Source organism: Eulemur rufifrons, chromosome 25 (genome assembly GCF_041146395.1).
Source record: "Eulemur rufifrons isolate Redbay chromosome 25, OSU_ERuf_1, whole genome shotgun sequence".
Classification (NCBI taxonomy): domain Eukaryota; kingdom Metazoa; phylum Chordata; class Mammalia; order Primates; family Lemuridae; genus Eulemur; species Eulemur rufifrons.
Window position 1 is genome coordinate 1,096,786 of NC_091007.1, and position 129,819 is coordinate 1,226,604.

The 129,819-nt window shown below is 44.0% G+C and overlaps 4 protein-coding genes and 1 non-coding gene across 9 annotated transcripts; 4 read left to right on the forward strand and 1 right to left on the reverse strand.

Annotated features, from left to right (window-relative positions):
• The first annotated feature begins 1,215 nt into the window (after positions 1-1,215).
• AKR1E2 (aldo-keto reductase family 1 member E2) lies at positions 1,216-20,175 on the forward strand. Its single transcript, XM_069458839.1, has 10 exons — positions 1,216-1,311; positions 4,301-4,468; positions 6,634-6,750; positions 8,892-8,969; positions 10,572-10,694; positions 15,453-15,550; positions 17,491-17,563; positions 18,139-18,222; positions 19,537-19,619; positions 19,876-20,175. Exons 1-10 carry the CDS (start codon positions 1,249-1,251, stop codon positions 19,916-19,918), a joined length of 930 nt encoding a protein of 309 aa, XP_069314940.1. The 5' UTR covers positions 1,216-1,248; the 3' UTR covers positions 19,919-20,175.
• Positions 20,176-24,433: 4,258 nt separating this feature from the next.
• On the reverse strand, positions 24,434-42,374 carry LOC138375338 (estradiol 17 beta-dehydrogenase 5-like). The gene is made up of 10 exons (XM_069458838.1): positions 42,258-42,374; positions 39,125-39,267; positions 37,210-37,377; positions 35,540-35,656; positions 34,826-34,903; positions 33,699-33,821; positions 31,246-31,355; positions 29,048-29,213; positions 28,391-28,473; positions 24,434-24,669 (listed from the first exon to the last, which is right to left on the reverse strand). The coding sequence occupies exons 2-10, from the start codon at positions 39,209-39,211 to the stop codon at positions 24,627-24,629; spliced, it is 975 nt and encodes a 324-aa protein (XP_069314939.1). The 5' UTR covers positions 39,212-39,267; positions 42,258-42,374; the 3' UTR covers positions 24,434-24,626.
• LOC138375448 (small nucleolar RNA U13) lies at positions 41,855-41,958 on the forward strand. The gene has a single exon (XR_011231517.1). It is a non-coding gene; the product is annotated as a small nucleolar RNA U13 (small nucleolar RNA).
• An 11,586-nt stretch (positions 42,375-53,960) lies between the features above and the next one.
• LOC138375336 (aldo-keto reductase family 1 member C15-like) lies at positions 53,961-73,369 on the forward strand. Of its 3 annotated transcripts, XM_069458833.1 has the most exons (11): positions 53,961-54,076; positions 54,311-54,508; positions 59,463-59,676; positions 62,150-62,317; positions 63,191-63,307; positions 64,308-64,385; positions 65,189-65,311; positions 68,271-68,380; positions 69,232-69,397; positions 71,212-71,294; positions 73,115-73,369. In XM_069458833.1, the coding sequence occupies exons 2-11, from the start codon at positions 54,378-54,380 to the stop codon at positions 73,155-73,157; spliced, it is 1,233 nt and encodes a 410-aa protein (XP_069314934.1). In that variant the 5' UTR covers positions 53,961-54,076; positions 54,311-54,377; the 3' UTR covers positions 73,158-73,369. The 3 variants fall into 3 exon arrangements, with proteins under 3 accessions (XP_069314934.1, XP_069314937.1, XP_069314935.1); XM_069458836.1 differs by lacking the exons at positions 53,961-54,076; positions 54,311-54,508 and adding an exon at positions 58,785-58,923; XM_069458834.1 differs by lacking the exons at positions 53,961-54,076; positions 54,311-54,508 and adding an exon at positions 58,961-59,139.
• A 17,748-nt stretch (positions 73,370-91,117) lies between these two features.
• On the forward strand, positions 91,118-119,023 carry LOC138375334 (aldo-keto reductase family 1 member C15-like). Of its 3 annotated transcripts, none has more exons than XM_069458831.1 (10): positions 91,118-91,172; positions 95,482-95,771; positions 97,895-98,062; positions 98,935-99,051; positions 100,049-100,126; positions 100,930-101,052; positions 103,441-103,550; positions 104,379-104,544; positions 118,628-118,710; positions 118,966-119,023. In XM_069458831.1, exons 1-10 carry the CDS (start codon positions 91,133-91,135, stop codon positions 119,006-119,008), a joined length of 1,218 nt encoding a protein of 405 aa, XP_069314932.1. In that variant the 5' UTR covers positions 91,118-91,132; the 3' UTR covers positions 119,009-119,023. The 3 variants fall into 3 exon arrangements, with proteins under 3 accessions (XP_069314932.1, XP_069314933.1, XP_069314931.1); XM_069458832.1 differs by lacking the exons at positions 118,628-118,710; positions 118,966-119,023 and adding exons at positions 106,395-106,477; positions 108,298-108,512 and having other exon boundaries at positions 91,118-91,230; positions 95,558-95,771; XM_069458830.1 differs by lacking the exons at positions 118,628-118,710; positions 118,966-119,023 and adding exons at positions 106,395-106,477; positions 108,298-108,512.
• The last annotated feature ends 10,796 nt before the right edge of the window (positions 119,024-129,819 follow it).

A 129,819-nucleotide genomic window follows, 5' to 3' on the forward strand; every position in this document is an offset into this window, starting at 1 on the left:
AGTCCACACAAAAACCTTCACACAGCTGTTTATACTAGATTAATTCATAGTTGCCAAAACATAGAAACAACCCAAGCTGCCTTGCAGCCGATAAGGAAAGTGGTCCACCCAGACAATGAGATCTTTTTCGGCGCTGAAAAAGAAATGCTCTATCAAGGCGCGAGAAGACACAGAGGAATCTTAAGGGCATCTCACGAAGTGAGAGAAGCCGATCTGAAAAAGCTACGCATCATCTGCGTCCAACTCTACGACGTTCTAGAACGAGCGAACACGGAGACAGTTAAGGGAGCCGTGGGTGCCGGGGGGCGGTGACACCACTCTGGACGGTACTACCGCGGGGGACACACGTCGTTACGTATCTGTCAGAACCCAAAAGGCGACCACCCCCAGGAGTGAGCCCGCGCCTACTCCGGACTTCGGGCGGTCACGGCTCACGCGACCCACGCCCCGAGAACGCGGACCCCACCCCCACGCGCGGGCTCTTTTGCCGGACGCTCGTCACCTGCGCAGGGGCCACCACACTTAGCCAGTCTGCTCACGGCGCTTCAGACGTGAGGAAACCGAGGCTGAAAGGGTAACGCCTTCCCAGAGTCACCGGGCCGTTCTGGCCTCGGGCTTGTGTCCCCAACCGTTCGGGGACACTGGCCCCCATTTCTCTGGGCTCCCCGCTCTCACCTGCTCCCGTGCGGTCAGGGGCTTCTCCGGCGAGAGCCCGGCGAGCTCCGCCCTGTGAAGAGCCTGTTGTGGGCCTCAGGGCTCCGCGTCCGGGCGGGCGAGGACCTGCCTCAGACCAGGTGGCCTCCCCGACCTTGCTTGGAGGGAGATCGGGGGCTCTCGTCTCCACTGTGCAGAGGCGACCCCTGCCCGGCAGCCTGGCGTCTCTCCTCAGCCCCTGCGCCGCCCCGCGCCCTGCGCGCGGGAAGACGCACCTGGAGAGAGCACGCTCCCCGCCCAGCTGGGAATCCCCACCTGACGCGCGGGAGCCCGCTCTCGTGCCGCCAGCCAATTGGGGGCGCCCGCCGGCCGCGCCTCCAACCAATCGAAGCTTCCGCCGCTCGGCACTCCCAGCCAATCGGGGCGCCTGCCGGGACTGCGCTTCCAGCCAATCGAAATGGCCGCCGCGCGGGACTCCCAGCCAATCCGGACGCCTCTCGCTACCACCACAGCTCGCGCTGCGTCTGTCCAGAGTCGCCCCGAGTCGTGTGCAGGTAGCAACTGTGAGCCCCGACTCCTGGAAGGCGGCGCGGCATGGATCCGGAGCCGCGCACAGCCTCCCGGAAGATCCCTGTCCTGGGCCTGGGCACCTGGAAGGTGGTGCGGGGGCGGAAGGGCTGCCCCGGGGCAGGGGGCGGAGGGCGGAGGGCGGAGGACTGAGGAGAGCCGGGGACGCGGGTCCGAGGGCTGAGGAGAGCCGGGGGCGCGGGGTGGGGACCGCGGGGCCTAGGACGCGGAGCAGAAGGATGAGGAGACCCGGGGGCGCGGTGCCGAGGGCCGAAGAGAGCCGGGGACGCGCGCGGGTCGGAGGGCTGAGGAGAGCCGGGGGCGCCGGGCTGGGGCCGGAGGGCGTGGGGGGCCCCCGAAGGCGGGGGGCGCGGGGCCGAGGCGCGAGCAGACCTTCGCCTCCCGCCCACCCGACAGGATGCTGGCGTCTGAGGCCGAAGCCGCTCCGTGGGAGCGATGGAGCGTTGCCGTCGGGTTTCCTGGCGTTTAGCGGCGGCGCCCGCTGTGGAGGCCACACAGGGCCGTTCTCTCCGGAACAGGGTGGGGCTGAGACTGGCCGGGGACTGCCGCGAGCGGGGGTCCCTGCAGGAAAATGGGACGCCTTATCTGCGTCGAGAGATAAGGAGACCTTGGAATTTGCTCCCTGGGCTTTGAAAGGAAACTTTGAGACTTCATCGTCTTCCCTGTCTAGAGACAGCCTGACTGTTGCCTGATAGTGGAAGCGCTTTGGGTCTTTCTCTGCTTGCATTATTATTATTGACGTTATCATTGTATACAGTGATGGTATACAATGTGATGTTTCGACATGTGTATACGTCGTGACGTGTTAACACATCAACCTCGTTAACATATCGCCTCCCTTGTCTAACATTTTTTATGGTGACACGTTTGAAGTTTACGCTCTTAGTTATTTTGAAATACAGAATACAGTATTATTCCCTATGGCCACCCTGGTGTGCAGATCTTGAAATCTCCCCTGTCGGAATCTTTGTGCCCCTTGCTCCGCAACTCCCTTCCCGTTCCCCAACCTCCGATAACCGTGGACAACTTTCTGTCATCTGAACTTTTCTAGCTCCTGCCAGCGATTTGGCATTAACTAGAAAAGCCTTTCAAATTTCCCATTTTAAAAAAAATGTCTTATTAAACTTAGTTCTAGATAAAAAGATGTTGGCATAAGGAGTCACGTGGGAATTTGTTGGATGAGTCAAAATTAGAGTGCTCAACCGCTGCTTATCAAAATATCATTTCAATTTTTCTCTGCTATCTGCTTACCAACCCTTAGAGGCCAAGAACGTGGTTTTGCTCGTACTGGCTCTCAGCGTCTGGCCAAGGACATGCATTTGGCAGCCACTCCATAAGCACCGGATGGATTCAACTTTTGAGTCTCTTGCTCTGTTTAATTGTTGCACATAGTTTGGTGTAGAAGTCCAGACTTTATCGTGTATAAGATAAAGAAAAGATGTGAAAACTATGCTCAGGGGCCCAAAGACTTGTTTTTTAGTTTTTTGGTTTTTGTTTTTGTTCATCACTGTTCCAAGCAAAGACTTGTTTTTATTTGGTGATTTTTGACAGTGAATGAACGCCACAAACCTCCCATCAGTTTTCTGTTGCCCCAGGATGTTGCATGACAGCTGAGCAAGACCTCGGTGGCCTGCTCCAGCGAGTGGCATGCTCCTCATGTGTGGGCAGCGGAGCAGCTCGGTGGAGCTTGGCTGGGCTCCGCTGTGTGTCTGGGGATTGGCTGGTCTCTCTGGGGATGGCTGAGGCTGGTGTGCTTGGCCCCGCACATCTCATCCTGGTGCAGCTGGTCTGGGAGTGTTCCCATGGAGACGGCTGAAGCACAGCATGAGAAAGCAAGGGGGGGCCTGGACTCTGCCTTATGCCAGTGGCCAGCTCAGCCATCTGTGTGCCCTTCAGGGCTGCCTTCATGACTACAGCTTCATGATAAGTCCTCACACCTGATAGACAAGCGGCCCCTCCCTGCTCATTTTCAAAGGTGTCTTGACTGTTCTTTTTTGTTTTTTCCTTACAGCTTTATTGAAGTACAGTTGTACAATAGGCTACACAGATTTACAGTGTACAGTTTGATGAGTTTTGACAGATGCATGTATGTAGGGCCTGGCGCTTTGCTTTTTTTTTTTTTTTTTTTTTTGCCCCTTACCTGTAGTTTATAAAGTTCTGTAAAAAACTTCTTTAAGATTTTGATTAGAACTACATTAAATCTCTAGATTAGTTTAGAGAGAATTGACACCTTTATGTTATTAAATCTAATTGTCAACAAGTATAGTATACTTCTCTGTTAAATTGTCCTGGATGGAATTCCTCGCTAACATCTCTTTTCACATGGTTGTTTAGTTTTTCCTGTAGAGAGCATACATTTCTTTTGTTGGAATTATTCCTGAGTACGTGATAGTCTATAATACTGCTGGAAATTATATTTCTCTGAAATTATATTTTCTACTTGTTTCACCTTTGCTATATTCATATTTCCAGCCACTTTGCTAAACTGTAATATTATTTCTGTTAGTTTGCCTGTAGATTCTTTTGGATTTTCTACATAAATGACTGTATCACCTACAAATAATAGTAGTTTCATTTCCTTTTTTTTTTCCAATCTTTAAGCCTCAAATTGCTTTTTCTTAGCTGCTTTCTCTGGCTATCACCTCCATCACAGTGGCCATTCTTGTTTTGTACTTCATTTTAAAGAAAATGCTTCTGACATTTCCACATTTAAGATTATGTGTGCCCTAGGTTTTTTTTTTAAAAATATATGGATATTCTTTATCAGATTGAAGAATTCTCCTTTTGTTCTCTTAATTTACACAACATCTAGCTCAGTTCTCTGTAGGCACTAAAAATACCTATAGTTTTTCCTGAAATATGTGAAGTTGGAACTTAGATTATCTGTAAATTTCTTTCTGACTCTGACATTCTTCTATTTTTAAGACCGATTGATACTAGTACCAATTTAGTGACTTACTTTTTATGTATCATTTGACTCCACATTATTGAGTGAAAAGGGAGAAATTTGGGTTGGGTTCCTCTGACTGGGAGGAATACAGTTTTGTTGCTTTTGCAGGCCTGTCAAGGAGAAGTGACTGAGGCAGTAAAGGTGGCCATTGATTCAGGATACCGGCACTTCGACTGCGCTTACTTTTACCATAACGAGAATGAAGTTGGAGAAGGGATCCATTCCAAGATCCAGGACGGCACCGTGACACGGGAGGATCTGTTCATTGTCAGTAAGGTAGGACTTCTTAGCGGCAAATGTGTCAGGATCTCGGGCACTCAGGCCTTGGGTAACAGAGAGCTGAGATAGCACAGCTGGAGGGCTTTTCATTTTCTTTATGGGACAAGAACTTTCATGGTTTCACAGACACACTCAGTTAGATTGTGTGTACGTTTATTTGCTTCATATTATTTATTTGGTGGACTGCACACAAATACCCCAATTAATAACAGATCCTTGAAACCAAAATTGATTACGTGGTGGGCACATTGGCTGCAGGGGTGAGTAGGACAAAGCCCTCACCCTCATGAACTCTGTCTACACAGTGATTCCAAAACTTAGATTTGGGGTGATTGTTAAAATGTGGATTCCAAATTTGACCCCAGATCTGCTGAATAAGAAACACTGGGAGTGGTGCAGGTAAGAGTGTCAAGGATGGCACTTTGAACAGGGAGCACCTTGAGCACAGAGGCATGAACCAGCAGGGCAGGTGCAGGAATTTGAAGGCATGATTTGTGAGAAGCTTGTTGTTCCTGGATCACACAGGGGAAAGCCACAGAGAACTAGGAGAAGTGAGGCTGGGTGGTGGATAGAGCCAGACTGTGGAAGTCCAGGTGTGCCGTGTAACCAGCTGTGCTTTTTCCTAGGAACAAAGGAGAACCATTAAGTTTTTAAGTACAGCAATTTATGTTGTAGGTAAGGGAGACTTGTGTTGTGTATGGGACATTGTAGCAGCTGAAAGGAGCATGCATTTGAAGGAGAGGCCGGAGACCAGTTAGGAGACATTAATTAGCAGTGTGGGTGGGAGATGAAGCAAGCCTGGACTGCACCATGGAAGAGGGATGGGAAATGACAGTCAGGAGACAAGCCTGTAGAAAAGACAGAGGGTAGACTGAGATCGTGGAGAATTAGAGAATTCCTGTGCTTTTGACTTTGAAGTAGAATGAAATACTGTGAGATCAGGAGACGTGGGTTCAGCTGTCATTCAGAGCTGTATTAGTGATTGGACATCTCAGGGTCACGGCGTCATTGTTTGTAAAGCAAGACTTTGGATTTGATAATCTCGGGTAATTTTCAGTTCTAAAATTCCATAATTCCAAGATTCAATGTTGTTTCTATGACCAATTTCCCTTCTATTGTACTTTAAGACAGTTAATTTTTGTCATCCGTCATTGCTGTCTGCACTAGAGCAGAGGGATGTAAGGGAGAGGCCTTGGCACATGCCTGACTGAGGGGCGAGCCTTTCTTCTGAGTTCTTAAGATTAGGGTGCAGACAACTGAGATCCTAAGATTCACCCCATGATTTGGGGACAAGTTGCTTCTGAGTGGGTCATAGCTAGCAGTGGAAGTATGCTCATTATTTTGGAAATTTGAAGAAGTCATAAGAATGTAGGTAAAAATAAGTAAATTACTTGTATACTCACCACCTAGGGACAACTACAGTTAACAGTGTCCTGTATTTACTTCTGGCTTTTGTCTGATTTTTTACTTTGTTAATACATTGTGCTTGTCATTTATTTTCATTTCTTTTAATCTCCGTTCTTCTACTTTCATTCAACTTAGCATTTTTGCTTTTCACCTGCCACGATGGAACCTTCAGGTTACCTTCTGTCACACTCAATAAAAGCAAAATGGGGGAAAACAGCTACAAGTTTTTCTACTTAAAGGGAGATGTGGAAGGAAATAGCTAGATAAATATAAGGCAGTGTATGTTAACTCACCTGGTTTAACCTGCATGGTAATGATGCCTTGGTAACAGAGCGCCTTTGACGTGGAATCTGTGTAAGTGGAAAGCAATACAGAGATTCTGGTTTTTCTTCGTACTCTTTCTGCCTGCAGGAATTTTCTTTTGTTTTTGTTTTGTTTTGTTTTGTTTTGATTTTGGTTTTGGGTCCCAGTAGATTCGAATAATCATCAGATATCTCTTGATATGCCAAACTTCCCCTGAGCAGCAGTCAGGGAGAAGGAGCCCAGCTTTAGATGCCTGTCCCTGTGGGAGTCCTGGAACTTTTCTGAGGATAATGTCACCATCCTTCCCTCAGAACCTGTTGTGTTCTATTTTTTGTTGTCTCATCGTGAATGTTTTTGGTCCAAGACAATAGCTTTGTGGGACCAAGGAGTGGGTGCTGTGTTAGCTCTGGGTGCTGGCCCTGTGTGACAATAGTCTCCCCTCTCCTTTGTAGCTGTGGTGCACCTACCACACGAAGTCCTTGGTGAAAACAGCATGCAAGAAGAGTCTGAATGCCTTGAAGTTGGATTATCTGGACCTCTACCTCATACACTGGCCCATGGGTTTCAAGGTACCATTCAGCAGGTGGTTAGATATGCACTTTGCAGGACCCTCTTCCCCGTGGGCACAGCCCATCCTGTGGTGGAAAACGCATGGACCAGCAGTTGGGGCCAGGGTTCCAGTGCTGCATCTGCCACAGGCTGGCTGCATGGTTTGTGCAGGCCTCTTGATATCTCTGGGCCTCAGCTCAGGAAAGACTTGGATTGGAGGACCTCTGAGGCCCCCGCAGTTCTGTCTTTCAAGCCAGTCACTGTCTGTGAGCCAAGAGAGCAGTAGGTTTTTTCCCCCCTAAGTCTGTAGGTGGAAGCAGGATCAGATGAGGAAATACTGATGCTCAAAGCTGCTGCTTATGTCATTCCCAAGTTCCAGTGAAGTTCTGGGCCTTATCTCTGCTTGCAGGTTCTGTTCTCTTTGGGAAGTGACTGCTGTTTTGCAGCATAGGAGATATTTGCTTTTTCACCTACAGCAGGATCTAGTTGCTTATGGAAGTAGACTCTTGTTTCACTTGGTTTTATTCTCTTCACTCACACCCCCTTTCTACCTTCAACCCTTCCTCAGCAGCTTTCCCTCCTGGACAGATGTCCTGTCACATCTGCCCCGGGCTGAGAGGACATGACAGCCTACCTGGGCAATTGCCCAGTCACACAGGTGGTACCTGTGAAGTTCTTGAGGGAATTTCTTCCTACATTGGAAGGGGTGACCTTTGCTCCTCAGGAGTCTCCTGTAGGTCCACCTTGTGTGAGGGTCCCATGGTATGTGCCAAGCTGTTGGTTATTGTTTTAGAATAAAATAGAAAAAACCACTTCATTTCTAGTTCAGCTTTACTCCAAGGCTTTGTATCTAGTTTCAATAAAGGATATAGACAGCTGTCCATCAGTCATATTGACAGAGAGCAGAACAAGAGGGATGATTCAGAATGATGTCTATATATGAAGTTCAGGGCATTCAGAGAATTGTAATTAAAACAATGATAATAGCTATATTGTACTTATTACTAGCCAGCATTATTTTAATTATATCCCAGGCACTGTCAATTAGCTGCTTTACATGTATTAACTCATTTAATCCTCATCAGTTCTATGAGGTAGGCACCATTAATATCTCCATTGTACAGATGACGAAACTGAGGCACAAAAAGTTTAAGATTTTTTGGGCCTAGAACCATGTGTTCAGGTCCGACATGTTACTTCCTGCCTGCCCTCATCCTTTAACAGGTTCCGATCTTTGGATATCTAGGTGGTAGAAAAGGAAAAGGTCTCAGATCACTCAGCAGCTCCAGAGGAGAACAGTGCAGCAGCAGCATGTCTTCTGGATAGTGGGAACTTCTAGGCTAGGCATGATGTTGGACGATCAGAAGATTGGAATCCAAGGATGAGGCCAGGACAGCATTTTTGTGGAGGCATAGATAAATATCAGCATGGGATGTGGCTTTGAATTGAGCTGTTGCTTCAGTTTATAATGGAAAATGCCATAATGGAAAAGTATGGATTAGGCTGGAACTTTTGACATTTTCCCACCATTCCTCAGGAAAACGATTAGGTGTCTATGCCATTCACCCTGTAATATGCTATGTAGGGTTCTGCATGAGCAAGGCAGGTGGATAGCAAATTAATACCTGCAGCTTCTCTGAAGGGTGACTTTAGATTCTTACCCTTTCCAGGTGTCTTGCTCTGTCTCCCACCTCCAGTGCACCTTTGTATTCTCACATCATTGTCTCTCATCATGGTGAGAATTCTAGGAAAGGAAAAGAGGATCCTAACGGTGGACTTGGGAACACGGGTTGACTGTGCTCTTAAGACATGGAGGAAGTCCCCTTTCCCTATTCTTCACCTGAAATTACTAAACTATTTTCTGGCCATTAGCGAGGACACAAGGTCTTCCTTCCCCACCTTGTGGGAAACGGACAGTGAACTTCAAGGCTAGTCGAGACTTTGCCAGCCATTCAGTCCACCCAACCCTTGGTCTTATACAGGTGAAGCCTAAAGCCTGGAGAAGGGAAATCAAATGGCCAGGCTGGGGTTGTTTAGTGACAGGGCCAGGGGTTGGACGGAGATCTCCTGACACATGGAGTTTTTTTCATACATCTTCATCTTCCCTCTACCCAGTCTCCTCATGAGCCCCAATAAGTTACTTTTCTTCTGGTTCTCACAGCCTGGAGTAAAAGACTTGCCTCTGGACCGCAACGGCATGGTCATACCCAGTAACACGGACTTCCTGGACACGTGGGAGGTAAGCTGAGCCATACCACCAGGCAGGTTCACCCCTGTGGTGAGTCTCCAAACCGGGAGTGGTGAGACCTGCAATTCTCATGTTCAAAGACATCAGGGTTGTCTACTTGAGGTGTGGAGTTTGCAGCATGAACTAGGAATAAACACCTGTTTTGGTTTAGTATGGTGCCTCTGGCTGAAACATTATTTTAGAGATAGCCAATACAGACTTCCCCTTTTTTCAAATATTCATTTTTTTATTTAAAAAATCATGTTTATTTTAGAAAATACAGAAGAGTAGAGAAAAGAAAATTTAAAAAATCCATTTCCCCATTACTCAGTGGTAACCACTATTAATGTTTTGTAGTTTGATTTAGTTCTCTTGTAAGCATTTTGGAGGGATGATGTTGGAGCATGGGGAAGCTGGGGTTGGGGAGGTGGGAGCAGTATGGGGGAATATTACCAAATGTCAAGCCTATTTCCAGAGTCCAGAGGAAACCCAGCAAGGGCTTGAAGTAAAGTCATCAGTGGAGGAATCAGGGAGGCAGTGGATTTGAGAGTCTCAGGGAAGTAGATCATAGACTGGCTGACCAAGTGCATATATCTTGCTAACCACCATGAGGGACAGAGGATGGCACATTTGAGGCCTATGAGGAAAGTGAGTTCAAACTTAAACTTGCTGAGTTTAGGGCAGAGCTTGATGGACAAAGCCGTGGGAGCACCTGTGGTACTCCATGGAGATGGGTGGGAGGGAGCCATAGATAGGGAGGAGTCCCAGGGTAGGACCACCATCAGTGAGACAGAGACTGACCCTGGGGACCAATGCCCATGGGTCCCACCTCTTGCTGTCACACTGTGTTGCCTCTCCTGAAAGAATTGGGTAAAACTCTAGCGTGTTCATGCAGCACAAGCAAGGCCCTGGTTGCAGAATTGAGGAGTAATGGGTACATGTTGACTCATTGGTCACAGGCCTCATGACCGCTCGGAACTTAATGCTGACCACTGTCACTGACATGAGGCCACGCTCTTCCTGGAGCTGAGGGCCAGCCTGGTTTGCTGATCACTGAATAGCTCAAAGATTTAGGTTGCTCTGCCTTTGAGTGCCTTAAAATGTTAGATGGTGAGGGTAGGATAGAATGACGATCCATCAGTGTGCTTAAGAAGATGAGTATCTAAGTGGAAAGAAAGGTGAGCAAGTAAAATCAGCAGTGGACATACTTGCCAGACACCATATCAACAGATACTCAGAGTAATAGGAAGATGAGTAGCTAAAATGTGTTGAGTGTTTGCTAGATGCCAGCCTTAGCTAAATGCTTTCTGTGCATGATTTCACATAATGCTTAAAGTAACTCTGTGACAGGGACAATGCAGTCCTCCTCTTGAGGATGTAGGTATTGAGGCTTAGTGAGGTCACGTAACTTGCCCAGCCTCTCCCAGTTAGTAAGAAATGGAACTGAGATTAGATCTTGAGTTCAAAAAAATCTTTTCAAGCTTCAGGTAAAGTATTTTAAAAATATGAGATGGGGCTAGTTTTAGAATACTGTACAAAGTTGCTGAGCAGCATAGATTATCCATGGAGTAGACAGCACCTACACACCCAACAGAGTTCTTTGTTCTCTTATAGGCCATGGAGGATCTGGTGATCGAGGGGCTGGTGAAGGACATTGGGGTGTCAAACTTCAACCAGGAACAGCTTCAGAGGCTTTTGGATACGCCTGGGTTGAGGTTCAAGCCAATAACCAACCAGGTGAGCTGGTGGAAGTGGCAGAGGGCTTAACTGGTGCAGGTGGCTTCCCAGCTAGTATCTCCATATGGCTCTTCTGGAAATGGGAGGATGGTGAGGCATGAAACAGGCATTCTTCTCCTCTAGTGGCTGTCCAGATATGACTTATGGTAGCAGTTAGGCAAGTGACGGGGTGAGTAGGGAAGTGGCTTCTTTCACATGGGTCTGGTTAGGTGGTACTGTTGGCAGGTAGGGCGTAAGCTGGCTTTTGATCCTCCATGAGTGATTACAGGCAGGTTTACCAGGTGTGTTCAGAAGTGTCCTGGCAGGCACCTCACCCTCGCAAGAGGAACATAGACCTCCCTCTACCTCCTCCAGACCATGCAGACTGCACCAGGAAGGCGTAGATGACCAGATGCCTTCACACTAGGCTCACAGATTGCAGAAACGGGTGTGGACGCTTCATTTTTAGTGCAGAGAGATGACTTGTGTGGAAAGGACTACTGTAGTAAAGTGTAAAAGTGCATATGTGAGATTGCAGCTTGATAAATTCTCATAAACTGAGTGTAGCTCTGTGACCAGCATCCAGTTTAAAAAACAGAGCACAACCAATACCTCACCCCTGCAGAGCATAGCACTGTTCTGATTTCTAGCAGCATGGATTAGATTTTGAACTTTATACACCCAAAGTAATAATATGGAGAGAGGGCAAGATGGCTGACTAGAGACATGGCCTGCTGGAGTGTCCCAGAGGGAAGGAGGGGTTTCAGATAAAGGAGAGGGAGGAGTGGGCACAGCTCAGATGTAGTTCAGAGGAATAAGAGCTGGAGCCTGCTGGGTTCTTCACAGAGGGAAATTGCAAAGCAGAACAGGAAAAGGAAAAAGAAGAAAAGATACTGGCCAGAATCAAGCCCCAGATCGGCTCAGAGCTTAGTGAAGGGGTAAGGGGGAATTGCATTTCTCCTTCCCACATACTATTGGTGATCAGTGGGCTACCTAGTTGTTTGGAAGCTTTTCCACCCTTACAAGCCCAAGTGCAGCTGCAACCACTGAATTGTGTGGAGAACTAGAGTGGACACTGTGCAGGCTTCCTTCCTGGGAGAGGGACCAGAGGAGCTGGGGTCCTGGCTGTCTTCCATTCAGACTCTTTTCCTCCCCTGGCCACTGCAGCCAGGAGAGCAGATTGAGCCAAGACTTTTGGGACCAGCCCCATCTCCCCAGCTCGCACATCCTCCACTCTGAGATTTCCACAGACAGCGGTGCTCACACCTTTCACCTTGAGGACTTACAGTGGATGCAGGGGTGCCCAGTCTGGGAGTTCCCTGCCTGCCAACACTCCCCAGAGATACAGGCCAGCAGGTCAGATACATAGGCCAGGTCCTGTGCCCCCAGGGGGCACAAAGGAAAATTTAAGAGCTTGACTTCATAGGCGGGGGGGGGGGGGGGGGGGGGGGGCCATGTGGGCAGAACTGACAGGTAGAATACAATCTGGGTCCCACCCTCAGCAATCTGATGGAGTACCCATCCTCCCACAGGAAAGTCGCATTGTCATACCAGGGTGGATCCCCAGAAGTGAAGTTCCCAACCAACAGAGCCATTGCTCCCAAGCATGGTGCATTTGGGCACCTGTTTGCAAACAGACACTGGCAGGAGACTATGGGGGCAAGAGTAGGGAGAGAGGGACAGAGCTTACTCTGAATAGCCAGTTGGTGAATTACAGATGGACCCTCCCCCACAAGCAGTCTTTCCTTTTTGGAGAGGCTGCTTTGGCTCCCCCTCCCAGCAGAAGGAGCCTGAGAAATGACATTAGAGCCTACTTGGCGGAGCTTTCTGGGCTTGCCCAGCCTAACCTTGCCCAGCCTGGCTCCTCAACCCACTTCTGCCATGTTGGAAAACAAGCCATCCCTTGGAGCTACAGGGCCCTCCTCCCCCCCAATTGCCTAAGGCATTCAAGTGCTGCTTCTAAGGGGCTAGAGCCTATTACAGGCACAAAAGAACACGTCTGCAGTTGGCTCTTTCCTGCAAGCATCAACCACTGACAGGGAGAACAACTGTATAGCTCATTACCACATATACTGACTCAAACACACGGGGTTTGGCTGATTCTTACAAGCACCACCCACCAACTCAGAGATTAAGCCAGGGGTCCCAGTGTAATTCACACTACTGGGAAGAGAGAAAGATGGCAGAATGGAAGCAACCCAAGGGGACACTGCTTTTTAAGAGAGGAATGAAAGTTGCAGGTACCTTGAGCTGTGAGGGGTCTCCCTCCTCCACTGCAGACCTCTGGGCTGATCAGGCAGCTGCTCAGAGTGTGTGCAGTGACACTGTACTGGAGAGCAGGTTCAGCAGAGATCTGGTGGCTGCCAATCACAGGCTTCCACAACCGATGCCAATGCAGCTACAGTAGTGGAATCCACCCACAAAGAAATTCCCAAAATGACAAAAATGGAATTCAGAATATAGATGGCAAATAAGATGAATGGAATTGAAGAGAAAAGTTAAAAACCAACAAAAAGAAGCCAAAAATTTTTCCAGGAAATCAGTGAAAAAGTTGCTAAAGAGCTAGACAACATAAAGAAGGATAAATAGAACTTAAAGAAATGAGTCATTTAGGGAATTTCAAAACACAGCAGAAAGCTCCAAAAACAGACTAAACCAAGGAAAAGAAAGCATCTCAGAGCTTGAAGACAAGGCTCTTAAGATAACCCAGTCATGCAAAGAGGAAGAGAAGAGTATAAAAAAGTCTGAGCAATCACCGAGAGAGATATGGGACTAAGGGAAACAAACTAACATTCGAATTATAGGTATCACTGAGGGAGAAGAAGAAAAAGCTAAAAGCATGGAAAACCGATTTGACGGAATTACTGAAGTAAACTTCCCTGGTATGGCCAGAGATTCAGACATCCAGATACAAGATGGACATTGAACACCGGGAAGATTCATAGCCAATAGGACATCTGCAAGACACACAGTAATCAACCTGGCCAAACTCAAAATAAAGGACAAAATTCTGTAAGCAGCAAGACGAAAGCAACAAATAACCTACAAAGGAAAATCCATCAGGCTAACTGCAGAATTCTCAGTGGAAATCCTGCAAACCAGAAGAGAATGGGGCCCCATCTTCAATCTTCTTCGACAGAACAACTGCCAGCCTAGAATTTTGTATCCTATAAAACTAAGTTCACAATTGATGGAGAAATCAAGTCTTTTCCAGACAAGTAAACACTGAGGGAATTTGCCGTGACCAGACCTGCCCTGCAGGAAATACTTAGAACAGCATTATAGATGAATTTTTTCAATAACAAAGTGTGGTTGTGTGGGTCAGATGCCTGAGATAATGTATGCTGAAGAGGCTGTATGTATAAAATAACATGCAAATGTAAGATGAAAAAATAAAAATAAAATAATAATGCATTATAAATTCCTTTGTGTCTGACTTCTTTCTCCGAACATTGTGTTTATTGGATTCATCCATATGCATTGATTCTCATTTCCATGTGGTATTCCATTGTGTGAACATACCACAATGGACTTATCCATTTTACTATTGATGGGCACTTGAGTAGTTTACAGTTTGGGAGTGTTAAGAATAGAGCATCACATTCTATTTTCTATTTCTACAATAAATATGCTTTTTGAAAAAATTGAAGTATGACATAGATACAGAAAAGTACGTGCATCATAAAGAGCATACATAGTTCAATGAATTCTCACTAGTTAACATATTCAAGTATTCAGCACCTAGAAAAAGAAAAACTATCTTCAGCCTTCCAGAAGCTCAGCTGTGTCCTATTCCAGTCACCACTACAAAGAGCAGTCACTGACCTGACTTCTAACATAGTTTAGTTTTGCTTCTTTTAAAGTCTTATATCCATAAGTTTATACATATGTTTGTATGCATAATAGCTTCTTTTTTGTGTCAGTATTTCCAGGTGATCAGCACGTTAAATACCTGAGAATGATTGTTGTATAGTCTGGGTAGACGAGGTGGGGTGGAGGGTCTGTTTTCTGGTATGGTTGTGGCCACCCAGGAATATAGAGCTTAGCGTGTTCCTGAGAGCAAAGGCACTATTCATAGTTCTCTTTAATTCATGCTAAATGATTATTTATTTTAAATCTACTTTGAATATGGAAATGTACATGAGAATTTGAAGAATATGGAAGAGACAGCAATCTTGCTCTCCAGTTTCTTAAAATGTTCACTGGGGTCACCTGTAACATGTAGTTGTCACATGTATCAACTCCCCAGTTTCATGCATTCATTCAACATATTTTTTTTAGTACCTTCTATATGTCTAGATTGTTCTCAGTGTTGGGGAGACATCCATGAACAGAAAAAAATTTCAGACAAAAATCCCTGTCTTCATGAAGCTTAAGTTCTGGTGACAACAGATAGACAATAAGCAAATAAATAAAATATATGAGATGTCAGATAATGATAGGTGCTGTAGAGGAAATACAGGACGGGAAGGACATGGGAGCTATGGAGTATTGCAGATTTTGCCTGAATGCTCAGGGACGGCCTTGCTGAACAGGTGATACTGGAGCCTTCAGATAAGGTAGGTATCCACAAGGCCGCAGACGCAGAGACCTTGACAGTACCTGGAGTCTTGGAGATTGCTTAGTCTAGGCTTCTCTCAGACAAAAGCACTCAGGCCTCAAGATGGGCCTCGTAGCTAGTCAGTAACAGCCAAGACATAGACATAGGTCTTCCCTTTTACAGCTTTTCTAGCACACCTAGTGGTTGGCATTGTTTGTAAACTGTGATTCTTTTTGTAGGTTGAGTGCCACCCATATCTTAATCAGAAGGATCTGATTGATTTTTGCCAGTCCAGAAATGTGTCTGTGACCGCTTACCGTCCTCTTGGTGGCTCATGGTAAGGATGATCAGTGGTTGTGTAAGTCAGGGTCCTAGTGGGAAATAGACGCGTCCCTGTCATTTCACTGGGAGACTTGGAGACATGTGTAGTGAACGTGTGGGTGGGGTACGGAGGAGCCTCAGAGGCTGTCCATAGCTCTCATGCCTCTGGGCTGAAGGCAGGGAGCTGTTACTGGAAGCCAGAGAGTGGCTCTGGGGGGGCTACCCTGGGAGGGGTGGGGCCTCTTCAGGGATGTAGCCAGTCTGAGGGGACCCCTGTCTGAGCACCCTACCAGCACATCTGTTAGTTGCTGACCTCTGTGAGGACGTCCCCTGACCTCGCTGTCGCTGTCATCAGGTTATACAAATGCCCCAGGACCTACAATTTGTGCTGTGCTCCCTCGATCAGCTAAAGGGCCACCACCCACTCAGCCACCTAAGCCAGAAACTTGGAAACCGTCCCTTTGGGTGCCCCCAGTCCAGCCAGCACCAGGATCTGTTGATGATTCCGGCAAGAGAACTTGGACTCTGTCACTTGATCTCTGTTGTCACCGGCACTGCCTTGGTTGAGTGAGAATTCCCTAAGGTTATCAGAGGAGCCCTTAACCCACCCCACCCAATCTACCCCATTCCAATCCATTATTCACACAGTAGCTGAAGGGAGCTGTCTCCGTATGACTGTGTCACTTTCCTGCTTAAAAATTCTCCCAGTCTTGGCATGACCTGTGAGGTGCAGCTGACCTGGCCTCTGCTGGTCTCTGGCCTCGTTTCTCCCCCTCCCTGCAACCATTCTGTGGATCAACCACATAAAGTTGTGATTCCTTGGACAGAACATGTTCTTTCTAGTCTCTGCCTTTGAATACCGTCTCTGTTTACTCAGAAATCTTATCTTTTTAAAAATATGGCTAACTAGTTTCTGATCAAATGTTCAGACCAGCAGCACCTCTTCCAGGAAGTCCTCCTGTCCCCTTTTTATTCATGTTTTGTGCACAGCCTTCATTATCCCATTTTGTCACAATTTTCTTCTCAGTCTCTTTCACTACTCAAAGCTACCTGAGTGCAGGGACGGCATCTTACTCATTCTATTCCCAGCCCTTGGCTCAGTGCCTGGGACTCATTAGGAGTCCCAGAAAGTCTAAAATTATTTGGATTTTATCACCTGTGTGTTTTCCATGTGAAATGGGGCATGAACTTGGTAGCAGCTGGGGTGTCCCTTCAAGGCTGGGTCACACTCCACAGCTGGGCTTTGGAGCAGAGGAGCCCCTGGTGGAGTGAGTGGGTGGCCATCAGAGGGAGAGGGGAAGAAAACCTGCCCTGTTTGGTTCCTTCGGGATACTTGAGGACTGTGACTAGCCCAAAGCTTGAAAACTGTTCCATAGGAATAAATGTTTGTTGAAAACATGGCTCCCAGAGCTGTTAGGGCCTGCCCCTGCTTGGGCAGATGTTAAGGGCAGAGACTCTGTGGTAATCTTCAAAATCTCTTACCGGAAGTGTTCCACATGTTCACAGTGTTAACTTCATAGTATTTGGCGTGAACTTTCCTGAGATTCTCATCGCCATCAACGATGTTGGTTAATGGTGCTATAGGCACTCTGCTAGGTCCTGCAGTGCAAAGCAGAGAAGTCACAGAGTCCATAAGTGTTGGAGGGGCACGTCCAAGCATGGAGAACCCACTGCCTGGTGTGCTCTGACGTTGCCACCTGGTTCTCGAGAAAAAACACAAACTACACATGAAAAGTGAGGTAGCGTAGCTGTATTGACCAAAATGTGAGCAGCGCTTATCTTCAGACAATGAATTTGGGGTGATGTGCTTTTCTGCATTGTTTAAATTTCCTATAGTGAGCATGTTTGCAATCAAAAAATAATAAACCTTTCATTTTGGAGAAGGTTTTATTTTTTTAAAGAGACAACATCCACATTGGATCTTCTGGCTGACCACCCTGTGCTGTGTCTCTCTAGTGAGGGGGTTGACATGCTGGAGGACCCTGTGATTCAGAGGATCGCGATGAAGCACAACAAGTCTTCAGCTCAGGTACTCGGGAGGGCTGTCCCAAAGGGAAATTCGCCACTCCACGTCCTCCCAGAGTCCTGGGGTGTGGCAGTTCCTGGGAAGGGATTAGCACTCCTGGAGGAGTTGATGACTTATCAAGACCTCGGGCAGCTCATTGGTTGCAGCCATTCTCCCATTCATTCCAGCCACACACTCTCGCCACCTGGCCTGTCTAGACACAGAGGATGAGTTCCCAGGCCTTCTTCCTCCACCCTACTGACTGCACACACAGCGAGCATGAAATGGACCAGAGAAGTCATTTCTTATAGACTTCTTGTTCTAAGGTTCATTTTGTTTAGGGGATTGGATGCAGGTTAAGGAATTCCCATGAAGGGTTGGGCAGGTCCTCTGACCTCCTTGGCTGGTTGCCGTCCTTACCGCTGTGCTGACAGACTGCTTGGAAGATGTTTTGGAACGAAAGAGTTTGTAATAACAGCTCCTGCTATGTTTGACTGTTGGACTTTTACTGCACAATCAAACTCACTCTTAGGAAATAACTTAGGTTTCACTTCATGGTATTTTCTTTTGTGTGACATTGGACTTTTCCTTCGTTGCAGATTATGATCCGATTTCAGATCCAGAGGGATGTGATAGTGATTCCCAAATCTGTCACCCCAGAGCGGATTAAAGAGAATATCCAGGTAGGTAATTTCCTTCTTTTACGTTAGCGGGTTTTGGATTGTGTGTTAGGTGAGACAGCCTGACTCCCATACAAACAGCCCCAGGATCTCTGTGGCTTCACACAGCAGAGGCCTAGTCCTCTGCACCATAGGAGTTGGCAGTCGACCTTGCACCGGTGACCCAGGGACCCAGGCTCCTTCCATCCCAGGGCTTCCTCTCCCCTAGGGCACAGCCAAGGTGCTGTGCACAAGTTGCTTTGCACTAGGTCTGTGCACACTGAGGGGCAATGCCGTTCCTGGGCAGTTAGACTGCTTGCAGCAGACGTGGGACCCAAGGGGCAAAGCAGATGTGAGCAGACGGCTGGGAACAGGTGCCTGTCCTGTTGGGAGGAGTCAGGAGCCAGGTCCACAGGGTCAGCCTGGGAGAGGGGTGGAGGGCGCCAAGCCGGGCAGGAGTGCTAGGGTCCCTTAGAGCCACCAGGGCAGTGTGCCAGGCCCCAGAGCGCCCTTCAGTCCTGCTGCATAAAGCAGCCCTTGGTTGGTAGGAGGTCTGGCAGAACCGCTCACTCTTTCCCTCATCCCCACTTCCCCTTCATCCCAGCCTCTGCCGGCCCCAGCTCTCCCTCAGTCAGAATCCCTGCTGGCACTGTGTGGCTGATTTCTCCTGGCTTCGGGAGAGACTCCTGTGGGGGTAGAGGCTGGGGTCCCACTGACCCCTCACCCTGCTGGCACATTGGGATCACTCAGTGGCCTACCCTTCCCTTTCCTCTGATCCAGCCCCACAGTTGGGTTGGGGCCGGCATTGTGCAGGAAGCTGGCGTTGTGGAAGGGGCCACGTTCCTCAGTGTGTTGAGGCAATGAAAGAGTGGAGGAGTCAGAATACCATTTTAGAGGGAAGAAAAGTGGTTACTCAGAAACATTATACTGTGATGTGGGTAACGTTAATAGTCCCCCAGCCCATGTGGCTCTCTTGTTGGTGTGGTATGCAGAACAAATGATTTGGTTTTCGGGAAGGGGCAATGGGAAAAATTCTTTGCTATCTATACCTTGTAAATCTTCCGGATGTCCTTTACTCCCATAAAATGAATGCAGTTTATATTCCAAGGTGTCCTAAGGGTAGCCCAGGCTGAGGCAGCACCAGTCAAATGATCAAAATCAAAGGGCATTTTGGGAACCTAGGCTGTGATTCAGGTAAACTCCATGTGTCTAATGAAGTGTTTCTTTTACTTCTGTGTGTCCTTGCAGGTAAGCACCTACAGTGCTTTGTAGGTCACGTATGCTCCACTAAATGTGAATTGAACTAAATTTTCCATGAACATTTTATTCTGGTTCTAGGTGTTTGATTTTGAATTAACAGAGGAAGATATGAAGGCCATGGTCAGCCTAGACAGGAATCTCCGATTGGCCACATTCCCCATGTAAATATGTCTGCTTCTTAAAATTGAGAGAGCAATATACAGATTGGGTGACTGGTTCCTGAATAGGTAATTGTTATGTACATTTTGAATAACTAAACCTTCTTATCATAATCCCTTCTGTTTGAAGATGGGCCACAAAGTGAAGCCAAAGTCTAACTTTACACAATAGTAAGTTTAAAAATACATAACTATATCATTTAAATGTTTCTCTTAAAACTAATCATTCTTTGTTTCTATTTTTGGTTTGTTTTTTTAGAACTTCAGATCACAAAGACTATCCTTTCCCCATAGAATACTGAGGACAGCCTCCCTCTCTGTCATTTCTGCTTGGCCCAGACAGATGGATGCTGGTGGTGATGTTGACCACCTCTGCAGGGGCTCTGGGGCCACAACGCAGATGGGCCCTGCGGAGGTAGGTTTGGGTGCATTCCCACCTGGAACAGTAGCCGACTTGTCTGAGAAATCCAAAGAATTGTGTGTGTTCTAAGTGACGAAAATGGGATTTCTGTGTGACAGCTTGTGTGGCCTCTACTCTCTGAAAGAAGATATTGATGACTCATGAATAAAACTTACCTTCACATTTTAAGAAAATATCGTTTTATGGCAATATTTAAACCACATACAGAGTTGAGGAAACAGAGTAATGAATCCTTGTCCCATTACTCAGCTCCAGCGACTGTCAGCCAGGCCCCTCTTGTCTGACCTCCTGTGCCCTGCCAGTGCCCCTGAGGTGATTTAAAGCAAAATCCTTCCCTCCATATGTGGAGAGGAAAACGGGGTAAATCTGGGACAGTTTCAGTTTAAAAGAGAGGCTTCTTTTTTCTGATTTAAAATCTAAATTTTACTTTTTAAATACTATTTTTAACAAGGTCTTCTGGTAAGTCAAATTATACCTGTTGAAACCCCAAATCAGAGATGAAGGAAATCAGATGGCTCCCTTCTCTGCATCTGCTTGTTTATCCTTTTGAGACTCAGCATATCGGGAAGAGGCCCTGGCAGAGGGGTGCTCACACCAGACTGGCTTGGTGCACGGTGGGTTTCATGGACATAGTGCTATCCAGGGGCCATGGGCACTGCCCCTTGCTGCCGCCTCTCAGCGCGTCTGGCCTAGCTCTGTGCCCTCAGTTTCACACTGATTCTCCAGGGACATAACTTCTCTTTGACTCCTTGGCTCCTATCCAGAGGGAGTTCAGCAGAAAGAAAATCTGATGTCTGCCCCATGGTGTCCCCGATGGTCACACTCCCCTTTTCCTGTGTCTGCCACCTGCCCTCTCCCCAACCCCATCCCCTGCCCCTGTCCATCTCCATGGCAACCTCTCAGAGTTCCTGCCCCATCTGAAGGCAGACAAGGATTGCCCAGGGGCCAGAGGGGCCTGGTTTGTGCACAGTTCCCTCCATGTCACTTCCCAATTCCACCTTACCACAGGCAGGGCTGCTAGACAGGAATGTGGGCTCTCTGATCCTAAGCAGACTACTTTATCTTCCAAGGCCTCAGTTTCCTCATCTGTTCAGTGAGGGTAATTATAGCACCTCACAATGCTGTCGAAAAGTCTCAGTGAAGATGGGTTGTTACTCTGGCCATTTTTATCACCATCGTCTTGTTCCTCAATTCCTCATGTCCACCTCCCTGCCCAACCTTCCAGATGTAGCTGGGCATGTAGGAATCTCCTGGCTCTGGGCTCCGAGAGAGAAAGGATTGCTGCAGCCATCACAAAATGAAAAGCTGTTTATTTGCACAAGAGAACCTTGAGTGAGGCTCATTCTAGTGGGGGTAGACTTGAGGGTGAGGTGCCATGGTTTGGCCAGTCTGCAAGGAGAGAGGTTTAGTACGGCTGTTGGCAAAGGACCAGAAATAGGAGGGTACTTAGACAGTCTCCTGCTACCCCCATGTCACCAGGCAATTTCTGACTCCCCCCAGCTTCACCCCCATGGACTTAACATTTCCATGTTTCTGACTCCCTGTCACTTGTTAGCTGTGTGACTTTGTGCAGATAGTCTCTTAAGCCTTACATTTGTCACCACTGCCTACCTAAGGGCATCAGGATTAAGTGGTGTACAGAAAGCACGTACACAGTCAGCACCTCGTACTCTGTGTGCACATGCATGTGTGTGTGTGCTTGTATGTACTTTTTATTTCCTTTATCTCCCAGAGTCACAGATCTAGCCATACTATTTAGCATATGCCACTTGTCACTTACACCTAAACCAGAAGTAGAGGGTAGGACAGTGGTTACTCGATGCTGGGGCAGGGAGGGGAAGTTGGTCAGCGGGTACAAAGCTGCAGTTGGAGGGGGAATAAGTTCTGATGTTCCATTGCAGACTAGAACACCTATAGTTAGTAACATATTGTGTATTTCAAAATAGCTGCATAATGAGCATTGACTATAGTATTGCATTTTATGGACTATTTCCCAAGGCCACATGAAAACTGTCAATTAAGTCTGCCACCAGGTGACACTAGGGGAACACTTAATGTACTAGCTCATTTGTGGTTCTGGCAGGAGATGGCAATATTTGCACTGCCTATTTGATTTTAGGGTTTCTTACGCTTTGTAAAACCACTGTGAAGAAAGAAACAGTGGATAGCAAAAATAAGCAAATACTGGGAAATTGTAAAGCTTGAGAAGTTTCACAGAGCGTATGCAATCACATTCTTGATCAGTATTTGCTAATTCCCTTTCAGGTGGTAATTGACAGCTCTGTGCATCTTGCCTTTTAATTCTAAGAGTGGAGCTCACAAAGCCCTCTTCCCTCTTCCGTGGCACCTCTGCTTTTCTATAGGGAATGTGGCTTCTGTGTTTAAGTTCTTCTGCACACTGGGGACTGCAGAGCAAGCTCCATAGATGAAAGGTATTAACGTGTGCTCCTTGAGGGACCCCCTGTGTCAAGTGGCTTGTGTGCATTTCTGATGACTTTAGGACTAGGGGATCCTATCTGAATAGATACTGTCTTCAATGGGCACTTGCGCTTTTCATTTGAATGGAAAATCCAAGGATAAGTGGCAATCAAAGGCATAAAAAGCAGGAAACAGAGTCAGGCATCATTTGTTCAGGGGATAATGATGGGCTGTAGACGGACCTTAGGGAGGACGGCAGGGGATTGCTGGTTGTGTGGCAGTTTTATATTTAACTGTTGTGAGAAACTGACAACTGTTTTTCAAATTGCACAAATTTCCATTCCCTTACACACTGGAAATTGTAGTGTAGAAATGTGTAAGGATTTCCATTTCTCCACACCCTCAACATCATTAGTCTTTGTTATTAATATAGCTATTCTTAATGACTAATGTTGAGCATCTTTTCATGTGCTTATTGGCCATTTGTATATCCTCTCTGGTGAAAGGCCTGTGGCATTCCTGTGAGTTCACTGTGTTGCCCCAGGATGACATGGTGTACAGCTTTGGAACTTGGATTTGCTTCAACTGCCAAACGTTAGAAAACTCAAGAAGATAAAGAAAATCTATTGTATTTGCCCATATTTTTGCTTACCATATGTTTTTTCCTTCCTGATGTTACAAGGTTTCATCATTTACCATTTTCTTTATGTTTAGAAAACTTACTTTAGCCATTCTTTTAGGATAGGTGTTCTTGCAAAAATTCTTTTATTTTTACTTCATCTGGGAATGTCTTGATATCCCTTGTATTCTTGAAAGCTATTTTTGCTGGACATAAGATTCTGGATTAACAGTTATTTTCTTTCAGACTTGGAAATTATTGTCACTTCCTTCTGGCTTTCATGGTTTTATGACAAAAAATCCACTGTCGTTTAGATTTTTTTCGCCTATAAGTAAGGTTTCATTTCTCTCTGGCTGCTTTCAAGATCTTCTCTTTTTCTTTAGTTTTCATAAATTTAATTATGATGTATCTTGATGTGTATTTCTTTTCATTTATATTGTTTGGGGATCATTTATTTCTTGACTCTGCAACCGTATGTATATTTCTAAATTTGGGAAGTTTTCAGCCACTGCTTCTTCACGTACTTTTCCAAACCCATCCTTTGTTTCCTTTCCTCTCAGGGCTTTGAGGACATAAATGTTAGGCCTTTTGTTATAGTTCCACAGGTCTTTGAGGCGCTGTTCCTTTTTTTCATCTGTGTATTTTCTCTCTGTTGTTCCTACTTGGTGATTTATATTATTTTATCTTCCAGTTTACTGATTACTTAATTTAACTCTTACCTTATGCTATGATTGAATTCACTGAATTTTTATTTTGATTATTGTATTTTTCAGTTCTAAAGTTTCCATTTGGTTATTCTTTATATCTTATACTTGTTTGCTGAGACTATTTCTTTACTAAAACTTTATTTTTATTGCAATTGTGTTTATTTTTTTTTTTTCCAGTTCTTCCCTTAGTCCAGTGCAATTGTGTTTATAATGGCTGTTGAAACATTTTTATGATGGTTGCTTTAAAATCTTGGTCAGATAATATCTTGATCAGATTTTATTGTATGCATCTTTTGCTTATCTTTTTTAATTCAGTTTGAGACCGTCCTTGTTCTTGGTATGATAAGTGTCCTTTATTAAAATCAGCACATTTTGGGTATTATGTATTGATTAAATTTTAAATCCATTTATAATTTCTAACAAAATTATATGGTGTGGAAAATTCACAGAAGAAAATGGGAAAAAAATAAGAACTACAAAGAAATGAAAAGCTAGACTTTGAAAATGTGAAGTTATAACAAGTGACGTGTTTTGAGAGATTCACATCCCCTGTGATCACTTCCAGGGATGTCAGCGCTTCAACCTCAGTGAAACAGGTAAAAAAACAAAAAAGCAAATAAATGTCAAAGCTGCAGTAGGTTAGGTTGTTTAAAGTACATCTTTATTTTCTTTAGAGAAATAAAAAGTAGGTTTAGAGACTTTTACTACCTAATTTGGGAACTTGGGCCAACTTGTGACTGAGCAAGCTAAGCAATACGGAATAAACCAGGTAACGTCTTATTCTTCAGATGTTCTCTATTCGTCAACCAAAATCAAAGAACTCTGGAGCAACCACAGACTCTTTGTTAATATTCATCAAGAAATGGATATTCTGGGTGATTAGCAAATCTAAAACATAAAGGGAGAGTCTTGGTCAATTAACTGTTTTTAGACTAAGCGAAAAGAGATTTCTGTTAAATTTAGGCATAAGCATGAAAATTAACATAGTTTTCTTTTTGAGATAAGTACAGACCCAACTAGTTTTACAATAACCATGTGCTGTTGCATCTCACTGTCATGAATACATGGTGGAAAATAAATATACCTACACACAAACAAATATACCAGTATATAAAGATTTTACCGGTAAGTTATTCTACAAATTAAGAATATAAACTATTTGTGTTTATACTTTGAACGCCCAGGAGGGCAAAAACAAATTCTATCTCTTTTAAAACAATGCCCAGTCTGATTTAATATTAACAGTTAATAAATATTTTAAGGTGATGATGAGAAAGATAACAAAAACAGCACTGTTCAATTCCTTTTAAGCACTCAGAAATAATTTATCTATGACTTTTCTAGGGGAAAATTATATGTCAGACTTAGAGATAGACACGGTGATTGTAAGATGAAGTCACTTCAATGGGGAGCTTCCCTTTTAGCAAAGTAAATTCTATTAAGTAATAATTTCGAGATAGAAAATGCTAACTCATTGAATAATTATTGATTAATATTATTGATATTTATTGTTATGGGTTACTTCCTGCATCTCCATACTCCCTTACCTCTTTATCATTTTATTATGTTATTTATTCAACCAGTATTTATTGAGCCCCCAGGGAGATAGTAGGTGAAGAACAAAAACAAAACAAAAAGCCTATCCTCAGAATCCAGCACTCTAATGTGGTAAACAAAAAATTAAAATAAATCAGTGAACTATGTAGTATGTTAGACAGGGATATGTGGCAAGGAGGAAAATAAAGCAGAGTAGAGAGAAAGGATGTTCTGGGAAGAGCTGCATTTTTAATTCAGTAACAGATGGCATCACCAGCATGACATGAGTTAATACCTGAAGGATGTAAAGGAATGACCCATCCAGCTATCTGAAGAAGGAGCTCTGAAGGCAGAGAGAATAGCCCGCACAAAGGCCCTGAGCCAGGCCTGGCAGATGTGAGGAACAGCAAGGTCAGTGGGGCTGAGCTAGAGTCAGGGGAGAGTAGTAGGGCATGGACACAGAGGTGGGGGAGGGAGGGACTTGTTGGTCCTCATAGGTCTGTGTGAGATGCAGGCTGCCAGATATTGAGAAGATGATCACCTGATTACGCCTGCTTTTTAAACTGTTCACTCTGACTGCTATGCATGAGGGAGAGTGCAGAAGCAGGGAGAACAATCAGGGGCACCCACTTGATCAGGAGCACATTCAGGGGGTGTGTGTGTGTATGTGTCTCTGTGTGTGTCTATGTGTTTCTTTGTGTGTCACTCTGTATCTCTGTGCATCTCTCTGTGTTTGTGTGTGTGTCTATGTCTCTGTGTGTGCATATCACTGTGTTTGTCTATCTGTGTGTGCATGTCACTATGTGTATCTCTCTATGTGTGTCTGTGTGAGCATGTGTGTATCTGTGTACGTGTGGGGGCTAGGGATTGCAGATATCATCATAAGCCCAGTTAGAGACATGGTAAGTTTGAGATGCATAGTAGACACCCAAGTGCAGTTGAGTAGACAGATATACCAATCTTAGTCTAGAACCTCAATCAGGGCTGGATACAATACGGGGAGTCTATATCAAGATGGTGTTTAAAGCATGAGACTAGATGAAGTCACCAAGAATGTGAGCGCAGAGAGAAAAGAGAAGAGTTCTCAGGTTGAGCTGTAGGACACTCGACAGCTAAGAGCTCAGGCTGATGAAGAGAAACCGGCAAAGAACATGAAAAGGAATGGCAAGAGTGAAGGGTGCAAGGACATTCTTATAGTGATAGACCCTGGAATCTAAGCAGGTAAGAAGGACAGTGGGCACAGTAGAGGGTCGATGTGAAAAGGTGGTACGATCAATGTGCTGCAGGTCTCTGGCAATCAAAACATTATTGGAATATTGCATAATATAGCAAATGAGCTGGACATGTAGGAGATGATGATTTAAAATTGCAGTGTGAGAATTTAAAATTGAGATTGTGGATTGGTTATAGTAACTAATAATGACAAGGTCTAGAATGAGACCGGGGGTTGAGGGACTGAGTTAGACTAGAGATTAGGCTCATTGGAAGAGAGGAGGTCAAAACACTGAAAGGTCATCTCTGTGGAAATCATAAGAAACAATGACAGATCTACTGCTGGAGAGAGTGACAAGTAGTCAGGAACTAAAATCTTCCATGGATGAGACACACTGACCCAGAAATGCAGTCCTGATGACTGAAACAAGGGGGGGGTGGGAAGCGGTGGGGTTGTCTGATGACATGAGATCCAGAGTGGAGTGTTCTTAGGAAAGGGGAGAGGGAATGGTCTGGGAAGATTACTGAGGGGTAAGAGGCTTCCTACTCAATATTCCGGCTTAGCTCTGTAAACAGCTTAGGAGAGAGAACAGCCCCCCTGCCCCGCCCCGCCCCGCAGAGGACTAAGAGGAAACAGTGCTGCTAGGAAGAACAGAGCTGCAGCTAGAAGAAGCAGGAAGAACATTTATAGACATCAAGAGTAAAAGAGTTTTGCTGATGGCTGACTATGAGTTTCAGATGGCACCATGGGAACGTGCCAAGGTGATGGACACAGCTATTTGGGCACCAGGGATTTTAGGCTCCTGTGGTGACTAACAGTGACAAACACCACGATAGCCCCAAGGCAGGTAAGGAGTGGCAGCTGGTCGGAGTCTTCCCTGGGGCTGACAGATTTGTGAGGTTCCCCTGATTCCTGCTGAGGAAGGCCTTGAGGGAGAGACTTGCATTTCCCAGCTTCTGTGATATTTACATACATGTATTAAATGTCACTGAACAGAAAAAAATAACTTGCAGATTTCTCCCATTTGTGCAGCCTTCCAAAAATCACAGAATCTAAAGTTTGAAGGGTCACTAAAAGTATATCTTTGGAAAGGACTTTTTCTTGTCATTGTCACCTCCCTTCTATTGATATCTGGCATCTCCCCTTCTTTCTTCCTGATTTTCTAAACCTTCTTAGTGTTCACTAGTGAAAAACTTACAGTTAAAAACTTGAATAAACTCACAGACTTGAGGAAAGTTCTGAACAATGTTCTGAAACCAGAGTTAAAGATTCACCCCTCTGGCCAGTTTTGCAAGGGAGCCAACTCAGCTTCCAAACCTGAATTAGAGAAGGTGGGCTTTGTGATGGAAATTAGGGAAACATGAGAAATATTGAGCTATAGAATTAGCAGGGCTAGGTGGTCACTTAAATGTAGGGGTCAGATTTGTGCCATAAAATTGATGTTTATAGTATTAACATCATGAGTATATGGAGAGAGAAGCTGAAGGTTTTAAGTTTAGATATAGTAAGTTAGAACTGTCAGAGTAAGTAGAATTGTCCAGTAGGCTGCTAGAGACCAGGAGAAAGGCCTGCATTAGAGACAGAAATTGGGGAATTACTAGCATATAGTCTGGAGTGAAGCCCAGGGCTGAGGCTCTACACCCCAGGAGGCAGTGCGGAGTTCAGAAGGCTCCGTCTTACACTGAGTCCCGCTCACACTCTTGTCTGGGAAGAGCCCTGAGCCTTAGAGTAAATTTCTGAAGAAAAAAGTGTTTTCCAACAACTTTTCTAAGCAACAGACTCTGCCTCCTGTAGATTGGAATAAGCCAGTTTCTTCCACTGTCCTGTTCCCCAGTGTCTACAGTGCAACAAGCTACTCACTTAGCATCTTGGAAATAGCGCATATTCCTATTCAGGCCATCTAGAGTTTTCATATCCTCTGGTGTCAAATGGAAGTCAAAAGCCTATTAGAAATGTGAGAGGACCAATTCAGTTTCCCTGAGGCAATTTCTGTTCCTCTTCTCCCCTCTCCACATACACACAAATTCATGTAGGAATTTGTGTAGGTTTTATGAGACAATTATCACATACCTGGGATTCATTCAGTGGCAAAAGTCATGGGAATCTGTCCATTCAAACAGTGGAGACTGGCATCTCTAATCTGCCCTCAGAGACTTTTATTCGGTAGCTCTCCTTGTAGCAAAAGAATCCTAGAGATTTTTGAGCCCAAATCTCATGTGATCTAATTCCTTTACTTCACAGCTGTAGAAGTCAAGGTGTGATTTACCCAGGGCCATAATATAGGTGCAAAATCAGAATTGGAGCCCAGTCTTGACTTTGCTTAGTGTTCTTTTCAGACATCACACTCTCCCTTGCAGCAGGTGGAGGCTAAAACGCTTAAATACAGTGCTGATATGCAGAGAGTGTCTAAGGAGACAAGCTTTGCCCAAACATACCTTGACAGCCTCACAAATACCCACATCCACGGCAAAGGATGTGCCTCTGTCAGTCCCCTGCTGCCAGTGCCCTGCTCTGTACCTGGAAGTTCTCTTTGATTCTCTTCTCACTGAAGCTCTTGGCCAGGACCACCACTCCCCGCTGCAGCTGATAACGCAGGGCCACCTGGGCAGGAGTTCGCCCATGCTTTTCAGCAACCGCATTGAGTACTGGATCCTCCAGGATAGCTGGGCTGTTCTTGTTCCTCCTGAGGGGAAAGGCAGAGATGCTACACGTTTGAGGCTGAATATCCACTTTACTTGGAGCCTGCTTCTTCAAGCCAGGGATAGCTAATCCTCTAGAACCTTCCTTACTCCCCTCTGGCTGTTTCAATATCTGTTTTGTTTCTTTTGTTACATCCAAAGAAGAAGGAAAAAGGAAAGTAAGATGGCAAGAAAACTCAGGTCTCTTTTTTTTTTTTTTTTTAAGTATTTCTGAGAAGTTTAGTAAAAGACTGAATAAATGAAGAAAACACAATTGTCCAAAGTAAGACCCAATTTCCCCATCATAATAAATAACAAACTACTGTATAAGAATTTACTATTTCAAAAATGCTTTCAGTATAGCTTAAAGTCTGCTAAATTGATGCCTCCCAGTTTTTTCTGTTTGCTTAAGGTCTTCAAGCTATACTACAATGCTATTGTAACCAAAACAGCGTGGTACTGGCACAGGAACAGAGACATAGACCAGTAGACCAGAATAGCAAACGCAGATATAAACCGTCCTCATATTGCCATGTGATCTTTGACAAAGCAGACAAAAACATACGTTGGGCTAAGGAATCTCTACTCAATAAGTGATGCTGGGAAAATTGGATAGCCACGTGCGAAGACTGAAACAAGATCCACACCACTCACAAAAATCAACTCAAATGGATAACAGACTTAATTTAAACCTAAGGCATGAAAGTATAAGAATTCCAGAAGAAAATGTTGGAAAAACTCTTATAGACATCAACCTAGGCAAAGAATTTATGAATAAGACCCCAAAAGCAATCACAGCAACAACAAAAATAAATAAATGGGACCCGATGAAACTAAAAAGCTTCTGCACAGCCAAGGAAACAACCATTAGAGTGAATAGGCAACCTACAGAATGGGAGACAATATTTGCTTTCTATATATCCGATAAAGGGCTAATAACTAGAATCTGTAAAGAACTTAAGCAAATAAGCAAGAACAAATCAACCCCATTATAAAAAATAATGGGAAAAAGACATGAACAGAAACTTTTCATAAGAAGATAGACTAATGGCCAAGAAACATATGAAAAAAAATGCTCAACATCTCTAATCACCAGGGAAATGCAAATGAAAACCACAGTGATATACCACTTAACTTCCCTGAGAATGGCTTTTATTAAAAAGTCCCGAAACAACAAATGCTGGTGTTTATGCAGAGAGATAGGAACACTCATACACTGTTTGTGGGACTGCAAACTAGTAAAACCTCTATGGAAAGTAGTATAGAGATACCTCAAAGAACTAAAAGTAGACCTACCATTTGATCCAGCAATCCCACTACTGAGTATTTACCCAAAGGAAAAAAAAAAGACATTCTATAAAAAAGATACCTGCACTCAAATATTTATAGCAGAGCAACTTACAATTGCAAAGATGTGGACACAACCCAAGTGCCCATCAATACATGAGTGGATTAATAAAAAGTGGTATATGTATACCATGGAGTACTACTCAGCCATAAAAGTAAATGCTGAACTAATACCTCTTGCATTAACCTGGATGGAACTGGAGACCATTCTTCTAAGTGAAATATCACAAGAATGGAAAAGCAAACACCACATGTACTAACCATTAAATTGGAACTAATTGATCAAAACTTATGTGCACATATGGAAATAGCATTCATTGGAAATCAAACAGGTGGGATGGGGAGGAGGGGATAGGTAAATTCACACCTAACGAGTACAATGTACACTACCTGGGGAATGGGAACACTTATAGCTTTGACTCAAATGGTACAAAGGTAATTTATGTAACCAAAATATTTGTACCCCTGTAATATTCTAAAATTTTATAAGAGAAAAAAATACTTTCAATAATTTTATTATCTAATAATGTTTTATTGAGTCCATGTATTAATAATGTAAGTCTGGGTTACATAAAAGGTTTACAAAGATAAATTATTCCTGCTGTCTACTTTTAATTTCCCCAGACAGTTGAGAGATGACTTCAGAAGTTATAGTATCTATGCTTAAAATAACTTTATGATGATTATTACCATTCCTTGGCTGGGTCAGACCCCAAGGCAGCATACGCAGTCAAGACAATGTCCTTGGACTTGCAGAACTCCAGTAGTTTGCTTTGGTTGTGGTAAAGATGACATTCCACCTGCAGAATACCAAGCAGAAGCATTAGATTACAGGACTACCAAAGCCAAATATACCAGGAACATGGAGTACTGTATTGCATGGTATCAAAAATATTCAAGAATACTAGCATCATTGGCCAACTCATGATCATCATCCACCAGCTGTACCCACAGAGCTCCCAAAGGCTTTACTTTGGATTACAGCCCAGAGATATCATGGCAACGTGGATTAAGTAATTATCTCAGTGTTCTTGGAGGACAGGTTGAGAAAAAAAAACAGATAATTTCAGTCTCTCAGACTGAAAAACCATGGTCATGTCTTTGATTCTTGCTCATTTATTGTCTGTATATAATGAGAAGTAATTTCTGCCTTTCCTAGTTCTTTAATCTCAGTATTCTTTATTTTTATCTCTTCTCTTCAATACTACTACCCCTAGGATCCAATGAAATCATCCCTCAAAATTTTTTTAACTTTATTGAGGTATAATTGTTATCCTAATAAATGCACACATTTAATGTATACATCTTGATGAGTTCAGGCATGTGCATACACCTGTGATACCATCACCCCCATCAATGCACTAAACACATCCATCACCTCCAAAAATTCCCTTGTATTCTTCTGTGCTTATGGTCTTGGTTTTGTTTTGTGTTTTGGGGGGCCTTTTTAAAAATAAGAATGCTTAACATGAGATCTATCCTCAACATATTTTAAAGTACACATACTATAGGTATAAAGCATTATACCATAGGTATAAAGCATTTAACCATAGGTATAAAGCATTAATATCAAAAATATATAAGAATTTCCTACAACTCAATAGCAAAAATAAATAAAGAAATTACTCAATTGGAAAATGGGAAAAGAACTTGTATAGACATTTCTCCAAAGAAATCATCCCTCAAATCTGAGTCACTTTTTCCTCAGGTCATCCTTGAGCTCCAGGAACTGGAATATTTTCCTCCTTCGTACCACATCATGTTGTGATGTCTTTGTTTGATCTTTAAAGCCCCCCCAAAATGTCCCTACCCTGAATTATTGCACCCATAACTCTTCCCCAAGCTTCAGTCTTGTCCCATGTGGAAAGAGATTTGGAAATACTTTTTGCCTTTTTATCATTAGGTGGAAATAAATTGCTAATCATTACTAGTCATGAACACTAAAGAGGAGGTAGAGTAACTTATTGGATTCCGGGATTAAAACCAATCCTAGACCGTGTAACACCTCACCTGAGCTAATTTCTTACTATGCCAAGATTGCTGCCCAGTTGGTAATGAACCCTACTTTATTCAAGCTTTCCATGCCATCTTCCTCACAACCAGTCAGCCTCTATTTGGCCAAATTCTTTTCAGCCTTGAGAGCTCAGGGTAGGGTGTAGCTGCCCTTTTGGTTCTTCACCAAGTACTGCAGTCAAAACCATTTTTTTTTTTCCTTTCTCTATACTGATGATGCCTAAAGAGTAGGTAAACCTCCAAGGGGACACAAAAGAAAACTTTTTAGAATTCCTACTTGTATTTTTCATCCAAAAAATTAAAAATCAGCCTTACTAATATTTACTACATAGATTGACTTGTCCTCACTCCATCTGCATGTAAGATGTTCAAATGAGGAGTGGTCATCTGTGGGAAGTGTGAGCCTCCCACAGCGCAGAAGTACTGTCCATCGTTCCCATACTCACACGACTTCTTTCATAATCCTCCAAGATATGGCAGTTTATGTGCTGCCCATTTAAGTGGGTTTACCTTAATAAGTAGACTTTAAAAATATTTTACTTTTAATTTTTTATTCTAGTAGAATACACACAACGTACATTTTACCATTTTAACCATTTTTAAGTGGACATTTCAGTGGCATTAAGCACATTCATATGGTCCTGCAACCATCACCATTACCCATCTTCAGAGTAGTCTTTTAAAAACAGTAGCTTTTCATTAAGTTCAGGAGATATTTTTGAGGTATTGAGAGGCTCAGTGGTCATCTCATGGCACAGCACTTAAAGGAGTTGTCAGATTTGAATCACCTCTTTTCTTTTACACACAAGTGTTCCAAAATTATTGACCTTTCATGTGATGAGAAGTGGCTGTCAGTCATTTGCTAGCTCCAACTTCAAAGACCAACCACCACAATACCTAGTAGATTATACTCTAAGTACGAAAAACTCTTAGATGATTTTCATAAAGTGACATAGCCTTGGGCACTGTCTTCAGTAATTTGAAATGTGTTCTGTTCTCTTGAAGCATCTGATGTTCCACGGTAAAATACATGAGAGAGGAATGTCATCAGTGGCCTTGTCAAATTGAGGAAAGAGAAAGCTGAATAGCAGAGCAAGAAGAAGTTGGTGGGGCAGATTGGTGGTGCTCACCTGGTTGCAGACAGGCTTGTACTTGAGCCCTGGCTTGTTCAGGATCTTTTCCAGCTGCCTGCGGTTAAAGTTGGACACCCCAATGGACTTGGCCAATCCTGCATCCTTACACTTCTCCATGGCCTGGGGAGGAAGGGTTTATGAAGAGTAACCTGTGTCACAGACCAGGGAAGAGAAATAAATGTTAACATGCTAAGGGTGGGACTGGGGGTGGGAGCCTGGGAGAGTAAGAGAGGCATAGTCTTTCAAGGTGCAGATGTCAACCAATGACGCAGGGACTGACTGAGTAAGAGAAAACTGGAAGTAATAGGGAAAAAATCGGTAAGAAGACAGAGTAAGAAAAGAAACTCTCCCTTGTCAGCGACTTGTCAGCATCTCAATGCAGAGTCGCATCCGCATTAAACTTTCTCTTCCTCAACAGACCAAGACAGAGCTAAAGGAGCCAGCACACTCTCCAGTGAATGCCTAGGAAAATGCAATTGAGGACTGGTAGAACAAGTGCCAAAAGAATGGGGCACAGCCAGGTACAGCATGGAAGGCAGGAAGACCACCTGCCAGACCTCCGCTCCCTGTTCCGTCTGACCTCAGGTCCTCCTGCCATCCACCTCACTCACACTGTCCCAGTCTCCCCTGTCCCTTTGCTGTTCCTGGAACATGGCAATGTCTCTCCCCTCTTAAAAACTTTGCCTTGGCTCTCTTCCTGCCCATATCACTCTTTCCCCATACAGTCAACTCCTCCATCTACTGCAAGTCTTTTCTCAAACGTCATCCTTTCAAAGAGGCCTCCCCTGCCACTCTGTTTTTAATTGCCTCTCTGTGCCCCAAACCCACCCTGGCACTCTCTGTCCTTCACTCAGCTCTACCCACTGCTCCCATGACACCTACCTCATGGGCCAAGGCCTTGGTTCTGTTCACTGATGTAGCCTGAGTGCATAGAGTAGAATGTGATAGACCTAGACACTCAATAAATACTTGTTCAATGATTAAGTGAATGATATGTGACAAGAGAAACAGAGGGACATTCAGGGGCTCTCCTGAGTTTGAACAGGGGGCAGAATTGGACCAGATCCCCCTTTACCTGAATCCCCCACGGTGCAGAGACGTGGCCTCTCTGGAGCTTCACTCACCTCCCATGTGCTACAGAGATCCACGGTGTCAAAAATAATTTTTCCATGTGTGTCCTTTGGAAAAATCTCCTCCCCAGGCTGGAACACAGGAGAGAAGAGGAGCTTGTACAGAGCTCTCTCTGGCCTCAGCCAAGCCATTTGGGGCCTAGAGACCTTGAGACCAACGGAACAATTTGTCCTTAATTATTGAAAGGATTTGTAAAGTTAGTCTAAAGGCAAAGGAATTACACTGAGGAAACACATTTCTTAGAAATGCTTTGAAGTGCTAAAAGTTTCAGACACCCAGGACAGAGCTCAGGGTGGCACTATGCCAAGTGGGCCCTTTGGTCCTGGGCCCTTGCCAAGAACTCTCTGCCTTGTCAGTAAATTGTCAGCATCTCAATGCAGAGTCTCATCTGCATTAAACTTTCTTTTCCTCAACAGACATCAGCGAGCATGAGGTTGAGATTCCAGAGCACAAGAACTTAAAATTTGAAAATATAGGTGGTACATCCACAAGTTGAAGCAGAGATGTTGGCACCAGTGACCCCTGTCACTCTGGAGCTGAAGTAGTGAACTGAGGTGGAAACAGTTTTGAAAACAGAGAGAAAGAGAGAGAGAGAGAGAGACAGTCTTAAAGTTATTCTGTTCTTCTCCTCCTCATAAACTGCATGTTCTCTTGCATTCAGCAACTACTTTTACCTGGATCACCAAAGTAAAACAACTGGTGCTAACCTTGAAAGACATTGGGCAATGAATAAGGTAGAGATCCACATAGCTCAGCTGAAGTTTCGTCAGTGATCTTTCCAGGCACGTTTGGACCAATTCCGGACGGAGGAAGGTGCTCCACACCTGAAAGAGTTGAAAGAGAAGCCGTGTGGGATTATTTCTTCAAAAATCCTTAGGACAGAATAATGAAATGGCAAATAAACCACATCAGCAACCAAAATCCCTCTTATAGTGGAGGAGAAGCGGCATGTTACCCAGTGAAGCTCCTGAGTTCTTTAACATCATAGCACATTTTCATACTAAATTCGGGCGATATATGTAGAAAATAGAAATATGATTTTACAGCAGAGGTTCTCAAACTTTAGAATGTAAAAGAATTATCGGATTTATTTGTGAAAAACCTATTCCCGGGTTCTAGCCCAAACACAGTGTCTGGAAACCAGACTGGGAATTGCCTGCTAGACAAGAACCCCAAGTGATTTTCCAAAGAAGGGCCTATGAGGAACTTTTTTGAGAGTAATTTAGTCACCTCATTTTAAGAAGTAATAATCTAGGGGAAAATTAATCAAAATAACTAAAATGAAGGAAAGAAATTAAAGGAGAATTAAAAGATGAATGTGAGAAGGCTGGTGCTGTAGCTACACCACATCTGAAAACAGTCATATGTCACATTCATGGTCTAGAAGAAATGTCCCTTTATAGACGTGCATGGGATTCACGTGCATGAGCCTCAACTCAATCTTTCCTTCGCCTCAAATTTAAGTGTGTGTTTTTTTTTTTTTTCCTTCATAGCAGCAGTCAGTTCAATGAACACTAAAGGAAAAATTCCTGGGGGGCTTCCTTTTCAATCTGACTTAAATATCTAAGTTCTTCTTGTTGTTTTAGATGTGATGTGAATAGATATGAAAGATATTAGGAGAAAATGACTCAAGAATTTTTTAAGAAGTACTACATAAGTACTTTCACAAACATTAATTTCGTCCTTATATCATTTCTGAGGAATTATAATTCCTACTTCACAAAGATAAGAAATAAATATGCATTAACCACAAAATAGCTTGAGATGAGAAGACTAAGGGTCAGAGAGGTTAAAAAACTACTTTTGGGTTAAGAAATTGTACAAAGTCAAACAGATTATTAAAGAACTAAAATTTGATCCTAGTTTCGTCTGATTCCAAAGCCTACACTTTCTGACTAAATCACAATACCTCAAACTATGGCTAAAGATCAAGTCACGTTGTCGCAACTCGAGTAGAGCAGAGTTGGAAAAGCCAAGTCATTCCTGAGTTTTAAAAAATATGATGATAATAATAACAGCCAGCATTTTCAAGCATTTAAAATGTATCAAACTTTTCTACAAGCTTTACGTGTATTTTTTAACCTAACACTCATGAAACTCCTGTGAGGTAAATGATATTTAATAATACCTTCATTTTACAGCTTGGGAAACAGAGGGACAGAGTTTAGGTAGTTTGTCCAAGGTCACACATTTAGGAGGTGGCAGAGCCTGGATCTAATTGTAAAAGTCTGATTACAGAATCCACATTCCTAACCAGCCTTTTTAGGTGCAAGGTCTGAGTGGATGAAGATCAAACCAGTAAGAAGAGAAATTTGCCAAGAAACAATACAGCTAAGAGTGAGCTTCCCACAGGTACAGATATAACTGTATGCAGCACCTTCGATGTATAGAATATGTCTTCTCTCCTCACAGTGCCATTGGCAATCTTCTTCTGGATGGCCCGCCCAACCTCCTCTTCGTTTAGATACATGTAAGCTGAGTCAATATGGCGGTAGCCTACATCAACTGCTATCTGGATGGCCTCCTCTACCTTGCTTTTAGCAACCTAGAAGAGTATAAAAAGATAAAGACTTACTCGACTCAGGAACAGATGATCAATTCCATAAGCAGAGCTATTCAACAGAACCTATTGTTTTTCTAAAGGCTAAGAACTAGAGGTGGCAAAGCTAAATGTTGAGTTATAACCAGTGGTGAATATTCAATAACTGACTATCTGAAGAAAAGAATTCCTGGTTTGTAGTATTTTCCAATTTCTATGGTGTATATATTCCCAATATTTCCTAATTTTAAGCTTCCAAAATTAAGAAAAGATCTAAGATTCTTGTGAGTCTTTGTGAGCTAGACCCAGCATGTCACTGGTTTTAACATTCTGTGTATTTGTAATATCTACATGATCTATGAATTTACACAATCTATAGATTTACATTCTTAAATTAATTCATTCTATAAGAGATTACTAAATTGGTTTCAACCCAGATATCCAATGATGATAATTATCTATCAATGCAAAGATGTAACTTTACACACAATAAATTAGTGATTTACTTACCTAAACTTGGAAAAACTCCTCAAAGAACATTTGAGGACGGACAAAAATGTAAAAGAATATAAACACTTTTTTTTCACTCAAAAATATCTCATAATTCTTTTTTTGGTTGCTAAGTTGGTTCTTAGGTGACACTTTCTCCTTCAAAACTTTGTTATCTTTCTTAGGGCCTACTGTTCTCTGGCCCACCAGTCTGGACTCTTGAAGTCATCCACAATTGTTTTCTTTGCATTACCACCTCCTGTACCTCAGTCAGTAACTAAAATGACTCTTGGGTATATTTTTTTTTTTCATTTCCAACTCCTGATGAGTCAACTGAGTTGCATGAAGATTCACTGACTGTCCTCAGGTTAGAGCCAAGTCAAGGCAAAAGCAGAACTTCCTGCCAGCCTTTTTGCTTACAGCCTCAATATTATACCCCATGTACCTTTAATGTTGGTAAATCAATCCTACAACTTTTCTAAACAATTATAAACTTCTTCACCAAGAACCACTGAGATGTGCCCTTGTAAGTTTGCAGCGTTTGATCCAGAAATGTGCATGGAGTTCAGTCTTCCACAGAGAGGGAAAATTTCCAAGTGCCACTTGGCTTTCCCCATGGCAGGCCTCTAGGAGAGTGTTTTCACCCCAGACCACCACACTCCCTCTAATCCTGTCCCTCTGACTCCAAGTCTCTTGGCCACAAAGCTTTCTCTAGATAGTCTATGATTAGTGGTGGACATTAAAAATCACAGAGCAACTTCCTCACAAGCAAGTTTGCTGTGAAGTTTCTGACATATGGTAATCATGGCAACTGGGTTTCATTTACCCTAATATACTGTGAAATGGTTACAACTAGACAGCCAATGAGAGTAGCAAAAACAGACTTACCCACCCCTGAATTCTGAAAGGTGGCCCTGATACAGTGCAGCTCCAAGTGCGGTCCTGCGCAAGCAGCATCAGAGTCACTTGGAGGCTCATTAGAAATGTGAATTTTAGAGCCTTAACCCAGACCTATTCAGTTAGAAACTTTGGGGGCAGGGCCTCCAAATCTGCATTTTTAATAAGATCCTCAAGTGTTTGTATCTCTACTAAAATTTGAAAAGCACTGGCTTAATGCACAAAGTAACCTGACCTGAAGAGAAGTGTTTTACAAATGAGGAAAGTAAGACCCGCCTGAATTTCCTAAACTCACACAGTGACTGGTTCTGGTCAGAAACCGTGTCTGCTACCCAGTGTCATTCCATGCCCAACACCATATGAATACCTTAGTAGGAACAGAGGTGCCCAACCCCAGTGTAGGCATGAAGTGTCCATCATTCAGTTTTACAGAAAGGGGTACATTATAATTCATCTTCTTTCCCTCTTCCTGTGAAACAGACACTGCTTTGCTTCTTTGTTAAAAGAAACCTGTAGAAGGAAGCAAAGAGCACAATGGCTATATTTTTAAATAACAGCTTCAATGAGCTATAATTCACATGCCATAAAATCATCCCTTTAAAGTATAATATAATAATTGATTTTTTGATATTAAACCAGTCTTGCATTCCTGGGATAAGTTTCCTTTGGTCATGGTAAAAAATCCTTTTATGTGCTGCTGGATTAAGTTTGATAGTATTTTGTTGATTATTTTTTATAGCTATATTCATAAGGGATTTTGTTCTTTAGTCTTCTTTTCCTTGGGATATTTGTCTGGTTTTGGTATCTGAGAATATTGGTCTCTAAGAATGAGTTCTTGGAAATGTTCCCTCCTCTTCTATTTTTGGAAGAGTTTGAGAAAGATTAGTGTTAATTCTTCCTTAAATGTTTCATAGAACTCAGCAATGAAGCCACCTGGGTCTGGTCTTTTCTTCGTGAGTTTAAAAAATATATATTACTATTTAAGTCTCTTTACTTGTTATAGGTCCATTCAGATTATCTAACATTTCTTGAGCCAGTTTTAGCATTTTGTATTTTTCTAAGAATTTATCATTCCAACTAAATTATCTTTAAGAGGAATTGCAGTGTTCCCTTTGTCATTCTTGATTTTAATATGCATTTTCTCTAATTTTTTTCTAGATCAGTCTAAGTTGTGTGCTATTTAATTTCCCCATACATGTGAATTTCTCAGGTTATCTTCTGTTGATGACTTCTAATTTCATTACATTCTAGTCAAAAAACTTATTTTGTATGATTTTAATCTTTTCAAATGCATTCAGTCTTGTTTTATTGCTTAATGTGTGACCTATATTGGAGAATGTTCCATGTGCACTCGAAAATAATGTGTGTTCTTCTGTTGCAGGGTGGACTGTTCTGCAGATGTCTGTTAGGTCTGGCTGGTTGACAGTGTCGCTCACATCACCACCTGAGCACTGCCTGGTCAGATCAGCAGCGGCATTAGATTCTGCATTACGGTGAGTTGTATAATTATTTAATTTTATATTACAATGTAATAATAATAGAAATAAAGTACACAATAAATGCAATGCACTTGAATCATCCCGAAACAATTGCCCCCACCCCTGTGGATGGATAAATTGTCTTCCATGAAACTGGTCCCTGGTGCCAAAAAGGTTGGGGGCTGCTGGTAGAGAGCATACGACTGAATCATATTTTGTTTTGTTTTAAATATCCATTTTAGAAACTCTGTTTTTTGATTGATTTTTTCGTCAACTTACATTTACATGGCTGTCAATGTAGGATATATATTTGCCACTTTGCTGTTTGCCTTTAATGTCTTTTGTCTTTTTTGCCCCTGTCTCCATCACTGCTTCCTTTTCTGTTAAGTAAGTGCAAGGGTTTGAGGGATTTTGTGGCTAATCTAGGAAAAAGCAATGCGTGTAAGGTGACAGAAGAATATACGAGGCTTATTGGGTAACACTTGGACAAGTTTGCATGTAGGTAAAAGTTCCTCACAGCAAGAGTGAGTCCAGAGACTAGAGCATGGGCAGTCACTGCTCAGAAGGGGAATAGGTCAAAGGACTCCAAAGAGAGAGGAGAATCAGAGAAGGAACTTATATGTCTAGGTGATGTCACCCCGCAGCAGCACGGTGGGAAGTCTCTGAGTTAGAGAGCTCCAAAAGACCATGGCAGGTTGGGGTTTTACACCCATGAGTCACTATCTATCAATGGCCAGAAGATGTAGGGTGAGATTTTGTGAGGTATGCAAATCAGGAAAACTCTAAAAGGCTAAAGATATGCTTGTCTAGACTATCTTAAAATTTTGTGGATGGGCCAAAATTTGAGTTTGGTGCCAATGGATTTTGGAGCTAATGTGGCTCAGCCTGCAATGAAGAAATAAACAACCTAGATGCCAATATACAGAGACTATTCTGGGATCATTTACATAACAAGAGGTATTTTCTAGTATACTATTTTAATTATCCTATAGTTAGTTTTACTATAATTTTGAGGTATTTTCTTAGTGGTCGTCCTGGTGTCTTAACACAATCTAGTTTAGATTAATACTAAGTTAATTTCAATAGTCTAAAAAACTTTGGTCCATACAGAAAACTGGTCTTTGCCAAAGCAGACAAATTTTTATTTTATTTAAAAATAAATAAACTAAATTTATTTTTATTTTATTTAAAAATAAATAAACTAAATTTATTTTTATTTTATTTAAAAATAAATAAACTAAATTTATTTTTATTTTATTTAAAAATAAATAAACATGAGACTTGATTAAATTAAAAAGCTTCTGCACAGCTAAGGAAATAATCAACAGAGCAAACAGGCAATCCACAGAATAGGAGAAAATATTCATAAACTACACATCTGATAAAGGGCTAATAACCAGAATCTATTATATAAAGAACTCAAGCAAATCAGTAAGAAAAAAACAAACAACCCCATTAAAAAAATAGGCAAAAGACATGAACAGAAGCTTTTCAAAAGAAGATAAATAGCCAATAAACAGATGAAAAAATATTCAACATCACTAATCACCAGGGAAATGGAAATTAAAACCACAAATGTTGAGGTTACATTTTTTCAACCATTAAAAAATGTATTATAGATCATTTTGTAGTTCATAAGCATGATGATTGGGTTTTCACGCACATGCATGAGATGTGCCTCCCTCAGTCCTTGTTACGATATCGGCACATTACCTGTCTGACATAAAAACAAAAACATATAAACCATATTTAGCTCATGGGCTATACAAAAACTTAGGCAGTGTTCTAGGCTTGGGGGCCATAACTCTATATAATTAGTAGACATTTTTATTAGGGCTATAATTATCTTTCTATAAATTACTATTTTTTAAATTGTGGTAAAATATATGTCATATCATATTTCTCATTTTAACCATTCATAAGCATATAATCCAGTGGCATTAAATACATTCACAATGCTGTCTAACCATCACCACTTCTATACTCAAAACATTTTTGTCATCCCCATGAGAAATTCTGTACCTGATACAGGAGGTTGCAGGATGGCACTTCCAAGGGGAGGGAGCTGGGTCCCTGGCACTCCCTGAGATATAAGCAGCTGAGGCAAGGTGTCATCCTGGAGCCCCGCCCCAGACTACACACTGGCCTGGAACCCCCGGGGCCTTGGCTGCAGCCAAGAGAAGGAGGGGCTGCTGCCAGAGGGGCTGCTGCCAGAGGGGCTGCAGCCAAGAGAAGGAGGGGCTGCTGCCAGAGGGGCTTAGGCACAGCGACCTCAGGGACCACAGGAGACACTATGCACCAGGGGCCCAGGCTGCCTTAAGAAGCCAGCAGCCAGACTGCAGCGCCAGCCACAGGCAGCATTCCAACCTGCCTCCTGGGGATCGCCCCGCCCCTGCGCTCCTGGGCCAGCCCTCGTGCACACCTGCACACCGTCAGGGACCTCTGGGCTTGGCTTCGCCCCTCCCCACTCAGTTCGGGAGCAGGGGATGGCCCAGCCCAGTTCACCACCATTGGCACTTGCACACTAATCCCCGGGCCTGAGGTTCCGCCTGCTTACATTCTGTTTCTCATTCCTTTTAGCACGTCCTTCTAGTTTTCCTATAGCAAGAAAACGTGTTCAGAAAGTAAGATAATTCCTGTATGTACAGATTCTGTAAGAGAAATATTACCTCTTCTGTCATCAGGGGCTCCAAATATGCCTGCCATCTTAAAGAGCTACTTTTGTAGACACAACTGTGGGTAAAGAATTACACAACAGACTCAGTAAAAATGAATTATATACTTTACCTAATGGTTAATATAATTGATTCAAGAATAGAGGTTTTATGAAAGCTGGGCCAGTATTCCTTGGGATTTTTCCACTTGGTCCCTGCATATTCCACACATATCCAAGGGTACAAGTATCTTAATTCACACTCTAATTCTTAATCACAGACTCTTAAAGCAAAGCATCTTGCCAGGGCAATCTCAGCCCCATACTGTGTCAAAATCAGGCTTCCTTCATGAACTCTTACCTGTATCACTCGTGGGGACTTTCTTTTCCTCACAGTAATTTAAAGCAGGTTCTGTGCTGCTTTTCCCTACCACTTTTCTTTTCTTGGAGCACTTATATTCACTACAGCACATCTGTCTAACTTCAAATATTAAAGAGCCGGGTTCGCTAGTGACCAAGTACTATAGGGAGTTCATTTTATTTAAACTTTAAAACAGTGTTCTCAAAGTGCAGTCCAGGGATTTAAAAGGTCCCTGAAATCATTTGGGGGGCCATGAGATAAAGAGGACTTTTATGATAATACTAAGAAACTGTATCACAACAGATTGAATACATAAGTAGATTTGAGATTCTAGCGGTCTTCTATTAAGCTACTTACTAGACTTTTAAAAATATAAAACAATATCATTTTTCTCCCTAAATGATTTTTGTTTTGGAAAAGATTGTGATTTTTATAAACATTTTATGTCAAAATGTAATAGGTTTATTATTTTTAAATGAATTGATACATAAATATTTTAAATTTTCTCAGCTTAAATTTTTAATGTGGTATACATCAATAGATAGAGAACATATAAACAAAAGCTTTTGGGGGGGACCATTGGTAATTTTTAAGAGTATAAATGGATCTTAAAGCCAAAAATTTTGAGAGCATTTTATTTTAATGAAAAGATGGTTTTAAACTTATGTAAGGTACTCCAGGCTGTGGGGAAACAGGGAAAGCTCTCAATTCATTTTATGAAGCCAGTATAACTGATAACAAGACCTGATAAATAAGACCAGAAAAGAGAGAAGGAAACAATAGCTCAATTACACTGATAAACCTAGATGCATAATTCCAAATAAAAACATTACCTAATAGAATCCAGAACTATATCAAATAATATAGTATGCTAATAATGTAAATTTTTTTGTTAATGACATAATCATCAGCTACTATCAGGATATCCATTAAATAGCAAAATAATCCATTATACCAATACATTTAAAAAAGAATGAAAGCAAAAAATCACATATAGGTATTCAATGATATTTTATACAAATAAAACTAAATAAAATATAAATTTAAAAAAAAATTAAATGGAAAGAAAGATAATTTACCAAAAACAGTAATTTTTCCCATTACAAAATGTTTAGTTAAAATCTGATAATAAAGAGATCTCTTCTCCATTTTAAAATTTCTGAGTGTTTCTTCAAGCCCAAGACACTATTAATTGAAAATTAGAGCATTCTTTTGTGTAAGAAAGAAAAAAAATGATGCTAATTATAAAGATGCTATCAATTAGCAAAGTTAAACTATGAAAAAATACATACTTTAGAACTGACTGGGCCGGGCGCGGTGGCTCACGCCTGTAATCCTAGCTCTCTGGGAGGCCGAGGTGGGCGGATCGTTTGAGCTCAGGAGTTCGAGACCAGCCTGAGCAAGAGCGAGACCCCATCTCTACTAAAAATAGAAAGAATTATATGGACAGCTAAAAATATATATAGAAAAAATTAGCCGGGCATGGTGGTGCATGCCTGTAGTCCCAGCTACTTGGGAGGCTGAGACAGGAGGATCGCTTGAGCCCAGGAGTTTGAGGTTGCTGTGAGCTAGGCTGACGCCACGGCACTCACTCTAGCCCGGGCAACAGAGTGAGACTCTGTCTCAAAAAAAAAAAAAAAAAGAACTGACTGTAGTAAAACTGTCTCAGAGGCTGCAACAGAGAATAACAAAGAAAATAACTGCTGAGTTATTGAATATGATTGCACAACTAAAAAACCCAAGAGGTTTTAGTGAAAAACAATTACTTGAATAAACTAGAGATTTTTGTAGGTGGATACAAAACAAATACACAAAACTTGAGCAAAAACACCTAGAAATGGAAATGGGGAAAATATTGCATTCCTTCCCATGATAACAACTTCAAAATACTTAGGATCAAACTTAAACATGACAGAGTTTCCACAGCAAAGAACTATAAAAGATTCTTGAAGGCTTAAAATAAGATCTGAACACATGAGGCAGAGGGAGAAAGTAGACTGCGGATGCCTTCATCCTCCTCAGGAAGGAATGGGAGGCAGCCTAAGCGGGTTGAATATTGGCTAGCCATGCTTGAAGGGGGCACCTCTGCAAAATTCATGTTCACTCTGATGGCTACCGGGCATGATTGGGGGCAATATAAAGTCTCCAGATGTTTTAGGTAAACCACAGTTTACTTGAGAACAGGGTTTACTTGGCCACTTTGTAGGTGCTACAGCATCAATTTATAGAAATTTAAAATATAGTTCACATAGAGAGGTGAATGTGTGGCTTCCAAGTTAAGAAGAAATGAGGCTGTCAGACCTTGATAAAGATCTCTGAACTTTCCATTAGGGAAAATAATGAAATCATGGAAAATTACAAAATTTTACTCTCATGGTACAATGATCCTAGTCAATCAATTACAAACATTAGGGTGAAATTTTCTCCAAAGACAGATCCATTCATACTTGACTGAGAAACCTTTACTGCTGTGCACATATGTCGGCTTTTAGAAGACAACAGACTTAGATTTGGGGGAACAAGTAGAAAGTAGCTTTCACCACACCTACTTTTAACCACTCTCTCAGATACACAGGGGCCCAATTAATGAATAAAATCAACCAAAACCTCAAATTTTATAGGCAGAATTTTCACAGCCAGACCATGCCAAAATGAGTATTATTTGTTCTCATCACTAATTATAGTGTGCAATATTGCTATCATAGTTTACAATAATGTTTTCAGGACCTGACAAGAGCATAGTCATATCTTATAGGAGAAAGGAGTGTGTCTCAGGAGATCCCATTTGGAGCCAGAGCCTCTGCTCAGGATGCAAGATTTGGGAGAAGTAGCCGGGAGTACATGAGGGTCCTGGCTGGGGTGGGGGCAAGGCCCAAGAGTGAGGGGCAGCAAGCAGCACCCCCAGAACACGACTGGTTGTTTAGGATGGCCCTGCTCCCATGGCCTGCCTCTTTCAAGTGCAATGGATGGAATGTTTATGTCCCCCTCCCAACTTCATATATTGAAATCCTGGCCCCCAAGGTAAACATATTAAAATGTAGGCTTTTGGAGGTGACCAAGTCATAAGGATGGTGTCTCATGAATGGGATTAGTGCCCTGATAAAAGAGGCTCTAGAGAGATCACTCAGTCCTTCTGCCCTATGAGGACACAGTGAGAATACAGCTGTCTCTGATCCAGGAAGTGGGCCCTCTGCAGACAGAAATCTATTGGTGCCTTGATCTTGGACTTCCCAGCCTCCTAAACTTTGAGAAATCAATGTCTATTGTTTGCAAGACACCCAGCCTATGGTAATTTGTTATGGCAGAGTGAATGGACTAAGACTCCCAGTGAAAAGGAGGCAAGGACTTAACCAGACTTTTCAAGGGGGCATCTTAAGAACCCTGAAAGATGATCTTTTTGCCTGCTCTGCTTGTGTGACATGGTGAAGTAGGAGTGAAATGGGTCATTCCAGCTGGTGTGCCAGGGTTTCTTTGTTGTTTCACAGTGGATTCCAGGGAGGATTATGTGGGTGAGTCTGAGTCCTTTCTCTGTTGCTATAAAAGCCTATGTGAGACTGGGAGAGTCATACGCAACAGAAGTGTATTTCACTCACAATTCTGGAGGCTGGGAAGTCCAAGAGTATGGCATCCACATCTGGTGAGGGCCTTTGTGCATTGTCATCCCAGGGCGGAAGGTGGGAGGGCAAGGGAGCAGGAGTGAGAGGGGAAGAGAGAAGAGAGGGCAGTGGGCAGAGACCAGGCCCTCTCTCATAGCCTCTGTGCATTCCCTCTCTAGATAATGATAGTAAAGGTCAAAGAGTGTGAGGCCCAAATCAAATGTGACAAAGATATCCTGGAAGCACATCAGGCAGTGGTGGAGACACCTTTGACAAGTTTTTCCCGAGTCTCACTGAATAAGGCAAAAACTACCCTAAGAACAGTAATAAAAATTCTCCTCTTAGCCAACCTCTACCCAGGCTCCTCTAAGCCTCTTTTTGACGAGGCCTCAACCTTGTTCTATAAAGATCTGAACAAATAGGAACATAGGTTCTAACAGTCCAAGACCACACCCCTAGATGACCTAGTCCCCTGAAAGTGCCTTCCTGAGGAAACTAAAGGCTACCATAGAATTTGCTGTTTGTTGCAACAACCCCTGAAGACAGGGCCCCTGTGTCACAGCCTCTGTGGGAGGGCAGGAACCCAACTTCCATAAGTGCCAGTGAGCAAACCCAGCAGACTAATCAAAGGGAACAGCCACCCCCTTGAGGTGTTTTGTAATTTTTCCCTTACCTGGCTCCACCAAATCTCTGCTCACTGGCCCTGTCCCTCATTCTCCATTTGTTTTTTTTTTTTGTTTTGTTTTTTTTTGTTTTTTTTTTTTTTTTTTTTTTTTTTGAGACAGAGTCTCACTCTGTTGCCCGGGCTAGAGTGAGTGCCGTGGCTTCAGCCTAGCTCACAGCAACCTCAAACTCCTGGGCTCAAGCGATCCTCCTGCCTCAGCCTCCCGAGTAGCTGGGACTACAGGCATGCGCCACCATGCCCGGCTAATTTTTTGTATATATATATTTTAGTTGTCCATATAATTTCTTTCTATTTTTAGTAGAGACGGGGTCTCGCTCTTGCTCAGGCTGGTCTCGAACTCCTGACCTCGAGCGATCCACCCGCCTCGGCCTCCCAGAGTGCTAGGATTACAGGCGTGAGCCACCGCGCCCGGCCCTCATTCTCCATTTGAAAGGCTGAGTCACTGTGTGCAGATCCTGGTTCAGTTCAGTTGAGCTCATACTGAACCTACTGGTATAGTATCTTACTGATAACGCCTGTCCTCACTGTATTAACTAGCTTCCTGCTTTGTGCACCTCTGACTCCAGCAATCGCAGAGCTTGATTCTGGCTGTCATGAGTTCATGGCTCCAGACTGCTGAGAAGCAGCAGAGCAACACCACGCTTACCTCCGGGTTGTAGTGCTACTGAGTGACAAGCTAATCTTTTGGGGCTTAAAAATGTGATTAAATTACTCACCAAACTCTCTGGTAAGTCAAAATAAACACTTATACTTGATAATTAAAATATCAGTTCTCCATGTTCAATGTAGGGGAAAATATTAAAAAGTAAAACATAAAGAAAAAGAAAAGAAAATATCAGCCAAGTATCTCCTTCAGGGAGGAGAACTTTAACTGCAATTCTGCTCCTTAAAGTCTTTCTGTTTTGAAATCATGCTTCCTTGATCTTCCCCTTTCTAGACAAATGTAAGGGAAAGTTTAAGTAGTTGAGTTCTCTCTGGTGCCAAAGGGGATAGAGACCTTTTCTCCCCCACCCTTTCTTACAGCATTTCCTTGAGAAAAACCTGTATTTGTAAATTCTCTTCAGTTCCTTTGATATGCATCTAAATCTTTTGAAAAGCTGACTTAGCCTCTTGCCAGAATTAGGACCCAGGTTTGTTTTCTTAAGGGAATGAGTTGACTCTTTGAAATGTAAACACCAAGGCAGACAGTCCATCTCCCTGGGTGCCCTGCTCCAAGCTCTAACTGCCTCTTGCCACAGGGAAGTTTTTTTTTTTTTTTTTTTCCTGCTTGGGAGGAAGGTGATTGGCACAGATGCCACCCCAATTACCAGCTGAATTTAGGACTCAGCCCTGCAGGACTGTATAGAAAACGGTAGTGTCAAGTCATTACAGGAGGACCAGTTATTATTTATCTTGAGAACCTGGAAGGATTGTCTCTGCTTTGCTCTGTGAAGGGTGAGATCTCCTTCTGTCATTAGCAGATTACTTGTGATACTCATTGCAGCCTGGTTGAATGCTTTTTATCTAAGAAAACCATTTCTGCCTTTTCTACATTTGTGTGAATGAGTTTTCTGGGTTGACAGGAGAATTCATTTTTAACTATTTCCCACAATATAAAGGAGGAGGAACTTGACTGTCAGTTTCCCAAATACAATCAAAGAAAGCTGATTGGATGCCTTCATAGTTCCATAATTTGTACCTTTAGTTTCATCAAAAAGGACACAGAACTACCCTCCCCTGTGCAGACTCCTCTTTGGGGCAGTCCAGTTACACCCCCTGACCTGAGCACGTGGACCCCCATCTTTCCTTCCCGCCCCCTGTCACGGAGGGAGCAACTGCAGCCCTGGTCCCAGAACCACCTGGAGAGCAGAAAAGCCCTACCGCCCCATGGAGGGCCCTGAGCAGAGCATGGACATGCTTGGTTAGTACCGGGAGATGTGAGCAAAGTGAACACTTTGCCATCGTGGTGCTCTAGTGTTCCAGAATTTCTGCCTCGTTTCCATCAAAAATGCCTCCCTTACCTCTGATACATCCCCTTAGTAATTTTCCATCCACTCTCCCAGCCCCCTCCCCTGCTCCTTGGTTATAAACCCCCACTGGTACTAACTGGAGCTGGATTTGAGCTCAATGTCTCTCCCCTACTGGGAGACCCCATTGTGGTTGTCCCTGTAGCTAATGCCATGGTCCCCACTGAGTAGAGTCTTTCTCACCAGGCTTTTAACAGAAAAAGCCAAAACTCTGTAAAATAATTTAAAGAGGTTTATTCTGAGCTGAATATGTATGACCATAGCCCAGGGCATATGGCCTCAAGAGGTCCTGAGAAAATATGCCTGAGGTGTCTGTGTTATAGTTTGGTTTTATACATTCATGGAGAAAGGAATTGCTCATAAGATCCGAGGTCAATACCTGGAAGGTGGATGTTGGTTTGGCACCAAAAGCAGGACATCTCGAAGCAGGGGCCTACAGGTTATAGCTGGGTTCAAAGATTATTTGATTTGTAATTGGTTAAAGACATGAAGATTTGTCTAAAACCTTAGAATGTTTAAGGAAGTCAGTTAATCAGAGATAAGCCAGGGTACATATACTGAACTCAAGTGATCTGTTAAGGAAATTGATGACCTGCAGGTGTGGTTTAACTGCTGTGTCACCTGGGCGTAGGTCCCTTTACTGATTTAGTATCTGCTTGTTACAGAGAGCAACTCCACAGGGGAGGGGTCATAATGAGGCGGCATGTCTGCCCTCCCTTCTCCTCATGGATGACAACTCATTTTAAGGTTTTTCTGGGGTTCCATTGGCCAAAGGGGGGTTCAGACAGCTGGGGGGCTTAGGATTTTATTTTAGTTCACAAAGCTTTAACAAATGTCATGAAGAATTCTTTCATGGTGGACACCTGATTCTCCAGCAGAGTTTCTCTCATGGGAATTGGAGGTCCAAAAAGAAGACTGCAGAAAGTGGGAGTCAGAGAAGGCTCTAGAGAGAAGGAGGAGTCATAGGTTGCTGGGGCTGAAATGTCCTGAGCAGCCCTAGTCTTGGAGCATCCTCCACCCTGGTTGTTCCACCTTTGTTTATCCCTTGAGTCACCCAGTGTCCCCCTAAGAACCTCCCTTTCACTTGCATTAGGGCCTGTTTCTACTGCAGCAAACACGCAAAACACAATTGTGTGATATAGTGCAACAGGGGTTCTCACATCACAGCAACAACGCTGGTAGTTGTGTCTTTGGAAATTAAAATCCCTTCTTACTTACTTGCTATGGCTTGAAGTGGCCCCAAAGTTCATGTGTTAGAAACTTAATCTCTAGAACAATAGCGTTGAGAGGTGGAACCTTTACAAGGTAACTCGGTGATAAAGGCTGCACCCTCGTGAGTGGATTGATGCTATTATGCCATTATCACAGGAGTGGGATATCAGGAGGATAGTCATCTAGGGAGTGGGACTCTGATGACAGAATGAGTTTGGCCCCTTCCTCTCTCTGTCTCTCACATGGTCTCTCACCCTCCTGCCCTCAGCCATGGATGATGCAGCAAGAAAGCCCTCACTAGATGCAGGCCCTGTGACCTTGGACTTCTCAGCTTCCAGAGCTATAAAAAACAAACATCATTCTATTTATTAAAACTCTTATCCAGTGTTTCTGAGGTTTTGAAACATAAACATCAGGAAACCAATGTGCAAATAACAAACACCTCGCTTCCCGAACATTTGTGTAATTAACAACTTCCCTAGTGTGATCTGAGACACCCTTTTATCAACTAAGAGGGACCCTAAGGTTAGGGAAACCAAGCTTACCTATGGGTGGAGAGTTCATGAACTGGCTGGCATAGCAAATATTTAAAGTCCTGTGGCTCTAAGAAGAACCACAGTCTTGCTACCCTCCCTAACATTAGGAACAACCAGACCCCTCCTAACTCTTGATTTATAACCCAGCACACCACAACTCTGACTGCATAGAGGACCAGCTTCATAAACATCCTCTTCTCATAAGCAGCTGTAGACCACAAGCCAGTTTCAGCCAGCCGTGGAGGCTTCTCACAAACAGTATTTGAATCCAATACTCCCCGTTTGGATGTAAAGAGGCAAATTGCACCTCATTTTTTTTCTGGTTTTTTTTTTTTTTTTTTTTGGAGACAGGGTTTTGCTCTGGCTGGAGTGCAGTGGCATCATGACAGTTCACTGCAACCTCAAACTCCTGGGCTCAAGTGGTCCTCCTGCCTCAGCCTCCCTACTAGCTGGGACTACAGGCATGCTCCACCATACCTGGCTAATTTTTCTATTTTTTGCACAGACATGGTCTCACTCTTGCTCAGGCTGGTCTCGAACTCCTGACCTCAAGGGATCCTCCAGCCTCAGCCTCCCAGAGAGTTAGGATGACAGGCCTGAGCCACCTTGACTGGCCTCCATCTCATTTTAATGCTACATCCCTGCCCCAAAGAGAACATGGCCTGTGTGTTACATGTCATGTACTCATTCTGCACGCACTTGGCTCCCATTATAAATACACACAGCTTGTACCCACACCCTGCTCAATGTGTATGACTCTCTTGTGTGATACAGACCCTGTGAGGCATAAGACCCAACCTGCCCTTTCCCTCTTTGAAGAGAGCATATTGGTTCCACACGGCAGACTCTATGTCCCAGGTTTACAAATAAATATTGCCAGTAAAGCTCTCCCTTCTGCTGTTTGCATACCCTGGTGGTCTTCGGGATGACACCAGCATCTTGAGCACAGGTTTTTCCTGTTGTAGTTCAGTAGCTGCTGGGAACTGAGGGCAGGTGACTTACATGAACCTGACCTGGAGAAACTGCACAGTCCTCCGACCTGCAGGAGAGGACAAAGTCATTTTCCTTCTACTTCTCTTAAGTTCATTAACTAGGTCCAATAAATTAAAAGAGAACAAACAGATGACTCAGAGAAACACAAACCGAAGTTTGTGAACTCATGCGCTGTGCATGGGCAAGGGAGCACTCAGACGTGAGTAGATCAAAGGGGTTTAGAGTTCAGGGTTTCTTTACTCAACTTAGTAAGGGAAAGGGAGGAGGATAAAAAGCACCTTTGCAACATGAAATGACCTTTTGAAAGGTAAAGGGGCCCTTAGGGCATAACTGGGAGAGAAGATGGTCTTGTGTCAGTATCCGGGTGTGGGGCCCAGTTCAGCTGTGTGAGAGGAGACTGGAATTGCTCCCAGGGAAGGGGCTTATGGCAACTGAGTTCTTTTGGGAGGCTCTGCTGTTAGGCTGACAGGGATTTCAGGATCTGTAATGCCTTCAGTTCAATAGAATTCTTACAACACACAGGCATATTTTGGGGTGGAACATCCTGGTTCTTTACTAGGAAAATGCATGTTGGTGCTGAAGCAAGCACAGCCACGTGCCAATGCTTTGTCACCATGTCTGTCTGTGCAGCAGTAGGGACAGTTCATTCCTCAAGAACTGACAGGGACTGTCTGTGCTGTGGAGCTTCCTCCATGAGAGATTAGATATAATGCTAAAATTGCTTAGAGAGGTTGCTGTGAAAACTCTCCCCAAAGACACTTGTCCCCCACTCTGTCCCTCACTACACATTCACACTCACCAAGTGAGATCATCTGAAAATGTGTCGGTGCCATTAATTCCATCCTCCTCTCTGTCAAATATTGCTGACTCACAGTGAACACAGCACTCTGATGGCAGGTCTGAGGATATCGTGGCACACTCATGCTTTGAAGGGTTATCGTACAGGAAGAAGGAAATCACACACGCCATGCACAAAATAGACTTCTTTGGCATGTTTCCAGATGGCTATTCAGAAGGGATGCAAACACGGGAACAGCTCTGCAAACCTGTCCTAGGTAGGGGAGGCTTGCATGTATAGAGGACATCTGCGTCAGCGAAGTGATCAGCTGACTCAGACACACTTTCTCCAAGGCCCTCTTATCTGTCCTATTGCATCAGGGAAAAAGGAACTCTCAGGAAAAACAGACTAATCCCTGACAGACAATCTGTTACCACCGCCATCATCTGTGCTTTGCAGGGGGCTCCGAGATTACCAGAGAGATGTACACCTGCATAACCAGATGGCCTGGGCTTCCCCTGCCACCTCCCTCAGTCTCCCATAGCCTGTGCCTCCACCTCCCCCCAGGAAACCCCAAGGCCCTGTTCCTCTGGCAGCCTCAGGATGGTGTAAACACTTCCCTCATCTACCTGGCCCTCCCTGGACTCGCATATTTGCGGACTCTCCTGGCCGTGTCCATGGAAATCATGTGCCTTTTTGTTGTGTTAACCTGTTTACTGTCATTTTGTTTTATAGACACGAATTATCAAACCTTCGGCATTGGGAGGGAAGAAAATTCTCTTTGCACCTACAAGGGTATGTGCATTTGGCATGCTAAGAAGAAAAGGGAAAGGAAAGTATAAATAACTGTCCTACAAGTAGCAAACGTTGCCGTGAAAACGGCAATGAAGCAATAGTGCATGGCCACAGGCCGATACTGAGATACCTGAGGCCATTGCAGCCACGTCTCTCGTCTTGCCTCCTCCTTCCCCTCCACCCCGGTAGCATCCGCTGGGCAGCATCTGCTGGGCACAGTCCGAGGGTGAGTAGGGGCTACTGGTCAGGGGAGTGGATGGGAAAGTGTGTGTGAGTGTGTGTCTCAGCACGTTAGGAGTTGTGTTGAGAAAAACTTTCCTTGTGTAAGTGTATTTATTTGTATGATAACTATTTAATTTTTCTTGACTGTTCACCTTCTCAGGGTCTACAGGTGAATATGAATTATGAGCCTCTGCAGGGAGGTTTAGGAAGGTTCCATCTGTGTCTCATTCTCTCCCAGGGATGAGGTGAGCTATGTCATTGAAACCTGACATGAAGAGCCTCCTCCTGCAAACAGACCCCTTCTGATGGACGCCTGGGCTGCAGTGGCCCTGATCAATATGGCCAATGTGCTGGCACTGCTGGAACACGTCCCTACATGTGAGTGGAATCATTCCTCCATAGGACGGACCAGATCGCGAGAGTCCCTGGGAAAAGAGTGCGTATAAGAAACATGTATTGCGGTTGCACAATACACATTTGCACAAAATAGTTCCGTTTACTCTAGATAAGTCTGTTTGTCTCGGGACACCTTTGAACCTTGTCCCCACCCAACAAGATCTCACAAATTTCATAAAGCTGTAACTGATTTCTAATTCTGTACATTGTTCTCTGATCCTGACTCTGCGTCCTTCCAGGTGCAGATTCAGAGAGAGACCTGCTCCTCCTCATCTCCTGTGTCCCCTGAGGCTTTTCTACACAGCCTCACTCTTCTGCTTGGCATCTTTCCCGGGCAGTGGCCTTTGCCGTCACTCCTTTCTTGCATTTGATCCCTCACCAGGAGCCTTCACCTCCGAGGGAAGAACACAGAGTTTGTGCTCCAGCTTCCTTGCTTCTTTCTGTCAGATTCTCCTTCCAATATCCTCAACTGGCAGGAGAGAAAGAGAAGCTACATAGGCATCCACCCACCCCTACTTTACATGACGGTTTCTTTTCAGTTGGAAGGAACATTGCGCTTCATTGTAAGAGAAGCAAATCTCCCCTCTTTCAATTCTCCAGACATGTCTGCCTTGAGAAGAGGGAGTGGCACTGTCCAGGGTCAGTGTCCTGCTCCTTGGCCACCACTTCTCCATGGTCAGGAGTCAAGAACAGGTCTCTGAGCTCTGCCTGCTCTTGGAGAGCCCCCGAGCCCTCCACAGCCCCACCTCAAGGCTCACAAGGTCAGGGGGCCTTTATGCACCACTCTCCAGGGCTAATGTCCCCCTCTACACGCCTGTGCATGTCAGTCATAGAAAGAGCCCAGGACTCCCAGACCATCCAGATCCCCCACGTCTGTGTCCCCAAACTCTGAACCAGCACCTTTCTCACTGTTTCCCGCACGTCCCTCAAATCCACATCCTGCTGATGTTCCCTCTGAAGCTGTGACTCATCGTCACAGAATTCAAAATCCTCAATTGCTGTTAACATTCCTGGCCAATACCACCCCTTTTCCGCCTTGTTCTACAATCCAGTCTTCCAGTTTGCCTTGAGGACCCTGCTTTTCCAGCAGTGCTCCTAGGAGGAGGTGTCGGTTCTCTCCCACCGTCTCCCCGGGGAGCATGGACTTAGGGCCGGCGTCCGTTCTCCTCCGTGCCTCTTCTAGCCAATCTCCCTCTCTGCTCCCCCAAAATACCCACTAAAAACTGCCTCTGCTTGTCAGACTTGGCCGTTATGCACCCTGCATCACTTCCTGTAGATTTTAGCACCTGTTTCTGGTACATTTTGTAGTACTAATTCCACCACCATTCCCAGTGTTTTCAGTATCCTCATAAATATTGCATGTCATGTGCTGTGGCCTCTCATTTCCTTTATCTTCCCAGTAAAAATGTAAACTCTTTCCATCTCAAAAATACTCTGCAGATGCTGCCCCACGTCTCTACATATTCCCAGTTTAATTCTTTGAAAGATTTGTCCATATTCATTGCCTCCAATTTCTACTGTCGCTTAAATGCATTCCACTGGGGTTCCTTCCTCCTTGTCGTGTTCTTAATAAGGTGCCCAATGACTTCCATGTTGATAAAATGGATAATTAATTCTCCATTCTTGACGTGCTTAATCTTCCAGCATCTGTCACTGTTGACACTTTATCCTTCTAAAATGACTTTCTTCACTTGGCTTCCATGATATCAGTCTCCTGGTTTTCCTCTTCCTTCCCTGTTTCTGACCACTTTACTGGATTCTCCTCATTGTCCTCACATCTAAGCACTGGGGTGCCCCAACTCCTAGCCCTTGGACTCTTTTTCATCTTCGTGGATTGAGAATTCCTGACGATGTTAGATATTCTCATGGCTTTAATCACCATCAATAGGATGTAAACGCCCAAATCAATAACTCCAGTTCAACCCTTTCCCCTGAAATCCAGACTGGAATATTCAATTGTGTACTCAGCTTCTCCACGTGAGGGTCCAGTGGGCATCTCCAGCTCAATATGTCCCAGATGAACATCCCTTAATGCCCCTGACATCCTGCTACACCTTAAATTGTCTCAACAATACAGCTCCTTTCTACCAGTCACAAAGACCAACATTTGGGAGTCATCCTTGCCTTTGTCAATTCTCTGCTTTCTCATATATCCCTGAAAGAGCCCTGCCGTGTTCACCCTCAACAGGGATCCAGAATCCGAAGTCGTCTCATGTCCTGCTCAACAGCCTTTCTGATCCCAGATGCCATCCCCTGCCTGGATTATTGAAGTAGCCCCTATGTAGTGTGCCGCCTCCTGCCCTCGCCCACCTGCAGTGTCTTCCCTGCACAGCAGGGCACGGTCCTCCAGCGTCTCCCCATCTAGTCCAGAGCAAAAGCCAGCGTCCTTGAGTAGCCTCAGGGCTCTGCACTGAGGGTCCTATCTGACCCCTTCCCTGACCCTCCTGTTCCCAGAACGTGCCCGGCTGCTCCTGCTGCGGGGGGGTTGCCCACAAGAATCCCTCTGCCAGGACCCTCTTCTCTCAGGTGTTGGCGAGGCTCACTCCCTCCTCCCTGCAGGTCTCTTCGCAGTGTCTCTCTCTCAAGGGGGCTTCCCTGATGACAGTGTAATTTCATGGGTCCCTCCACTCCTTCCATCCTCTATTCTTTCCCTGTGTTCCTTTCCCTCCACAGTGCTCCCCAACAAAGGACATGGTCTTCGTTCTGGATATTTATTGTTTATTTTATATTTCTCTTTCCTGCAAAGTAAGTTCCATGAGGATGGAGATGTTTGTGTGTTTGTTCACAGTGCCTGTCACAGTGTCTTGTACATTATAGCTACTCAATAAATATTCACTGTTCAATGAAATACACTTTCATACAATTGTTGAATAATGTATTCAGAGGCCACTGTAAAAGCTTTTCTGACACACCTTCCGCCACATCTTCTAGGAGTATATTTGTCCTTCTGCCCTCCCGGCTATCGTGCTCTATTGCAGTTGCCCTTTGACCTGTCTCCCGTTCTATTCGTTTCAGCCTAGTGGGTTTGTAGTCAATTGTTTTGCAGCCTGGCAGAGCACAGCTAGCACCTCTGCTCAGCCGTCCACGGGCTGCAATCCGGGAATGAGCCAGAGGCAGGGTGTCCTGTGAAGGCTCAGCTGGGCCATGACCTGCTTCCAAGTTCACGTGGCGATTGGTAGAATTTGGTTCTTTGTGAGCTGTGGATGTGAAGAACTCAGTTTCTAGCTGGCTAGTGGCCAGAGCCCACATTCAGTTTTTTCCCATGAGGGACCAACTCTCCAACAAGACCACTTGCTTTTATCAAAGTTGGAAAGCTGAGAAGATGACAGAGAACGTTTGCTGGCAAGGTGGATGTAACAGTCTTGTATTAGTCAATGGTGGAAATGGTATGTCTTTACCTCACAGTTTTCTATTGGTTAGAACAAGACACAAGTCCCCACGACACTCAGGAGAGGGTATCACACAGGGCATGAGTACCAGGAGGCAGGGATGTGGGGCCACTTGGCCACTCCTCGTCTGTTCAGTCGTTAGCTCCTTGGGAGCATCCCTTCCCTTTGGTGGCCTTTGAGAAAGCTTAGGAAATAGGAGAGGTGCCAGGAAGCCAGGGAAAAACATCTTTAAATTCAAATGAAAGATGGATTCTGAAAAGCTTATGCTAGGAGGCATGAATATCCGTCTCCAGCAATCATTTAGGGTAATGTTCAGTGCAAGTTTTATGAGCAGAGAAGCAGGGAGCACAAAGCCCTGGATGGCTGTAGTGAAGACGACCTGCCCACTGTCTGCCACTGACCAAGTCCCTGGACTGCTGACCCAGGCAAGAAAGGGAGAAATGGGGTCTGTCCACTTCAGGAAAGCTTTTAGTGCAAGACAGCGATGAATATCGTGAGGGTACTGTTTATACCCATTAGGAGTAAATGTTACTGTGATTTGACATGGAAATTAGCCCCATGTCTGTTCAATTCAACAGTTCTACTGATAGAATATAATGTGTATACGCATGAAATTTATCACTGACACATTATTGGGCTGAATCCAACCAAATGGAATAATAAAGTAATAGAATCAGGCAGCATTATGACCTTGAAGGCAGAGGGATAGACTGAAAATTAGATAAATTACACTGTGTGTTCCGTGGTTGGCTCTAGTGTGCCCAGTGCACACACACGGGTCGGGGGAACATGGCACAGTAGAAACGGTAAACAGAACACCTAAGCTTTTATCTGGTCGAAGTTCCTTGTTAGTTGAGAGTGTAATTTCAGCAATGTGGCTTTTGAACAGAGGAGCAGGAGCAGTAATGAAGCAAGGGCACACAGGAAAGGGGGTCAGCCTCATACAAGGAGGTCAGGGGAAGCCAAAGATGTGAGGCCGGAGCTCCTGCACTTAGGACGAGGAAGAGGTCATGGGCCGCTGGAAACAGGCGAGAGGGGAGCAGGCTCTTCCAGGAAGACACAGCAGGTGAAACAAAGGCAGGAAGACAGAAAATTATCCCTGATCGCAGACACATTTTTCTAGCCAACGAGATTCAAGGAAACAGGACAGAGAGATGGGAGGACGGAAGGGGCCTTGATGCAGGGAACGTGCAATGGCCGTAGGGGTGGCTGTTCTGGGGCATTTGGTTGCACCTGTGCTTGGAACCAGGCATCCAGCTTTCTTGAACAGATCCTCACTAAGGTATTTTTTGATGAGATTTCTGAGAAAATAGATGGTGAGGACCTTAACTCAGGTCCTCTAGCAGAAATAATGTTTACAAATGACCAGTCTCATATAATTTTCTTCTTGTAAAGTAAGTCTGGTGTAATTATGAAGGACAAATTGGCATTGTTAATTTTTCAATTTAGGAGTCAAGTGTGAGCAATGATGAGGAGAAACTTCAAACTCCTCAAGCATACAGATGTTTCCGTATGATTTTTCTCTCAGCTATACATGCAGAGACATAGATGAATCAGAGGAAATTCAATGGACTCATTCCAGTTTCATTTTTGAATCTTTGGCAGCTGGAATCTTAGCCCCACCCACCTTGCGGTTGGTGGAAATAAAGAGAGCTGGAGCTTTGTCTCCTCCTGGTCTCTCAGTGAGGACAGGGAAGGAAAGAGAGTCAGAGCAGCTGGGCTGTGGACGACGATGGATTGGACCCGCGGTCACTCCGTGAAGCTGAATGATGGACACTTCATGCCAGTGCTTGGATTAGGCACTTACGCTCCTGAAGACGTAAGTGCACCCCAGGGAGCTGAAGGCTCCTGTGGCCATTGCCCTGAAGAGCTGTCCTCAGGCAGGAGCCCTGCACCAGGTAGACAGTGGGTGCTTGGAAGGACTCATCGCAGCTTCCATTCCCCACCTCTGCCTTGCCTCCCTGCAGGTCACAGAGAACATTTTGCACTCGGTTGGGATGGCAAGTTCATGACTCTGGCATGCCAGAGTCAGGGGTTGATAAATTCATGGGTGGAAGATCCTTATTATTATTCTTATTAATGTTACATAATATATATCCAATGCTTCCCATGTATGTTAAGTATTCTCCATGCATTTCCTTATTTAATTCCTCAACAACTCTCCTAAGTAAGGACTTCCATTATTGTATCCTGCATTGTATAGTCCTAAACTTGCGCTGCTGTCTCTGCACTCCTCTGTCACCCTGACCATTGCTGCTGTACTCGTGGTCAGAAACTCGAAGGGCAAAGGGGCCAGGAGGGGTGTTGACGTGGTTACGTGGTAGCAGCTTTCCTGTGAGTCTGTTGGGGCTGAAGGATTTGCCAGAGAACTTCAAACATGCAAACCTTTTGGCACCTAAGAGCCTTCTGTGATTTCCACCGTAAGGTATTTAAAGAGGAATTCATAGGGGACATAAAGTCACAATAGTGCCCGATTGTGCTTTTCACCAAATACATTATTCGGCATCCACATAGATCACTGCAGGGAACTTAAAGTGTCACACTCTGGTCACGGTGAGGTGGGGGAGCATTTGGGGTTGCTTTCAGAGGATTGTACTCCTATGACAGAGAACAATGTGTTCAATCTCGGTAGAACTCTGGCATGAAACCTCAGTAGATAACAGCCATCAGACAAGGCCAGTTTGTTTTCAATGGCGTAACCACTCGTTTTATACACTATGATGGCTCAAGTGTAAGAGATGTGTTACATACAGTATATGCAACTTCTATGACTGTTGTTAAGACAGAAAAATTCTAGAGAATAGAGCAAATTTCCCATTTGCCGTCACCCTCCCCTGCAAGAATAAAATTAATACATGCATGGACTTGCAGTTCAGATGGTACAAAAGGTCCGAAGTGAAATAGAAGCCTCTTTAAGACTCTACTCTGTGTTTTCCTGGTAAATGTGACACCCTTATACACCAGCAGCGAGTTACACTACGGCCCTGCAGGAAAGGGAACCACGTCCCACTGTGTGTGCACCGTGCCGTCCTTTGTCTCACCTCGTCTGTTTTCTGGAAGCATGGATATGCAGTATCTCAGATTTGGTCATTAGATCGTGCACCATTACAAGTTTGAGGCAGACCCTGGATATGTCATCATCATGACTGTCCACAGGCAATGCCAGCTTGGTGAGGTGAGGTCTATGTCCTGGGGGAACCAGCTGTGCCGATGAGTGGCAGTTGGCTCTCTGGGCTTCTGCTCTGCGTCTGGCTGCTCTCAGTGTGTGTTTTCTGGGATCTGGCTGCGGCGTTCTCCTCTTAGACCTTGCGCACAGGTTCTGATGCTGACCAAGGCACGGCCTCACATAACCGCCGCATGGGAAACCAGTCCTTGCTTGTAGACAGTTTAGAGACTGAGATGTCAGGCACACAGGAGGCAATTGAAAATGTTGCATAGGCCGGGCGCGGTGGCTCACGCCTGTAATCCTAGCACTCTGGGAGGCCGAGGCAGGTGAATCGCTCAAGGTCAGGAGTTTGAGGCCAGCCTGAGCAAGACACCATCTCTACTAAAAATAGAAAGAAATTATCTGGACAACTAAAAATATATAGAGAAAAAATTAGCTGGGCATGGTGGCGCATGCCTGTAGTCCCAGGTACTCGGGAGACTAAGGCAATAGGATCGCTTAAGCCCAGGAGTTTGAGGTTGCTGTGAGCTAGGCTGATGCCACGGCATTCATGCTAGCCCGGGCAACAAAGCGAGACTCTGTCTCAAAAAAGAAAAGAAAAGAAAATGTTGCATAAATGCTGAATGAGAGTACCTGGGTATGAAGAATAAAAAGGAATCATGAATGACTGAAGGGCCCAGTTGGGTGCAATCTGGAAAGGATGGATGTTATGGACTCATGTCCAATCGTTAGCCAAAAACTGATGCTGTGGTGTGTGTGTGTGTGTGTGTGTGTGTGTGTGTTTGGGGGGGGGGTGTTTGTGTGTGTGCATGCATAGACTGGACCTTTCTACTGAGTGCCTTAGAATATCTCTCCCACTGGGGAAAGAAGTTTTTCTGTTAGCTATTCCCATACAATTGATTTGTATTGAATGGAACTTGGTTTCCCAGGCTCCGGGGTACAGCCCATTTCACTAATTCTTTTCAGATTTGAAGTTGTGCTAGGATTTAGTTGACATCCCCAGAGTACAGGTCTTATCACTGAAACCAGTTCCATCAAGCAGGGAGCCAGGAGCCCACAGAAACTGCTTGGTGCAAATGCTACTGAGGAAACACATTACTTCACTCTTCTCACTTCTCTTTTATAGATTCCTAAGAGGAAGGCTGGCGAGGCCACCAAAGTGGCCATTGAGGTAGGTTACCGACACATCGATGCAGCATACATCTATCAAAATGAGAATGAGGTCGGAGAGGCCATTCGAGAGAAGATTGCGGATGGTACCGTGAAGAGAGAGGACATATTCTACACCACCAAGGTGAGCATTCTGTGCAGGGAGTGACCAGAGCCCACTGTATGTTCAGATATGGTATTTTTTTTAACAAGCGGGACCTCAGTTTGAATAATTTATTTCCTTCCTAATATTGTAGCGGCACATTCTTGAAACACAGAAAAGGCTTGCTTTGCTCTGAAATGTGTTAAAGGGGAAAAACAATTCTTCCATTTCTCTAAACATAAGACATTCTTCGTGTAAAATGAGAATAATGACACTTACCCTCTGGAACTGCTGTGTGCATTGACCAAGCCACTGTGTGTCTACTCCCTTGACTCCTCAGCAGATTCTCTAGGGACATATCCAGTGGGGCAGAGACATCACACACAGAAAGGAGCCAGGCTAGCAAATACATTCCTTCTCAATTCCTCATTGAGTTTCCCAAACTTCCTACAGTTTTCCTAGGTAGAAAACATGCTTCTGATGCAAAGAGAGCTTAGGTCTCTACACGTGAACAATATGTAGGGTTATATCGATGACAACTTGTTTGTGGGATGTGATATCTCAGCAGAATTGTTTTAGGAATTTATTACACAGACAGGAGATCCCATGCCCCTGTCCTGCTATGTCTCGACTCCTCTCAGGGGCCGACTCCTCTAACCCTCGGCACTTGGGGTTGCCCTTCCTGCCCCATCTAAGCTTTCTTCATGATTTCACATTGCACTAGCTCAGGTGGATCCCAGTATTCCATCTGGGACCTGATTTATCCTGAGTAGCATAAATGTAGCCCAGCTCTTCTCAGTTTCAGACCACCACAGTGGTTTGTTACTCGCTTCTCAATTTTTGAGTGTGATGTTTAATTTTAGTTCCCAAATATGTGAAATCATAAGTGATTTTCATTTCTTTTGCTCACTGCAGCTTTGGGCTACTTTATTTCGACCAGAATGGGTTAAACCAGCACTGGAAAGATCTCTGAAGAAACTCCAACTGGACTATGTGGATCTCTTCCTTATTCATATACCATGTGCTCTGAAGGTCAGCTCGTCATTTTCCTTGTGATGTCCATGGCTGTGCCCTCACTGTTACTAGCACCTGCAGTTATCTCATTCCAGCTTGGTTTACTGGGTCCTTGCAGAGAGAGGGAGGTCAGTGAGATGCACAGAACTGCTAAACGATTTATGAGTGTCTTTGGCAGTTGAGTAACTCCACCCTCAGGTCTGTTTTTTATCTCATTCTCCAGCCTTTGGAGGAATTGAGGTTCCATAATCTTACTGCCCGTACCTTGGAGAGTTGAAGGCATTGCCCTAGAGGTCTGAGTGAAGGTGCTCCTGTCTGGGGCCCTTGGCAGTCAGGGTCCTCAGGAGTGTTGAGTTACTACAGACTGCAGAGACCCATGGGAAATCCCCACCTCACTAGGGGAAAGGTCTCTCCCGTGTGTACCTCTCAGCCCAGAGAGGACAGAGCTACCTGGGCTGGCACATACTGCACAACGGGGCCCCTTTGGGCTCCTCTGACCTGACCTCCCCTCACAGTGGATGTTTGCTGAGCAGGGCAAATGTCCTCACTGTCTCAGAGTTGGTTTATCATTAACTGGAGCTAAACACATTGGTTAATAGTTATGGTAAGTCCTATCCTCCAAACCAGCCTGTCCTTGGAAATGGACTAAGTTCCAACCGTAGGGAAGACTTCATTCTTCTTGAAGTTGAGGGCTGTGTGGGGTAGGAGGGTGGAGGTCGTTGGGGGGAATCTTTTTCTGCAGTCTCTCAGAAGATTCTGATCTTCCTTTTCCCCCATGTCTTCCCTTCCTCACACACATGCACACTGGCAAGCACTCTCACACATCAATGCATACACACACGTGTGCACACTCATGCACACGCTGACTCACACATGCACGCACTGATGTCCACACATGTGCACACTCTGATTAATAATCACAGCCTCCTGAAGGTTGTGTGGCCAAGTTCCTTAGGTCTCACAAAGGTGATTCTTAGAGAAAATGTTCTTCTTTATTCTCTGTTCTCTCTGTGTCCAGCCTGGGGAGGAATTACTGCCACAGGATGCAAGTGGGAAAGTCATATTCGACACCGTGGACATTCGTGACACATGGGAGGTAGGTGCTGCTACAGACCCAGCAGGCGTGGTGTGGTGAGGGAGGAGTGACTGGAGGGAGCCAGAGGAGAGGGGGTTTTGCTCCAGCCCTTGCCTGACCTCAGACCTGTCCTGGAACTTCTCTGCACCTTGTGTTCTCAACTGCAAAGTGAGGGAGGTGACGGGATGACCTCTAAGGTCTATTTTTAATGTCAACATCTATTAATATTTACCCCCGAGATCAGGTTGAGGATGTGAGCCCTATGAAAGGGTCAGCAGAAAGAAAGCACGAAAGCAGTTTTATGTGCTTTATCTCAGGACAGGTAAACACACCACAGAGGGCGGGCAAAGCTACAGCCTGACTTAGCCAAAGAGAGGACTGTACACCAAGGAGAGTGACCTGCCCTGACAGAGCCCACCCCATAGGTTTTTTATTTTTATTTTCATTTTAGTTTATTCTAGAAGAGAGGAGGTAACAACCCTCTACTAGCAAAATCTGAGGGTTTCCTTTGCCCTTGGCCATGGTGTGATTAGTTAAAGAACGTTGCCTAGCTGACAGCAAAATAGGTAGCACTGAAGTGGGGGAATTTAAAAGCATCTTCACGTCCATTTGTCCTCCTGTGTGTGCAAGAAATAGAACCAAGGAGGCAAATATGTATGCACAGCAAGGAAGTGCAGTATAACATACGTGTTCAAGTGATAAATGCGGTGGATTCTGCCTAATGTTCTATGTGATAAACCAGATTTCCAGTTGTTAAAAAGTGCAACGACCAGTGAAAAGAGCAAACTCCACTAAAGTTCTACCACACCTTTCCTTCCTCCCAGGCCCTGGAGAAGTGTAAAGACTTGGGTTTAGCCAAGTCCATCGGAGTGTCCAATTTCAATCACAAGCAGCTGGAGATGATCCTGAACAAACCAGGGCTCAAGTACAAGCCCACCTGCAACCAGGTGCGCCCTTAGCCCACCAGGGCCTCCTCTCACCTTCTGCTCTGCACACACTTCCTCCTTAGCTATGTTTCCAACTTCCTGTCTTGATGGCGACTGTGCAATGACAGTTCCTTTTCCTGAAATAGGAAATTCCAGGGAAGGAGCAGGTTGAGTGCAGTGGGAAGAGCATGATTTCAATCACCCGGAGGTGGGTTGGAGGTTGCTGTGAGACAGCCAGGTTCAGACGCTGGGCTGGCAGATGGCAGCCCTGGTCTGGAGCCCAGGAGGTGGTCCAGGCTGGAGATGCAGATGTTTGGGGGTGTTGCTTCACGGACGGTAATTAAAGTCACAGAAATGGATTAACTCTCCCAGGGACTGTTCATAGCATGAAACGGAAGAGGGCAGGGAAGTCCACATGTGAGGATTAGGCAAAGAGGCACTGGCTGGCAGGACACTGAACAGGAGTCTCCAGACAGGTGGAGAGAAGGTGAGGAGAGTACAGGGTCAGGAAGCCAACGGAAGGGGGTGAAAGGGTTTGTGTCAGACGTGGCGGGTCCTGCTGAGGAGGCTGCAGCTCCAACAGGGATGGAAACAGTTGTTGCACTTAGTGGCCTGGAGTTTATGGGAAACCAAGCAGGGCAGTTCCAGAGAGGTGAGAGCTAAAGCCAGAGCAGGGGAGGGGGGTGGGGATGGAGGAAGTGGATCAGACATAATGAAAGCAAGTAAGTTTTAAAGAAACTCCCAACCCTGCCAAATACCAAATATTGCTTATGGCATTGTAAAGGTTAATGCCTTTTGAAGAACATTTTGTAATTACACAAAAACTATTCAAATATTAATAACCTATGTCCTATTTATTGCTACGGATCTCTTTGTAGAAAATCAAAATATGTACAAAAATAACCAGACTACTTTAAGCACAATTTAATTTCTATTCCAAAATCATTAGAATTTTACCTGCCTGACAGTAGGAAGTGATTACATTTATAATGGCTTCATGGAGCTCTGTGCTGGAATATTATGAAGACTAACAGCAAAAAGGAAAAGCTTATGCGATCATACTGCATGCACAGCATACAGGACAATTACCTGCTACTCTGTCAGCTAGGATGCTTTCAAACTGTGAGAAAGAGAAAACCAAATTCAGACTGGCTTGAAATTTAAAGAAGTGAAGTCACGTACAGAAGGTTTGGGGTTTGGTTGCTCTAGAAGCTGGGAGAGACTTTCTCGAAAGGAAGGTTGTTTTGTCTGTGTTGCTCCCTCACAGCTGTTGCAGGACGGGTCCCCACAGGCAGCTGGGCTCCGCGTCTCCCAGTTCATGTTCAGCAGAAAGGACTGTTTCCTGGGGCTGTTTCTAAGGGTGGAGGAAGAATTTTTACACTTCTCTAGCACATTTTTCCTCATGTGTCCTTGGCTTGTGCCTTTCCTAAAGCAGTCAGAACGAGAGAAAGCACGACCACGTCACCAATTCATGGGTGGACCTCTCTGGGGGCACAGAGGCTGAGTATGGAGGAAGGGAGGAATAATGAGACAAAATCAGGGTTCTTATGAGGAATAATGTTAATCAAAAACACTCACTACATTTGCCATATTTGAAATTATGTAATATTAAATCTTAAAAACAAAATAATGACTAAAATTAAGCATAGCAAAGTGATTACAGTTGCTGTCTGATTCTAATGGGATTCTAGGCGACTTTGTAGTGTTTTTCCTAATTTACATGAAAATATTTACTTTATAACTTTTAAAATATTTTACAATTGTAAAAATTTCAAACTCTAAAAAGGTACAGAGAATACTCTAAAGTCCTTCTCTTCTCACGTACCTGTGCCCATACTTAGGCAATGATGATCTCACATCCAAACCTGTCACAATGAGGCGCTGCCTGGCAGGACACTCAACAGTGTGTGCTCCTAACCCTAGACTCTCTTGAACCAGGCATTCTGTCATTTGTCCTGTAATATTTCAGCATATGTTTTTAAATGTACGGATCTTTAAACACACAATGCCAGAATTCCATTATACCACCTAAAAATTTACCAATGAATTCTTGATATCATTAAACATCACAAGTGTTAAAATATGATTATGTCACATTTTTATAGTTGATTGATTTCAATGGGGATAGAAATAAGGTCCATACATTGCAAGTGGGTGATATGTCTCTTAAATCTCTCTTGTAATCAATAGATTCACTTTCTTCCTCTGTGTCTTCTCTCCTCACCCTCTCCCTTCTCTCCTCCTCTTCCTCCATCACTCTAGCTCTCCCTCTCCCTCTTTGTCTTCTTCAGTTTATTTATGAAAGAAATTAAGCCTTTTGTCCCGTAAAGATTCCCACACAGTGGGTTTTGCTAATTGATCCCTACAGTATGGTTTGCCATGATGCTCTTGTATATCCTGAAAATTGAAGATTAGAGCTAAAGGCTTGATCCCATGTGATCAATGCCATGTGAATTCATGAATTTTCACAAATATGCCATGTTATCATCCATTATACTGACTAATCTTGTTGATGCTCAAATGACACAAAGTTGGCCATATGGAGCCTCTTCAAGTGAGCTCCTGGGCCTTGGCAGGCCTCGTTGTCTTTCTCATCTTCTTTGCTTTCTTGAAGAAAATTCTTGTAGGTTCAGCCTGTAACTTCTCCACTCAGAACTGGAATCAGCTATTTCTCTGAGGAATCTTTTTTCGTAGAGTAACAAATGGCATTTGATGGCTACAATTTTAGCAGAAAGGATTACAATCAGTTTACAATTCTAATAGAAAAATAAGAAGAAGAAAACTCTTATATCACTTCACAACTGATAGTATTTAAAGGTATTAATATTTCAGAAGGTGATGAGAAAATTGACCAATGTCAAAAATACAGTAATTATGATAATTCAGTGTGATAACTGATATTCCTCCAAAGCATTTTGTAAATTGACATGTGGTTACTGGCTCCTGTATTCTGACACCTTTTCTTCTTGGAAAATTACAGGTGGAATGTCATGTTTATCTCAACCAGAGCAAACTCCTAGAGTTCTGCAAGTCCAAGGACATTGTTCTAGTTGCCTACAGTGCGCTGGGATCCCACAGAGACCCAAAGTGGTAATGAGAATATCAGGGTTAACCTATGTTACCAACCTATTTCATCCTCTATTGGGGATGAAACACTCTTTTTAAACCAAAGTTTTAACACTTTATTATGGAAAAGTTCAAATACCAACAAGTAAACACAATGGAGTAGTGAGTTCCCATGTACTGTCCTTGAGCTTCAATGTCACCAACATTCTGTCCCTCTGGGTTCATCTGGATATTAACCAACTCTCAACCCCTCTCAAATACAGTTATTTCAGGTGACTTTCAGAAAATTTACATCAAGTATGATACATATATCTTAGCGTTACAGTTTTGACAAAATGATATACTGTGTAACCCTAACATGATACAGAAACATTCTGTCTCCCAAAAGGTTTGTGTTCCTTCTGAGACAATGCCTCTGTCCCTCTAGGGAACTATTTTTCTGATTCTGTTCTTCATTTGAGATGAGTTCTGCCTGTCCCAGTACTTGATGTGAAAGACATCATATCTGTTCCTTTGTGTCTGGCTACTTTTGCATCTGCCTGTCAGATCCATCCATGCTTTAATAGTTGCCACTATTAGTAGGTCTTTCCCTTTTATTGCTGAGTAACGTTCCCTCCTATGGACAGACATACCCCATGTTTTTATCCATTCATGTGCTGATGGACAATTTAGTTGTTTCCAGATTCCTGCAATTATGAGAGAATCTCTATGAGTATTTATGGGACTCTTTTTATTCAGACTATATCATATCTACTCTCAATTGTCTGGGGAATTTTGGGGAAAAAGGCAGCACACTCTCAATTTACCACCCTAAATTCTTCGCATTCTGTATTGTTGTGTTTTCTTTTTTCTTTTTTTTTTTTTTTTTTCCTCAGGGTGGACAGTAACAGCCCACATCTCTTGGAGGAGCCAGTCTTGAAAGCCATTGCCAAGAACCACCATCGAAGCCCAGGCCAGGTGGCCCTGCGCTACCTGCTGCAGCGGGGCATAGTGGTCCTGGCCAAGAGCTTCAATGAGAAGAGAATCAAAGAGAACTTCCAGGTACAGGTGCAGGGTGAGCCAGGGGAGCTGTACTGAGTGGTCTCTCCTGCAGGGGAACATGCACCACCCCTCACTCCTTCCCATGGCTCCCCACTGTGTGGTATAGGAGGGAACAGCATGGAAGGGCAGGAAGAGAGAGCTCTGGACTCAGCGTCCTCAGGTTATCTCCTCTAGGCCTGACTTTGCCCCTTACTAGTTGTGTCACTAAGCAAATTTCCACTCCATTATTTTCATCAGTTCTAGGAATCTTGTATCAATATACGGTAATGTACTTTAGGCACCCTGGTTCCTCTCTTTCACCTTCTCTACCTAACATACCCTTATTTGTATTTTAAGGTCAAACCCAAATAAATTTATCTGCTTTCCTAAACAATTGGGAGACCTTAGCACGTTTTGTGGCCACCGTGGTAGTAGGCATGGCTCCATTAGTGAGTTTTTTCCTTATTAACTTACCATTGGTTGGCTTACATGTCAGTGTGCTCTCTCTAATGTGAGACCCTGAAGGGAACGACCCCCTCTGTGTCATGGATGACCACCTTTTCTCTGTGCTTTTGACAGGTAGGATGCTGGATATCTGCTTTTAGACTCACCAAATTAGCCAATGAGTAAAGTTACTACCCTTCCCCATATACACTCTGCCCCCTTAGATCAATCAGTGTACTTCAACTTACTTTCTTTTGAATGTTAAAATAATTTTGAAAGACTGTGTTAGCTTTTTTCCATATTAAGATGACAGCTAGAAACTTCATCATAAGTTTCATACTTTTTAAAAAGTGATATTTGACACCTATTGTTTATAACGTATTTGCTTCAAAATGTAGTTATAGATTAAGTTTACTAATTTTTGGAAAAACTGAGTAGGTAAATCTAAATTTCATTGTAAATCCATACAGAAAAAAATCTTATATTTTTTCTTATGTTATTTTTTAATTTAACTCAACGTATTAATACATGCCCCCATGAAAACCATACAAAAAGAATAACAGGTAAACTGATGGTTGGATGCATAATGGAAAGATAGCTATAGAGAGAGAGCAAAATACATTAAATAGGTAGATAGATCATAGATAGTTAGATAGGGTCCTGGGTTTTGATGAAATTGTCTCCTGCAGGAAACATAAAATTAATATTTTTTGACAAAGTTCACTCTGTTTTACTATTAAAAGACTCTCCACTAGGGGCTGTGTCTTGTCGAAAGAAAACAAATCTGAACTTAAGTTTAAGAGATTTATTCACAGGGGAAACTCTTTGGACACGAGATCTGTGTGTCTCAAAGATCTATGAGAAAGGGTCTTCTGTAGGGAAGAGTAAACACAGCTGGAAATAGGCACTGTCTGGGGTGCCCAAGATGAGCAAGTGGTGTGAGGAAGCAGTCGGTCAGGAAATGCTTTTCCCTGAGGCCAACCGCTGCTTGGAGAGGGGTTGTCACATGTTCCCAGGCTTGCTCTGGCCAAGCCTGGCTCAAGTTTTATGGGCTGTGAGGAAGAAAACACCTGACAACCTTTGTTCAAGTCAAGGCAGCAGGGAATTTTGCCCAGATCATTCCCGTGTTTGGAAATAAATGATTTTATTTTTGTCTCCAGCAGTTCTCTTGGCAGCATTACTGATTGATGAGTTGTGCATCTTTCTTTTGTGAAGGGGAGCAGAGCAGCAGGGGCTGGGAGGAGAGGGCAGAGCTCACGCAGAAGATGCCTCAGGCCACCTGCACCAGAGGCTGATGACAAGGACCATGCGTCCCTTGATGCCCTCCTGTCCCTGCCCCCTGGGACGTCCTCCCTGGGCACGGGTCAATATGAGTCTCTCGTTTTTTGCAGGTGTTAGAATTTGAATTGACTCCAGAGGACATGAAAGCCATCGACGGCCTCAACAGAAATTTCCGATACAGTAAATTTGAATTGTAAGTGACTATTTCACATTGTTTTATGTATCATGCAGGTCCACAGAGGAACAAGATTCCAAAAATTAGAAAATCATGCCTGATTTTGGGTGTAGGCGTGAAATGTGAGCTTCCCTGTAGCTCCCAGACCACAGGTTTCCTCCAGGGCTCAGTCTCTGCCCCACAGAAGTGTGAGTCTGGGAACCTGCCAAAGTTTGCACCTGAGTGTCCGGTTCTTGGTGCCCTCGCTACCTCTGTCTGGGGTCCTGCACCCAGGGCCACTGCCCCTTAGACTGGAAGCCATCCTACCTACTTCCCTCGATGCTTTCAGGGGCCCATGAGAATGCTGTGTCTTTAATTTATGTTCAAATCAGACGAAAAAATTAGTAAAGTAATAATGAATGTATAATAATGAATCCAGCCTGGCCCATCTTTCTCTCTATGCCAAGGCTACATGGGCCGTGATTCTGACATATGTGTGGGGGAGGGGCCCAGGAGGGTCAGTGTGCCCGGGCCCAGGGCAGTGGCAGTGAGCCCCACTTCTCTCCTCCCCTTGGCATCCAGTGGCATTTCTCCTTCATGTGGCTTCCCTCCCTGGCACTCCACCCATTTGTTCCAGTTTCTCTCTTCCTCGGCTTTCTTGACCCATCACAACTCCCTTTATCTGAGCTGTGTGATCTCACCAAGCTGCACTGTAAATGGATCATGACGTTAATCAGCCCTTGAGTGTCAGTGACTTGATGTGTCTCCAGTGGCATTTACCAAGATAAGATCCTCTGCAATTTCTCTGGATCTACAAGTCAAGATTGCTACTGAAGCATCACCTTAGTCCCTCAGAAGTCTACCTCTGGGACGCTGGTTTATTCACAGACATGACATTCCGCTGGTTCCACCACTGCAGGGTCTCTGGGTTCAGTAGAAAGAAGAGTAATCAGGCAGACAGGAGTTTGGAGGGGACTTCACCCAAAAGGAGAAATAAAATTTCAGTGATGAGAATAAAGATTTGGTCTCCCAAGAAAGATCTGAAAGGTCCCACTCCTTTCTGGAAAGCAATACCAGGATTCTGAGAAAGACACTCTGAGTGAGAAAAATGTGGGAAGTATGTTTTCCATACCCAAAGGCTCTTCAGTGTAAGTCTATGATCTGCCTCATTAGACCTTGAGTGCCTCGTGTTACTCACCATTCTGGCCTGTGTGGGTAACACGGCTCCTGGCACATGGAACTGCTGGGAAGGTACTCTTCGATGACATTAAATTGAAGAAGACAATTCTGAAACAGATAAAAGAAAAAATACAAAAAGAAAAACAAAGAACAATACTAATCGGTGAACCACAAGCATTTTTATAAATAATAATTAAGAAAACAGTAGTCACATTCTATAGGTCTGGTTACTAGAGATATCTCTTTTATCTCCCATAATTAAAAGTTCTTTGCTGGAGGGGCCCTGTGTCCTTGAGGGTGCCCAGCACTTGAGTGTTGAATGAGCGCGTGGAAAAGAGCCACACCATCCTGACTGCCACCATCCCCCAATCTCAGGACAGCGGGTGCTCTGGGGCTGGATCGACTTCAACTTCAGCCCTGCTTCTTTTCCCTCTTGGAATTTGCAATCTAAATCAAATTGTACATCACTCTGGAACTTACCTGCATGGGAATGTGGGAATTGGGCATGTATGTGGAGTTTGCCCATGAACAGGGAGCTGGGGTGTGGGAGTGCCTGGGTACCAAGAGGGCCGTGGCTGTAATTCAGGGGTTAGCCCATCCTGACTGAATCTTCAGACAAGCCCTGTCTTTGACAGCATGGAGAAAGAGTTAGTAAATGAATTTCCTCTCTTCTCTTTCAGTATTGCTGATCACCCGTATTACCCATTTTTGGAAGAATATTGACCATGAGCTATCGAATATCACTACCAGAAGTTCCTGCTTCTAGGATGTGTGGAGAGGATGTCAGCAGTTGGTGGAGGAGATTAGGAAGCAGTGTCTGTAGTTTCAGGTTGCTTTCCTTTCATTTTTCACTGATAAAATAACAAAGATTTCAAAATGAGGTGGTTTCTTTTTCCTGATTATTAAAATAATACATATAAATTACAAAAAAAAAACTTAGAAAATAAAAGAGAAAGGATAGAGAACAAGTGCCCATCAATGCATGACTGGATTAATAAAATGTGGTATATGTACACCATGGAATACTACTCAACTACAAAAAACAATGGTGAACTAGCACCTCTTATATTATCCTGGGTAGAGCTTGAGCTTATTCTTCAAAGGGAGGTATCACAAGAATGGAAAAACAAGCAACAAATGGACTCACCATCAAATGGGTACTAACTGATCAACACTAAGGAGCTCACATGGTGGTAATATTCACTGGGTGCAGTTCAGGTGGGAGCAGGGTGGTCAGGGTGGGTAAACTGACAACTAATGGATGCAGAGCACAATCTATGGGGGAAGGGCACGCTTGTAGCTCTGTCTTGGGTGAGGTAAAGGCATTATATGTAACCAAAATGTTTGTACCTCCATAATATTCTCAAATAAAAAAAATAACCTATAGTTCTCCAATTCAAAAGTATTTAATATTTATTGCATTTTTCTTCATGATTTTCCTATGCAAAGGTATGTGTTTGTTTTTGTGTGTGTTTTTGTAAACTTGCAATCATTTTCAACATGCAGGTTGTATGGTTTTTTGTAAGTATTTTTCCAGACTATCAAATATTATTCAAAAATTCTAGAATTACATTTTACTTGTTGTAAAGCAGTGTATCTTATTAATTATTTTAGTTTCTTAATCATCTACCCATATTTGGGCATTTGTATTAGCTCTTGCATATTGTGCCATTCATTCATTTATTCATTCAGCAAAACTTATTGGACATCCATTGTATGTCAGACATTATCAGTATGTAAAATAAGCAAAAATGAGATGAAATGAAAATTAAAAATGTCTTGAGTTTATGTTCCAGTAGGGGAGGTAGACTATGACGGAGATAGATAGTGTAAGAAGCGTGTAGCCCTTAGAACCTGGAACGTGCGTGTTGGCAGATCGTTCTGCGTGGCCTTTCACATTTCTGCACATTTCATAAGCAGGGCAGGGCCTTCCCTTCATTCCTCACTATCTTGTCAGGAAATGTATGTAGTTAACAGCTTTGGCATATAGAGGTAGTAGCTGCTTCCAAAAAATGGAAGGAATATTTACTGTCTAGCAAAAGAAAGAAAAAAAAACCTCTCTCCGGTCAAACGGCAGCTGGAGGGGCCACGGGAAAACTTGCCCTTTGCCCTCTGAAGTTTGCTAAAGAAGATCCAAGTGACTAAGGCAGATTAATAAGAAAGAAGGCATATAAATTTATTAGCATGCACAAGGAAGGTCGCAGAGTGATTATCCCAACACTCCAGTAGGGCTCAGAAGCTTAGGTATCTTCTTGAAACTACAGAAGGAATGGAAGCTCGGAGCATGGCCAAACATGTGGTGGTGGCAATTCAGGTCACAGTGGCATGGCAGGTTTTGGCAGAAGAGCAGAGGAGGCTTGGCTGGCAATGGTGGTCTCATTAGGTGGATGAAACCTCACAGATCGCAGCCCTCAGAGAGAATAGAAGGTGAACGTTTCTTTCAGACTTTTCAAGGTGTCAGACTCTCAGGTAATCCTTCCTAGACTGGACAAGAGCAGGCCACAGAGAGAGCCTGGCTACATCGATGCAGATTTTCTCTACAGAGGCAAATATCCCCCACAAAAGGCAGTTTTAAGCTTATTCTGTATTTCCAGCCCTTCACAATAGCCATCTTGAAACATGTCAAAGAAGTATATCTTGGGGTGAAATATTTTTGTTTTCATGCTCACTGCCAATTAGAAAGGATTGGGTTCCCTCCACCCAAGGTTATTCTCCTGTAACTGGACACACCGAGTGTGCAGGCAACACTGGGCCCCTTCCCTGCACCCTCTGGAAACAGCTCAAAAAACCTGCACAAAAATGCTGCTACTTTGGCTACAGATACTGTCATGTGTAGTAAACTCTTCTTCTTCCTTGGCCCAGGAGTTTCATGACTTCTACCAGCATCCTTGAAACAAGCTAATTTGGTATGGCAAGTCAGGTTAAAATCTGAGCTCTTTCATGATTCTTGAAGAAAATTAAGGCAGGGAGGGAATCTAGGTAGCGGGCAGGGTGCAGGGGATTGGGCCTATTAGGTGCTATTTTAGATAGGATGGCCAGAAAAGAGTTCACTCAGAAAGTGACCCTCGAGCAAAAGCTTGAGTGAGTTATGTGGATATGGGGCAGGAGAAGAATATTTCTGGCACATGGAACAGAAAGTGCTCAGGCTGTGAAGAAAGTGTGTTCCTGCAACACCTAAACGACAGCTGTTAGGCTGATGTGGTAGAGTTTTGTGAACAAGGGAGATGGTAGCAGAAGATGAGGTCCAGAGCAGCAGTGAGAGACTCTATCACATAGGCTTTCAAAAGAACTTTCACTTGTATTCTGAGAAAAGTAGAGAATGGTCAGCTCTGAGCCGAGAAGCGAAATAAACCGACCTGTTTTCAAAGGATAACTCCAGATGCTCTGGTAGGATCATATTATTGGAAAAAAGATAAATAGGTCATCTCTTAGGATTCAATACAAAAATTCATTAGAAATTATGTTTACTTGGACCACAGTATGAGTGGTAAAGATGGTCAACATTCATGGGAATATGGGTATAGTTTTTGGTAGAGTCAACAAGTTTTCCTAGTTATTGGCTGTAGGGTGAGAGGAGAAAAAGATGACTCCAGGCATTTTGGGTTCTGCAACTAGAAGGAAGGAGGTGTCGTTGGCTGAGATGAAGAGGACATGGGAGAAGTAAGTTTTTGTGGGAAGATCATGAGTTCATCTTAGACCTGTTATGTTTGAGATTCCCACTGTGTCTCCAAGTGGAGAGGCCATGTAGACAGTTGGGGACATAAGTCTAGGGTTACAGGAAAGGTATAGGCCAAAGATACATACCTGGGATTTTTCAGAAAATGGTTGCCACTTGAAGCCATGAAATGAGATGATCAGAGATTACAATTGATGAGTGAGTAAATATGGACAAAGAAGAAACAAGACAAGGCCTTCCATCATTAAAAGGCTGTTACAAATAGAGAGGAACCAGGCAAAGAGGCTGAAGAGTGGCTACTAAGGTACAAGGGAAAGTGGGAGATTGTTCTGTCCTGGAAGCCAAATGGAGAAAGTGTTTTAAGGAGAAAAGAGTCAAATTCTACTAATAGGACAAGTAAGATGAGACTCAAAATTAACCATTGGGGTGACTTTGGATGTCCGCAGAGCCTCCGTGCAGATTTAGTCCAGGGCTCGCCAAGCAGGTTTGTTTTTCTCTCCTTTTAGACCCGAAGGCCTGCCGCAAACATGCTTCGCCAGATCATCGGTCAGGCCAAGAAACATCCGAGTTTGATCCCCCTCTTTGTATTTATTGGAACTGGAGGTACTGGAGCAGCACTGTATGTCTTGCGTCTGGCATTGTTCAATCTAGATGTTAGTTGGGACAGAAAGAATAACCCAGAACCCTGGAATAAGCTGGGTCCCAATGATCAATACAAGTTCTACTCAGTGAATGTGGATTATAGCAAACTGAAGAAAGAAGGTCCAGACTTCTAAACCAAATGTTTCACTATAAAGCTGCTTAGAATGAAGGTCTTCCAGAAGCCATCCGCACAATTTTTCACTTAACCAGGAAATATTTATCCTCTAAATGCATGAAATCATGTTGATGTATTGTGTTGAGGATTCACACTGATTAATAAATATCTGAAACTTGGAAAAAAAAAATTAACCATTGGAATTGTCAATTGACCTTAATGAGGTCAAGAACAGTTCTGACAGCCTGGTGGAAGCAAGAACCTGAACAGAGTGGGTCCAAGAGTGTGGGAAGAGAAGAATTAGAGACAGAAGTGTAGAAAATTCTCAAGGAATTGGCTCCAAAGGGGACTAGACAATTGAGCAGTCACTGAAGAGAAAAGTGGAGTCAAGTGAGGGTATTTTTGTGATGACAGAAATACCACCTTAGCTGTGTGCTCTTAGGAACAATCTGTCAGAGACAGGAAAATGGATGATGCAGGAAAGAGGATGAGAATGAATGGCTGCAACCACATCTGAATTAGTTTCCTGTTGCTGCTGTAACACATTCCTGAAATGCTATGCCTTGAAACAACCCAAATATGTTTTCTTACAGCTCTAGAGATGAGAAGTCCAAAGTCGGGCTCAGCGGACGAAAATCATTTCTTCTTGGGAGTCCAGGGGAGTAATCCGCGTCCTCCCCTTCTCCAACTGCCATAGAATGCAGTCCTTGGCTCACGGGTCTTTCCTCCACCCTCAAAGCCAGCTGCGTAGCCTCCTTCCCGCTCTGACCTGTGTTTCTGTCCTCACATCTCCTCTTTCACTGTGACCCTCCTGGGTCCGACCTTGCGGACTTTGTGACTACATCGGCCTACTCAGATAATCTGGGAAAATCTTTCCATCTCGTAATTGTTAACTTAATGATATCCACGAAGTTCCTTTAACAAGGTAAGGCAACATAGTCACAGGTTCCAGGGATATGGGAATGCATGTCTTTGGGGGCCAATACTCAGCCTACTATATGAGCTTTGGTGGTGAATTTGGGGTAACTCGGCCTTAGTTTCCTCATCTTTCTAATAGAAATGGTTATATCAGCAATGGTAGATGCTGAGATTCTAGACTTTCATCTCAGATGTCAAGTGGGAACCACCCAAATATAAACCTGTTTCTTCAAGGCTGATATCATCTTGACCCCACCTATTTTATTTCTGAATTCTTGATACACTCTCTTCATTCTGCAAGTTTAAAATTTCTTCCCAGGATCTGTTGCCATCATCTTTCATTGTTCATACAAACATCTCAAGCTTGACTGTTTTTTGACTTCTCAATGCCTTCGACTTTCTACTCATGCCTAGACTGTATTTCAGGCAACTACCTTTGTGTTTACTACTTACAACTGCTTCCTCTATGAAATCCTCACTTTGACACATTTCATACTAACCAAGACTCTCATTCTGCGGTTCCTGTATTCATCAGGTTTTTTATTCATTCAGAGTTGTAGCCTTGGGTCTCTATGCTTTCCTCTTTTCATTATTTCAGTCCCCATGCAAGTTCCAATATTCAAATTAGGTTAAACAGTAAGTTCAGTTCAAACTGATCAGACTCATTCATTCTCTCTACATTTCTCTTTTAAACAGATCTGCTGCTGAGTGACTTTGCTTTTTTCACTTTAGAACTGCTCATTGATGAGACATAGAATTCTAACTGTACTCATCAAACTTACTAAATTATCTAAAATACCACAAAAAATTGCCTCTAGATGCTTCTGGATCTTGTAACACACGACCCTTCCATGTTTGGAAAATGTCAGCTTTGTGTCTTCTCCAGTGTTTCAGATCTCCTTACTGCCTGTAGTGCTCTGGGCTGTTTCAGTATATCCTCTCCAGGAATGGACTTCTGTGGACTGTGCACCTGATACCCATTAACCACTCGAGTGTTTGGCTTGACATCTCTCATAAAATTTCCAGAAACTTATCGGATATTTTAAGTACTGCCTCTTCCCCATGGTGTCTGATATACTTGGATACTCTGAATTGGCAATTATGCAATATAAAAATAATAAAAATTTTCTATTTTTGTGATAGGTTTTTGAATTCCAGTTGACTTCAGAGGACATGAAAGTACTAGATGGCCAAAACAGAAATCTACGTGATGTCACTGGTGATTTGTAAGTAATTTTGTTAAATGTGTTCCTGCAATGTATTTTCTAAGGAGGAATGTGGATGGGTATTGAAAGTTTCCTCAACCCCAGGAAGACACAGGCCAGTTTGAGTCTAGGTGAGACAGGAGCTTTCTAGAACTCTCCTCCGGATTTACTCCTGAGCTCTGTTCTCTGACAGGGTGAGTGAACCCAGGTCAGTGTGGGTCACCATGTGCCTGTACACTCCTGCTTCCATGGAACTTTCCAGAGTAGCCAATATCATTGCTGAGTCTACACATTCCATACAGGTCTCCCATGTCTACTACAGTCTACTGGACATATGCTGTGGATATTACCAATGTAGCCTACTCACATGTTTCCAAATCTCTGTTTATATCTGTTTTTATGTCATTCTCCCAAACCTGCTCAATTCCTTATCAGATTAAAGGCATTTCCATCAACTTTGTGGTCTATGCCAGACATTCCCATCTCCTCCACATGAAATGTTCACTAGATCCTGTCAATTCAGTGTCTTTAATAGTTTCTTTTTTTTTATTTTAAAATATTACAGTGGTACTAATGTTTTCGGTTACATGGATTGCTTTTATACTTCTTGAGTCCTTTCTATAGGTGTGTCCATCATTCAAATAGAGTTCACTGTACCTGTTAGGTAGGTTTTTGCTCCTCCTTTCATCCTCCCTCCCCTCAGCTTGATTTCCACTGAGTTTTACTTCCCTCTATGCCCTTGTGTGCCCCTCGGTTAGTTCCAGTTTAATAGCGAATACATGTGGTGTTTGTTTTTCCATTCTTGAGATAGTTCCCCTAGGGGAATCGTCTCCACTTCCATCCAAATTGTTGCAAAGGGCATCAATTCATCCTTTTTGTGGCTAAGTAGTACTCCATAGCATACATAAACCATGTTTTGTTAATCCACTCATGAGTTGGTGGGCACTTGGGTTGATTCCACACCTTTGCAATTGTGAATTGTGCTGCTATAAACATTCAAGTGCAGGTGTCTTTTTGATAAAAATATTTCTTTTCCTTTGGGTAGATTCCCAAAGTGGGATTGCTAAATCAAATGGTAGGTCTACTTTCAGTTTTTTGAGGAATCTCCATACTGGTTTCTGCCGGGAGTTAGCTACTTTCACAGCAAAACAGGCCCCAAGGCAGGATCATCACAAGAGATTTAGAAATAATAGGAATGGAGGAATAATATAGATGGAGAAATAACTGAGGCAGAGACAAAGTGCAGTTTAAAGTGATGGGGGAATCAGAAGTCCTCCAGCATTCCCATGAGCTGTGAGGCCCTGAGTGAAATCCGACATCAGTATTTATTGTTACAGCAAATAATTGTCTTTTGTTAAAGAATTATGTGTACAGCTCATTCTTTGAGGTTTCCAGGGGAACCTTACCTAATTCTGTCTACAAGAATAGATGGTTACAAAATTTTTCTAAGATAACCATGTTAAGCCCTAAGTTAGAAACAGATCTAGCTGAGCATACAAATTAAAGATAAAATGTATAAAATAAATAGACTGAGTGAGTCTGTGTACTACTCTAATCTACTTCTTGTAGATTAGAAGACTACAGAGACATGTAGTCAGGAGTCAAGCAGGAATAGCCTTGAAGCCTAGGATAGTTCCAGCTGCACATTATCTGCTGGGCAGGCATTTTAATCAGCTTCTCTGCCAAGGACCCAAACCCTGCTTCTGCCTTGCAAAAAAGCTCAAGGCGATGGCCAGCAACAAAGAAGAACGTTGTTTTGCAAACATCCTCTGACAATGCCTCCTCTGATGGAAGCAGCTTCTATTCTGTGAACTCACATGTCCACAGATTTCTTCAAGGAAAAGCCCTGCAAAACTGAAACATATGACATCTCTTAGCCTATTTTCCCAACAGTTTTCCGTAGATGTTGTACTAATTTGCAGTCCCACCAATGTGTATAAGTATTCCTTTCTCTCTGGATCCACACCAGAATCTATTATTTTTGGATATTTTTCTTTAAAATATTTATTATTAAATCCTCTGCACTGAAAGTTTCTTGTGGCACTATAGTAACAGATACAAATATATTTACAAATGTAGATATTCCTAATTCTTTTTGTTAACATTTCAGAATATTACCAGGATACAAATGTTTTGGTTACATGGATTGCTTTTGCACTGCTTGAGACAAGGTTATAAGTGTGCCCATCTCCCAGATAGTGTACATTGTACCCAATAGGGTATGATTTCACCCATTCACCTCCATCCCCCTCCCCACTGTTTGATTTCCCTTGAGTTTTACTTCCTATTGTGCACATGAGTGCTGTTTGATTAGTTCCGATTTAATTGTGAATACATGTGGTGTTCGTTTTGCATTCTTGTGATACTTCACTTAGGAAAATGGTCTCCAGTTCCATACAGATTGTTCCAAAAGGTATTAATTCATATTTTTAGAGCTGAGTGGTATGGTATACATATAACACATTTTATTAATCCACTTATGTATTTATGGACACTTGGGTTGACTGCACATCTCTGCAATTGTGAATTGTGCTGCAATAAACATTCAAGTGCAAATGACTTTTTGATACAACGAATTTTTTCCTTTGGGTAAATTACTCAGTAGTGGGATTGCTGGATCAAATGATAGGTCTACTTTTAGTTCTTTGAGGTATTTCCATACCATTTTCCATAGAAGTTGTACTAATTTGCAGTACCACCAACAGTGTATAACTGTTCCTTTCTTTCCACATCCACATCAGCATCTGTTGTCTTGGGACTTTTTAATAAAAGCCATTCTAACAGTTAAGGTGATACCTCATTGTCGTTCTAATTTACATTTCCCTGATGATTAGCGACATTGAGCATTTTTTCATGTGTTTGTTGGTCATTTGTCTATCTTCTTTTGAAAAGCTTCTGTTCATGTCTTTTGCCCACTTTTTACTGGGGTTGTTTCTTTTTTTTCTTGCTGGTTTGTTTGAGTTCTTTGTAGATTCTGGACATTAACCCTTTATTGGATGTAGAGTTTGTGAATATTTTCGCCCATTCTGTAGGTTGTCTATTTGCTCTGTTGATTATTTCCTTGTCTGTGAAGAAGCTTTTAAACTTAGTGTATTTAATAGTTCCTTCTCATTGGGTGTTTGCTCATGACCGAAACACTGCATTTGCCTCCAGGCAGGCTACTTTGATGGGGCAGTGGGAGCTCTTGGTTTAGATTTTCTGCTGTAAGAGATCTCAATGTGAAAATGGAAGAAGTTTTAGACATGGTAAATTGAAAACAAAGGGAAGAATGTGGAGACAAAATCTCCTTGTTGGAGATAATTTATAGTCAACAAAAGATGTTCACTATTTCTTCATGCACTAACAATATAGGATTCATGGAAGGACATTTATTATAATGAGGGGAAAGGAAGAAGTTACGTTACTGCTGCCAGTGCAGATTTTAACAGGTCATGGAGATGAGGAGATAATGTATGTAAAGGTAAAAGCACGATGGCATATCACTGTTGATTTTTTATTACATTAGAGGAAAATGAAGAATAAAAAAGGTATTTATGAAAAAGAAGAGAAAGTAGCAAGCATGGGAATTCTTACCACCAATTAAATATTTATAATAAGCAGTTCTGATTAAACCCAGTCTGTAATTATGGGGTCCATTGGGGGGAAAAAAGAAAAAAAAAGGAAAAAAGCAGTCATTTATTCACCAATTTATATTTTGTGTTATTTCTACATAGAGATTCTCCTTAGTGCATTGTATCTCTAGGATATGGGACCCTATATTATATATGACAATTTACATTTCTGATACTAATACAATATGTTCCGTAAGGTAGGCAGTAAGTAATTAATGAATTAATGAATGGAAGTATAATTGCCTCTAGTAACTTTTAATGCTCAAAAGTATTTATTAGTGATGAGGGTATAGCTTGTTTGTTCTTCAAAATAATGCAGAATGAGTTACTTCTCTCATTGAGAATTTGGAAGAAAAAAGAGCAGTATATCTCCTTGGTTTGTCGACAGATGCAGAGGAATAGGTTTGAATATTTGACTTTGTGTGTTTTGTGTGGTAAGTTCCAGGGAAGTGAATATAATTTGAATAACTTATTATTTTTAAGAAAACTCAGAAAGTCATGTTCATGAAAGTAAGAAGGGAAGATTCTACAACCAGTCAGAAAATAAAATTTATAACTTCCACCCTAATGGCAACTTCCTAGAAATCACTTTGCTACCACCCTAGTAATGGAGACATTGTGTCCATATTGTGCAATAGTCTTTCTCTTTCCAGTATGGATGACAACCCTATGCTTAGGGACCCAAATACTTGTTGTTTTCTTAGTTTTGAGTTTTTGTTTTTTTACTTTTGTTGTTGTTGTTGGGCCTCAGGTGCATAGAATTGGATGCATTGTAATCATTCATCACTTGTCCAAGCAAAGACTAGTTTTTATTTGGTTATTTTTAACAGTGAATGAACACCACAAACCTCCCATCAGTTTTCTATTGCCCCAGGATGTTGCATCACAGCTAAGCAAGACCTCGGTGGCCTGCTCCAGCAAGTGGCATGCTCCTCGTGTATGGGCAGCGGAGCAGCTCAGTGGAGCTTGGCTGGGCTCCGCTGTGTGTCTGGAGATTGGCTGGTCTCTCTGGGGATGGCTGAGGCTACTGTGCTTGGCTCCACACATCTCATCCTGGTGCAGCTGGACTGGGAGTGTTCTCATGGAGACGGCCAAAGCACATGCACCCCTATCTTTTCTTCCCGCCCGTTGTCACGGAGGGAGCAACTGCAGCCCTGGGTCCCAAAACTACCTGGAGAGTGGAAAACCCCACCAACCCATGGAGGGCCCTGAGCAGATCATGGACATGCTTGGTTAGTACCGGGAGATGTGAGCAAAATGAACACTTTGCCATCGTGGTGCTCTAGTGTTCCAGAATTTCTGCATCGTTTCCATCAAAAATGCCTCCCTTACCTCTGATACATCCCCTTAGTAATTTTCCATCCACTCTCCCAGCCCCCTCCCCTGCTCCTTGGTTATAAACCCCCACTGGTACTAACTGGAGTCGGATTTGAGCTCAATGTCTCTCCCCTACTGGGAGACCCCATTGTGGTTGTCCCTGTAGCTAATGCCACGGTCCCCACTGAGTAGAGTCTTTCTCACCTGGCTTTTAACAGAAAAAGCCAAAACTCTGTAAAATAATTTAAAGAGGTTTATTCTGAGCTGAATATGCATGACCATAGCCCAGAGCATATGGCCTCAAGAGGTCCTGAGAAAATGTGCCTGAGGTGTCCGTGTTATACATTGGTTTTATACATTCATGGAGAAAGGAATTGCTGATAAGATCTGAGGTGAATACCTGGAAGGTGGATGTTGGTTTGGCACCAAAAGCAGGACATCTCGAAGCAGGGGTCTACAGGTTATAGCTGGGTTCAAAGATTCTTTGATTTGTAATTGGTTAAAGACATGAAGATTTGTCTAACACCTTAGAGTGTTTTAAGTTAAGAGAAGAAAGTCTGTTAATCAGAGATAAGCCAGGGTACATATACTGACCTCAAGTGATCTGTTAAGGAAATTGATGACCTGCAGGTGTGGTTTAACTGCTGTGTCACCTGGGCGTAGGTCCCTTTACTGATTTAGTATCTGCTTGTTACAGAGAGCAACTCCACAGGGGAGGGGGCATAATGAGGCAGCGTGTCTGCCCTCCCTTCTCCTCATGGATGACAACTCATTTTAAGGTTTTTCTGGGGTTCCATTGGCCAAAGGGGGGTTCAGACAGCTGGGGGGCTTAGGATTTTATTTTAGTTCACAAAGCTTTAACAAATGTCAAGAAGAATTCTTTCATGGTGGACACCTGACTCTCCATCAGAGTTTCTCTCATGGGATTTGGAGGTCCAAAAAGAAGATAGCAGAAAGTGGGAGTCAGAGAAGGCTCTAGAGAGAAGGAGGAGTCATAGGTTGCTGGGGCTGAGATGTCCTGAGTTGCCCTAGTCTTGAAGCGTCCTCCACCCTGGTTGTTCCACCTTCGTTTATCCCTTGAATCACCCAGTGTCCTTCTAAGAACCTCCCTTTCACTTGCATTAGAGCCTGTTTCTACTGCAGCAAACATGCAAAACACAATTGGGTGATATAGTGCAACAGTGCTTCTCACATCACAGCAACAACGCTGGTAGTTGTGTCTTTGGAAATTAAAATCCCTTCTTACCTACTTGCTATGGCTTGAATGTGGCCCCAAAGTTCATGTGCTAGAAGCTTAATCTGCACAGCAATAGTGTTGAGAGGTGAAACTTTACAAGGTAACTCGGTGATAAAGGCCGCACCCTCGTGAGTGGATTGATGCTATTATGCCATTATCACAGGAGTGGGATATCAGGAGGATAGTCATCTAGGGAGTGGGACTCTGATGACAGAATGAGTTTGGCCCCTTCCTCTCTCTATCTCTAACATGGTCTCTCGCCCTCCTGCCCTCAGCCATGGATGATGCAGCAAGAAAGCCCTCACTAGATGCAGGCCCCATGACCTTGGACTTCTTAGCTTCCAGAGCTATAAAAAACAAACCTCTGTTCTTTGTAAATGACCCAGTCTCCGGGGTTCTGCTATGGCAGCAGAGAAGGAACTGTGATGCTCCTCTAGCAATGTTGCCATGTCCATGGTCCCGCTTTTCTTGATTCCTGCTTTATGCCACATTTTTCTTTTCCTCTTAGGGATAGTGCAGTCCTCCTGTCTTCTCTCATTCAGGGCTTTCACTGTCTCATCCCCAAACTGTCTTGTGGCTTTTTATTCTGCTTTCTGTTTTTGACACTTTTTTGTCAGTGTGTCTTTTCATGTATCTCACGTTCAGACTCTCTAAGAAAAATGGTGCGATTGAGTTGTCACTGTGCTGTCCACAGCACCATTTTAGGGAAAGATCTCCTTCCTCACCTTCTCTGCCATTGCCCAGCCAAGGGGGGCTGCCTTTGGGTTAGCTGCAGATTCCTGTTCCAAACAGTCACGCACAGAATTATTTGGCTCCCTGGTGACATTAACAACAACAACAAGAAATCCACTTTGCGAAGTCATAAAATTAAAATCTCTTGGTAATTATGAGACATATCCTGTTGGGATTTCAACTTCAGCATCTCACTGGGATTAGTCAAATAAATTACATTCTATATCTAAACTTGAAATATTTACAAAAACTTCTAGCCATTTCCCAATTTCAGCAGGATAATTTGTTTCCCACTAGACTCATTTGTAAGAGTTTAGTGATAAAGAATTTGCCCTGTGCTTTTTCTCAAAAGGAATTTTTTGGGGACCAGCTTTAAGGACCAAATGACAAACCACTTGTCCAAAGAGTGCTGAGCAGGTCTCTCTCACAGAGAGGAGGGGAAGGTGCAGGCCTGGGCACAGGAATCCTTAAGCAGAGAAGGAGCAAGAACATCCCAGCTGAGAAAATGATAGGTCATTCCCAGACTCTGTGTTTCACTTCCTTCTGCTTGTTACAAACTGTTCTAGTGGGAAACTTAATATTTCAGTTCTGCGTTTACCAATTGTCTTGACTCTTTACATAACTAAACAGTTCATTCTGAAGAGCCTGGCAGCTGACCGCTATCCCCTGCAGTGTATCCGTTCGGGATGGATTTCTGAAGACAAAGGGAAAACAAAGGTCTGGTGTGTTTTTCTTTGATTGTTTAATCTGTCAGTCTGGGCTATGAATTTGATTTTTCTCAACATGCCCCATAGTAAATGCCAAGGTGTTTCTGGTTGACATCAAAAACTAACCCAACATTTAAATGCAAGGTAAGTCATCAGGAGAGGACAGCCCTTGTCCTCTAGTCTAGTATTTTCCTCATTATGTTTTCTCATTAGTACAGGGATTGTATTTAGAATACATAATAATGTAAACTTATTCATAAATATAGGAAGTGCCCAGAAAGTTGTAGACAACCTGTGGTTTAAACACTGTTACTTTTGATTGTAGATAGAGTAGTAAGTTGAAAATGTTTCCTATAGAAGGCAGTGACTATTTACCTCAGGGTAAAATGGGAGAAGATGAGTTTCAGAAGGTTGGTTTGGGGTTAAGGGTAGGACAGGCCCATCATTTGTCAAGTGTCGGACATGTCTTCCCTACCCCACACTGCATTAAAGCATTTACACTCACCACGTGAGATCATCTAAAAATGTCTTGATAGCGAGGACCGAACTCTGATCTTTTTCTTTGCCCAAAAAATGTCTTTCTGAGGGGGCCTGGTGCATCATGCCAATAAATGATACAATGTCAGTAAATAGGTTTTTATGATGTGGTTTAATTCCCAACATGATTCTGGTATAGCATCACATAAAAGATAGAAGAAACTTATCTTAACTCAAGTGTTCCTTTCCACTGATTCCTAGTCTTTGGACAAAGCCTAATTCTTTCATCCAATTGTAAACTAGACAATCCCTAAATCCATTTATAACTTGCGATCCCCTGCTTTGAGATGGCCCTCCTTTTTGGCCAAACCAATGTATGCCTTCCATGTATTGATTTGTGGCTTTGCCTGTAATTCCTGTCTCCCCAAAATGTATAAAACCAAACTATAACCCAGCCACAGAGAGTCCACTTGCTCAAGGCTTCTTGGGTGTGGCTCTGGGCCATGGTCCTCAAATTTGCCTCAGAATAGACCTCCTTAAATTATTTTACAGAGTTTGTCTTCTTTTCCATTGACAAGGGTATTAAGTGCACCCTCCCTCTCTGAAAAATATTGCTGACTCACGGTGAACAGAGAACTCAGTGGCATGTTAGAGCTGCTGAGAACACACACCTGGCTTGCTGCACTTGCTCTGAGTTCCACAGGTTCTATGTTTTGATACAAGCTGATTAGGAAGACGCTTATAAAATGGGGCTCTTAATATTTAAATCATTCTATTTATTAAAACTCTTGTCCAGTGTTTCTGAGGTTTTGAAACATAAACATCAGGAAGCCAATGTGCAAATAACAAACACGTCATTTCCAGAAACTTTGTGTAATTAACAACTTCCCTAGTGTGATCTGAGACACCCTTTTATCAACTAAGAGGAACCCTAAGGTTATGGAAACCAAGGTTACCTACGGGTGGAGGGTTCAGGAACTGGCTGGCACAGCAAATATTTAAAGTCCTGTGGCCATAAGAAGAACCACAGTCTTGCTACCCTCCCTAACACTAGGAACCACCAGACCCCTCCTAACTCTGATTCACAACTCAGCACACCACAACTCTGACTGCATAGAGGACCAGCTTCATAAACATTCTCTTCTCATAAGCAGCTGTAGACCACAAGCCAGTTTCAGCCAGCCATGGAGGCTTCTCACAAACAGTATGTGAGCCCAATAGTCTCCCTTTTCATGTAAAGAGACAAATTGCACCTCAGTTGTTTTTTTTTTTTTTTTTTTTTTGGAGACAGAGTCTTGCTCTGTCACCCTGGCTGGAGTGCAGTAGCATCATGACAGCTCACTGCAACCTCAAACTCCTGGGCTCAAGTGGTCCTCCTGCCTCAGCCTCCCTACTAGCTGGGACTACAGGCATGCTCCACCATACCTGGCTAATTTTTCTATTTTTTGCACAGACATGGTCTCACTCTTGCTCAGGCTGGTCTCGAACCCCTGACCTCAAAGGATCCTCCAGCCTCAGCCTCCCAGAGAGTTAGGATGACAGACCTGAGCCACCTTGACTGGCCTCCATCTCATTTTAATGCTACATCCCTGCCCCAAAGAGAACATGGCCTGTGTGTTACATGTCGTGTACTCATTGTGCATGCACTTGGCTCCCATTATAAATACACACAGCTTGTACCCACACCCTGCTCAATGTGTATGACTCTCTTGTGTGATACAGACCCTGTGAGGCATAAAACACAACCTGCCCTTTCCCTCTTTAAAGAGAGCACATTGGTTCCACACTGCAGACTCTATGTCCCAGGTTTGCAAACAAATATTGCCAGTAAAGCTCTCCCTTCTGCTGTTTGCATACCCTGGTGGTCTTCGGGATGACACCTGCATCTTGAGCACAGGTTTTTCCTGTTGTAGTTCAGTAGCTGCTGGGAACTGAGGGCAGGTGACTTACATGAACCTGAGCTGGAGAAACTGCACAGTCCTCTGAGCTGTAGGAGAGGACAAAAGTCATTTTCCTTCTACTTCTCTTAAGTTCATTAACTAGGTCCAATAAATTAAAAGAGAACAAACAGATGACTCAGAGAAACACAAACCGAAGTTTGTGAACTCGTGCACTGTGCATGGGCAAGGGAGCACTCAGACGTGAGTAGATCAAAGGGGTTTAGAGTTAAGGGTTTCTTTACCCAACTTAGTAAGGGAAAGGGAGGAAGATAAAAAGCACCTTTACAAAATGAAATAACCTTTTGAAAGGTAATAACTGGGAGAGAAGATGGTCTTGTGTCAGTATCCGGGTGTGGGGCCCAGTTCAGCTGTGTGAGAGGAGACTGGAGTTGCTCCCAGGGAGGGGGCTTATGGCAACTGAGTTCTTTTGGGAGGCTCTGCTGTTAGGCTGACAGGGATTTCAGGATCTGTAATGTCTTCAGTTCAATAGAATTCTTACAACACACAGGCATATTTTGGGGTGGAACATCCTGGTTCTTTACTAGGAAAATGCATGTTGGTGCTGAAGCAAGCACAGCCACGTGCCAATGCTTTGTCACCATGTCTGTCTGTGCAGCAGTAGGGACAGTTCATTCCTCAAGAACTGACAGGGACTGTCTGTGCTGTGGAGCTTCCTCCATGAGAGATTAGATATAATGCTAAAATTGCTTAGAGAGGTTGCTGTGAAAACTCTCCCCAAAGACACTTGTCCCCCACTCTGTCCCTCACTACACATTCACACTCACCAAGTGAGATCATCTGAAAATGTGTCGGTGCCATTAATTCCATCCTCCTCTCTGTCAAATATTGCTGACTCACAGTGAACACAGCACTCTGATGGCAGGTCTGAGGATCTCGTGGCACACTCATGCTTTGAAGGGTTATCGTACAGGTAGAAGGAAATCACACACGCCATGCACAAAATAGACTTCTTTGGCATGTTTCCAGATGGCTATTCAGAGGGGATGCAAACACGGGAACAGCTCTGCAAACCTGTCCTAGGTAGGGGAGGCTTGCATGTATAGAGGACATCTGCGTCAGCGAAGTGATCGGCTGACTCAGACACACTTTTTCCAAGGCCCTCTTATCTGTCCTATTGCATCAAGGAAAGAGGAACTCTCAGGAAAAACAGACTAAAATCCCTGACAGACAATCTGTTACCACCGCCACCATCTGTGCTTTGCAGGGGGCTCCGAGATTACCAGAGAGATGTACACCTGCATAACCAGATGGCCTGGGCTTCCCCTGCCACCTCCCTCAGTCTCCCATAGCCTGTGCCTCCACCTCCCCCCAGGAAATCCCAAGGCCCTGTTCCTCTGGCAGCCTCAGGATGGTGTAAACACTTTCCTCATCTACCTGGCTCTCCCTGGAGTCACATAATTGTGGACTCTCCTGGCCGTGTCCATGGAAATCATGTGCCTTTTTGTTTTGTTAACCTGTTTACTGTGATTTTGTTTTATAGACACGAACTATCAAACCTTCGGCATTGGGAGGGAAGAAAATTCTCTTTGCACCTACAAGGGTATGTGCATTTGGCATGCTAAGAAGAAAAGGGAAAGGAAAGTATAAATAACTGTCCTACAAGTAGCAAACGTTGCCGTGAAAACGGCAATGAAGCAACAGTGCATGGCCACAGGCCGATACTGAGATACCTGAGGCCATTGCAGCCACGTCTCTCGTCTTGCCTCCTCCTTCCCCTCCACCCCAGTAGCATCCGCTGGGCAGCATCTGCTGGGCACAGTCCGAGGGTGAGTAGGGGCTACTGGTCAGGGGAGTGGATGGGAAAGTGTGTGTGAGTGTGTGTCTCAGCACGTTAGGAGTTGTGTTGAGAAAAACTTTCCTTGTGTAAGTGTATTTACTTATATTATAACTACTTTATTATTCTTAACTGTTCACCTTCTCAGGGTCTACAGGTGAATATGAATTATGAGCCTCTGCAGGGAGGTTTAGGAAGGTTCCATCTGTGTCTCATTCTCTCCCAGGGATGAGGTGAGCTATGTCATTGAAACCTGACATGAAGAGCCTCCTCCTGCAAACAGACCCCTTCTGATGAACGCCTGGGCTGCAGTGGCCCCGATCAATATGGCCAATGTGCTGGCACTGCTGGAACACGTCCCTACATGTGAGTGGAATCATTCCTCCATAGGACGGACCAGATCGCGAGAGTCCCTGGGAAAAGAGTGCGTATAAGAAACATGTATTGCAGTTGCACAATACACATTTGCACAAAATAGTTCCGTTTACTCTAGATAAGTCTGTTTGTCTCGGGACACCTTTGAACCTTGTCACCACCCAACAATATCTCATAACTATTATAAAGCTCTAACTGGTGCCTAATTCTGTACTTTGTTCTCTGATCCTGACTCTACCTCCATCCTCGTGCAGATTAAGAGAGAGACCTGCCCCTCCTCCTGTCCTGTGTCCCCTGAGGCTTTTCTACACAGCCTCACCACTCCACTTGGCATCTCTCCCGGGCAGTGGCCTTTACTGTCACTATTTTCTTGCATTTGATCCCTCACCAGGAGCCTTCACCTCCGAGGGAAGAACACAGAGTTTGTGCTCCAGCTTCCTTGCTTCTTTCTGTCAGATTCTCCTTCTAATATCCTCAACTGGCAGGAGAGAAAGAGAAGCTACATAGGCATCCACCCACCCCTACTTTTCATGATGGTTCCTTTTCCCTTAGAAGGAACATTGCGCTTCATTGTAAGAGAAACAAATCTCCCCTCTATCAATTCTCCAGACATGTCTGCCTTGAGAAGAGGGAGTGGCACTGTCCAGGGTCAGTGTCCTGCTCCTTGGCCACCACTTCTCCATGGTCAGGAGTCAAGAACAGGTTTCAGCTCTGCCTGCTCTTGGAGAGCCCCCGAGCCCTCCACAGCCCCACCTCAAGGCTCACAAGGTCAGGGGGCCTTTATGCACCACTCTCCAGGGCTAATGTCCCCCTCTACATGCCTGTGCATGTCAGTCATAGAAAGAGCCCAGGACTCCCAGACCATCCAGATCCCCCACGTCTGTGTCCCCAAACTGTGCACCTGCACCTTTCTCACTATTTCCCGCACGTCCCTCAAATCCGCAGCCCTGCTGATGTTCCCTCTGAAGCTGTGACTCATCGTCACAGAATTCAAAATCCTCAATTGCTGTTAACATTCCTGGCCAATACCACCCCTTTTCCGCCTTGTTCTACAATCCAGTCTTCCAGTTTGCCTTGAGGACCCTGCTTTTCCAGCAGTGCTCCTAAGAGGAGGTGTCGGTTCTCTCCCACCGTCTCCCCGGGGAGCATGGACTTAGGGCCGGCGTCCGTGCTCCTCCGTGCCTCTTCTAGCCAATCTCCCTCTCTGCTCCCCCAAAACACCCGCTAAAAACTGCCTCTGCTTGTCAGACTTGGCCGTTATGCACCCTGCATCACTTCCTGTAGATTTTAACATCTGTTTCTGGTACATTTTGTAGTACTAATTCTACCACCATTCCCAGTGTTTTCAGTATCCTCATAAATATTGCATGTCATGTGCTGTGGCCTCTCATTTCCTTTATCTTCCCAGTAAAAAGGTAAACTCTTTCCATCTCAAAAATACTCTCCAGGCCGGGCGCGGTGGCTCACGCCTGTAATCCTAGCACTCTGGGAGGCCGAGGCGGGTGGATTGCTCAAGGTCAGGAGTTCGAGACCAGCCTGAGCGAGACCCCGTCTCTACTAAAAATGGAAAGACATTATATGGACAACTAAAAATCTATATAGAAAAAATTAGCCGGGCATAGTGGCGCATGCCTGTAGTCCCAGCTACTCGGGAGGCTGAGGCAGTAGGATCGCTTAAGCCGAGGAGTCTGAGGTTGCTGTGAGCTAAGCTGACGCCACGGCACTCACTCTAGCCTGGGCAACAAAGTGAGACTCTGTCTCAACAAAAAAAAAAAAAAAAAAAAAAAAAAAAATACTCTCCAGACTCTGCCCACTTCTCTATATATTCCAAGTTTAATTCTTTGACAGATTTGTCCATATTCATTGCCTCCAATTTCTACTGTCCCTTAAATGCATTCCACTGGGGTTCCTTCCTCCTTGTCATGTTCTTAATAAAGTGCCCAGTGACTTCCATGTTGATAAAATGGATAACTAATTCTCCATTCTTGACGTGCTTAATCTGCCAGCAGCATCTGTCATTGTTGACACTTTATCCTTCTAAAATCACTTTCTTTTTTATTATTTCAGCTTATTATGGGGGTACAAAAGTTTAGGTTATGTATATTGCACATGCCTCCGCCACCCATTCCCGCCGCTCCCCCCCTGCCATGAGTCAGAGCTTCAAGCCTTTCTATTCCCCAGACAGTGCGAATCACTTTCTTCACTTGGCTTCCATGATATCGGTCTCCTGTTTTTCCTCTTCCTTCTCTGTCTCTGACCACTTTACTGGATTCTCCTCATTGTCCTCACATCTAAGCACTGGGGTGCCCCAACTCCTAGCCCTTGGCCTCTTTTTCATCTTCATGGATTGAGAATTCCTGATGATGTTAGACATTCTCATGGCTTTAAACACCATCAATAGGATGTAAACGCCCAAATCAATAACTCCAGTTCAACCCTTTCCCCTGAAATCCAGACTGGAATATTCAATTGTGTACTCAGCTTCTCCACGTGAGGGTCCAGTGGGCATCTCCAGCTCAATATGTCCCAGATGAACATCCCTTAATGCCCCTGCCATCCTGCTACACCTTAAATTATCTCAACAATACAGCTCCTTTCTACCAGTCACAAAGACCAACATTTGGGAGTCATCCTTGCCTTTGTCAATTCTCTGCTTTCTCATATGATATCCCTGAAAGAGCCCTGCCGTGTTCACCCTCAACAGGGATCCAGAATCCAAAGTCATCTCATGTCCTGCTCAACAGCCTTTCTGATCCCAGATGCCATCCCCTGCCTGGATTATTGAAGTAGCCCCTATGTAGTGTGCCGCCTCCTGCCCTCGCCCACCTGCAGTGTCTTCCCTGCACAGCAGGGCACAGTCCTCCAGCGTCTCCCCATCTGGCGACCTGGCAACTCCTCGTCTGTTGAGTCGTGAGCTCCTTGGGAGTATCCCTTCCCTTTGGTGGCCTTTGAGAAAGCTTAGGAAATAGGAGAGGTGCCAGGAAGCCAGGGAAAAACATCTTTAAATTCAAATGAAAGATGGATTCTGAAAAGTTTATGCTAGGAGGCATGAATATCCATCTCCAGCAATCTTTTAGGGTAATGTTCAGTGCAAGTTTTATGAGCAGAGAAGCAGGGAGCAGGAAGCCCTGGATGGCTGTAGTGAAGACGACCTGCCCGCTATCTGCCAATGACCAAGTCCCTTGACTGCTAACTCAGGCAAGAAAGGGAGAAATGGGGTCTGTCCACTTCAGGAAAGCTTTTAGTGCAAGACAGTGATGAATATCGTGAGGGTACTATTAATGCCCATTAGGAGTGAATGTTACTGTGATTTGACATGGAAATTAGCCCCATATCTGTTCAATTCAACAATTCTACTGATAGAATATAATGTGTATATGCATGAAATTTATCACTGACACATTATTGGGCTGAATCCAACTAAATGGAATAATAAAGTAATAGAATCAGGCAGCATTATGACCTTGAAGGCAGAGGGATAGACTGAAAATTAGATAAATTACACTGTGTGTTCCCTGGTTGGCTCTAGTGTGCCCAGTGCACACACACGGGTCGGGGGAACATGGCACAGTAGAAATGGTAAACAGAACACCTAAGCTTTTATCTGGCCGAAGTTCCTTGTTAGTTGAGAGTGTAATTTCAGCAATAGGCTTTTGAACAGAGGAGCAGGAGCAGTAATGAAGCAAGGGCACACAGGAAAGGGGGTCAGCCTCATACAAGGAGGTCAGGGGAAGCCAAAGATGTGAGGCCGGAGCTCCTGCACTTAGGACAAGGAAGAGGTCATGGGCCGCTGGAAACAGGCGGGAGGGGAGCAGGCTCTTCCAGAAAGACACAACAACTGAAACAAAGGCAGGAAGACAGAAAATTATCCCTGATCGCAGACACATTTTTCTAGCCAAAGAGATTCAAGGAAACAGGACAGAGAGTTGGGAGGATGGAAGGGGCCTTGATGCAGGGAACATGCAATAGTGGTAGGGGTGGCTGTTCTGGGGCATTTGGTTGCACCTGTGCTTGGGACCAGGCATCCAGCTTTCTTGAACAGATCCTCACTAAGGTATTTTTTGATGAGATTTCTGAGAAAATAGAAGGTGAGGACCTTAACTTAGGTCCTCTAGCAGAATTAATGTTTACAAATGACCAGTCTCATATAATTTTCTTCTTGTAAAGTAAGTCTGGTGTAATTATGAAGGACAAATTGGCATTGTTAATTTTTCAACTTAAGAGTCGAGTGTGAGCACTGCTGAAGAGAAACTTCAAACTCCTCTAGCATACAGATGTTTCCGTATGATTTTCCTCTCAGCTGTACCTGCAGAGACATGGTCAAATCAGAAGAATATCAATGGACTCATTCCAGTTTCATTTTTAATCTTTGGCAGCTGGAATCTTAGCCCCACCCACCTTGCGGTTGGTGGAAATAAAGAGAGCTGGAGCTTTGTCTCCTCCTGGTCTCTCAGTGAGGACAGGGAAGGAAAGAGAGTCAGAGCAGCTGGGCCTTGGACGACAATGGATCGGACCCGTGGTCACTCCGTGAAGCTGAATGATGGACACTTCATACCAGTGCTTGGATTAGGCACTTATGCTCCTGATGCGGTAAGTGCACCCCAGGGAGCTGAAGGCTCCTGTGGCCATTGCCCTGAAGAGCTGTCCTCAGGCAGGAGCCCTGCACCAGGTAGACAGTGGGTGCTTGGAAGGACTCATTGCAGCTTCTGTTCCCCACCTCTGCCTTGCCTCCCTGCAGGTCACAGAGAACTTTTTTCACCCAGTGGGATGATACGTTGATGACTCTGGCATGTCAGAGGTTGATAATTTCATGGTTGCAGGATCCTTATTATTACTCTAATTAATGTTACATAATATATATCCAATGCTTCCCATGTATGTTAAGTATTTTCCATGCATTTCCTTATTTAATTCCTCAACAAGTCTCCTAAGTAAGGACTTCCGTTATTGTTTCCTGCATTGTATAGTCCTAAACTCACTCTGTTGTCTCTGCACTCCTCTGTCATCCTGACCATTGCTGCTGTACTCGTGGTCAGAAACTCGAAGGGCAAAGGGGCCAGGAGGGGTGTTGACATGGTTACGTGGTAGCAGCTTTCCTGTGAGTCTGTTGGGGATGAAGGATTTGCCAGAGAACTTCAAACATGCAAACCTTTTGGCACCTAAGAGCCTTCTCTGATTTCCACCGTAAGGTATTTAAAGAGGAATTCATAGGGGACATAAAGTCACAATAGTGCCCGATTGTGCTTTTCACCAAATACATTATTCCACATCTACACAGGTCACTGCAGGGAACTTAAAGGGTCACACTCTGGTCACGGTGAGGTGGGGGAGCATTTGAGATTGCTTTCAGAGGATTGTCCCCCTATGACAAGGAACAGTGTGTTCAATCTCGGTACAATCCGGCATGAAACCTCAGTAGATAACAGCCATCAGACAAGGCCAGTTTGTTTTCAATGGCGTAACCACTCCTTTTATACACTATCATGGCTTAAGCTTAAGAGATGTGTTACATATGGTATATGCAACTTCTATGATTGTTGTTAATACAGAAAAATCTAGAGAATAGACCAAATTTCCCATTTGCCTTGATCCGCCCCCCTGCAAGAATAAAATTAATACATGCATGGACTTGCACTTCAGATGGTACAAAAGGTCCAAAGTGAAATAGAAGCCGCTACTCTGTGTTTTCCTGGTAAATGTGACTCCCTTACACACCAGCAGCGAGTTACACTGCGGCCCTGCAGAAAAGGGAACCACGTCCCACTGTGTGTGCACCGTGCCGTCCTTTGTCTCACCTCGTCCTTTTTCTGGAAGCATGGATATGCAGTATCTCAGATTTGGTCATTAGATCGTGCACCATTACAAGTTTGAGGCAGACCCTGGATATGTCATCATCATGACTGTCCACAGGCAATGCCAGCTTGGTGAGGCGAGGTCTATGTCCTGGGGGAACCAGCTGTGCCGATGAGTGGCAGTTGGCTCTCTGGGCTTCTGCTCTGCGTCTGGCTGCTCTCAGTGTGTGTTTTCTGGGATCTGGCTCCGGCGTTCTCCTCTCAGACCTTATGCAGAAGTTCTGATTCTGACCAAGGGACGGCCTCACATAACTGCCCCATGGGAACCAGTCCCTGGTTGTAGACAATTTAGAAGCTGAGATGTCAGGCACACAGGAGGCAATTGAAAGTGTTGCATAAATGCTGAATGAGAGTACCTGGGTATGAAGAATAAAAAGGAATCATGAATGACTTGAAGGGACCAGTTGGGTATAATCTGGAAAGAATGGATGTTATGGACTCATGTCCCATCGTTAGCCGAAAACTGATGCTGTGGTGTGTGTGTGTCTGTGTGTGTGTGTGTGTGTGTGTGTGTGGTGGCGGGGGGGGGTGTTTGTGTGTGTGCATGCATAGACCGGTCCTTTCTACTGAGTGCCTTAGAATATCTCTCCCACTAGGGAAAGAAGTTTGTCTGTTAGCTATTCCCATACAATTGATTTGTATTGAATGGAACTTAGTTTCCCAGGCTCCGGGGTACAGCCCATTTCACTAATTCTTTTCAGATTTGAAGTTGTGCTAGGATTTAGTTGACATCCCCAGAGTACAGGTCTTATCACTGACACCAGTTCCATCAAGCAGGGAGCCAGGAGCCCACAGAAACTGCTTGGTGCAAATGCTACTGAGGAAACACATTACTTCACTCTTCTCACTTCTCTTTTATAGATTCCTAAGAGCAGGGCTGGCGAGGCCACCAAAGTGGCCATTGAGGTAGGTTACCGACACATCGATGCAGCATACGCCTATCAAAATGAGAATGAGGTCGGACAAGGCATTCGAGAGAAGATTGCGGATGGTACCGTGAAGAGAGAGGACATATTCTACACCACCAAGGTGAGCATTCTGTGCAGGGAGTGACCAGAGCCCACTGTATGTTCAGATATGGTATTTTTTTTAACAAGCGGGACCTCAGTTTGAATAATTTATTTCCTTCCTAATATTGTAGCGGCACATTCTTGAAACACAGAAAAGGCTTGCTTTGCTCTGAAATGTGTTAAAGGGGAAAAACAATTCTTCCATTTCTCTAAACATAAGACATTCTTCGTGTAAAATGAGAATAATGACACTTACCCTCTGGAACTGCTGTGTGCATTGACCAAGCCACTGCACGTCTACTCCCTTGACTCCTCAGCAGATTCTCTAGGGACATATCCAGTGGGGCAGAGACATCACACACAGAAAGGAGCCAGGCTAGCAAATACATTCCTTCTCAATTCCTCATTGAGTTTCCCAAACTTCCTACAGTTTTCCTAGGTAGAAAACATGCTTCTGATGCAAAGAGAGCTTAGGTCTCTACAATTGAGTGCTATGTAGGGTTCACCGATGACAACTTGTTTGTGGGATGTGATAGCTCAGCAGAATTGCTTTAGGAATTTATTACACAGACAGGAGATCCCATGCCCCTGTCCTGCTATGTCTCAACTCCTCTCAGGGGCCGACTCTTCTAACCCTCGGCACTTGGGGTTGCCCTTCCTGCCCCATCTAAGCTTTCTTCATGATTTCACATTGCACTAGCTCAGGTGGATCCCAGTATTCCATCTGGGACCTGATTTATCCTGAGTAGCATAAATGTAGCCCAGCTCTTCTCAGTTTCAGACCACCACAGTGGTTTGTTACTCACTTCTCAATTTTTGAGTGTGATGTTTAATTTTAGTTCCCAAATATGTGAAATCTTAAGCGATTTTCATTTCTTTTGCTCACTGCAGCTTTGGGGTAATTTCTTTCGACCAGAATTGGTTAAACCAGCACTGGAAAGATCTCTGAAGAAACTCCAACTGGACTATGTGGATCTCTTCCTTATTCATATGCCATGTGCTCTGAAGGTCAGCTCGTCATTTTCCTTGTGATGTCCATGGCTGTGCCCTGACTGTTACTAGCACCTCCAGTTATCTCATTCCAGCCTGGTTTACTGGGTCCTTGCTGAGAGAGGGAGGTCAGTGAGATGCACAGAACTGCTAAATGATTTATCAGTGTCTTTGGCAGTTGAGTAACTCTACCCTCAGGTCTGTTTTTTATCTCATTCTCCAGCCTTTGGAGGAATTGAGGTTCCATAATCTCACTGCCCGTACCTTGGAGAGTTGAAGGCATTGCCCTAGAGGTCTGAGTGAAGGTGCTCCTGTCTGGGGCCCTTGGCAGTCAGGGTCCTCAGGAGTGTTGAGTTACTACAGACTGCAGAGACCCATGGGAAATCCCCACCTCACTAGGGGAAAGGTCTCTCCCGTGTGTACCTCTCAGCCCAGAGAGGATAGAGCTACCTGGGCTGGCACATACTGCACAACGGGGCCCCTTTGGGCTCCTCTGACCTGACCTCCCCTCACAGTGGATGTTTGCTGAGCAGGGCAAATGTCCTCACTGTCTCAGAGTTGGTTTATCATTAACTGGAGCTAAACACATTGGTTAATAGTTATGGTAAGTTCTATCCTCCAAACCAGCCTGTCCTTGGAAATGGACTAAGTTCCAACTGTAGGGAAGACTTCATTCTTGAAGTTGAGGGCTGTGTGGGGTAGGAGGGTGGAGGTCGTTGGGGGGAGTCTTTTTCTGCAGTCTCTCAGAAGATTCTGATCTTCCTTTTCCCCCATGTCTTCCCTTCCTCACACACATGCACACTGGCAAGCACTCTCACACATCAATGCATACACACACGTGTGCACACTCATGCACACGCTGACTCACACATGCACGCACTGATGTCCACACATGTGCACACTCTGATTAATAATCACAGCCTCCTGAAGGTTGTGTGGCCAAGTTCCTTAGGTCTCACAAAGGTGATTCTTAGAGAAAATGTTCTTCTTTATTCTCTGTTCTCTCTGTGTCCAGCCTGGGGAGGAATTGATGCCAGAGGACGCAAGTGGGAAACTCATATTCGACACTGTGGACATTCGTGACACATGGGAGGTAGGTGCTGCTACAGACCCAGCAGGCGTGGTGTGGTGAGGGAGGAGTGACTGGAGGGAGCCAGAGGAGAGGGGGTTTTGCTCCAGCCCTTGCCTGACCTCAGACCTGTCCTGGAACTTCTCTGCACCTTGTGTTCTCAACTGCAAAGTGAGGGAGGTGACGGGATGACCTCTAAGGTCTATTTTTAATGTCAACATCTATTAATATTTACCCCCGAGATCAGGTTGAGGATGTGAGCCCTATGAAAGGGTCAGCAGAAAGAAAGCACGAAAGCAGTTTTATGTGCTTTATCTCAGGACAGGTAAACACACCACAGAGGGCGGGCAAAGCTACAGCCTGACTTAGCCAAAGAGAGGACTGTACACCAAGGAGAGTGACCTGCCCTGACAGAGCCCACCCCATAGGTTTTTTATTTTTATTTTCATTTTAGTTTATTCTAGAAGAGAGGAGGTAACAACCCTCTACTAGCAAAATCTGAGGGTTTCCTTTGCCCTTGGCCATGGTGTGATTAGTTAAAGAACGTTGCCTAGCTGACAGCAAAATAGGTAGCACTGAAGTGGGGGAATTTAAAAGCATCTTCACGTCCATTTGTCCTCCTGTGTGTGCAAGAAATAGAACCAAGGAGGCAAATATGTATGCACAGCAAGGAAGTGCAGTATAACATACGTGTTCAAGTGATAAATGCGGTGGATTCTGCCTAATGTTCTATGTGATAAACCAGATTTCCAGTTGTTAAAAAGTGCAACGACCAGTGAAAAGAGCAAACTCCACTAAAGTTCTACCACACCTTTCCTTCCTCCCAGGCCCTGGAGAAGTGTAAAGACTTGGGTTTAGCCAAGTCCATCGGAGTGTCCAATTTCAATCACAAGCAGCTGGAGATGATCCTGAACAAACCAGGGCTCAAGTACAAGCCCACCTGCAACCAGGTGCGCCCTTAGCCCACCAGGGCCTCCTCTCACCTTCTGCTCTGCACACACTTCCTCCTTAGCTATGTTTCCAACTTCCTGTCTTGATGGCGACTGTGCAATGACAGTTCCTTTTCCTGAAATAGGAAATTCCAGGGAAGGAGCAGGTTGAGTGCAGTGGGAAGAGCATGATTTCAATCACCCGGAGGTGGGTTGGAGGTTGCTGTGAGACAGCCAGGTTCAGACGCTGGGCTGGCAGATGGCAGCCCTGGTCTGGACCCCAGGAGGTGGTCCAGGCTGGAGATGCAGATGTTTGGGGGTGTTGCTTCACGGATGGTAATTAAAGTCACAGAAATGGATTAACTCTCCCAGGGACTGTTCATAGCATGAAACGGAATAGGGCGGGGATTACATTTATAATGGCTTCATGGAGCTCTGTGCTGGAATATTATGAAGACTAACAGCAAAAAGAAAAGCTTATGCGATCATACTGCATGCACAGCATACAGGACAATTACCTGCTACTCTGTCAGCTAGGATGCTTTCAAACTGTGAGAAAGAGAAAACCAAATTCAGACTGGCTTGAAATTTAAAGAAGTGAAGTCACGTACAGAAGGTTTGGGGTTTGGTTGCTCTAGAAGCTGGGAGAGACTTTCTCGAAAGGAAGGTGTTTTGTCTGTGCTGCTCCCTCACAGCTGTTGCAGGACGGGTCCCCACAGGCAGCTGGGCTCCACGTCTCCCAGTTCATGTTCAGCACAAGGGACTGTTTTCTGGGGCTGTTTCTAAAGGTGGAAGAAGAATTTTTACACTTGTCTAGCACAGTTTTCTTCATGTGTCCTTGGTTTGTGCTTTTCCTAAAGCAGTCAGAACCAGAGAAAGCAAGACCACATCACCAGTTCATTGGTGGGCCTCTCTGGGGGCACAGAGGCTGGGTATGGAGGAAGGGAGGAATAATGAGACAAAACCAGGGTTCTTATGAGGAATAATGTTAATCAAGAACACTCACTATATTTGCCATATTTGAAATTATGTAATATTAAATCTTAAAAACAAAATAATGACTAAAATTAAGCATTGCAAAATGATTACAGTTGCTGTCTGGTTCTGTTGGGTTTCTAGGCAACTTTGTAGTGTTTTTTGCGAATTTACATGAAAACATTTACTTTATAACTTTTAAAATATTTTACAATTGTAAAAATTTCAAACTCTAAGAAGCTACAGAGAATACTCTAAAGTCCTTCTCTTCTCAGGTACCTGTGCCCATACTTAGGCAATGATGATCTCACATCCAAACCTGTCACAAAGAGGCACTGCCTGGCAGGACACTCAACAGTGTGTGCTCCTACCTCTGGATCTCTTGAACCAGGCATTCTGTCATTAGTCCTGTAATATTTCAGCATATGTTTTTAAATGTATGGATCTTTAAACACACAATGCCAGAATTCCATTATACCACCTAAAAATTTACCAATGAATTCTTGATATCATTAAACATCACAAGTGTTAAAATATGATTATATCACATTGTTATAGTTGATTGATTTCAATGGGGATAGAAATAAGGTCTATACATTGCAAGTGGGTGATATGTCTCTTAAATCTCTCTTGTAATCAATAGATTCACTTTCTTCCTCTGTGTCTTCTCTCTTCACCCTCTCCCTTCTCTCCTCCTCTTCCTCCATCACTCTAGCTCTCCCTCTCCCTCTTTGTCTTCTTCAGTTTATTTATGAAAGAAATTAAGCCTTTTGTCCCGTAAAGATTCCCACACAGTGGGTTTTGCTAATTGATCCCTACAGTATGGTTTGCCATGATGCTCTTGTATATCCTGAAAATTGAAGGTTAGAGCTAAAGGCTTGATCCCATGTGATCAGTGCCATGTGAATTCATGAATTTTCACAAATATGCCATGTTATCATCCATTATACTGACTAATCTTGTTGATGCTCAAATGACACAAAGTTGGCCATATGGAGCCTCTTCAAGTGAGCTCCTGGGCCTTGGCACGCCTCATTGTCTTTCTCACCTTCTTTGCTTTCTTGAGTGAAAATCCTTGTAGGTTCAGCTTGTAACTTCCCCACTCAGAACTGGAATCAACTATTTCTCTGAGGAATCTTTTTTCGTAGGGTAACAAATGGCATTTGATGGCTACAATTTTAGCAGAAAGGATTACAGTCAGTTTACAATTCTAATAGAAAAATAAGAAGAAGAAAACTCTTATATCACTTCACAACTGATAGTATTTAAAGGTAGTAATATTTCAGAAGGTGATGAGAAAATTGACCAATGTGAAAAATACAGTAACTATGATAATTCAGTGTGATAACTGATATTTTTCCAAAGCATTTTTTCAATTGACTTGTGGTTACTGGCTCCTGTATTCTGACACCTTTTCTTCTTGGAAAATTACAGGTGGAATGTCACCCTTATCTCAACCAGAGCAAACTCCTAGAGTTCTGCAAGTCCAAGGACATTGTTCTAGTTGCCTACAGTGCGCTGGGATCCACCAGAGACCCAAAGTGGTAATAAAAATATCAGAGTTAACCTATTTCAACAACTCTATTGAGGATGAAACACGCTTTTTAAGACAAAGTTTTAACACTTTATTATAAGAAAGTTCAAATGCCAAAAAGTAAACACAACAGAGTAGTGAGTTCCCATGTACTGTCCTTGAGCTTCAGTGTCACCAATATTCTGTCTCTCTGGTTTCATCTGTATATTAACCAACTTCCAACCCCTCTCAAATATAATTATTTCAGATGATTTTCAGGAAAATTTACATGAAGTATGATACATATAGCTTAGCTTGACACTTTTGACAAAATGATATACTGTGTAACCCTAACATGATACAGAAACATTGTCTCCCAAAAGGTTCTTTTGTGTTCCTTCTGAGACAATGCCTCTGTCCCTCTAGGGAACTACTTTTCTGATTCTGTTCTTCATTTGAGATGAGTTCTGCCTGTCCCAGTACTTGATGTGAAAGACATCATATCTGTTCCTTTGTGTCTGGCTACTTTTGCATCTGCCTGTCAGATCCAACCATGCTTTAATAGTTGACACTATTGGTAGGTCTTTCCCTTTTATTGCTGAGTAACATTCCCTCCTATGGACAGACATACCCCATGTTTTTATCCATTCATGTGCTGATGGACAATTTAGTTGTTTCCAGATTCCTTAAATTATGGGTGAATCTCTATGAATATTTATGGGACTATTTGTATTCATACTATATCATATCTACTCTAAATTCTCAAGGGAATTTGGGAAAAAAAGGCAGCAAACTCTCAATTTACTACCCTAAATTCTTCACATTCTATATTATTGTCTTTTGTTTTTTGTTTTGTCAGGGTGGACAGTGACAGCCCACATCTCTTGGAGGAGCCAGTCTTGAAAGCCATTGCCAAGAACCACCATCGAAGCCCAGCCCAGGTGGCCCTACGCTACCAGTTGCAGCGGGGAGTGGTGGTCCTGGCCAGGAGCTTCGGTGAGAAGAGAATCAAAGAGAACTTCCAGGTACAGGTGCAGGGTGAGCCAGGGGAGCTGTACTGAGTGGTCTCTCCTGCAGGGGAACATGCACCACCCCTCACACCTTCCCATGGCTCCCCGCTGTGTGCTACAGGAGGGAACAGCATGGAAGGGCAGGAAGAGAGAGCTCTGGACTCAGCGTCCTCAGGTTATCTTCTCTAGGCCTGGCTTTGCCCCTTACTGGTTGTGTCACTAAGCAAATTTCCACTCCATTATTTTCATCAGTTCTAGGAATTCTTCTATCAATATACAGTAATGTACTTTAGGCACCCTGGTTCCTCCCTTTCACCTTCTCTAGCTAACATACCCGCATTTGTATTTTAAGGTCAAAATCAAATAAATTTAGCTGCTTTCCTAAACAATTGGCAGACCCTGGCACATTTTGTGACCACGATGGTATTAGGCATGGCTCCATTAGTGAGTTTTTTCCTTATTAACTTACCGTTGGTTGGCTTACATGTCAGCATCCTCTCTCTAATGTGAGACCCTGAAGGGAACGACCCCCTCTGTGTCATGAATGACCACCTTTTCTCAGTGCTTTTGGCAGGTAGGACGCCGGATATCTGCTTTTAGACTCACCAAATTAACTAGCCAATGAGTAAAGTTACTACCCTTCCCCATATACACTCTGTCCCCTTAGATCAATCAGTGGTCTTCAACTTACTTTCTTTTGAAAGTTAAAATTATTTTGAAAGACTGTGTTAACTTTTTCCCATATTAAGATGACAGCTAGAAACTTCTTCATAAGTTTCATATTTTTTTAAAAACTGATGTTTGAAACCTATTGTTTACAATTCATTTGCTTCAAAATGTAGCTATAGATTAAGTTTATTAATTCATGGAAAAATTGAGTAGGTAAATCTAAATTTCATTGTTAATCCATACAGAAAAAAATCTTATATTTTTTATGTTGTTTTTTTCATTTAATTCTATATATTAATAGATGCCCCCATGACAACCATACTACTTCTGGAGTATATTTTCAAAAAGAATAACAGGTAAACTGATGGTTGGATGCATAATGGAAAGATAGCTATAGAGAGAGAGAGAGAGAGAGAGCAAAATACATTAAATAGGTAGAGAGATTATAGATAGTTAGATAGGGTCCTGGGTTTTGATGAAATTGTCTCCTGCAGGAAACATAAAATTAGTACTTTTTGACAAAGTTCTCTCTGTTTTACTATTAAAAGACTCTCCACCAGGGGCTATAACTTGTTGAAAGAAAACAAATCTGAACTTAAGTTTGAGAGATTTATTCAAAAGGGGAACTCTTTGGACACGAGATCTGTGTGTCTCAAAGATCAATGAGAAAGGGTCTTCTGTAGGGAAGAGTAAACACAGCTGGAAATAGGCACTGTCTGGGGTGCCCAAGATGAGCAAGTGGTGTGAGGAAGCAGTCGGTCAGGAAATGCTTTTCCCTGAGGCCAACCGCTGCTTGGAGAGGGGTTGTCACATGTTCCCAGGCTTGCTCTGGCCAAGCCTGGCTCAAGTTTTATGGGCTGTGAGGAAGAAAACACCTGACAACCTTTGTTCAAGTCAAGGCAGCAGGGAATTTTGCCCAGATCATTCCCGTGTTTGGAAATAAATGATTTTATTTTTGTCTCCAGCAGTTCTCTTGGCAGCATTACCAATTGATGAGTTGTGCATCTTTCTTTTGTGAAGGGGAGCAGAGCAGCAGGGGCTGGGAGGAGAGGGCAGAGCTCACGCAGAAGATGCCTCAGGCCACCTGCACCAGAGGCCGATGACAAGGACCATGCGTCCCTTGATGTCCTCCTGTCCCTGCCCCCTGGGACGTCCTCCCTGGGCACAGGTCAATGTGAGTCTCTCGTTTTTTGCAGGTGTTTGACTTTGAATTGACTCCAGAGGACATGAAAGCCATCGACGGCCTCAACAGAAATTTCCGATATGCTAAATTCGATTTGTAAGTGACTATTTCACACTGTTTTCTGTATCATGCAGGTCCACAGAGGAACAAGATTCCATAAATTAGAAAATCATGCCTGATTTTGGGTGTAGGCGTGAAATGTGAGCTTCCCTGTAGCTCCCAGACCACAGGTTTCCTCCAGGGCTCAGTCTCTGCCCCACAGAAGTGTGAGTCTGGGAACCTGCCAAAGTTTGCACCTGAGTGTCCGGTTCTTGGTGCCCTCGCTACCTCTGTCTGGGGTCCTGCACCCAGGGCCACTGCCCCTTAGACTGGAAGCCATCCTACCTACTTCCCTCGATGCTTTCAGGGGCCCATGAGAATGCTGTGTCTTTAATTTATGTTCAAATCAGACGAAAAAATTAGTAAAGTAATAATGAATGTATAATAATGAATCCAGCCTGGCCCATCCTTCTCTGTATGCCAAGGCTACATGGGCCATGATTCTGACATTTGTGTTGGGGAGGGGCCCAGGAGGGTCAGTGTGCCCGGGGCCCAGGGCAGTGGCAGTGAGCCCCACTTCTCTCCTCCCCTTGGCATCCAGCGGCATTTCTCCTTCATTGGCTTCCCTCCCTCACACTCCACCCATTTGTTCCAGTTTCTCTCTTCCTCGGCTTTCTTTACCCATCACAACTCCCATTTCCTGAGCTGTGTGATCTCACCAAGCTGCACTGTAAATGGATCATGACGTTAATCAGCCCTCGAGTGTCAATGACTTGATGTGTCTCCAGTGGCATTTACCAAGATAAGATCCTCTGGAATTTCTCAGGATCTGGAAGTCCAGATTGCTACTGAAGCATCACCTTAGTCCCTCAGAAGTCTACCTCTGGAACGCTGGTTTATTCACAGACATGACATTCCTCTGGTTCCACCACTGCAGGGTCTCTGGGTTCAGTAGAAAGAAGAGTAATCAGGCAGACAGGAGTTTGGAGGGGACTTCGCCCAAAAGGAGAAATAAAATTTCAGTGATGAGAATAAAGATTTGGTCTCCCAAGAAAGATCTGAAAGGTTCCACTCCTTTCTGGAAAGCAATACCAGGATTCTGAGAAAGACACTCTGAGTGAGAAAAATGTGGGAAGTATGTTTTCCATACCCAAAGGCTCTTCAGTGTAAGTCTATGATCTGCCTCATTAGACCTTGAGTGCCTCGTGTTACTCACCATTCTGGCCTGTGTGGGTAACACGGCTCCTGGCACATGGAACTGCTGGGAAGGTACTCTTCGATGACATTAAATTGAAGAAGACGATTCTGAAACAGATACAAGAAAAAATACAAAAAGAAAAACAAAGAACAATACTAATCGGTGAACCACAAACATTTTGATAAATAATAATTAAGAAAACAGTAGTCACATTCTATAGGTCTGGTTACTAGAGATATCTCTTTTATCTCCCATAATTAAAAGTTCTTTGCTGGAGGGGCCCTGTGTCCTTGAGGGTGCCCAGCACTTGAGTGTTGAATGAGCGCGTGGAAAAGAGCCACACCATCCTGACTGCCACCATCCCCCAATCTCAGGACAGCGGGTGCTCTGGGGCTGGATCGACTTCAACTTCAGCCCTGCTTCTTTTCCCTCTTGGAATTTGCAATCTAAATCAAATTGTACGTCACTCTGGAACTTACCTGCATGGGAATGTGGGAATTGGGCAAGTATGTGGAGTTTGCCCATGAACAGGGAGCTGGGGTGTGGGAGTGCCTGGGTACCAAGAGGGCCGTGGCTGTAATTCAGGGGTTAGCCCATCCTGACTGAATCTTCAGACAAGCCCTGTCTTTGACAGCATGGAGAAAGAGTTAGTAAATGAATTTCCTCTCTTCTCTTTCAGTGTTGCTGATCACTCTTATTATCCATTTTTGGAAGAATATTGACCATGAGACATTGCATATCACCACCAGAAGTTCCTGCTTCGAGGATGTCTGCAGTTGGCCGAGGAGATTAGGAAGCAGTGTCTGTAGTTTCAGGTTGCTTTCCTTTCATTTTTGCACTGATAAAATAACAAAGATTTCAAAATGAGGTGGTTTGTTTTTTCTGATTATTAAAGTAATACATATAAATTACAAAAACCTTAGAAAATAAAAGGGAAAAGATATAGAACAAGTGCCCATCAGTACATGACTGGATTAGTAAAATATAGTATATGTACACCATGGAATACTACTCAACTACAAAAAACAATGGTGAACTAGCACCTCTTATATTATCCTGGGTAGACCTTGAGCTTATGCTTCAAAGGGAGGTATCACAAGAATGGAAAAACATGCAACAAATGTACTCACCATCAATTGGGTACTAATTGGTCAACACTAAGGGGCTCACATGGTGGTAATATTCACTGGGTACAGTTCAGGTGAGAGCAGGGTGATGGGGGTGGGTAAACTCAGAACTAATGGATGGGGAGCACAATCTATGGGGGAAGGGCACACTTGTAACCCTGTTTTGGGTGAGGTAAAGGCATTGTATGTAACCAAAATGTTTGTACCTCGATAACATTCTGAAATAAAAAAAAAACTCTCCAATTCAAAAGTATTTAATATCTGTTGCATTTTTCTTCATGAATGCCGACCACTGACACTGACATGAGGCCACATTCTTCCTACAGCTGAGGGCCAACCTGGTTTGCTGATCAGTGAATAGCTCAAAGATTTAGGTTGCTCTGCCTTTGAGTGCCCTAAAATGTTAGATGGTGAGGGTAGGATAGAATGACGATCCATCAGTGTGCTTAAGAACATGAGTATCTAGGTGGAAAGAAAGGTGAGCAAGTAAAATCAGCAGTGGACATACTTGCCAGACACCATATCAACAGATACTCAGAGTAATAGGAAGATGAGTAGCTAAAATGTGTTGAGTGTTTGCTAGATGCCATCCTTAGCTAAATGCTTTCTGCACATGATTTCACATAATGCTTAAAGTAACTCTGTGACAGGGACAATGCAGTCCTCCTCTTGAGGATGTAGGTATTGAGGCTTAGTGAGGTCACGTAACTTGCCCAGCCTCTCCCAGTTAGTAAGAAATGGAACTGAGATTAGATCTTGAGTTCAAAAAATCTTTTCAAGCTTTAGGTAAAGTATTTTAAAAATATGAGATGGAGCTACTTTTAGAATACTGTACAAAGTTGCCGAGCAGTGTAGATTATCCATGGAGTAGACAGCACCTACACACCCAACAGAATTCTTTGTTCTCTTATAGGCCATGGAGGATCTGGTGATCGCGGGGCTGGTGAAGGACATTGGGGTGTCAAACTTCAGCCACGAACAGCTTGAGAGGCTTTTGAATAAGCCTGGGTTGAGGTTCAAGCCAATAACCAACCAGGTGAGCTGGTGGAAGTGGCAGAGGGCTTAACTGGTGCAGGTGGCTTCCCAGCTAGTACCTCCATATGGCTCTTCTGGAAATGGGAGGATGGTGAGGCATGAAACAGGCATTCTTCTCCTCTAGTGGCTGTCCAGATATGACTTATGGTAGCAGTTAGGCAAGTGATGGGGTGAGTAGGGAAGTGGCTTCTTTCACATGGTTCTGGTTAGGTGGTACTGTTGGCAGGTAGGGCGTAAGCTGGCTTTTGGTCCTCCATGAGTGATTACAGGCAGGTTTACCAGGTGTGTTCAGAAGTGTCCTGGCAGGCACCTTACCCTCGTAAGAGGAACATAGACCTCCCTCTACCTCCTCCAGACCATGCAGAGTGCAGCAGGAAGGCGTAGATGACCAGATGCCTTCACACTAGGCTCACAGATTGCAGAAACAGGTGTGGATGCTTCATTTTTAGTGCAGAGAGATGACTTGTGAGGAAAGGACTACTGTAGTAAAGTGTAAAAGTGCGTATGTGAGATTGCAGCTTGATAAATTCTCATAAACTGAGTGTAGCTCTGTGACCAGCATCCAGTTTAAAAAACAGAGCACAACCAATACCTCACCCCTGCAGAGCATAGCACTGTTCTGATTTCTAGCAGCATGGATTAGATTTTTAACTTAATACAGTTGAAAGATTAATATGGAGAGAGGGCAAGATGGCTGACTAGAGACATCGCCTGCTGGAGTGTCCCAGAGGGAAGGAGGGGTTTCAGATAAAGGAGAGGGAGGAGTGGGCACAGCTCAGATGTAGTTCAGAGGAATAAGAGCTGGAGCCTGCTGGGTTCTTCACAGAGGGAAATTGCAAAGCAGAACAGGAAAAGGAAAAAGAAGAAAAGATACTGGCCAGGATCAAACCCCAGAGAGGCTCGGATTCCAGTGAAGGGTTAAGGGGGAATTGCATTTCTCCTTCCCACACACCATTGGTAATCAGTGGGTTACCTAGTTGTTTGGAAGCTTTTCCACCCTTACAAGCCCAAGTGCAGCTGCAACCACTGAATTGTGTGGAGAACTAGACTGGACACTCTGTGCAGGCTTCCTTCCTGGGAGAGGGACCAGAGGAGCTGGGGTCCTGGCTGTCTTCCATTCAGACTCTTTTCCTCCCCTGACCACTGCAGCCAGGAGAGCAGATTGAGCCAAGACTTTCGGGACCAGCCCCATCTCCCCAGCTCACATCCTCCAGTCTGAGATTTCCACAGACAGTGGGGCTCACACCTTTCGCCTTGAGGACTTACAGTGGACGCAGGGATGCCCAGTCTTGGAGTTCCCTGCCTGCCAGCACTCCCCAGAGATACAGGCCAGCAGGTCAGACACACAGGCCAGGTCCTGTGCCCCCAGGCCTTGCTAGGGGGCACAAGGAAAAGATTTAGGAGCTTGACTTGGTAGGCAGGCGGCCCATGACAGGGAGAATACAGTGTGGGTCTGAGCCTCAGCAATCTGATGGAACATCCATCCCCCCACAGGAAAGTCGCATTGTCATACTAGGATGGGTCCCCAGAAGTGAAGTTCTCAGCCAACAGAGCCATTGCTCCTAAGTGTGGTGGATTTTGGCACCTGTTTGCAAACAGACACTGGCAGGAGACTATGGGGGCAAGAGTAGGGAGAGAGGGACAGAGCTTACTCTGAATAGCCAGTTGGTGAATTACAGATGGACCCTCCCCCACAAGCAGTCTTTCCATTTTGGAGAGGCTGCTTTGGCTCCCCCTCCCAGCAGAAGGAGCCTGAGAAATGACATTAGAGCCTACTTGGCGGAGCTTTCCGGGCTTGCCCAGCCTAACCTTGCCCAGCCTGGCTCCTCAACCCACTTCTGCCATGTTGGAGAACAAGCCATCCCTTGGAGCTACAGGGCCCTCCCCCATTGCCTAGGGCATTCAAGTGCTGCTTCTAAGGGACTAGAGCCTATTACAGGCACAAAAGAACACGTCTGCAGTTGGCTCTTTCCTGCAAGCATCAACCACTGACAGGGAGAACAACTGTATAGCTCATTACCACATATACTGACTCAAACACACGGGGTTTGGCTGATTCGTACAAGAACCACCCACCAACTCAAAGATTAAGCCGGGGGTCCCAGTGTAATTCACGCTACTGGGAAGAGAGAAAGATGGCAGAATGGAAGCAACCCAAGGGGGCACTGCTTTTTAAGAGAGGAATGAAAGTTGCAGGTACCTTGAGCTGTGAGGGGTCTCCCTCCTCCACTGCAGACCTCTGGGCTGATCAGGCAGCTGCTCAGAGTGTGTGCAGTGACACTGTACTGGAGAGCAGGTTCAGCAGAGATCTGGTGGCTGCCAATCGCAGGCTTCCACAACCGATGCGAGTGCAGCTACAGTAGTGGACTCCACCCACAAAGAAATTCCCAAAATGACAAAAATGGAATTCAGAATATAGATGGCAAATAAGATGAATGGAATTGAGAGAAAGTTAAAAACCAACAAAAAGAAGCCAAAAAATTTTCCAGGAAATCAATGAAGAAGTTGCTAAAGAGCTAAACAACATAAAGAAGGATATAATAGAACTTAAAAAAATGAAAGAATCATTTAGGGAATTTCAAAACACAGCAGAAAGCTCCAAAAACAGACTAAACCAAGGAAAAGAAAGCATCTCAGAGCTTGAAGACAAGGCTCTTAAGATAACCCAGTCATGCAAAGAGGAAGAGAAGAGTATAAAAAAGTCTGAGCAATCACCGAGAGAGATATGGGACTAAGAGAAGCAAACTAACATTCGAATTATAGGTATCACTGAGGGAGAAGAAGAAAAAGCTAAAAGCATGGAAAACCGATTTGACGGAATTACTGAAGTAAACTTCCCTGGTATGGCCAGAGATTCAGACATCCAGATACAAGATGGACATTGAACACCGGGAAGATTCATAGCCAATAGGACATCTGCAAGACACACAGTAATCAACCTGGCCAAACTCAAAATAAAGGACAAAATTCTGTAAGCAGCAAGACGAAAGCAACAAATAACGTACAAAGGAAAATCCATCAGGCTAACTGCAGAATTCTCAGTGAAAATCCTACAAACCAGAAGAGAATGGGGCCCCATCTTCAATCTTCTTCGACAGAACAACTGCCAGCCTAGAATTTTGTATCCTGTAAAACTAAGTTCACAATTGATGGAAAAATCAAGTCTTTTCCAGACAAGCAAACACTGAGGGAATTTACCATGACCAGACCTGCCCTGCAGGAAATACTTTGAACAGCATTATAGATGAATTTTTTCAATAACAAAGTGTGGTTGTATGGGTCAGATGCCTGAGATAATGTATGCTGAAGAGGCTATCTGTATAAAATAACATGCAAATGTAAGATGAAAAAATAAAAATAAAATAATAATACATTATAAATTCCTTTGTGTCTGGCTTCTTTCTCCAAACATTGTGTTTATTGGATTCATCCGTATATGCCTATGATTGTAGATCACTGATTCACATTTCCATGTGGTATTCCATTGTGTGAACATACCACAATGGACTTATCCATTTTACTATTGATGGGCACTTGAGTAGTTTACAGTTTGGGAGTGTTAAGAATAGAGCATCACATTCTATTTTCTATTTCTTCAATAAATATGCTTTTTGAAAAAATTGAAGCATGACATAGATACAGAAAAGTACGTGCATCATAAAGAGCATACATAGTTCAATGAATTCTCACTAGTTAACATATTCAAGTATTCAGCACCTAGAAAAAGAAAAACTATCTTCAGCCTTCCAGAAACTCAGCTGTGTCCTATTCCAGTCACCACTACAAAGAGCAATCACTGACCTGACTTCTAACATAGTTTACTTTTGCTTCTTTTAAAGTCTTATATACATAAGTTTATACATATGTTTATATGCATAATAGCTTCTTTTTTGTGTCAGTATTTCCAGGTGATCAGCACTTTAAATACCTGAGAATGATTGTTGTATAGTCTGGGTAGACGAGGTGGGGTGGAGGATCTGTTTTCTGGTATGGTTGTGGCCACCCAGGAATATAGAACTTAGCATGTTCCTGAGAGCAAAGGCACTATTCACAGTTCTCTTTAATTCATGCTAAATGATTATTTATTTTAAATCTACTTTGAATATGGAAATGTACATGAGAATTAGAAGAATATGGAAGAGACAGCAATCTTGCTCTCCAGTTTCTTAAAATGTTCACTGGGGTCACCTGTAACATGTAGTTGTCACATGTATCAACTCCCCAGTTTCATGCATTCATTCAACATATTTTTTTTAGTACCTTCTATATGTCTAGATTGTTCTCAGTGTTGGGGAGACATCCATGAACAGAAAAAAATTTCAGACAAAAATCCCTGTCTTCATGAAGCTTAAGTTCTGGTGACAACAGATAGACAATAAGCAAATAAATAAAATATATGAGATGTCAGATAATGATAGGTGCTGTAGAGGAAATACAGGACGGGAAGGACATGGGAGCTATGGAGTATTGCAGATTTTGCCTGAATGCTCAGGGACGGCCTTGCTGAACAGGTGATACTGGAGCCTTCAGATAAGGTAGGTGTCCACAAGGCCACAGACGCAGAGACCTTGACAGCACCTGGAGTCTTGGAGATTGCTTAGTCTAGCCTTCTCTCAGACAAAAGCACTCAGGCCTCGAGATGGGCCTCGTAGCTAGTCAGTAACAGCCAAGACATAGACATAGGTCTTCCCTTTTACAGCTTTTCTAGCACACCTAGTGGTTGGCATTGTTTGTAAACTGTGATTCTTTTTGTAGGTTGAGTGCCACCCATATCTTAATCAGAAGGATCTGATTGATTTTTGCCAGTCCAGAAATGTGTCTGTGACCACTTACCATCCTCTTGGTGGCTCATGGTAAGGATGGTCAGTGGTTGTGTAAGTCGGGGTCCTAGTGGGAAATAGACGTGTCCCTGTCATTTCACTGGGAGACTTGGAGACAGGTGTAGTGAACGTGTGGGTGGGGTACGGAGGAGCCTCAGAGGCTGTCCATAGCTCTCATGCCTCTGGGCTGAAGGCAGGGAGCTGTCACTGGAAGCCAGAGATGGCTCTGGCGGGGCTACCCTGGGAGGGGTGGGGCCTCTTCAGGGATGTAGCCAGTCTGAGGGGACCCCTGTCTGAGCACCCTACCAGCACATCTGTTAGTTGCTGACCTCTGTGAGGACGTCCCCTGACCTCGCTGTCGCTGTCATCAGGTTATACAAATGCCCCAGGACCTACAATTTGTGCTGTGCTCCCTCGATCAGCTAAAGGGCCACCACCCACTCAGCCACCTAAGCCAGAAACTTGGAAACCGTCCCTTTGGGTGCCCCCAGTCCAGCCAGCACCAGGATCTGTTGATGATTCCGGCAAGAGAACTTGGACTCTGTCACTTGATCTCTGTTGTCACCGGCACTGCCTTGGTTGAGTGAGAATTCCCTAAGGTTATCAGAGGAGCCCTTAACCCACCCCACCCAATCTACCCCATTCCAATCCATTATTCACACAGTAGCTGAAGGGAGCTGTCTCCGTATGACTGTGTCACTTTCCTGCTTAAAAATTCTCCCAGTCTTGGAATGACCTGTGAGGTGCAGCTGACCTGGCCTCTGCTGGCCTCTGACCTCGTTTCTCCCCCTCCCTGCAACCATTCTGTGGATCAACCACATAAAGTTGTGATTCCTTGGACAGAACATGTTCTTTCTAGTCTCTGCCTTTGAATACAGTCTCTGTTTACTCAGAAATCTTATCTTTTTAAAAATATGGCTAACTTTGGTTTCTGATCAAATGTTCAGACCAGCAGCACCTCTTCCAGGAAGTCCTCCTGTCCCCTTTTTATTCATGTTTTGTGCACAGCCTTCATTATCCCATTTTGTCACAATTTTCTTCTCAGTCTCTTTCACTACTCAAAGCTACCTGAGTGCAGGGATGGCATCTTACTCATTCTATTCCCAGCCCTTGGCTCAGTGCCTGGGACTCATTAGGAGTCCCAGAAAGTCTAAAATTATTTGGATTTTATCACCTGTGTGTTTTCCATGTGAAATGGGGCATGAACTTGGTAGCAGCTGGGGTGTCCCTTCAAGGCTGGGTCACACTCCACAGCTGGGCTTTGGAGCAGAGGAGCCCCTGGTGGAGTGAGTGGGCGGCCATCCGAGGGAGAGGGGAAGAAAACCTGCCCTGTTTGGTTCCTTCGGGATACTTGAGGACTGTGACTAGCCCAAAGCTTGAAAAACTGTTCCATAGGAATAAATGTTTGTTGAAAACATGGCTCCCAGAGCTGTTAGGGCCTGCCCCTGCTTGGGCAGATGTTAAGGGCAGAGACTCTGTGGTAATCTTCAAAATCTCTTACCGGAAGTGTTCCACATGTTCACAGTGTTAACTTCATAGTATTTGGCGTGAACTTTCCTGAGATTCTCATCGCCATCAACGATGTTGGTTAATGGTGCTATAGGCACTCTGCTAGGTCCTGCAGTGCAAAGCAGAGAAGTCACAGAGTCCGTAAGTGTTGGAGGGGCACGTCCAAGCATGGAGAACCCACTGCCTGGTGTGCTCTGACGTTGCCACCTGGTTCTCGAGAAAAAACACAAACTACACATGAAAAGTGAGGTAGCGTAGCTGTAGTCACCAAAATGTGAGCAGCGCTTATCTTCAGACAGTGAATTTGGGGTGATGTGTGTGCTTTTCTGCATTGTTTAAATTTCCTATAGTGAGCATGTTTGCAATCAAAAAATAATAAACCTTTCATTTTGGAGAAGGTTTTATTTTTTTAAAGAGAAGAACATCCACATTGGATCTTCTGGCTCACCACCCTGTGCTGTGTCTCTCTAGTGAGGGGGTTGACATGCTGGAGGACCCTGTGATTCAGAGGATCGCGATGAAGCACAACAAGTCTTCAGCTCAGGTACTCGGGAGGGCTGTCCCAAAGGGAAATTCGCCACTCCACGTCCTCCCAGAGTCCTGGGGCGTGGCAGTTCCTGGGAAGGGATTAGCACTCCTGGAGGAGCTGATGACTTATCAAGACCTCGGGCAGCTCATTGGTTGCAGCCATTCTCCCATTCATTCCAGCCACGCACTCTCGCCACCTGGCCTGTCTAGACACAGAGGATGAGTTCCCAGGCCTTCTTCCTCCACCCCACTGACTGCACACACAGCGAGCATGAAATGAACCAGAGAAGTCATTTCTTATAGTCTTCTTGTTCTAAGGTTCATTTTGTTTAGGGGATTGGATGCAGGTTAAGGAATTCCCATGAAGGGTTGGGCAGGTCCTCTGACCTCCTTGGCTGGTTGCCGTCCTTACCGCTGTGCTGACAGACTGCTTGGAAGATGTTTTGGAACAAAAGAGTTTGTAATAACAGCTCCTGCTATGATTGACTGTAGGACTTTTACTGCACAATCAAACTCACTCTTAGGAAATAACTTAGGTTTGACTTCATGGTATTTTCTTTTGTGTGACATTGGACTTTTCCTTCATTGCAGATTATGATCCGATTTCAGATCCAGAGGGATGTGATAGTGATTCCCAAATCTGTCACCCCAGAGCGGATTAAAGTGAATATCCAGGTAGGTAATTTCCTTCTTTTACGTTAGCGGGTTTTGGATTGTGTGTTAGGTGAGGCAGCCTGACTCCCATACAAACAGCCCCAGGATCTCTGTGGCTTCACACAGCAGAGGCCTAGTCCTCTGCACCATAGGAGTTGGCAGTCGACCTTGCACCGGTGACCCAGGGACCCAGGCTCCTTCCATCCCAGGGCTTCCTCTCCCCTAGGGCACAGCCAAGGTGCTGTGCACAAGTTGCTTTGCACTAGGTCTGTGCACACTGAGGGGCAATGCCGTTCCTGGGCAGTTAGACTGCTTGCAGCAGACGTGGCACCCAAGGGGCAAAGCAGATGTGAGCAGACGGCTGGGAACAGGTGCCTGTCCTGTTGGGAGGAGTCAGGAGCCAGGTCCACAGGGTCAGCCTGGGAGAGGGGTGGAGGGCGCCAAGCCGGGCAGGAGTGCTAGGGTCCCTTAGAGCCACCAGGGCAGTGTGCCAGGCCCCAGAGCGCCCTTCAGTCCTGCTGCATAAAGCAGCCCTTGGTTGGTAGGAGGTCTGGCAGAACTGCTCACTCTTTCCCTCATCCCCTCTTCCGCCCCATCCCAACCTCTGCCGGCCCCAGCTCTCCCTCAGTCAGAATCCCTGCTGGCACTGTGTGGCTGATTTCTCCTGGCTTCGGGAGAGACTCCTGTGGGGGTAGAGGCTGGGGTCCCACTGACCCCTCACCCTGCTGGCACATTGGGATCACTCAGTGGCCTACCCTTCCCTTTCCTCTGATCCAGCCCCACAGTTGGGTTGGGGCCGGCATTGTGCAGGAAGCTGGCGTTGTGGAAGGGGCCACGTTCCTCGGTGTATTGAGGCAATGAAAGGGTGGAGGAGTCAGAATACCATTTTAGAGGGAAGAAAAGTGGTTACTCAGAAACATTATACCGTGATGTGGATAACGTTAATAGTCCCACGGCCCAGGTGGCTCCCTTGTTGGTGGGGTATGCAGAACAAATGATTTGGTTTTCGGGAAGGGGCAATGGGAAAAATTCTTTGCTATCTATACCTTGTAAATCTTCCCGGATGTCCTTTACTCCCATAAAATGAATGCAGTTTATATTCCAAGGTGTCCTAAGGGTAGCCCAGGCTGAGGCAGCACCAGTCAAATGATCAAAATCAAAGGGCATTTTGGGAACCTAGGCTGTGATTCAGGTAAACTCCATGTGTCTAATGAAGTGTTTCTTTTACTTCTGTGTGTCCTTGCAGGTAAGCACCTACAGTGCTTTGTAGGTCACGTATGCTCCACTAAATGTGAATTGAACTAAATTTTCCATGAACATTTTATTCTGGTTCTAGGTGTTTGATTTTGAATTAACAGAGGAAGATATGAAGGCCATGGTCAGCCTAGACAGGAATCTCCGATTGGCCACATTCCCCATGTAAATATGTCTCCTTCTTAAAATTGAGAGAGCAATATACAGATTGGGTGACTGGTTCCTGAATAGGTAATTGTTATGTACATTTTGAATAACTAAACCTTCTTATCATAATCCCTTCTGTTTGAAGATGGGCCACAGAGTGAAGCCAAAGACTAACTTTACACAATAGTGAGTTTAAAAATACATAACTATATCATTTAAATGTTTCTCTTAAAACTAATCATTCTTTGTTTCTATTTTTGGTTTGTTTTTTAGAACTTCAGATCACAAAGACTATCCTTTCCCCATAGAATACTGAGGACAGCCTCCCTCTCTGTCATTTCTGCTTGGCCCAGACAGATGGATGCTGGTGGTGATGTTGACCACCTCTGCAGGGGCTCTGGGGCCACAACGCAGATGGGCCCTGCGGAGGTAGGTTTGGGTGCATTCCCACCTGGAACAGTAGCCGACTTGTCTGAGAAATCCAAAGAATTGTGTGTGTTCTAAGTGACGAAAATGGGATTTCTGTGTGACAGCTTGTGTGGCCTCTACTCTCTGAAAGAAGATATTGATGACTCATGAATAAAACTTACCTTCACATTTTAAGAAAATATCGTTTTATGGCAATATTTAAACCACATACAGAGTTGAGGAAACAGAGTAATGAATCCTTGTCCCATTACTCAGCTCCAGCGACTGTCAGCCAGGCCCCTCTTGTCTGACCTCCTGTGCCCTGCCAGTGCCCCTGAGGTGATTTAAAGCAAAATCCTTCCCTCCATATGTGGAGAGGAAAACGGGGTAAATCTGGGACAGTTTCAGTTTAAAAGAGAGGCTTCTTTTTTCTGATTTAAAATCTAAATTTTACTTTTTAAATACTATTTTTAACAAGGTCTTCTGGTAAGTCAAATTATACCTGTTGAAACCCCAAATCAGAGATGAAGGAAATCAGATGGCTCCCTTCTCTGCATCTGCTTGTTTATCCTTTTGAGACTCAGCATATCGGGAAGAGGCCCTGGCAGAGGGGTGCTCACACCAGACTGGCTTGGTGCACGGTGGGTTTCATGGACATAGTGCTATCCAGGGGCCATGGGCACTGCCCCTTGCTGCCGCCTCTCAGCGCGTCTGGCCTAGCTCTGTGCCCTCAGTTTCACACTGATTCTCCAGGGACATAACTTCTCTTTGACTCCTTGGCTCCTATCCAGAGGGAGTTCAGCAGAAAGAAAATCTGATGTCTGCCCCATGGTGTCCCCGATGGTCACACTCCCCTTTTCCTGTGTCTGCCACCTGCCCTCTCCCCAACCCCATCCCCTGCCCCTGTCCATCTCCATGGCAACCTCTCAGAGTTCCTGCCCCATCTGAAGGCAGACAAGGATTGCCCGGGGGCCAGAGGGGCCTGGTTTGAGCACAGTTCCCTCCATGTCACTTCCCAATTCCACCTTACCACAGGCAGGGCTGCTAGACAGGAATGTGGGCTCTCTGATCCTAAGCAGACTACTTTATCTTCCCAGGCCTCAGTTTCCTTATCTGTTCAGTGAGGGTAATTATAGCACCTCACAATGCTGTCGAAAAGTCTCAGTGAAGATGGGTTGTTACTCTGGCCATTTTTATCACCATCGTCTTATTCCTCAATTCCTCATGTCCACCTCCCTGCCCAATCTTCCAGATGTAGCTGGGCATGTAGGAATCTCCTGGCTCTGGGCTCCGAGAGAGAGAGGATTGCTGCAGCCATCACAAAATGAAAAGCTGTTTATTTGCACAAGAGAACCTTGAGTGAGGCTCATTCTAGTGGGGGTAGACTTGAGGGTGAGGTGCCATGGTTTGGCCAGTCTGCAAGGAGAGAGGTTTAGTACGGCTGTTGGCAAAGGACCAGAAATAGGAGGGTACTTAGAGGGTCTCCTGCCACCCCCATGTCACCAGGCAATTTCTGACTCCCCCCAGCTTCACCCCCATGGACTTAACATTTCCATGTTTCTGACTCCCTGTCACTTGTTAGCTGTGTGACTTTGTGCAGATAGTCTCTTAAGCCTTACATTTGTCACCACTGCCTACCTAAGGGCATCAGGATTAAGTGGTGTACAGAAAGCACGTATACAGTCAGCACCTCGTACTCTGTGTGCACATGCATGGTGTGTGTGTGCTTGTATGTACTTTTTATTTCCTTTATCTCCCAGAGTCACAGATCTAGCCATACTATTTAGCATATGCCACTCGTCACTTACACCTAAACCAGAAGTAGAGGGTAGGACAGTGGTTACTCGATGCTGGGGCAGGGAGGGGAAGTTGGTCAGCGGGTACAAAGCTGCAGTTGGAGGGGGAATAAGTTCTGATGTTCCATTGCAGACTAGGACACCTATAGTTAGTAACATATTGTGTATTTCAAAATAGCTGCATAATGAGGATTGACTATAGTATTGTATTTTATGGACTATTTCCCAAGGCCACATGAAAACTGTCAATTAAGTCTGCCACCAGGTGGCACTTGGGGAACACTTAATGTTCAAGCTCATTTGTGATTCTGGCAGGAGATGGCAACATTTGCACTGCCTATTTGATTTTAGGGTTTCTTACGCTTTGTAAAACCACTGTGAGGAAAGAAAGAGTGGATAGCAAAAATCAGCAAACACTGGGAAACAGTGCTGCTAGGAAGAACAGGGCTGCAGCTAGAGGGAGCAGCGAGAACATTTATAGACATCAAGAGTAAAAGGGTTTTGCTGATGTTCCAAAGTGATGGACACAGCTATTTGGGCACCAGGGATTTTAGGCTCCTGTAGTGACTAACAGTGACAAACACCACGATAGCCCCAAGGCAGGTAAGGAGTGGCAGCTGGTCGGAGTCTTCCCTGGGGCTGACAGATTTGTGAGGCTCCCCTGATTCCTGCTGAAGAAGGCCTTGAAGGAGAGACTGGCATTTCCCAGCTTCTGTGATATTTACATACATGGGTTAAATGTCACTGAACAGAAAAAAATAACTTCCAGATTTCTCCCATTTGTACAGCCTTCCAAAAATCATAGAATCTAAAGTTTGATGGGTCATTAAAAGTATATCCTTGGAAAGGATTTTTCTTGCCATTGTCACCTCCCTTCTATTGATATCTGGCATCTCCCCTTCTTTCTTCCTGATTTTCTAAACCCTCTTACTGTTCACTAGTGAAAAACTTACAGTTAAAAACTTGAAGAAACTCACAGACTTGAGGAAAGTTCTGAACAGTGTTCTGAAACCAGAGTTAAAGATTCACCCCTGTGGCCAGTTTTGCAAGGGAGCCAACTCAGCTTCCAAACCTGAATTAGAGAAGATGGGCTTTGTGATGGAAATTAGGGAAACATGAGAAATATTGAGCTATAGAATTAGCAGGGCTAGGTGGTCACTTAAATGTAGTGGTCAGATTTGTGCCATAAAATTGATGTTTATAGTATTAACATCATGAGCATATGGAGAGAGAAGCTGAAGATTTTAAGTTTAGATATAGTAAGTTAGAACTGTCGGAGTAAGTAGAATTGTCTAGTAGGCTGCTAGAGACCAGGAGAAAGGCCTGCATTAGAGACAGAAATTGGGGAATAACTAGCATATAGACTGGAGTGAAGCCCAGGGCTGAGGCTTTACACCCCAGGTGGCAGTGTGGAGTTCAGAGGGCTCCGTCTTACACTGAGTCCCGCTCACACTCTTGTCTGGGAAGAGCCCTGAGCCTTAGAGTAAATTTCTGAAGAAAAAAATGTTTTCCAGCAGCTTTTCTAAGCAACAGACTCTGCCTTCTGTAGATTGGAGTAAGCCAGTTTCTTCCACTGTCCTGTTCCCCAGTGTCTACAGTGCAACAAGCTACTCACTCAGCATCTTGGAAATAGCGCATATTCCTGTTCAGGCCATCTAGAGTTTTCATATCCTCTGGTGTCAAATGGAAGTCAAAAGCCTATTCGAAATGTGAGAGGACCAATTCAGTTTCCCTGAGGCAATTTCTGTTCCTCTTCTCCCCTCTCCACATACACACAAATTCATGTAGGAATTTGTGTAGGTTTTATGAGACAATTATCACATACCTGGGATTCATTCAGTGGCAAAAGTCATGGGAATCTGTCCATTCAAACAGTGGAGACTGGCATCTCTAATCTGCCCTCAGAGACTTTTATTCGGTAGCTCTCCTTGTAGTAAAAGAATCCTAGAGATTTTTGAGCCCAAATCTCATGTGATCTAATTCCTTTACTTTACAGCTGTAGAAGTCAAGGTGTGATTTACCCAGGGCCATAATATAGGTGCAAAATCAGAATCGGAGCCCAGTCTTGACTTTGCTTAGTGTTCTTTTCAGACATCGCACTCTCCCTTGCAGCAGGTGGAGGCTAAAATGCTTAAATACCGTACTGATATGCAGAGAGTGTCTAAGGAGACAAGCTTTGCCCAAACATACCTTGACAGCCTCACAAATACCCACATCCACGGCAAAGGATGTGCCTCTGTCGGTCCCCTGCTGCCAGTGCCCTGCTCTGTACCTGGAAGTTCTCTTTGATTCTCTTCTCACTGAAGCTCTTGGCCAGGACCACCACTCCCCGCTGCAGCTGATAATGCAGGGCCACCTGGGCAGGAGTTCGCCCATGCTTTTCAGCAACCGCATTGAGTACTGGATCCTCCAGGATAGCTGGGCTGTTCTTGATCCTCCTGAGGGGAAAGGCAGAGATGCTACACGTTTGAGGCTGAATATCCACTTCACTTGGAGGCTGCTTCTTCAAGCCAGGGATAGCTAATCCTCTAGAACCTTCCTTACTCCCCTCTGGCTGTTTCAATATCTGTTTTGTTTCTTTTGTTATATCCAAAGAAGAAGGAAAAAGGAAAGTAAGGTGGCAAGGAAACTCAGGTCCTTTTTTTTTTTTTTTAAAGTATTTTTGAGAAGTTTAGTAAAAGACTGAATAAATGAAGAAAACACAATTGTCCAAAGTAAGACCCAATTTCCCCCATCATAATAAATAACAAACTACTGTATAAGAATTTGCTATTTTGGCCGGGCGCGGTGGCTCACGCCTGTAATCCTAGCACTCTGGGAGGCCGAGGTGGGCGGATCGTTTGAGCTCAGGAGTTCGAGACCAGCCTGAGCAAGAGCGAGACCCCATCTCTACTAAAAATAGAAAGAAATTATATGGACAGCTAAAAATATATATAGAAAAAATTAGCCGGGCATGGTGGTGCATGCCTGTAGTCCCAGCTACTCGGGAGGCTGAGACAGGAGGATCGCTTGAGCTCAGGAGTTTGAGGTTGCTGTGAGCTAGGCTGACGCCACGGCACTCACTCTAGCCTGGGCAACAGAGTGAGACTCTGTCTCAAAAAAAAAAAAAAAAAAAAAAAAAGAATTTGCTATTTCAAAAATGCTTTCATACAGCTGAGTAATACTCCATGGTATACGTATACCACATTTTACTAATCCACTCATGAATTGATGGGCATTTGAGTTGTTTCCACATCTTTGCAATTGTGAATTGTGCTGCTATAAACATCCGGGTACAGGTGTCTTTTTTATAAAATGACTTTTATTCTTTTGGGGAGATGCCCAATAATAGGATTGCTGGATCGAATGGGGAATGGACACGCTTGAAGTTCTGACTCGGGGGGGATGGGGGATGGAGGCAGGGGATGGGTGTATACCTACATGATGAGTGCAATGTGTACTGTCTGGGGAATGGACACACTTGAAGCTCTGACTCGGGGGGGGGGGGCGGGGGGGGGCATGGGCAATATATATAACCTGAACTTTTGTACCCCCATAATAAGCTGAAATAAAAATAAAATAAAAAATTTTTAAAAAGAAGCATAGAAAATAAAATTTTAAACTTCTATGTCCTAGATTTTCCACTATGTACACAATAAATATTGATATTTTACCATTATTGAATTAAACTTTATACTGTTAAAAAAATGCTTTCAGTATAGCTTAAAGTCTGCTAAATTGATGCCTCACAATTTGTTCTGTTTGCTTAAGGTCTTCAAGCTATACTACAAGGCTATTGTAACCAAAACAGCGTGGTACTGGCACAGGAACCTCGGACTCCAACAATCCAGCACTTGTTTCTGGCTGTCATGAGTTCATGGCTCCAGACTGCTGAGAAGCAGCAGAGCAACACCACACTTACCTCCAGGTTGTAGTGCTACTGAGTGACAAGCTAATCTTTTGGGGCTTAAAAATGTGATTAAATTACTTTCCAAGCTCTCTGGTAAGTCAAAATAAACACTTATACTTGATAATTAAAATATCAGTTATCCATGTTCCCTGTGGGGGAAAAAAATTAAAAAGTAAAACATAAGAAAGAGAAAATAAAATATCACCCAAGTATCTGCTTCAGGGAGAACTTTAACTGCAATTCTGCTCCTTAAAATCTTTCTGTTTTGAAATCATGCTTCCTTGATCTTCCCCTTTCTAGACAAATGTAAGGGAAAGTTTAAGTAGTTGAGTTTTCTCTGGTGCCAAAGGGGATAGAAACCTTTTCTCCCCCACCCTTTCTTAGAGCATTTCCTTGAGAAAAACCTGTATTTGTAAATTCTCCTCAGTCCCTTTGATATGTATCTAAATCTTTTGAAAAGCTGACTTAGCCTCTTGCCAGAATTGGAACCCAGGTTTGTTTTCTTAAGGGAATGAGTTGACTCTTTGAAATGTAAACACCAAGGCAGAAAGTCCATCTCCCTGGGTGCCCTGCTCCAAGCTCTAACTGCCTCCTGCCACAGGGAAGTTTTTTTTTTTATTTTCCTGCTTGGGAGGAAGGTGATTGGCACAGATGCCACCCCAATTACCAGCTGAATTTAGGACTCAGCCCTGCAGGACTGTATAGAAAACGGTAGTGTCAGGTCATTACAGGAGGAACAGTTATTATTTATCTTTAGAACCGGGAAGGATTGTCTCTGCTTTGCTCTGTGAAGGGTGAGATCTCCTTCTGTCATTAGCAGATTACTTGTGATACTCATTGCAGCCTGGTTGAATGCTTTTTCTCTAAAAAAACCATTTTCTGCCTTTTCTACATTTGTGTGAATGGGTTTTCTGGGTTGACAGGAGAATTCATTTTTAACTATTTCCCACAATATAAAGGAGGAGGAACTTGACTGTCAGTTTCCCAAATACAATCAAAGAAAGCTGTGATTGGACGCCTTCATGGTTCCATAATTTGTACCTTTAGTTTCATCAAAAAGGACACAGAACTACCCTCCCCTGTGCAGACTCCTCTTTGGGGCAGTCCAGTTACACCCCCTGACCTGAGCACGTGGACCCCCATCTTTCCTTCCCGCCCCCTGTCATGGAGGGAGCAACTGCAACCCTGGGTCCCAGAACCACCTGGAGAGCAGAAAAGCCCCACCGCCCCATGGAGGGCCCTGAGCAGAGCATGGACATGCTTGGTTAGTACCGGGAGACATGAGCAAAGTGAACACTTTGCCATCGTGGTGCACTAGTGTTCCAGAATTTCTGCATCGTTTCCATCAAAAATGCCTCCCTTACCTCTGATACATCCCCTTAGTAATTTTCCATCCACTCTCCCAGCCCCCTCCCCTGCTCCTTGGTTATAAACCCCCACTGGTACTAACTGGAGTCGGATTTGAGCTCAATGTCTCTCCCCTACTGGGAGACCCCATTGTGGTTGTCCCTGTAGCTAATGCCACGGTCCCCACTGAGTAGAGTCTTTCTCACCAGGCTTTTAACAGAAAAAGCCAAAACTCTGTAAAATAATTTAAAGAGGTTTATTCTGAGCTGAATATGTATGACCATAGTCCAGAGCATATGGCCTCAAGAGGTCCTGAGAAAATGTGCCTGAGGTGTCCATGTTATACTTTGGTTTTATACATTCATGGAGAAAGGAATTGCTGATAAGATCCGAGGTGAATACCTGGAAGGTGGATGTTGGTTTGGCACCAAAAGCAGGACATCTCGAAGCAGGGGTCTACAGGTTATAGCTGGGTTCAAAGATTCTTTGATTTGTAATTGGTTAAAGACATGAAGATTTGTCTAACACCTTAGAGTGTTTTAATTTAAGAGAAGAAAGTCAGTTAATCAGAGACAAGCCAGGGTACATATACTGACCTCAAGTGATCTGTTAAGGAAATTGATGACCTGCAGGTGTGGTTTAACTGCTGTGTCACCTGGACGTAGGTCCCTTTACTGATTTAGTATCTGCTTGTTACAGAGAGCAACTCCACAGGGGAGGGGGCATAATGAGGCAGCGTGTCTGCCCTCCCTTCTCCTCATGGATGACAACTCATTTTAAGGTTTTTCTGGGGTTCCATTGGCCAAAGGGGGGTTCAGACAGCTGGGGGGCTTAGGATTTTATTTTAGTTCACAAAGCTTTAACAAATGTCATGAAGAATTCTTTCATGGTGGACACCTGACTCTCCAGCAGAGTTTCTCCCATGGGATTTGGAGGTCCAAAAAGAAGATAGCAGAAAGTGGGAGTCAGAGAAGGCTCTAGAGAGAAGGAGGAGTCATAGGTTGCTGGGGCTGAAATGTCTTGAGCAGCCCTAGTCTTGGAGCATCCTCCACCCTGGTTGTTCCACCTTTGTTTATCCCTTGAGTCACCCAGTGTCCCTCTAAGAACCTCCCTTTCACTTGCATTAGAGCCTGTTTCTACTGCAGCAAACATGCAAAACACAATTGGGTGATATAGTGCAACAGTGCTTCTCACATCACAGCAACAGCGCTGGTAGTTGTGTCTTTGGAAATTAAAATCCCTTCTTACCTACTTGCTATGGCTTGAATGTGGCCCCAAAGTTCATGTGCTAGAAGCTTAATCTGCACAGCAATAGTGTTGAGAGGTGAAACTTTACAAGGTAACTCGGTGATAAAGGCCGCACCCTCGTGAGTGGATTGATGCTATTATGCCATTATCACAGGAGTGGGATATCAGGAGGATAGTCATCTAGGGAGTGGGACTCTGATGACAGAATGAGTTTGGCCCCTTCCTCTCTCTGTCTCTCACATGCTCTCTCGCCCTCCTGCCCTCAGCCATGGGTGATGCTGCAAGAAAGCCCTCACTAGATGCAGGCCCCGTGACCTTGGACTTCTCAGCTTCCAGAGCTATAAAAAACAAACCTCTGTTCTTTGTAAATGACCCGGTCTCAGGGGTTCTGCTATGGCAGCAGAGAAGGAACTGTGATGCTCCTCTAGCAATGTTGCCATGTCCATGGTCCCGCTTTTCTTGATTCCTGCTTTATGTCACATTTTTCTTTTCCTCTTAGGGATAGTGCAGTCCTCCTGTCTTCTCTCATTCGGGGCTTTCACTGTCTCATTCCCCAAACTGTCTTGTGGCTTTTTATTCTGCTTTCTGTTTTTGACACTTTCTTGTCACTGTGTCTTTTCATGTATCTCACGTTCAGACTCTCTAAGAAAAATGGTGCGATTGAGTTGTCACTGTGCTGTCCACAGCACCATTTTAGGGAAAGATCTCCTTCCTCACCTTCTCTGCCATTGCCCAGCCAAGGGGGGCTGCCTTTGGGTTAGCTACAGATTCCTGTTCCAAACAGTCACGCACAGAATTATTTGGCTCCCTGGTGACATTAACAACAACAACAAGAAATCCACTTTGCGAAGTCATAAAATTAAAATCTCTTGGTAATTATGAGACATATCCTGTTGGGATCCCAACTTCAGCATCTCACTGGGATTAGTCAAATAACTTACACTCTTTATCTAAACTTGAAATATTTTACAAAAACTTCTAGCCATTTCCCAGTTTCAACAGGATAATTTGTTTCCCACTAGACTCATTTGTAAGAGTTTAGTGATAAAGAATTTGCCCTGTGCTTTTTCTCAAAAGGAATTTTCTGGGGACCAGCTTTAAAGACCTAATGAGGAATCACTTGTCAAAGGAGAGGATTCCCAGACTCTGTGTTTCACTTCCTTCTCCTGCTTGTTGTAGTGGGAAACACTGTTCTAGTGGGAAACTTAATATGTCAGTTCTACGTTTACCAATTGTCTCGACTGTTCACGTAACTAAACAGTTCATTCTGAAGAGCCTGGCAGCTGATCGCTTTGTCCTGTGCTGGGAATGCAGTGTTTCCCTTCTGGATGGATTTCTGAAGACAAAGAGAAAAAAAGGTCTGGTGTCTTTCTGTTTGTTTGTTTAATCTGTCAGTCTGGCCTATGAATTTGATTTTTCTAAACATTCCCCATAGTAAATGCCAAGGTGTTTCTGGTTGACATCAAAAACTAACCCAACATTTAAATGCAAGTTAAGTCCTCAGGAGAGGACAGCCCTTGTCCTCTAGTCTAGTATTTTCCTCATTATGTTTTCTCATTAGCACAGGGATTGTATTTAGAATACATAATAATGTAAACTTATTCATAAATATAGGAAGGGCCCAGAAAGTTTTAGACCTCCTGTGGTTTAAACACTGTTACTTTTGATTGTAGATAGAGTAGTAAGTTGAAAATGTTTCCTATAGAAGCCAGTGACTATGTGTCTCAGGATTAAATGGGAGAAGATGAGTTTCAGAAGGTTGGTTTGGGGTCAAGGGTAGGACAGGCCCATCATTTGTCAAGTGTCGGACATGGCTTCCCTACCCCACACTGCATTAAAGCATTTACACTCACCACGTGAGATTATTTTAAAATGTTTCCGCAGTGAGGACCGAACTCTGATCTTTTTCTTTGCCCAAAAAATGTCTTTCTGAGGGGGCCTGGTGCGTCATGCCAACAAATGATACAATGTCAGTAAATAGGTTTTTATGATGTGGTTTACTTCGCAACGTGATTCTGGTATAGCATCACATAAAAGATAGAAGAAAATTATCTTAACTAAAGTGTTCCTTTCAGTTGATTCCTGGTCTTTGGACAAAGCCTAACTCTTTCATCCAATTGTCAACTAGACAATCCCTAAATCCATCTATGACTTGCGAGCCCCTGCTTTGAGATGGCCCTCCTTTTTGGCCAAACCAATGTATGCCTTCCATGTATTGATTTATGTATGGTTTTACCTGTAATTCCTGTCTCCCCAAAATGTATAAAACCAAACTGAAACCCAACCACAGCAAGTCCACTTGCTCAAGGCTTCTTGAGTGTGGCTCTGGGCCATGGTCTTCAAATTTGCCTCAGAATAGACCTCCTTAAATTATTTTACAGAGTTTGTCTTCTTTTCCATTGACAAAGGTATTAAGTGCACCCTCCTTCTCTGAAAAAT

Bases quoted from the DNA above. Each gene is read 5' to 3' on its own strand.
- AKR1E2 (XM_069458839.1), top strand. From the start codon at position 1,249: ATGGATCCGGAGCCGCGCACAGCCTCCCGGAAGATCCCTGTCCTGGGC. The intron at 4,469-6,633 runs GTAGGACTTCTT...TCTCCTTTGTAG, and splicing joins ATCTGTTCATTGTCAGTAAG to CTGTGGTGCACCTACCACAC. The intron at 8,970-10,571 runs GTAAGCTGAGCC...GTTCTCTTATAG, and splicing joins ACTTCCTGGACACGTGGGAG to GCCATGGAGGATCTGGTGAT.
- LOC138375338 (XM_069458838.1), bottom strand. From the start codon at position 39,211: ATGAATTATAATGTACCCCTTTCTGTAAAACTGAATGATGGACACTTC. The intron at 34,904-35,539 runs GTTAGCACCAGT...CCTGTGTTCCAG, and splicing joins ATTGCCCAATGTCTTTCAAG to CCTGGGGAGGAGATTTTTCC. The intron at 33,822-34,825 runs GTGAGTGAAGCT...CTTCCTCCCCAG, and splicing joins ATCTCTGTAGCACATGGGAG to GCCATGGAGAAGTGTAAGGA.
- LOC138375336 (XM_069458833.1), top strand. From the start codon at position 54,378: ATGGACGCCTGGGCTGCAGTGGCCCTGATCAATATGGCCAATGTGCTG. The intron at 69,398-71,211 runs GTACAGGTGCAG...CGTTTTTTGCAG, and splicing joins GAATCAAAGAGAACTTCCAG to GTGTTAGAATTTGAATTGAC. The intron at 71,295-73,114 runs GTAAGTGACTAT...CTTCTCTTTCAG, and splicing joins CGATACAGTAAATTTGAATT to TATTGCTGATCACCCGTATT.
- LOC138375334 (XM_069458831.1), top strand. From the start codon at position 91,133: ATGGCCAATGTGCTGGCACTGCTGGAACACGTCCCTACAT. The intron at 95,772-97,894 runs GTAAGTGCACCC...TCTCTTTTATAG, and splicing joins GCACTTATGCTCCTGATGCG to ATTCCTAAGAGCAGGGCTGG. The intron at 104,545-118,627 runs GTACAGGTGCAG...TTCTGGTTCTAG, and splicing joins GAATCAAAGAGAACTTCCAG to GTGTTTGATTTTGAATTAAC.